General features: G+C 36.6%; 1 protein-coding gene across 1 annotated transcript; it reads left to right on the top strand.

Moving 5' to 3' along the window:
- Nucleotides 1-31,568: 31,568 nt before the first annotated feature.
- CAPN13 (calpain 13) lies at nt 31,569-131,697 on the top strand. The gene is given in 23 exon segments (XM_012539847.2): nt 31,569-31,647; nt 32,594-32,661; nt 33,159-33,350; nt 42,363-42,599; nt 62,009-62,084; nt 64,000-64,118; nt 69,236-69,378; nt 72,763-72,938; nt 75,740-75,792; nt 84,685-84,770; nt 92,127-92,201; nt 94,437-94,597; nt 95,944-96,074; nt 108,071-108,316; nt 112,045-112,101; nt 120,994-121,051; nt 121,135-121,205; nt 124,097-124,165; nt 125,948-126,026; nt 127,413-127,541; nt 130,071-130,126; nt 130,885-130,937; nt 131,322-131,697. Coding segments are annotated over 22 exon segments (2,388 nt in total). The 3' UTR covers nt 130,912-130,937; nt 131,322-131,697.
- The last annotated feature ends 12,482 nt before the right edge of the window (nt 131,698-144,179 follow it).

Raw genomic sequence — 144,179 nt, 5'->3', positions numbered from 1 at the left:
ATTACTTAGTTCCACTTTTTACTCCAGAGCTTCAGTCCATGTCCCTGAGACCTGGATTTGTGGCCTGCCCTACTGGCACTTGCAGTTCTGGGTGCCAGCTGAGCATCACTTGGAGTCCACTGAAGCAACCATTATTTATTGTAGCATTTATGAATTTGTAGCCATTTCATATGTATAAAATTGTGCTACCATTTTTATTAGATTACTATTTTATGTATCACTGATGAAGCTTTTGAGAATTATGCCCCTACCCTATTTCCCCTATAAACCCTCCTGTGTTTTTTGGGGGTGGGGGTTGCAAAATTTTATATATTGTAGTGCTTTGGGGGGACTACATGTCAAATTATAGTATACTTGATATTGTGTATATGTAAGTATATGTATGTATATCTGAGGATGCCAGCTAAAGGTAGATATTTCTTTAACCTAATCTAATATTTCTACATATCCATTTTTCTAAATAAACAATCTATTGTATCAATAGATGTTATTAAAATGTCAGTTACTATTGGAACTAAACTATAAAATACTTGTATTTTCTGGGTTCCATGTAAAAAGTTTTGAAACAAATCTTTTCAAAGTGTTTCATAAAGTTATATGAAGTACCCAACAGTTTTTCAACAAGCTACTTTCTTTTCTCTAACACTTATAGCACGTATGTGTGCCTCCATTTACATTACTCCCCCCAAACCTCAGTAAAATTCCTCCAGGTTCTTTGTTAGTGGGTCATGTACCTTTTGCTGGTCTCTCAGAAGATGCAATTGGTGAAAAGAAAAGACATTTGATTTAATAGTTGAGTAAAAAAGTAACAAAAAAGCCTGGCCATACTTCTCCCCCAACACACACCATTACTGGGATGAATAGATATGTTTAGGGATAGCATGTTCATTGCATATATTCAGAGAACACATGTGGCCATGAGGACTAACACAGGTAAGAACCCTTGGGATAATGTCAAACTGATGGAGGAACTTCTGATACTGATATTGAACTATTTATGCTGGATCCACTCTCCGTCCTTATTGAAGGCTCTAATTAACTAGGCTCTTTTCCTAATAAGTATTGCCACGTTTCTAGGATAGACCCAGCATCTCCACTGCCCTCCTCTGGGCAGTGGCTAGCATCTCCACTGCTCTTTTTCTGCTAATGTTTGAATCTTCAGCCTTGGGGTTACCTCTTCCTCTAGAGATTCTTCAGGGAAAAAAACAGCTTTGCCTCCCTCCCGCTCCCCAGAGTAGGAAAAAAACAAACAAACAAACATACATACATACTTCATCTGCTTTCTTTCCAGAATGAGAAGAAAATCTATCTTCTCCCAGAATCTTAGTCTTCAAGGGCCAAGATGTTTTGGAACACAAAATAGCTGTTCAGCTAATAAGGAGCCTTAGGGATTTAATCAACCTTTCGAACCCCTACCTCTGACTCCCTTAGGATCTATCTCCTTGTTCCAAGCCTCTATCGAGACCAAAATTGGAAAGTATTTGAGTATCTGATTTATCGGTGGCAATTCTGGATCCCCAAAAATCTATTTCATGGAGTCTATGATTCCCCACACTTATATTATTACCCACAACTTATGGAGATAATAACTATGAGGAACCGCGAAGGCCATTTTTTTCTCAAATCCTCTTTGGATTAGCATGTAAGTGAATCCAAGCAAAAACAGAGCAAAGCAAAAACTGTACAATCGTTTTCCTGTATTATCTTTAATAGGTGTGTGTGCGTGTGTGTGTGTGTGTGTACACATCAATAAAACTCCCAGCTCTTCAATAGCTCTACACAGAAACAGACTTATATTTGGTATTCAATAAGTCATAGAACATCTCTGAGTTTCCTTCCTTAACTGTAAAATAGGGTTATAAGGTATAAGATGAGATAAGGCGAGCAAAAGGCTTTGTAAACCCCAAAATATCAGAAAAATGCCAGTTATTATTGCTTCAAATTTCTAGTTTTTCCCTTTCTAGACTCTTGAATCACCTCAATATATCTCCTTGTCCTTAGAAAGAACCAACTGATTGATGTCTTAGATGGTTTCAGAGAAACCTGGGAACTGATATATGAAGTAATGCAAAGTAAAGAAAGTGTAACTTAGAAAACAATGCATATAATAACAACATCATAAAGAAAAGACATTAGAAGACTTAAGAGATCTGTGATTAACACAATAAACAAAAAACCCTCTTAACAAATGTATATAGCCAAGCAAAACAACTTCTTACATCAATCTATCTGAAAAGGAATATCGTATTGTACACCTTAAGCCCATCAGCTCTCTGTCAGGAGATGAGCAGCATATATTTTTTTTCTTTTAAATGGAGTGGGAGTGGTGAAAGAAAATAATGCTTTTTTGGAAAATTTTTGGAATTTTAAATTATTATTTGGAAAATTAAAAAACAAGAGTAAGTATAAGAATGAGCTATAAGGGTAAAGATGAGACATTTTTTCTGATTAATTGCTCCTACAGTAAAACACAAAATTTGCTTACTCTATTAATAGCAGTTGAGGGTCCCAATTCCAGATATTCAATGGGGAAGAAAGAAATATTTAGTCCTATTCTCTTTTGGATGCCCATGGCACACGTACTCCTCCAGCCTCCAAGGTTGCTTTTTGTTATTTCAGAGGGTCTCTCTGGTACCAGTTGCTTCTAGATCTTGGTATCAGTCTCCATCAGTCCCTTAGCACAATAGGTAGTGCCTCTCTCATAGGTTCTTGTGCAGGAACTCAATTTTTGAATAATGCCTCAAAGCCCCAGTTTCTTCAATAAATTTATATTAGGTACCCCCTATGTTCAGAACAATGGCCTAATCATTCTCTTTAGCTGGAAAAAACTTCAGATTTATCTAGTTCAATTTTACAGATGAGGAAGCTAGAGGCAGGCAAGCCAACTGACTTGGCCATTGTGACCATGTTAGTGAGTGGACAGATTTGTAATTCAAGCCAAATCATCCTCTTATCCCAGATCTCTGATCAGACTTTCCACAATACCATCCTGTATCCTAAGACATCATACCTTCTTTCACAAAGTGTGTGGTCTTGTGGGGGTGTAAGACAAAAAAAATTAATTTCAAGCACCCAGTTGAACTCTGATCTACTCTTGATCATCTATAGTCAGGGAGATGAAAAGGAGAAGGGATCTAGGTGGTAAAGTAAACAGAATGCTATATTTAGAGTCAATTTATTGACTAATTGACTAATCATGTTGACATATTAACTAATTAATTATTTTTCCCATGTTCCTTTGATTGTTTACAGATACTTGGGGGAAATGGGATGTCTTTTTTTTCATAATTCAGAAAATTATATGTGTTCATTCTCCCTCTCCCAACTTGAAAGGTCCCTAATCTTTCCTTCAATTACAAATCAGACTACCTAATGTCATATTTAAATTAATTGATCTTATTTGATTAATTGCTTCAATGTATAAAACTCTGTCTTCCCTTGTATTCAATATTCCGGTCTAAGCGGAAGAATCAAGTTCTAGTTTATTGGGCAATTGCAATGCATTGCTTCATAAATCAATATGCTCAAGAGATTGAATCTTTGTTTCCTTAGTCATTTCATCATTAATTCACCATAATATGAAGGGGAATGGTTTGTGCAATAAAGCTGAAAAGATAATTTGGAGCCAAATTATGGAATCTGTTAAACACCAGAATGAGTTTATATTTTATCCTACAGTTTATATTGGATCCAGCAAAGGTTAGTGAGCAGAGGAGTGGTGTGATCAGGATTGCTCCTCTTGGAAAGTTATTTTGGCAGCTGTGTGAAGGATTAATTGGAGAGGGAGAGGCTGAAATCAGGGAGAACAATTAAAAGCCCTTTACAATAGCACAGGTGAGAAGTAATTAATGTGTGAACTTGAGTGGTGGCCAGCCACAGGGAAAAAATAGAAACTGGGTTCAAAGGATGCTGTGGACAAAAAATCAATAGGACTTGGTAAATAGTTGGATGTGCAAGGTGAGAAGTAAGAGAAGAATGACGATGAGGTATCAAACCTGAGACACTAGAAGAATACCTAACTAGGTGATCATCCCTGCATTCAGTAGTGAGATGGGAATAGAAGGTGATGTCCAATTGATGATGCTTACCCACATGACTCTGAAGGCTGAGGGGAAAGGGGAATCGTGGCTTCATCAACAGAGAACCGGATCAGTCTGAATTTTACATGCAAAGTTACCATCAGTCACAACAGTAAAAGTATCTACCTCCTTCTAAACATATGGCACTTACAAGCATACACTTATCACTTGATGCAATGAACAATCTCAATGAACAATAAATCCTAGTTTATCTCTGCCCCTGCCTATTAAAATGTTCTAGATCTTTAGGCATCAAAAAATTGAGATTGAAATGAGAAAAGAATGGGTTTGGGGCTACCATAAAAGACAAGTTGCAGAGTTAAGTGGAGTTGAGTGCTCTGGTAGGACATTTAAATAGAGAGATACAGTACTTGGTACTTCTTTCTCCTGGGATCTGATCTTTCTCACTGGTTGCTATTCCCATTAGAAAGCTCCAACAGTGGGAGAAGCTGAAGCCATATATCTGAATGAGAATTCCAAAGGGTGTGATAGAGAGTGGAACCCATCATCAATCCATAGAACTAAGGAGCAAAAGACTTGAGTTTAGGTTTCTTACTGACCCAAACCCATATTTGGAGAAGCAATAAAGAAAATCCAGCCCAATAAAATCTTGTCAGTACCCCCAGCTGAAATATCATTCAATAAACTTCCCCTGGCTGTTGGCTAGATGATATCACCAATGATAGCTACTGACCATGCCAAGGAATAAGAGAATGGAGAGATGATCTTTCATTGTCTCTGATGTTAAGGATGAGAATGTCTGAAAGTGCATTTCTACAATGACATTGAGATGTTTCTCTGCGATGACCTTTGAGTACATCTGTCCTACCTTCTCCACCCCATATATTCCCTGTCCCTGTGAGAGCAAAGAGGTAGTTAATAATATTAATAATAACTAACATTTATATATAACTTTAAAGCTTGAAAAAGTCTTTGCATATATTGCAACAATCCTAAAATATAAATGCTTTTATTATCCCCATTTTAAAGAAGAGTAAACTAAGATATCTCGAGGTTAAATGTCTTGCCTAGGCTCTCAAAAGAGGGTAAGAGAAAGTGAAATTCACTGCCACTTCAGAGTTTATTATTACACTTGATTTTCAGTTTAATTGTAAATGGATTATAGCCAAAATTCTGATTGAGTTCTTTGGAGATATGTGAGGGAAAAGAGATTGAGAGCTAAATTATTGGTGAATGTGAATCAAAAGATTTATTAATTTTTATTATAATATTCTTAACCCTAGATAGGAGCACAGTTAGAAACCTAAGAAAACACTAAAAGGGAAGAAAAGACTCCGGAGAAGTTGGAACTACTGTGTAGGTCCTCATTGGAGTGAGCTGGCAGAGCAAGCTTAGATTGCCACCTAGTGGTTTTCACAGATACGAGCCATAATTCCAAATAATAATCACTTTTCAGGGATACTCAATGAACCTCTATGACCATATGACCCTGCTTGTTTTGATTGTGAGACATATGTTTCAATCGAACATTTTATTATTACCCAGTGATACTAAACAATTCTTGAGCTAATGGAGATATTTCCCTTCTTCTCTATCTTTCCAAAGCTTGGTACTATAGGCTTGTGATTTAGTAGAAAGAACACAGGGCTTGAAATCTGGAAGTTAAAATTGAATTCAGATGTTCATTGGCTTGCTCTGGAGGCAAGTTATTTCTCCCACTTAAAACTTCATCTGTAGAATAGGGACAATGGTATTTACCCTGCCTTCCTCACAGGGTTGTTTTGAGAAAAATCTAATAACCTGGAAAATGAGACAGAAATGAAGATATAGTAATATATCATTTTGGCAATGTCCAGGACTTCTGTCTTCCACTTGTATAGATGTACAATCCACCATAATGGTTTAAGACAGTGGTGTCAAATTCAATTAGTGCCTGGGCCACTAAATTATACATAAGGATCCCTCTGGGACACACATTGACTTAGAAAATCGCATGTTAACATTATCTAAGTTTTATCTTGTTTTTATTTATTTTCAAGTATTTCCCCAAAACATTTTTATTTTCTTTATTGCACTCAGGGGTTCTGTGGACTGCATGCAGACAAAAGTTAGAGTTTGACACCTCTGTTTTTGGCAATTAGTCCACATGTCTTCTCCTGTTTATTCGATGTGTTGGAGGGAACACATTATACATAATAACTGTTACTGAAATAAACAATTCAGTCATTCAACAAACATTTATTAAGTACTTAACATGTACCACTAACTGTGACTGATACAAGCAAAAAACAAAAAATAGACTGCCCTCAAGGAGATAGTAAAAGATAACACATAAAAGGAAACTAAAGGAGAAGGAAGGTACTAGCAATTAAAAAAATAATAATAATAAAAACCCAAGATTTAATAGCTATAGGAAGAAGACTTAATGAGAATAAAGAAAGCATTTTACCTAAGAAAATAAATTAACTCATTTGTACATTATGAATTCATCACTACAAATCAGTTAGTCTATTGGACTTGTTAATTAAAACTCTTTTAAGGAGTTTTTTTTATTTATTTTTAAAATATTTTGATAACTATTTCAATATAATTGGTTTCTTTTGTGAACCTATGTATTTTAGGTATTTAAAAACATTATTTCGAAAGAGGATCCACAGACAACACCAGACAATTCAAGAAGGCCATGAAATTTAAAAAAAAAAAAAAAAACTAAAAAGAAACTAAAAATCCATGCTTTGAGGAAATAGGATGCAAAACAAGCAAGATATGCTAATGCAGAATTAAGAAGAGTGTTATAATGGGGAAACCCATGGCACTAGGAGACAATGATTGGGCACCAGTACCTGGGGAGAACAGACAGAAGAAAGTGACAAAAGGGAGGGGGGAAAGGCACTGAAAGGGGAGAATGAAATATGAAGGAAAAGAGGCCCTGTCTTTACTTTCCACTTCTGACCTTTAAATGGCCTACTGTTAAATCATTTTGATTTGCTGTATGCCTATTTACAAATAAAAAGCATGTTGATAATTTAGCTTTGGTAAGTTTTTCACATTCCAAACTGCTCTCCCAGAACTTGGTACTTCATCAACATCAGGCCATGAAGGCAAGATGAAGACGTCTAGAGTATAGAGTAAGAAATGAGATGTCTGACTTGAGCACCCTCCTTAAATGGAGCTGTCCATTCAGAAGGAAAGGCTCCAGGACTGAAGTGATCTTCCAGAATGAAGAGATTTGGGGAACATAGAAAAATCTGGATTTTACCTAATGAGAAATGAATGTATGGACTTTAGTAGACATTCATTAGAGAAGACAAGTGTCTCTTAAGGAGCTTTCATGTGAAGACTCTATCCTATGAGTGCCAGAAGAAATTTTGAAGATCATTTCACTCCAATCCAGCTCTCCATCTTCCCTATTGGCCAGACTAGCACAGTGAAAAACTTGCTTGTTGCATAAAATGGAATTAAAATGAAATAATACATGCTAAGGGGGACTAAATAGCAATTGTTTTAATTATCATGATTATCTTGTTCTGTACTTCCCTCACCCATGCAGCACACCACCTAGCATAATACCTGGAATATAGTATTATTTTATTTTAATATTTTAATTCTATTCCATCCAACAATGCTTGTTAGATGAAATGGAATTAAAATTGGATTATATATGTAAAGAGGTTTATAAATATCCATTGATGCTATTATCTGGTCCTTCTCATTTCTTACCCTTTAAACTCCTATCAGCAACAATGTAGGAATATAGCAGGTGCTTTATAAATAACTGTTGATTGATTATAGAAATCCAGTGTACTTCCTCCTCTCCTCTCCCTTCTTCCTTTATGTTAGGGACAGCTAAATCTCCTAGAGATGAACATGTTGTTATTGATGATACATTTATCCAGATCTCTCTTTGGGATCTACCTGAGCCACTGACCGGATCAGGGTGCCAACAAGGCTAGAAAAGAACATAGGAAAAAAAGAATCTAAAATGTAACTAAGGGTTTGCAGGATGAGATCTCCAGTTCTGGATGAAACAGACAAATCCAGGCATCATTCTGACTTTTCTTGCACCATGGAAGCTTCCTTGGAAGCTTACAGGACCTGGCATTGTTGTAAGCTTAGAAGCTGCAAAGATTTTTAAATCTCCCTCTGAGCTTGCTAGTGGTGCCTTCTAATCAATTTTGCAATGAATATGGTTTAGACTGTAATCCCATCACTTAAGCTAAGAGATTGGTTCATTTAAACAGAAATTGGTTCCAGATACTGAGCCACAACACCTGGAGGGGAATAGACTGGTGGCTACCCCCAAAGGAAGAGTGATTAGCAGCACACGCAGGCTGCCTGATGAGTAGGCTCTGGGGTTTGTTCAGTTTTTAGCTCTCTGTAATAAGGGCAGGGGAAAATCCCTAAGCTTGTTGATGGGCCTCACTCCCCCATCCTCCTTCCTTCCAATCTATCCTCTTAAATGAGAACTGCTTTAATTTTGCTTGCTTTTCCACCTTCAACTCTCCTTCCTTCTCCTAACTCCCACTCCAGTCTTTCAATATAAGAAACCAAGCTGGATAAACCTACTCAGAATGAAATATTCCAACGTGCTTTGGATCAGTGGAGTGGAGTGAAAAGAACATTAGCGATTCAATCAGAAAAGATCTAGTTTCTGATCCTTTATCCCACAATAAATATGTGACCTAACCTCTCTGATGTGTGTAATAAAATGATGATGGTGGTGATACAGAGGTAGTGATGGTGATACCACCTCGGAGGAATAGGAGGAGCAAGAGGAGGTATTGGTAAAGTGGAAAGAGCCCAACTTGAACTTAGGAATCAACAAGTAGGTTCTGGATCTGCTTCTGACATATTCTGGATATGTGACCTTAAGCAAATAATTTAGTTCATCTCTTAGTGGCTCAAGGAACTCCCTAAAACTATAGGTTGTAGGATATTCTCTAATCTATATTGAGAGAGGGAGTTTTCTCATTGGGAGATGCCTATGTGCATGAGAGTAAGTCAATAAGTATTGGGGATACAAGTAAAAGGAAAAGACAATGTTAAAAATAACATTCTTTACAATGAAAATCAGATATCAAGGAAAATTTATTAAAGAAGAATCTTAAGGAATCATCTTAATGTTTCTGGCCAGAAGTGGGTCTCACTTTTCTTCAGGAAGAGGGAACACTGAGTATAGAAATAGGGGAATCTTTATATTTGGTCGTGTGACACAGCTCCTCCTTTGAGAGAAGGGATTGGTCCATTTTATCCGGGTTACCATCTTTCTGATCCATTCACTACATATTGCCCCTTAATATGAATAAAATATGCCTCCTCATCATACATCCCGTGTTCAAAAATGGTGGAAAACTCCTCCTCTGGAGTGTGTTATTTAATATTCAATTTGCCTATTAAGCAGGCACAGTAGTAATTTGGTCAAGTCAGGTCATTGACTCCAACTAGTTTGGGCTGGATGGGCTATTATCTTAAATTTGTGGTTTTCTCAAAACGACAAGACTCTTTCTGATTGGCTGAATCCACCTCTGCCTCTTTAGCCCCCTAATTTCTTGTTTGCACAAGGCTTCAATTGATCATTTGATTGTTCTGTGAATCCTAATCTTCCTTAACCTCTCACATTCTGAAAACCTCTTGGTTTTCCCAAACCCACCATATCCCAAACCTACACTACCTCAAAGCTCCCAACACTGTAGAAACCCAACTTTACAGCATTTCTCACAACAGTCCCTGCTTTCAAGGAAATCTTACAATCCCTTAAAAAAAACCCTTATAAATTTATAAGCAAATTCTACCAAACATTAAAACAACAATTAATTCCTTTTTTGAAATAATAGGTAAAGAAGGACTTCTACTAACTCCTTTTATAATAAAATATGAATTTGATATCTAAAGCAAGGAGAGTCAATGCAGAGAAAGAAATCTATAAACCAGTCCCTAATGAGTATTGATGCAAAATTTTAAAATAATAGCAAGGAGATTACAATGATATATTACAAAGATTAGACATTATGATCAGACTGGATTTATATGAATAATGCAGATCCAGTTCAATAGTAAGAAATTTATTAGCACAATTGACCATATCAATAATAAAAATAAAAATCATATAATTAATAAGTATAGAAAAAGCTTTTGATAACATACAACATCCATTCATATTAAAAACACTGGAATGCACAGGAATAAATGAGCTTTTTCTTAAAATAATAAGTCATAGCTACCTAAAACCAAAAGCAAGCATTATCTATAATGGGGATAAATTTAAGCCTTTCCAATAAAATCAATTATGAAATGAGGATGTCCATTGTCACTATTGTTGTTCAATATTGTGCTAGACATCCTACCTATAACAATGAAACAAGAAAAAAGAAAATGAAGAAATAAACATAAGCAAAATGTTTATTTTTTCAGATGGTCTGATTCAGATGGTAGATTTAGAAAATCTAGAAAATCAACTAAACAATTAAGAACTTCAACAAAGTTGAACGCAAAATAAACTCACACAATCATAAGTGTTTCTATATATTACCTTCAAACTCAATAGGAAGAGATAGAAAGAGGAATTACATTTAAAATAACTACAATATAAAATAGTTGGGAATCTACAGCCAAGATACACTCAGAAACTAGATGAACATTATTTAAAAAAAAAAATAATCTTCATGCAAATAAAGACAGAGCTTAATAAATGGAGAGAGATTTATTGCTCGAGGATAGGCCAAGCCAATATGATTAAAATGATAATACTATCTAAATTGACTTACTTATTCAGTACCATATCAATCAAACTGCCAAAGAATTACTTTATAGAGGAAGAAAAAAATTAACAAAATTCATCTGGAGGGGAAAAAAATGATTAGGAATATACATGGAACCAATAAAAAAAAATTGCTAAGGAAGGAAACCTAGCAGTACCAGATCTCAAACTATGTTTTTAATGACAAAGCTTTAATTACCAAAATAGAGTGGTTGATCAGTGGAATAGATTAGGTACACAATATACAGAAGCAAATAAATATAGTAACTTGGTATTTGATAAACCCAAAGAACCCAGCTATTGGGTTCTTCTTAAGACAAAAATTGAGTAAGGTATTAGATTAAGAATTTACCATTTGACAAAACTGGTGGAAAACTGGGAAGTAGTCTTGCAGAAAGTAGGCAGAAAGCCAGTGTATCGCACTGCATACTATGGTACAAAATGAATACATAATTTAGATACAAAGGGCACTATCATAAGCAAATTAGTGGATCTTGTAAGAAATTACCTGTGTAACGCCAGAGAAACTGAGGCAAGATAGAGATTAGAGAGTTTTTAATATTTTATTTGAATTTCTGAGAGAGAGAGATTGTGCTGAGGGCATGTTGTGCCTAGGGCTGATGTCCAAAGCATCCAGCAGCTAATGTGAGTTCTCAATAACATATTTATAGTTCTTAGCTCAGGTAGCTAAACAAAAGCAGGGGGAAGGGGGAGAGTGAAGTCCAAACTGGTGAGTGGGAGTCTCCAGGCAGGGACCATCAATCCAGTTCTGACAGGTTGGGGGTAGGACCATAAATTCTTACAAACTGGAAGTTAAACAGGTGTTCAATTAAAGCCAGGAAGTCTGAAACTTAAACTATAAACAATGCCAATTAGGTATCTGAGATAGGACATGTGGAGTCTTATCTTTTGGAATGCCAGATCCCCATAACCCTAATGATCAAGAAGGGGGTTTTAAACCAGGGGGATTAAGGCAGGACAATTTGGGAAAACTGAGGCAGAACAATTAGGGAAACTGAGTCAGGACAATAAAAGGGAACTGGCGCAACATTTTTATTGCGCTTTATTCTACGCTAGCAGGTTTTGATAACCTGTCTGCCAGTTTTAAAATAGCCAAGCTTTTCTCTTCTTTTACTTACAGATCAGTGCAATAGGTTAAAAAGTTTTAAATCACAAGCAAATTTTTATATACTAAGCACAGTTGCAACATTAAAATGACCAATTCCCAAATTTCTTAATCATTGTTCTGAAAACTTTAACAGAGATTTTAAATAAACAAAACAGACAAACAAGTCATACAGAACACAGAACACAAGTCACACAGACATAGACTGCACAATTACAACATTAAACAAAACATTTAACATATACAGACTAGGGCTTTTCCCAGGAATAGCCCCAAAAGAAGTTTGTTTCAGTGTGAGATTCTTCCTCCCAGAATCCAAATGGAGCTTTTCTAAGCCTCCAACCCCCAGTTTAGTGCATTTCTCTGCCTCCATACTATGGCAGAACAATTAGAGAAAGTGAGTCAGGACAATAAAAGGGAACTGTGGTACAACACCTGACAAATCTATAGATAAGGGAAAAGTCAAAGAAACAAGAAGTTGAAAGATTCACTGGATAATTTTGATTACATAAATTTGAGAGTTTTTCACAAAGAAAACCAGTGCAACTAAAATGAAAAGAAAAGCAGGAATGCCCAGATATAACCAGAACCAAGATTTTGCCTGGAGGCAAGCAGAATCAGAACCAGACCCAGATGGTGTCAGAACACCCAGCCAGATTTATATTCTAGAACACCTAGAGTTGTGCCACTGGCACACAGAACCAAATAGTGTTAAAAAAAAAAAAAAAACACTCAGATGTTATTGTCAAAAGACAGATGTGTCTTAGAAGACACCTAAACAGATGGTATCATCCAGTGTCCTGGAATGGTACCATTCTCAGAATTTAATGCCCATCGGCATTTTATTATTCTCAGAATCCAGATGCTAACACAGACAGACAGAACAGGTAAACAGATCAGATTGTGTCCTAAACCATGCAGACTTACTCTTCTGTGGCCGAAATGGAGTGTCCACCATTTGGCTTGGCTGAGGATGAAAACCGATCTCTTCCCTGGAGACTCTGGAAACAAATCCAGAGGGCCAAACTCTCCAGGCCAAGAACCCAGATCCTCAACCACCCCAAGACCTAAGGCAGATACCCAGAGGTCTCTAATCTCTAATTCTGCTCTCATTTCTGCTATTTCGATTGGGGCCTCCAAATGTAATGCTGGAGAAACTGAGGCAAGATAGAGTTTAGAGAGTCTTTAATATTTTATTTGGATTTCTAAGAGGGAGAGATTGTGCTGGGGGCATGATGCCCTCAGGACTGATGTCACTGCATCCAGCAGTGAATGTGAGTTCTCAATGACATATTTTAATAGTTCTTAGCTCAGGTAGCTAAATAAAGGCAGGGGGGTCCTGCCTTTGGAGTCCAAACTCTGGTGAGCGGGAATCTCCAGGCAGGGACCTTCAATCTGGTTCTAACAGGTAGGACCACAAATTCTTACAAACTGAGAGTTAAGTAGGTATTCAGCTAGAGCCAGGAAGTCTGAAAAAGAGTATAAACAATGCTAATTAGGTATCTGAGATAGGACATCTGGAGCCTTATCTTTTAGAATGCCAGATCTCTACAGCCCTAATGATCAGGAGTGGGGTTGTAAACCAGGGGGGATTAAGGCAGAACAATTCAGGGAAACTGAGGCAAAATAATTTAGGAAAACTACAGCAGAACAATTAGAGAAAGTGAGTCAGGACAATAAAAGGGAACTGTGGTACAACACCTGACAAATCTATAGATAAGGGAAAAGTCATAAAGAAACAAGAAGTTGAAAGATTCACTGGATAATTTTGATTACATAAATTTGAGAGTTTTTCACAAAGAAAACCAGTGCAACTAAAATGAAAAGAAAAGCAGGAAATTAGGAAAAAAATCTTTGCAACAGTTTTTTTTTTTTCCATAAAGGTCTTATTTCTCAAATATATAGAAAATTAAGCAGGTATATAATACCTGCTTAATTTATAATATATAATTTATAATAATAATAACCATTCCTTAATTGACAGTAAAGGGATATAAATAGTTAATTTTCAGAGGAAGAGATCAAAATTACAAAATAGTAATGGTAAAATGTTCTAGATCACTAATAACTAGAAAAATGCAAATAAAAATAGCTCTGAACTATTACCTAACACTTATCAGATTGGCTAAGATAATAGAAAAGGAAAATGACATTTCAGAGAAGCTGTAGGAAAATAGGTAGATTACTATATTATTGATACAGCTGTGACTAGTCTGACCAATCTGGAAAGCAATTTTAAAACTTTAAAACTACTCATATCCTTTGACTCAACAATAATGATATTTGTTGTTCTACACTCCAAAGAGATCAAATATCAAATATCCACATATATAAAAAGTATTGGCTCTTTTTGTGGTGACAAAAATAAGAAACAAAGGGGATGGTCACTAGTTAGGGAATGACTATACAAATTATGATATATGAATGTAATGGAATACTATGATGCTATAAGAAATAATGAAGGGGATAGTTTTAGAAAAACACAGGAAGGCTTATATAAACTAATGAAAAACGAGAAGTGAATAGAGCTAGAAGAACAATTTATTCAGCAATATTGTAAAGATAATCAACTGTAAAACAAATAAACAAACAACAATTTAGTAGCTATGACCAATATGATGACCAACCATAATTTCAAAACTCATGATAAAAAAATTTATAAGTTGTTCTGGTGGTATCAAATGATATCATGCATGTAAAGTGCTTTGAAAAACTAAATGCCATATGTCAATATTAGCTATTTTTATTTATGAAGAAACTTTAGAGAGACTTTTTCTGGTATTAGACTCAGCGTTACAGCATTTTTTTTTCTTTTGACACCAAGCAAAGTAGATCCCTTTTCTTTATTGATTTTCCTTTTTTTCCCCAGAATTCTTTGCTTCCAATGAATCTCTAGTAGGTTAGGATAATTCCATTGAATAATCAATCCCCCCATCCCAACTTGCTTACCTAAATATAATAACTCCTTTGTGACAAATCTCAAAGAAATGTGCATGAATTCTCCACCCAAAATTGAATATAGGATTGTTGCTATTGTTGTTGTTTTTTTTCATAAAGCTGAATGTTTAATATTTCCTTCCAGCAGCTTAATTGTAATTGTCTTTCCAAGTTATTTTTATATCCTATAGATCTTTTTTTTCGGAGGAGTCCAAGCATTTTACAGTAGGAAATTGAAATTGTTATCCATTTGTCTAGTAGAAGAAAGTGAACAAAATAGAACAAACTGGGACGAGAAAAGCAAAAAAAAAAAAAAAAAAAAAAAAATAGCATGGGTTGAATGTAACAGGAGGCAAACTCTGGCATGTGGAATCCATTACATTCTTTCTACCTTTGCAGCCTGCTTACACTTTACTACCCTCCCCATGGTTTATGATCTAATAACACCTGCTTCCTTGCTGTCACATAGGACACTCCATCTCCTAATTCTGTATTTTTCATTGCTTGTGTCCATGTCTGGAATGTTCTTCTTCCTCTCTTCCTCTTACTTACAAGCCTCTGTGGCTTTCTTCAAGTTGTTCAGTTGTTTTCATCTGTGATTGATTCATCATGATCCCATTTGGTGAGATCTTGACAAAGATACTGGAGTGGTTTGTCATTTCTTTCTTCAGCTCATTTTACAGATGCAGAAACTGAGGGAAACAGGGTTAGGTGACTTGACCAGGAGCACACAGCTAGCAAATGTCTGAGGACAGATTTGAACTCAGAAAGAGAAGTTTTCCTGACTCCAAGCCCAGTGCTCTATCCACTATACCATCTATTTGTACTTACAAGTGCATGACCCCGAAATTAATTTCTTCCTAACACTCCCTAACTGGATTTTTCCACAGAGAAGTTTAAAAATAGGATTATAATTAGCCCTAAAACATAATCTCCCCATTATATTTATGTTTGTTTACCACCGTCAAACAAAATACCTTGACCACAGTATGTGCTTAATACATTTGTGGAAATGAATTAAATTGAATGGAAATATGTTTTACATGATTTCACACGTACAAATGATGGTATATTTCACAAAGGGTTGAGGAGAGTGAGGGAGAAAAAGGGAAAATTTGGAACAAAGTTAGAAAAAAACAGAATACAGGGAGTTGCTGGCCTAAAGAACAGACTTTCAAAAAAATACAAAGCAAAATGAATGGCTTTTTTTCACATTTCAATTCCCTTTTCACCCATCCCTGCTACCACAAGGTCTAGATGGCTAAGAGCCTCAGTTCAGATTAGGGCCTAGCCAATTAGGAACTGTGTGGCCCTAGGGAAGTCCCTGCAGACCACGAGCCTCAGTTTTCATCTTCAGTATGAGAAGATTGAAGTAGATAGTCCCTAAAGTATCTTCTAGTACTAAATATATAACCTATAGTCCTCTGAACCTCCTCAGTTCCTGGTGTGGAACCCAAACCAGGCCATATGTCTGAGAGGCTCCAGGCTTTTCTTCCTATATTTTAAATTGTATCCTCATTTTCATGTTCCTCCCAATTTACAAACTTCTTTTCTATTTAAGTTTGGAAACTTATTTAAATATAATACCTAGTGGCTTTCTTGTTATCTATTACTACCTTCAGCTTTAGCTCTTTTAGCAAAATAAATTTCAATCTGGAAATTTTGCTTTTATTGGTTTAGTTATAAGGCCCCTGACTCATGTACCCCTTACCTCTTTCTTTATTGTATTCCCCCCAGCAACATGATTGAGAGCATATTTACTTAGGTATCACTAACAGTCCTCCTTCAGTGCTTCACTCTGGTATGGAGATGACTTTAGAATATTCAAGGCTGGCATTCTCCAATTGATAAATGGTCAGAGGATATAAATGAACAGACAATTTTCAGATGATGAAATTGAAACTATTTCTATTCATATGAAAGGGTGTTCCAAATCACTATTGATCAGAGAAATGCAAATTAAGGTAACTCTGAGATACCACTACACACCTGTCAGATTGGCTAAGATGACAGGAAAAAATAATGAGGAATGTTGGAAGGGATGTGGGAAAACAGGGACACTGACACATTGTTGGTGAAACTGTGAACATATCCAGCCATTCTGGAGAGCAATTTGGAATTATGCTGAAAAAATTGTCAAACTGTACATACCCTTTGAGCCAGCAGGGCAACTACTGGGCTTATACCCCAAAGAGATACTAAAGAAGGGAAAGGGACCTGTATGTGCCAAAATGTTTGTAGTGGCTAGAAACTGGAAATTGAATGGATGTCCTTTAATTGGAGAATGGTTGGGTAAATTGTGGTATATGAATGTTATGGAATAGTATTGTTCTGTAAGAAATGACCAGCAGGATGAATACAGAGAGACTTGGAGAGACATGAACTGATGCTGAGTGAAATAAGCAGAACCAGGAGATCATTACACACTTCAACAACAATACTACATGATGATCAATTCTGATGAACGGGGCTCTCTTCAACAAAGATCCATTTCAGTTCCAATTGATCAATGATGGACTGAATCAGCTACACTCAAGAGAAAGAACATTGGGAATGAATGTGAACTGTTTGCATTTTTGTTTTCCTTCCCAGGTTATTTTTATCTTCTGAATCCAACTTTTCCTGTGCAACAAGAGAACTATGTGGATCTATACACATATATTGTATATAAGATATACTTTAACATGTTTAACATGTATAAGACTGCTTGCCATCTAGAGGAGGGAGTGGAGGGAGGGAAGGGAAAAGTTGGAACAGAAGTGAGTGCAAGGGACAATGTTGAAAAATTACCTGTGCATTTGTTCTGTCAATAAAAAACTATAAAAAAAAGAATATTCAAAGGAGGAACAGAGCCAAGATGGTGGAGTAAAATAAGGATTCTCCAGAGTTCTCCCCCAGACCCTTCCAAATATCCTTAAATAATGACTCTAAACAAATTTTAGAAAGTCAGAACTCCCAAAAAAAGGAGTGGAACAATTTTTCAGCGGAAGATAGCTTGGAAGGTCATCAAATCATGCATCGGGATGGATCTGGAGCATAATCTCAGCATAGGCTGAGCCAGCATCATCCCAGATGAGGTGCCTCTGAATCTGTGGTAGTGGCAGTAATCTGCAGAGCTCTCAATCCACAGAGGCCATTCTCCAATTGATACGTGATCAGAAGATATGATCTATGCCCAAAGGGCTTTAAAATCATGCAGATCTTGAACTAACAATTCCACTTCTAAACTTGAGTTCCCAAAGAGAATTTTTTTAATAAAAAACAAACAAAAACAAACAAAAAATCCTGTATGTATAAAAATATTTATAAAAGTTCTTTTCTCAGGGCAAAGAACTGGAAATTGAGGGGATGCCCATCAATTGGGGAATACTGAATAAATTGTGATATGTAATTAAGAAAAAATATTATTATTCTATAAGAAATGATGAGCAGGATGCTATCAGAAAAAACCTGGAAAGTCCTCCATGGGCTCAAGCAAAATAAAATGTACAGTGTACATAGTAATAGCAAAGTTGTGAGATGATTATCTGTCAATGACTTTGCTATTCTCAACAAAACTCTGATTCAGGATTACTCTCAGAGACTTAAGATGAAAAACGCCATCCATACCCAGAGAAAGAACTGATTATGTCTGAAAGCAGACTGAAACATACTTTTTTTTTACTTTCTTTTTTCTTGAGGGTTTTTTTGGGGGGGAGGAATCTATGTTTTCTTTTGTAACATGATTTTATGAAGTGTTTTGCACAATTTCACATGGGCATGTGTGATGGGAGGGTTAGAGTAGAGAAGAGGAGAGAGAATCTGGAACTCAAAATTTTAAAAACAAATGTAAAAATATTGTTTTACATGTAACTGAGAAAAATTAAAATATTAAAACAAAAAATAATATGTAATATGTTTTGTCAGGAGTAGTAATGGCTCCTATAATAGGCCTTACCAAGCTGGAAGAGATCAGAGTATAGAGCTGCATATGTCTACTGTTAAGCCATAATATATAGTGCTGGATTTAGACGCTAGATGAGTTGACATTTACTAACTTTATAACCCTAGCTATATAATTTAACTTCTCAGCCACATGCCTTATCTGTAAAAAGGGGATAATAATATCATCTGAATAATATAGAGGTATTATTTTCTAATTTGGTGGAAGAAAGACTAATACTGATGAAACCTTGGATCCTTGGCATAGTAAAATTAGAAATCACCAGATCAGTTCCAAAACATATTATTACTTATATGACACTAAACGTGTCACCTGACTTCTCTGGTCCTCAGTTCCCTGCTTTGAAAAATGAGACAAATGGACTGGATGCCTGAGTTGTCCTCTAGAAAGAGTGACCTATAATTCTTTGTAGGATAAAAGCTCTCTGTATCTTATTTTCTGTATGGGCACTTTCCCCCAAGAGAGTTCAGTTTCAATTTAATTCAATTCTATAAATGTATTAAGCACCTACTGTGGCCAAGGCATTTTGCTTGACTCAGGGGACACAAATAGTTACAATATATTTTCTGCTCTTAAGTAGATAACAATTCAATGGGAATGTGGTAAACAAGTCTAGAGATTACTAAAATATAAAGGACAATGGGCTAAATTTAAAGGAAAAGTTTAGGGAAAGGTCTCTGAGAAACTTGAGGAGGGTTAAATCACTTTCACCTGAGCATGAGATTAGGCTTAGTAAAATTTTGTGGAGAAGGGAGTAGCTTCTGTGATGCAGGGATTTGTTTTTGTTTTCCTCTTTTTCTCCTCAGAACATAATACCTTGGACAAAGCAGTTCATGGCATCATAGTTTTGGAGACAAGGAAATTGAGACCTGGTTAAGTGAATTGCCCAGTGTCCTACAGTTAAGAGCCTGAGATTGAAAAAGCTCTTTCTGATTTAAGGTTCAACTCTCTATCCATGGTGCTGAACAAATATTTATTGAGTTCTACTTCCAAATGCTATCAGTCTAGCCCCTATGGTACTCATATTTTTCTTCCCCTTCCTATTTTACTGCCACTCTGACCCAAGCTTTCAATATGGATTGTGGAGGTGACAGGATACTCAAACACAGCAAACATCACCTCACCAAGCTAATCATATCTGATCTGGTTGGTAATCACCTTTCTCCTTTCCACTAGACCCATAATATATAGAAACAACTTTGGCTTTGGAGACAGATAAAAGGGATAGGAACAGGAACTGTGATTTCTTTGTTATATGGGGTAGATGAGGAAATGTCTTCAACCTGTCTTCTCTATATCTTATAATAGAGAGTCACCAAAATGTGGTGTAATAAGGTTAAGTGATTTGCCCATGGTAGTGAAAGAAATAATTATTGGAAATACAGAATTGGGGTACTAGGGGATGGTTGGAGTGGTGATAAGGTAATACCCCCACAAGTAAATGCCACAAGAGATGGCATTTACTTTGAAAGGATTTCTCTTGAAATAATTTTTTTCCCTACATCAAGAAGAAGGAATGAGAGAATATGATGATTCACTATACATGATTTCCCAATTTTGAGTATCATCTTGGGAAATCCTTGAAAATTTGCAGTGGAGTTCCAGAGAAGTGGATTATAGTAGGATAGTGACCTCTGACAACATTGAAAAGCTACAACAATTGAAAATCAGCAAAAAGGAAATCCTTGGACCCCAGGTAAATAGAAGAATATGTGGATGCTCTCTGGAAGATCTTAATGCTAAAATTGATTGCCCTTCCTCATGACTTTCTGGAGAAACAGTCAGGACCAATGTTTATCTAGTAACTGTTTGACCAAGGAGAGGCCCCACAAATATGGCTATAACAAGGGAGGAAATAGTAAACAAGTGCCAAGTTTCTCTTCTTCCAGAAAAGGTTATAAAAAGGTGCAGCATGTGCTGCACCCCTCGGTTAAGAAACCAGGCTAGCCATTGTATCTAATACTGATTCAAAGAGGAAACCCAGTCTTGCTTTAACTGTCTGCAGGTGAATACGTAGTAGTTTTCATCAGTCTCACCTATCACAGGAAAAAGGTAAGATGCTTTTTTGTTTCCTTAGGAGTTCTTATTCTGAAGCTCATGAACTTTATTTTCTAAATATATTGTTAGCTGTATTTCAATAAAAATAAATTTCATTTGTAATGCTTTGCATTTTATTTTATGCTCTTAATTGCATTACTCTGGGAAGGGATGTATAAGCTTCACCAGTCTGCCAAAGAGATTCATGAGACAAAATGGGCCATGATCTGTAATATGATGTGCAGAACTGAACTGAGGTGTTTTTGTTTCTGGCTTGATCCATATATTACCAGGCTCAGGACAAAGGGGGAGAGTTTTATCACAATTTCAACTCATACTATATTTTTGTTCACAAACCTAGGACCTGATATTTTGAAGGCAACATTGTCCTTAATCAACAGATAAGCTAACAGAAATCTTGAAAGAAAAGCAGATTGTTCCTCTTTAGACTAGGTATTCAATGAAGCAGAAAGCTTTTTATGCATTTGAAAAATATAATGCAGCCAATATATGAGTAGGCCTTGTTCTATTCCATTGCTATGACTTAAAAGGAGATACTGCAGAAGAATTAGATGGGCCATTAATGCAAAGCAATAGGCTTTTATCACCATTGTATTTTAATTCACAAAGGAAGGTTTGTAGCTTAACTGAGACACTCAAGGACATGAGGAGGAGGTGAGCAAAGAGGAAAAAAGGATACATTCAGATCATTTGCTGGTAAGATATGAGTACAGGTAGAATCCAGAAGGGGCAGATTACACAGGGTCAGAATCAAAATTACCACATTCTATCTTACTATGTTACCAGCCTATTTCTTTAGTTGATCAAATATCTCTTCGATGAAAAGTAGCACCTATTATCCATTGAATTTCTAAAAGATTTTAACTTGTTTCTGTCTCAAATGATTTGAGTTAATATATAGATGAAATCACAGTATTAGATAAAAAGTTTAAAGATAAACTGAGTCAATTAAAAAGAAATAGCAGGCATTGTTCTAATACCCAAGATGAGCAGATTTTAATGCTTGGTAATAAATTTGGATTTAAGTCTTTTGACAACTAAAACAAAAAGGGAAACACACTGGACCACATAGCCTTCAATTTCTTATTTCAGAAAGCACATAATTCATCTGTAAAGAGAATTTTTTCTGTTACTCAATTCAAGCAGAAAATTCATTGTGTGGAACTTTATAAAAACATTATATTAGTCTACTTTGGAATACAAGGAACAAAATCACATTTTTTTTCTTTCACCTTTAATCTAAATGCAGAATTAACTAATATATACAAACCACCAGTGAAATCTCATATAAACAAAAAAGATACAGGGAGACATTCAACTTTTAGACCTAGTACTAGTATGATTCTGGGAAATGAAGCTGCACATATGACTGTATCATACGTAGACAATTATTCTTATTACAGGCAGATTCAGGGTGACTTGAGGTCATTAGGGGTTGTGTGATTTTATACTGTGGTATACAAGAGAGAGACTTATTTACAAATGCACCAATCTAGAACAAATAAACGCTAAGGACCTTTGAATACACTAATACCAAGTATGCCAGAGAAGAAGAGAGGTTGTTGGAATTTGTATGGGGTCAAGGGTTGCAATTTTGGATTCATCAGTCATTGTAATTATTACTGTGTACATGACCTCCTCTTTTCTCTGAAGAATTTGGAACCAGTGCACAAGCCAGACAGCACCAAATGATATAAGGCAGTATCTTTAGCCAAAGTTTCACAAAAGACATAAAATTGCTGTTCAACCAGATGAATATCTTATTGACTCTCTATAAAGGCAGAAATCCCAACATTAAATTGTATTTCAATTAAAGTGTTTCAGAGAGAAAATAGACTGTGATATTGATGAGGTTCAGCTCCATCTATTCCTGGTCAGGGAACCAAATTATTAGGTTTGGTGCAGTTCAGGGAGTTGTGGGAACCCCCTTCTGACTGGCATAGGTCCTTCATAAATGAATTTACAAACCCAAAAAGTTAGACTGGCAAAAGAAGTTTTTTATTGGCATTGGGAAGTCAGCTTTAGACTGACTTCCTTAGTGGCAAGGTCCAGACAGAGAAGTAAAGCTCTGCAGAGAAAAAGAAACTTTCTAGCAGAGAAATCCCGATAGGTAAAAAAGAGTAAGGTCCTGTTAGAGAAATGTGTGAGAGAGACAAAGAGAAGTTAACACTGAAAAGAGAACGTGTTTTCAGTGGGCAGAGAGTCCATCTCAGGTAGCAATGCAAGGGAGGTCCCTTGACCTGGCATGATTCCTGATTTTGCCCTTTCTGCAAGGAATTGAGTTGAAGGAAGTTTGTTATATGGTGGGGGGCTGGGAGCAGTTTAAGTTGAAATCGAATAGAAAATCTTCCAATTGAATAAGTGTCCCTGGACTAATCTCCAACTCAATAGAGGTCGATATCTAGATCTCCAGCTCAGGCTAAATAGGCGTGGTCCTGGACTCCACTAGTTCCACCCAGATAACAGTGAAACCATTTATCTTGATTCCCTGGGGCAGGTCTCTCAGGGGAGAGTTTCTCTGAGGGAGTTTCTCAAGTGTCCCCCTCCAAAAGTCAGAGAGAGAAAGAGAGTTTTGGGGATCCCCTCATCAATATGAGTTTTCAGAAAATCTAATACCCCAATAGATTTGTGATCTCATGGAATCACAGACTCTCAGTCTTAGAAGGTCAACTGCTCCAACCCATACCTGGAAGAGTAGTTGACAATTTCTGGAGTAAATTATAAAGAACTGTTATCCAGTCCTTGCTTAAAGACTTTCAGGGAGAGAGAACTCACTATTTTCCAAATTAGCTCATCCCATTTCTATTTAGTTTTGATTGTTAAGGAGTTTTTCCCTGCATCAAGCCTAAATATCCATCTTTTCAACCTTCACCCTATTATTTATAGTTCTGTCCCTAGGAATTAGACAACAGTAATCTAATCCCTCTTTTTTACATGACAATCCTTGAAAGGCTTTCATAGGATAATGAACAATGAACTGAAAGGGATCTACCTCATGGGCTACCCAATCTATTCCTTCATTTTATAGATGAAGAAACAGAACTAGAGAGGTTAAATTAGTTCATCAGATATGGGATTTGAACTAGGTGCCCTGACTCCTTAGCAAATGCTTTTTTTCTCACTATATCATTTCATTTCCCATTTGAAAGTGGTTATCAAGTTCTCCATTAGTCTTCTCTTCTCCAGGCTCTGCTTCCCCATTTCCTTAAATGAATTCTCTTTATTGTTCTACTTGTTCTCCTTTATATTGTGAAAAACAGGACCCCAGACTCAGTTTCAAAGCCTGGAATGTTTTAATGAGAGAGATTAAAGGACATAGCCTTCTATTCTTTGGAGAAGCCAGCATACATCCTTCAGGGAGAGGTACCAAATACAGAAAAAATAAATTTTATGCTGTTAGTCTGATGTAGTCCCTCCTCTTAGAGCTCAGATTGATCTGAGCTGTTCAAGGTTATAGTCTTCCTTACCACCTTTTACATGTTACTCCTTGAGATGTTCCCCCTCCCCAATCATATATTGCATGTTCAAAGATGGCAACTAATTTCACCTTTGGGGTGTGTCAGTTAATATGTATGGGGTTTATTAAGTATTATTAAGTATTAAATATTTATGCTGGCAAAAAGCTTGTGTCTTGTCATTGACTCCAGCCAGTTTTAGTCAGTTTGGGGTCTGGATTCCCTTATCAGAAACTTTATGTTTAGCCAGCTCCTTGACTCCCAAAGCATTTGGTTGGAGATATCTTAATTGATATTTCGCCCTTCCTTCATCCTGATTTTGTGTTTGAATAAATTCTTTTGTGACTACAAACATTAGTGTTGACTAAGATAGCATAAACTACTGATTTGACTCTCCCTCCAATTCCTTATCTTTAGTTACATCTGTGGAAACAAAACATTGTTCTCCTATCATTTCTCACAGTACACACTCCAGCTTTTCAATGTCTTTCTTAGAACATGGTACTCAGAACTGAGCATAGTGCTCAGGATATTTGTGTCCACCATTAGACCCAAATAGGTATATTCATGTAAAAGAATACTATATATACTTGTATTTATCAAATATTTCTCTGAATGCAGTAACATCTTTTTTTTCATAAATCTTTTATAGTTAATTTATGTGTGAAATAGTATTGCCCACAAAAACAGAGACTCTCATAATAAGAAAAAACAAAAAGGGAGTTATTACAATCTCACACAAAAAAGGGCATTTTCCATATGACAAGGTGTTTTTCAGCAAAGAAGTGCCAAGCATAAACTTCAAAATACCAAATTAAATAGCTTGGATGCAAAAACCCCCACCCTCTAGATTGGCCTTTTCTTCCATTGTTTGGGGAGATCCAGACTTATATTCTAATCATGGAAATCTATCCCAGAAAAAAATACAAGTCAATAATAATAAACTTGTAATTTAAGTTTCCCTAGAAAACTGATATACAAGCAGATATAATTCAAAGCCATCATCACCTTTAAAAAAAGTACTAAAATGCCAATTAAGAAATAGTGGGAAATAGGAAGGGACAACTCTTGCAACTTTTTAGCTATTTGTTATTATAAAGTCTCAAGTCACAATTAAAGTATGGTGTAAGGCTATATTTCCATGAGATCATCTTCACTCAGTTAATTTCACACATTTAGTTATTTCTAATAGAAAAAATAACTTATTCAAAATCATTCTTAAAACAATATTGTTGTTAATGTATACAATGTTCTCTTGGTTCTGCTCATTTCACTCTTCATTATTTCTTGCAAGTCTTTCCATTTTTTAAAAATCATTGAGGTCATCATGTTTATAGCACAGTAGTATCCCATCACAATCCCCATTACAAATAATGCTTTCTGATGATTTTAGAAAAATGCTATTTATCAATTTAAGGGAAAATTCATTTGTACCAATATTTTCAAAAGTTTTTATTAAAAATAAATGTTGAACCTTATTAAAAGCATTTATTTATGAAGCATCTGCATCTATTGATATAATTACATGATTTTTTTACATTTATCATTAATACAATCGATTATGTTAACAGTTTTCCTTATGTTAAATTATCCCTGCATTCCTGGCCTAAATGCCACTTGATCCTAAGATATAATAATTGTCATATGTTGATATAATCTTTTAGAAAGAATTTTATTTAAAATTTTGCATCCATATTCACTTATGAAATGGATCTGTTTTTACTCTTCCTAGTTTGTTTCATAAAAGGAATTTGCTTATCATTTCTTTTAGCACCATAATATTACATTATAGTCATATACCACAATTTGTTCAGTAATCCTTGCCCAATTGATGGGCATTTCCTCAATTTCCAATTCCTAGCTACCACAAAAACAGTTGCTATAAGTATTTTTATACAAATAGATCCTTTCCCCCTCTAAAAAAATTCTTTTTGCAATATTGACCCAGCAGTGGTGTTGCTGGATCAAAGGGTATGGAATTTTATATCCCTAATAGGCACAATTCCAAATTGCTCTCCAGAAGGGCTGGATCAGTTCACAACTCTGTCCACAATGCATTAGTGTTCCAGTTTGCCCACAAATCTTCCAACATTTATCATCTTCCCTTTTTGTCATATTGCCAATGCAAGCTGTTTTAACTTGCATTTCTCTAATCAATAGAGATTTAGAACATTTTTATTTAACTATAGATAATTTTCTTTTGATTTCTTTTTCTGAAAATTGTCTGTTCAGATCCTTTAACCATTTATCAATTGGGGAATGACTTGTGTTCTTTTAAATTGTTCTGGCCACTTTTTAACTAACACAACTAGTCCAAATCTCTGCAAGATGAGGGCTGACATGTAAGAATCAACCATTCCCTAAGTATGTGCACTCCAGGTATAACCCTTGACCATTTTATAAGACATACAAAAAAGAATTTAAAGTGAAATGTAAAGAATTTCATATTTGATAGAAATTGCTCAGGGAATGGGCCAAGTGTAATTACTTTTTGGGAAGAGAGCCAGGGTTGTGGGGTTAGCATCTTGATTCTGCTGGAAAAGCACCAGGGGACTTTTTCTCAATAACTACATTGAATGAATGGTCCCTTCTGTAAGACTACTTTTTAATCATTTACTAGGTCGATTTTGAATTCTCCAATGATGTTGACTACAGATGCCTGCTCAGTGGATCCCTAATTATTAGTTTTCCAATTCATGGGAGCAGAGAGGATCACAAGGTCCAGGTCACTGTTACCTGGAAACTAGACCACTTTCAAAACTGACCTAGTGGGTACTAACAGTGTCTGGCACAGAGTAAGCGGATGCTTGTAAATTGTAAATTAATTGTAAAAGTAAATGTTTGTTAACTGGTTGATTACTATTGTTTCTTCCAATACAACCTGAGTTCCTTGAAGGCAGACATTCATTTTTGTCCTTTATATCCTCAGTAATCCTTAGTGTCTAATACAGTTCTTGGTATATAGTAAATATTTAGTAATGCTTGCTGTTTGGTTAATTTTGTAAGTTATGGTGCAAAGGCAGCTATGTGGACAAAGTGCTGAGCCTGGAGTCAGAAAGATTCATTTTCATCCATTCAAATCCAATTTTAGAAATACATTAACTGTGTGACCCTGGGCAAGTCACTTAATTCTGCTTCAATTCCTTATCTGTAAAATGAGCTGGAAAAGGAAATGGCAAACCTCTCCAGTATCTCTGCCAAGAAAACTCTAAATGGGGTCAGGAAGAATTGGGCATGATTGAAATGACCGAACGATAACAAGATCTAGAATAGATTCTTCTGTGCATTCAGGAGCACGTTTTAGATATAGAGAGGAGGGAAGGGGAACGAGAATGACACAGTATGATTTGCCCTTGATCCAGAATTTCTTTAGGCATATCCCTACTTATTCCTATATATTCCCAGAGATAATGGGAAGGTGTGTCTGACTTTAGAGAGGCATTGTACATATTAGTGACATCAGAGGATGAGCATATCAGAAATCCTTAAGGGATAAACATGGTTGTTTTATTTTTATATGAAACTTCATGCCAGGGGATTTTTTTAAAAGCTCACAAGCAAAAATCAATATTTTTTAAATATTCAATTCTCATTTATTCTAGTTATACTTTTAGGAGACAAAGAAGCTCACATTAAAAGGAAAGCCTCATCCCTTATTCCTTAAGGCTCAGCATTACAATTTTAATTCTTCTCACATTTGAAGTCAGGGTTAATTTAGTTCACTAGAGACCCAGAATTCCTAAATTTTCTGAGATAAGTAATTTCTTATTCAAGTACTGGAAGTTCCAGGATCTTAGAGTTAGAGATACAAAGAACCCTAAGTCTAGTAGTCTATTCTCCTTGTTTTATAAATGAGAAAACTGAGGGTCATGGAGGCTGAATGTACCTAATATTACATAAATAGTTGAAATCATAGGTGAAATTTTAACCTAGATTTTTCTGATTCTAGTGTTAGAATTTCCACTATTGTGCCTTCTAAATCAGAAAGCAGTGGTAACATATCTATCACAACACATTGCACATTGTGAAAGTGAAAAATGCCGGTTTAAAAGTTAAACAACTTCTAATGATATGTTTACCAATGATATGGTTGTCTTTCTCTGGAGACCCACACTTGATTCACAGACTCCTCAAAACCTGTCTAAACTTCATTGTACATCCTTTGGCTCACAAAGGACTATCATGGATATGGGTATAATGGCTATGGACATTTGTGTAGTTTTGTGGTTGTGTGAATATTTAAGCACAACAAGCCTAAAGTAAATTCATAGTAATAACTATTTCTCATTAAGCTAATTTTGCTAGAGTTAGGATTTTGATTTTATAGCTCTAAAAATTCTTGCCACAGATTACAATCCACTCTAACTTTATGGATAAGTTTTGGAGAGATGTCAGAGGAGCAAAACCAGGGTCATATGGCTAATGAGTGTGAGAGGTAGGATTTGACTTCAAGACTTCTAGATTTCAGAACTCTTCCTTTTATGTGAACCATAACATAGCATTCCCAATCCCTCTATTTTTGTCCACTTGCATTTTTGATTTCCTTCTCAGGTTAATTTTACCTTATTTCTCAGTCCAATTTTTCTTGTGCAGCAAAATAACTAAATGGATATGTATATTATCCAAGATCTCTAAGCTTCATTCATTTATAGAGTCAAGATAGAAGCAATTTCTCATATGAAAGAAGGGGAGGGAAAGGAAAGGAAGAGGATTTCTTCTTGTCTTTGTATCTATGAAACATTGGCACCCACACTGGACAAGTGCTGGCACAAGGAAAGCTACTCTCCTTGGCAAATTAACCTGGAGTCATTATCAGACAATTTATAGGTATTTACTTAGCACCCAATCTGGAAGCAAAGGCAGAGGCAAGAAAAGAGTTTCCCTTTGATTTTCTCTCTGTCTAGGGCTAGTAGAATTGGACCAGTCTCAAAGGATAAGAAACACAAGCTTAAAACTGTTCCCTTTGGAGCAGAAAATGATGGCTTCTTTAGCAAAGGGTAGGATTTATGGTTTGTAGGTTTGCCTACTGGAACTGACAGGGGCTTGGAATATTCTATCTGGGCTCTATTCCCAGTGCTATAACTGGCTCACTTTATTTGGTTTCAGGCAAGTGACTTCCTTTCTCTGAATTTTCATTTCCCCATAAAAGGGAGGCCATCATAGTCGTCATCTTCTTCTTCCTTCTTCTTCTTCTTCTTCTTTTTCTTCTTCTTCTTCTTCTTCTCTTCCTTCTTCTTCTCTCCCTCCCTTCCTTCTTCCCTCTCCTTTTCTCCCTCCTTCCTTCCTTCCTTCTCTCCCTCCCTCCTTCCCTTTTTCCTTCCTTCTCTCTCTCTCTCTCTCTTTCTCCCCTTTGTCTCTTCATAATTGTAGAATTGCAAAATGTATCTCTTCCCTTTCTCTCTTTTTTCTTTCATTTTCTCTTCCTCTCTCTTTTTCCCCTCTTCTTTTTTTCTCTCAAATGTATTTATCCCCTTTGTTATCACATGAGAATCATTGACAGAAAACACTCCTTCCAGAATTGACTCTTCCTTTATAACAAAGAAAAACCATTAACAAATAACAAATGGCAAACTGACAATATGACAGCACATGCAAAATGTTATGCTTGTGGGCCCCCATTTGTCTGCTTACAGGATAACAAATTTGGAACTGGAAAGGACTTCCGAAGTTATCTATTCCAGTCTCTTCATTTACAGATGAGGAGGCTGTGGCCCACAGAGACAAAGTGGCTTGCCCAAGGTCAATTGGATATTTTGTCAGAGCCTAGGAATATGAACCCTTTGCCTCCAATTACAGGACATTTTCCACTATACTTTAGAGGCTCTGGGTCATATATTTCACTAACTATTCTTCTGGGAGCATGTTCAATCATTACTGTTTCTCAGAGTTAACTTCATTTTAGTACCCATTAGTGTAATCGTTATATATATTGTTCTGCTTCTGTTTACTTAATTTTGCATTAATTCTAACAAATCTTCCCATGTTTCTCTGAATTTTTATTTTCATTGTTATTACACAATAATATTACATTGCAAAAATATCCTACAGTACATTCAGTCATTTCTTAGTCAATAGACATCCTCATATTATTTCTAGGAAATCTTATTAATAGCTATAAGCCAAGTCATTCTTTGCAATAAATATTTTGGAGAATCGGGAAAAAAATTAAATCCTATTGAAAAAGAGTAGTGACTGTTTCTAAGTGTAGGAAGTTGCTAGGAGGAACCTTTGAAATAAATTTGGATTAGAAGCCTTAAATTTGAATTTCATCAAAATCTCTTAAGTTCTCATATTCTCATCCTTCAATGTTCTAATACAATACCTTTCCAAGTACTTACCAAACAATATATATTTGACACTTTTGCCTTTTCTCTCACCTGATACAGCACTGAAAATTTAAGACAATAAAAATTTGAGCTAGAAAGTTATTTCTCTTAAAAATTTAATATGCTTTGATGTTTTTCATTTTTATGTTATTTTAATTTCCAAATACGTCTCCCCTTTCCTTGCAGAAAGCAGTTTTGCAAAACTAACACATAAAGTGAATATGACAATGTGTGTAATATTTCACATCCATACATTTCCATCTCTCATGTGAAGGAAAGAAAGTGAATTTTCTCATTATTTCTTCAGTTCCAATCTTAGTCATTATAATTACAGTGTCAGTTTTAGCTGTTTTCCAGTTATTTCCTTTTACATTGTATTTGTTGTACATATAGTCTTCCAAGTACTGTCTTCGCTGTATCAATTTACACAGGCTTTTCCACATTTCTCTAAATTCTTCATATTTATCATTTCCTTCAAGCACAAGAATATCCCATCATTTACATGCTCTGTGATGTGTTTAAACATTCTTCAACCAATGGATACTTGCTTTGTTTCTAATTCTTTGTGACTGCACAAAGTGCTGTTGTAATTATTTTAATAGAGAGGTAACAACAGATTTTTAGGGATGAGAAAGCTGGGTCCCATATATGGTGCAAAGATTTGTACAAGATCGTGCAAGAGTTGAATTGAGGCTCTTGTCTCACTCTTTCCACTCCAATTAGGCACACTCTCCCTCCCCTCATGCCTCCTCTCTTCCTGTGGGAGACCCTGTAGGTCTATAGGGCTTCATGCAGCCTGAGGCAGCTAGCTCCTGCAGAGCTTTTTCACCAGGGAGCAGTTAAGTGCCTTTATTTTCTCCACTCTGGTGGCTAAATTATTCTCGATGTGTTAAACAATGTAATTAAACACACACACACACGCGGGTATGCATACCCCCTCCCCACACCGTCCTTCCTTGTTCCCTGTCAGCCCTGAGCGTGTGTCAGCCCCAGCCTTCAAGCTCTGTTAGTTTTAATTTGAGTTGTGGAATTAGTAATCGGTTTTGCTGGAACACTGTTGTGGGAAACAGATCGCTCCTTGAACAGAGCTCGGGCACCATTTCAAATGAGTATTTGTTAAGAGGAAAACCATCCCCTTGTTGTGTTCCACTACATTACATTAGATTTATTTCCATTGTACTGAAAAACACCAGTCAAGAAAGAACAATGAATATTTCTCTGGGGCTGGTAATGGTCTAGCTTTTCTTCTTCTTTTTCATTGCATTTAAAGAAGAGGAGAAAGAAGAAAGGAGAAGAGGGGGGGGAAGGAGAGAAGAGAAGGCAAAGGAAGGGAAGGGAGGAAAAGAGAGGAGAAGAGAAGAGAAAAGAAGAAGAGAAGAGAACAGAAGAGAAGAGAACAGAAGAGAAGAGAAGAGAAGAGAAGAGAAGAGAAAGAGAAAGAGAAAGAGAAGGGAAGAGAGAGGAAGAGAGGAGAAAGAAGAGAGGAGAAAGAAAAAGAGAAAGAGAAGAGAAGAGAGAGGAAGAGAGGAGGAAGAGAGGAGGAAGAGGAGAAGAGAAGAGAAGAGAAGAGAAGAGAAGAGAAGAGAAAGAGAAAGAGAAAGAGAAAGAGAAAGAGAAAGAGAAAGAGAAAAAGAAAAAGAAAGAGAAAAGAAAGTCTCTTATTGCTATTATGACATGACAGATCCAGCCCATATGACAGGCAGAGAGAGGTTTGAGGCTGAAAGTTATATGCTGGCAACTCCAGCTTTTTAAGGAGGAAACAAGCCATAGGTGCAGGTTTAAATCTTGGCTTAAAGAAATCCCTGTACATTCTAGTTCTGAAAATAAAGTGTTAGGATCATTAAACATCTAGAATCCTATGTAGAAACATATAGCCATAGAAGTCAAGTTTAGCAGGGCCCTCACCAACCTTCAGAGTTCTAACTAGAAGTTTTTTCACCTGGGACAACAGCGCAAGCTGCAGTGGAGGTGGGTTGTGTAATGTTGTGGGTGCAGCCATGTCAGCAGAGGGTCAACATGGTAACAGACTCTGGGTAATATAAGATCACAGAGGATATTAAGGCAAGATGCAGAAACAACTGTCATTGGGAGGAAACATTCCCTTCTGGGGTGGAAATATGGCCCATTGAATATTGACACCAGGGGCGAAAGCCCCCTTAACTTCATGCATTTGTCCTTTCACAATAATCCTTATCAGACAGTCACCTCGCTCGCTTTTGAACACTTAGGGAGAGCTCACTGACCACTTTAAAAGGCAGCATGTTTCATGTCTGAACAGCTCTAGTTGTTAAAAAATTTAGAAGTTTTTTTTTTCCTTTTTATTGGGCCAAAATCTGCCTCTCATTCATCTCCAGAGTACTCCTGGTTCTTCCCTTTGGTATGAAATAAAACATGCTGATTCTTTTAATTCAAATGAGTTAATTCATGTAAAGGGCTTTCTAAATCTTAAAGTGCTATACAAATCCAAGCTAATTAAATGAGTAGGCACCATCCTACTGGTACTGCTTTCCTTCCAGCTCTCACAGCCATCATCTATGGAGAAAATGCCAGCCATCCCCATCAACTGCCAGCAGCGCCCTGGATGGCCCAGGCAGGCTGCCCAGTGCCACGGAAGGCCCAGACAGTCCAGTAGCACCATGGAAGGCCCAGGCAGGCCGCCCAGTGCCACGGAAGGCCCAGACAGGCCAGCAGCACTCTGGACAGCTGAGGCAGGCAGCCCATGGTGGTAGCAAGTCAAACCAACACCTTGACTGTCGTTTCCCCTTAGACCTTGAAGGATCTTGACTCGAAGTGCCCTCCAAACCGCCAAACCTGCTTCTATCCCAACCCTCACAGCCATCACTGAAAAAAGAAATAATTGTGGGGAACCTTCTTCATCACTACCAGCAGCAGTGCTAAGCAGATGTCAACGATAAATACATAGTCAGAGGAGCCCTGGGAGTGGCAGCCCTCCCGGATCACCAGTCCTGCTTCCAGCTCAGCCATCACAGTCATCCTTCAGGAAAGCAACTCTTCTGAAAAAAAGGGGGGGGGCAGTCATTCCTACTAATGGCCATACATATAGGCGGCAAGCCAACTTTGCTGAGGCAGCAAGGGAATATCCTAACTTGCCCCAGACAAGTCAAACCACTAATACTACCCTCTATGAATAAAGCCCAGGACTCTCGGTCCAAAAGTCTTAGAAAAAAGCCAATGCTTCTAGTCCAGTGCCTTCAGTTATCATTGTGGAAAGTAGCCCCTGTGGAGACACAGCCTGGCAACTGCTCCTACAGGTGCTTCAGTCACTGCAACTGAAGACCCCCCAAAATTTGTCACCAAAAAATTTTGAACATCAAAAATAAATGTCACTTAATTTAATGGAAATGGCATTACAGAAGAAGCATTATTACCTGCTTTGTAACCATACTCCTAAGGACTATGAGATTTTCCCCTATGATCTGCAACTGAAACATTCTACCTGTGTTGTCTTCCCCATTAGAATGCAAGCTCCTTGGGAACAGAGACTGTCTTTCTTACTTTTCAGATTGTTTATTTTTGTCTTTGGATCTCCATTACTTAACACAGTGCTTTGTACACAGTAAGCACTTAATAAATACATAACTCATTCATTGATTCATATAAATTCACTTGGAGTGCCAATATGAGATTATGCTGGGGAAACCGGGGAAGGGAAGGGAATATTAATTATTCAAGCATTTATTTAATCAATTATTTAAGCTTACCATCTGACAGGCACTGCATTAGGCACTGGAGACAAAAAATAAACAATCTGTGCGCTCATAGAGCTTACATTCTCTAAAGGGAAATACAGTGAATGTGAATAGGAATGTACACAATAACCACAAAGTGATTTGGAGGGAGAGAAGTTTAGCAGTTACAAAAGCAGAGGATCAGGAAGGAACTTAGGGAGGAGATAGCACTTGAACTGAGCTGAGCTTTGAAGAAACCTGGAGATTTGAAGAGAAGGAAGGAAGGAATTCAGTGCATGGAAGATAGCCTTTGTCAAATCATAGAAAGAGGAGGTCAGTGTGGCAGGATGACTCCTAGACATCCCAAAATCAAAACACATAATGAAAGTGTGAATGAGAGTAATATATAGTAAAGCTAGAAAGGAAGCTGGAAGTCAGGCTATACTTGGTTTTAAATGATAAACAGAGGAAACTGTATTTAATCCTGGAAGTAATAGGAAGACAAGGGAGTTAAATCAGGCTACTAGGTAACTCAGTAGTTAGAGAATTAAGCTGAGTCAGGAAGATGTCAGATCAAATCCTCAGATAGTTACCGTGGTCAAGAAACGGTTTCTTCTGCCTCAGTTTTCTCAAATGTAAAATGAGTCCAATACTAGCACCTCCCTCCAGAGTTGTGAAAAAAAAATGAAATGTGCAAATCACTTAGTACAGTGTCTGGCACATAATAGGTGCTAAACAAATTCCTGTTTCCTCCCCATTGAGCAGGGGAGTGATATAGTTCTGTGTTTTAGGAATATTACTTTGGCAATTGTGCAGAGAATAGATGGGAGAGGAAAAGAGGCTGAAGGCAGGGAGACAAATTAGTAGGCTTTTGCGAAAGTCCTAGGAAAAGATTCTACGAGGCTGAATTAGGGCAGCTAGAGGGTGCAGTGGATACTTGTTGGACTTGAATTATTGAGTACTGAGTTCAAGTCTGATCTCAGACACTTAATAGTCATGACTCTGTTCAAGTTACTTTTCCATCTTTGCCTCAGTTTTCTCATCTATAAAATGGGAATAATAACAACGTGTGCCTCTCAGGCTGATTGTGAAAATAAGGTGGGATAATTTTTGCAAAGATTTTTGAAAACTTTAAAGCACTACATAAATCCTATAGTAGTAGCTATGTGAATAGAGAGGAAAAAACAGACATAGGAAAAGTGAGGATTGAATCCACAAGATTTGTCTATTTGACTGGATATCTGAAAGGAGAGGAAATGAGAAGTTGAAGATGACTCGAAAGTTAAAGTTCTAGATGTCTGGAAGTTTGGTGCTTCACTTGACAGAAAATGAGTCTATGCTTTTGTTTTACTTTTGAGATGCCTATGAGTCAACCAGTTCAAAATATACAAAAAAAAAGCGATTCAAGACCAGAGCACAAGAGAAAAATGATGAGAGAACATACAGATCTGGGAGTCATTTTCATCAAGATAATAACTGGGCTCAAAGAAATTAATGATGTCACCAAGAAAAAATACATATATATATATATATATATGGGCTCAGGATGAATTGGGAGGTATATCCACAATTGGGGCTGAGGCTATATAGAAAATGATATAGCAAGGAGACTAAGAAGGTATAACCAGGAAGTTAGAAGGATTACCACAAGAGAGAGACAGAGACAGAGAGAGAGACAGAGACAAAGACAGAGAGACAGAGAGAGCATTGTCACAAAGACCCAGGAAGAAGGGAATAATTAGAAGGGATTGTTCAATTAAGAATGAGGATTAAGAAAAAGGTGTCATTTGACAACTAAAATATCATTGAGAAGAATAAAAAAGGAGATCATTGGAAACACTGTGGAAAGACAGGCACCCCAGCTTCATTGGTGGAGCTATAAGTTTGTAATAGTAATTTAGAATTATGCAAAGAAATTAAATATTCATACTCTTTGACCCAGAAATCCACTGCTAAGTTATCTCAAGGAGATCACAGACAGAAATGATGGTCCCATACATAACAAAATATTCCTAGTCACATCTTTTTTTTCTAGTAGCAAAGAAAAATGGAAATAAAGTACATGTCCAGCGATTTAAAAAGGACTAAAAAATTGGGGTGCAGGATTTAATAAAATATTGCTGCATACAAAAATCAAATGGAATATTATTATGCAGAATATAATGGAATATCACTAGGCAGAAAGTAATGAAATATTACAACAAAAGAACAATGAATATGAAGAATTCAGAGTAAGATGAAAAGACTTACATGAATTAATACAAAATGAAGTAGCTAAAACCTGGAAAACAATATATACAATACTGCAATAGAATAAATGGAAATAATAAAAAATAAGAATGTCATACAATTACAATAACCAAGTTTGGCCTAAATAAGATATGACAAAATATACCTCATTACCTTCTTTGCTGAGGTGGAGAAATACAGGTTGAAGTATTATTGCATGTGCTCTCAGACTCAGTGATTGAACTGATGAGTTTTCCTGAACTGTTTCTTTTTTTTTCTTTTTCTTATTCTTTGCTTTTAAAAGAGCATACCTTTGAGTAGGTGAAGAAGAGGGATACATTTGGAAAGGAAAATGATATAAAATCAAAGTAATTTTTTTAAATATTAAGATTATTGGTAAATTTGGAGAGAATATTTCAGTTGAGAGATAAAGTTGGAAGTCAGATTTCAAGAGATTAAGAAGTAAGTTGGCAGAAATGAAGTGGAGACATTGAAAAAAAAAGGTAGCTTTTCCTGGAAACTTGTCTAAGAAAAGGAAAAGAGATGCAGCAAGAAACCTTGCGGTAATTATAGGGTCAAGAGAAATGGTTTTGCTGTTGTTGTTGTTTTTGTTACTGGATTTGATTTTGTTTGAGAAACGAGAGACCTAGGCATGTTTTTAGACAGCAAGGAAGGTACCAACCAATAAAAAGAGATAAATGAAAGATTAGGATGGGAGGAGAATAATTGTGGAAGCAATTTCCCAGAAGAAATAGGAAGGTATGGTTGCAACTGTCCATATGAAAGGGTTGGACTTGGTAAAGAGAAGGACCACTTCCTTATCAGAAACTGGAGTAAAGAAAGTATGAGAGATGACATTAAGGGTTTTTTAAGATATAGAGGATACAAGAGGGAGTTCACAAAAAATGATCTCTATTTTTTCAGGAAAGGATAAAAAAAGAGGAGGAAATAAAATGGGAGGTTTGAAGAAAAATAGGAGATTTGGAACAATCCTTGTAGGAAGTAGGTTATAGAATCAATAATGAAGAGGTAGAAGAATGTTTGGCTTGCTGCATGTAGTAAAGGCTCAGCTGAAATTAGATAATTAAATAATTTCATAGTTAATTCATCATGATTCTGTGAAAAGAATTATCTCTTGCTTTCTGTCCAAGTAAAATCTTTTATTCTCCTGAACTGGGGTGGGGGAGGGGGAAATATCAGGGAATATCATTTCATTCATTCATTTGTTCATTATTCATTTATTAGTCATTTTCATTTATACCATTTTGTTCATTATTCAATTTATATATTCATTCAATCGCTATATATAGGCTTAAAGCAGTTGCCACCATTTGTGTCTTGCATTCTCTCCTTGCCCATATATGACCACACTCACAAACAATCCATAACATGGGGTTCTTTTGATCCCTAGACACTCTAGAATATAGTGGTTGCCACCACTCCAACATTTGGAAAGACTGTTTGCCAGAAAAGCCAAAGGTTTGTATTGTGATTTAAAGGCAAGAATCAAGTTCCATTTATAGATGTGGAAACAAAAATAAAGAGGGAAATAGATTTTAAATAACAAAGTTTGAAAAAAAACTCCCAGTTATATACTATAAATTCCAAGTTCTGCCCTGGAATTTGAGTCATTAGTTAAAAGAGTAGCTTTTCAAGGACAAGCATTAGCTACATTTTTAAGAAAAAAAATTGCCTATTTTTTCAGTGTTCTTATGAGGACTTAGTGTTTTCTTCTAATCCCTGTCCCCTATACTTTCTGTTTTCCTGTCATATTCAAGGAGGGAGCACCACATAATAATAGAAATTGCACAGGGATAGCTTTGATTTCATTGATATATAGAACTAACTCCAGAGTAAGGAAATTCTATTATGGCATATTTTCTTCAGTTTAGAGTATTATAGAACTGCCTAAAGCCAGGCATCCTGAATACTGAGCTCTAGAACCAGAGCCCCAGATGTACTATTAACCCTTAGAGTACTGGTACTATTGGGGGGGAGGGTTAGGTGGAAGGCTCAGAAGGAGGATCCTGTGGGTGAACAGAAAATTTACTAATGCCAGTGTAGTTTCAGAAATCACTTTCTCTATATTTTTTTTAAAATATGGAGTAGAGAACTCATAAAGTTGTAATATAAGATACTTGTGTTTCTGAACCTAGAGGGCTGGTGGTTGGTTATCAAGCTGAATTAGAGCAGCCATCAGGAATCAGGATTGGAGCAGATAGGAAAAGCCCTCTACCCTAAACTTGAGGACCTGTCTAGAGTCATAGCCAATAGGAGATCCAAGTCAAATGGCAGTGGACAGGGGATCATGGAAGCCTAGGATTTTGGTCAGGCTAAGAAAATAATCTGTCCAAGGCTTTAATAACCAACTGGGATTGCTAGTATATTCAGGGAGGATGGGGAAAAAAATAAATGGTATCAAAGGCAGCTGAGCCTGGAGAGCTGGAATGGAATCAGCACCTCCTAAATAGGGTTATTTTGCTGCTTGAGGAAGGTGAGTGGGGAAAAGAGCCAGGAGTTCCTGTGCTGAATGGCTTCGTGCTTTAGCTCTATAATAGCTGTGTACCCATTACCTAGAATAGGACTGAGAGCTCATTGACTCAGAGCTATGTTCTTGCTCACCAATGGACAGTTGAGCTTAGGCTCTACCTGGGCAGCTGGATCACCTATGAAATCAGGTTATTAGAAGCTGACTAGTTCCAAATATCTGTGGTTCCAAGAAGCCCAGTGGAAACCTTTGGCCTTGTGACTTCTACAACCTAATATTTGCCCCACATATGGTTGGACCTAAATAAGAGATCTTAGACCTGGTCTTAAATAAGGCTGCCCTTCTTCCCCCCCCCCCCAAGTAAAAATCAACCTGATTTTGGGGGATGTGCTAATAATTGTCACTAAACTCTCAGATGGAGATAGAATCTACCTTAAAGCAAACTGGCTCTGTGATTCCCACCATAGACTACAGCAAGGGCTACTGAGGGAAATTCTCTGTCCTGTAATTTTATTTCTTAGAGAGCAAATCACCCTCTCAATTGGGTTTAATTTGCACCTGCTTACTTGGCCTATGAGAGGGATTTTAGCCTCTCCAAAAGGCGTCATTAGAAATTGAATTAAGATTTAATTGTTCCTAGTTCAGTTTAAGAATGTTTCTTCTTATTAATCGATACCTGCTTGACATACAAAAGCATTTCAAAAGTGTTTCTACAATGAAAGAAAAGGTCACATAACTATAAATTGAATAACCAACCTTGAAATTAATAAATTATTCAGTAGAAAATTGATAAATGAAGACCAACTGAAGGCTGAGTATGGAAATGAATTTTGTTGTACTCAGAGAAGTACCAACTAGTTGCCAAGTTTACTTCCTACTTCCCTTCTTATCCTTATAAACTATGAGAAGCAAGTTCTCTATCCAGATTTTAGAATTCCTTGCTCTCTGATAGTATTCTGTTCCCTAAAAATTGCCCATACCAAAAAAAGGCAATATGTTTCAAACTGTAAAAACCCTCTTGATAAAGGTTTTTACCTTAAATATAACTTTAAAAAACAGTTAAAACCTGTTCAAATTGGTCAAAAACCAGTTCAAGGCTGTCAAAACCTATTGAAAGCAGTAAAAAGGGTCTAAAGCAATTCAAACTGGTCAAAACCAGTTGAAGCCAGTCAAAATTGGTTATGCCAGGTTAAGACCAGTTCAGAGCAGTCAAAACCAATTTAGAACAGTTCAAACTAGTCTAAATCAGTTTAATCAAAACTGGTTTGACCAGTTTAGATCAGTTAAAACAGGTTAAAACTGGTTTAGATTAGTTCAAATAGTCAAAACCAGTTCAGACAGGTTAAAACCAGTTCAAAACAGTGGTCTACTTTTAAGGACAACTCTATAGCCATTATTTAAGTCATATTCTCTCTTATGTAAAAGGTGTTGGTTTCTCTTGAATACTTAGAAGTTTGCATAGTGCTTTCCATACATTATTGCATTTGAGTCTTTTAATAGCCCTATAAAATAAATAGTGCTTATATCAATTATCCCCATTTTATATAGAGAAAGAGGGTTCAACAATGTTATGCAGGTCACACAGATGATACAGTTAATTTAGATAATTTTTACTCTAGCTCTAGCCCTCTTTTTGTAATACTATGTCATGCCCTGGGACATGAATAAAGCTATTGCAAATTCATGGTTGCTTTTAAAAATTCACTATGAAATAGCATGTATGCCTTCTTTTTAAGGCTTTTCCTTGAGGCAGTGATATCTGATATCTGTCTTCCACAGGCCTTGGTCACACACTCCACTTTTTTTTGTCTTGCATAAACAGGGAAAGCAAAAACAAAAAGACAAAGAGAAAAGCATACATTGGCTTCTTTTGTTGCATGATTAAAGTGTGCTGCTGAAATATTTCAGAAGTCATGCTGAGAGAAAGAGGAGCTAAGATGTTCTCTGACAGCTCTCTGTGTGGTATAAAAAGATAGCAAAACTGAAATTGATAGGTACAAATAGAATGCATTTTTGGACCACAGAGCAAAGCTCTCCTCTGTTCTGCCCTTCTCACTGGTGTTTTTGACAGGAATATCTGTCTCTGTCTTTCCCACTTTCTCCAGGACCAGAGAGCAGCTGCTGAATGCCGCTTCCTCCTTTTGTCTTATGCACTATAACCTGCAAGAAAATTTTATAGTCTACCTCTGCAATACCTATGTCACCTATTCCCTCCTTTCTATTCTCAGGAGCAAAGCCTTAGTTCAACCTGTGAATGCCTCTTCATTTATCTAATGAAATCATCCCTAACTGATCTTCCTGAATTTAATCTCACTTTCCTCTAATCTTGCTCAACACTATTAATTTTTCCTATACAGCAAGTTTTGATTATATTTAGAATTCTTTAATGTCTCTCCATTGTTTACCAAATACAATCCAAACTCCTTAGCCTGTTCTTCAGGATCCTCCATGATCTCAGGATAACCTACCTTTGCAAACTAATCTAATCTATGCTTCCCATAAATGAACTACTTTCCCCCATGCCTTTGCAATTATCATTTTCTATATTTATATTCCTTCTTGATCCTACTCCCGTATTTGACATCTCTATTGAAATTTTGCCTATTCCTTAAGACCTAAGCAGCACATATTGCCATCTCTTCTAGGAATTCTTCCTTGATTACTCACAAAACAAAGTGATTTGTACCCCCTCTGAATTCTTGAGGAACTTTATTTATAACATTTAATGTACCTATATTTTTATTAGAATGATTGATATAATTTATTATATATTTATTATAATGATCAAAATTTTTATTTCCCTAAAGGTACGAACCATATATTATTCATTTTTGTACATAGTGAAAATATACTATGTACATCATGTATATCATGGCTTGAAAGAACTAAGTGCCTAATAAATATTTGTAGCATTATTGATTGAATAAATGTTTCTCTGTTGAAACTGGTTAGTTTAGCTGAAAAGAGACCTTTGTCATCAGGGTCAGAGCTGTGGTCTTCTGATGTGGAAAATCCTGAATTTAGCCAGTATGTCCTTGACTGAGAGAACATGAGAAGAGAAAAGGAAGAAGCTCACGTTAAGAAAATGCAACATCTCTGGGCAAAAGAATATGGAATATGAGGATTCAGGCCTATCTTTGTAAAAAAAAGTATTTCAATGCTCCAATGTACCCACTTATTTGACTGGATTCACAATGCCTTCTTTGTATTTGAAGACAGTGCTATGTGAACATTGTCACATGTGTGGAGTAAGCCAGAAGAACCCATGAAAGAATAGTACATCACTCTCACCAAAATTCTTTCTTTCTTACCAGAGAAAGGAGCTACTCTTTGGAGAAACCATGTTCCATGACCATATGAGGCCACAATATTCCAACACCATGGACAACATTATACGATTCAAAAACCAGGACTTCATCTCTTTGAGAAATTGGTGTTTAAGGAATGGCAGGCTTTTTGAAGATGACATGTTCCCAGCCAATAACAGTGCCATAGGGCAGAGACTCCTGAAAGAAAAAGATATTGAAAGCCCTGAGTGGAAGAGACCAAAGGTAAGTTTGAATAATATTGATAAGAGGATTAAACAGGAAAGTGCAAAGAAGGATGAAAAAGACAGTGAAGAGTCTTAAGTTCATGTTACATAAGGATGAGTCAAAGGAACTGAGGGTGCTCAGCTTAGAGAGGAAAAGATTTGGGGAATTCTAATAACTGATTTCAGTGATCTTTCATGTGACTTTCTAAGATGAAAGAGGGATTACACTTCTTCTGTTAAACCCCAGTTTGCAAAACTAATAGCAGTGAGTAAAACTTTCAACAATACAGATTTAGGCTGATTATACAGAAAAGCTTTCCAATCACTAGAGCTGTCCAAAAGAATAATATAATACCCTTGGAGGTAGTAGGCTCTCTCTCAGTGTAGACCTTTTAAGTAAAGGCTAACAGACTAGTTGTCAGGAATATGATAGTCCTGATTCCTTTCAGACCAAAGAATTAGAATTGAAAGAGGACTAATCTAATTTTTCAAAAAACCCTTCTTTTTAACCTAAATCAGAAAACTGAGACAGGTGGTCTCAAAGCTAAATTTTACACTTGGTTTTCTAACTCTAAATCTAGGGTTCTTTCCACTATAACACAATGTTCAGAAGGTCTTCTCCAACTCTGAGATTATGTGACTAGAAACATGTTTTCTGAGACCTGAGATGGCCCCACGCAGAAGTTAGTATACAGTGGTCACTTTAAAAATTTATAGACTGACTGAATCCTTTGCAAACTTAGGAAAGGGGCTACTATTAGTAGCACTGTCTCTTCTGAAGAGAGATATATCACATTAGATGGGAAATCTGGGTTACATATAAAACCAAACCACATATCCTAAAATTAAAGCATGGTTTCCCTTTTCCCGAGAGGGAGGACGATGAGCTTTCAAGTCAACAATATGAAAAAAACCCTCACTTTTTTATCCTCAGAGCTTATGTCTTTTCTATTTGAAGGCAGATTATGAATGATGGGGATCATATCCAATTTTGCCATGCAACAACGTCTTTAGACTTGCTTAAAATAGATGCAAGCTTTTTGCTTTTGTGGCTCAGTTTAATATAGTAACAATAAATCAATGCAAAGATTCTCACGGATCTACCTCCTTGAGGAAAAGTTAACACTGAAAACATCTCCATTTGATATGGAGAAGAGTGTATATGTGTATGTGTGTGAATACATATTTATGTTTATATGTATGTGTACATACACACTCACACACACATATGCAGTGTTCCAATATTCTTAATAAAGTCTTAACTATTAAAACTTTAAATTGTACTAAGACTGTGACTTTCTAATATATATACATATACACATAAATGTGAATATATGTATATAAATATATAGATATAGCTACATAGCTATATTTTCCCTTGTTATTTTCAGACCACAAGACTATTTTAGAATTTATCTTTTTTCTTTTCTCTTTTCTCACTGAGGAGCTGAGCCAGAGAGGCAAGTTGTATTTATAGCATTGAAGAGCTTATAACATTTTTATTGGGCAGGGTTATAAAGTCACTCGGTACCCAAGCAAGATTTGACATAGGCCTGAAATGTACTCTCTGTATGGTGGGTCGAGAAATTGATGACAGTATCAAACTCTTGTGTCCAGTCGAGGACCCAAGCTGGAGTCAGGCTAAGCATCAAGGGAAAGCTATCCCCATTTCTCCTCTTCAGCCATGAATTCTTCTGTTTCTTACCCCATGGCCAGAATCCTTTTTGGAGTTTCTGACATGCTTGTGTCCTTTTCATAAGCTTCAGGTAGTGACAGCTAGGTGGTCAATGCATAGAGCACCAGCCCTGGAATCAGGAGGACCAAAATTCAAATCCAGCCTCAGACACTTAACACTTTTAGCTGTGTGGCCCTGAGCAAGTCACATAACTCTCACCTGAAAAAAAAATAGATATGTACAGAAGAATTGCACATGTTTAGCCTATATTGGATTAGTTGCTGTCTAGGTGAGGGGGGAATTGAGGGAGAAAAAGGTGGAACACAAGATTTTGCAAGGGTAAATGTTGAAAACTATCTTTGCATATATTTTGAAAATAAAAACCTACTATGTTCAAAAAATAAAGATGGAAGAAATATTAGTAATCTAACCACTTCACTCCACAGATGAGGAAGCCAAAGACAAAAGAGATTAAGACAGACACCTGTTCAAAGTTACCCAGGTACTAAGTGTTATAGGTAAGATTGAACCAGGGTCCTTTATCTCTAGTTACTAGTTTTTCAGATTCTGGCCATGATACCTATACCCTCTATTATATTAAATACTGGAATAAATTATAAATATAAAATTAAATACTGGAATGCTTCCTGATGGACTAGAGATGAATCTGAGATCCTGTGCAATAAAAGCCATGGAAGATCCTCCAAAGTTGGAAATCAGTATATTAGTAACAAAAATAATGGTGACTCATATAGTGTTTTGAGATTTGTGAAGTACATTATTTCATTTAAGTTCCACAAGAACTTTGTTACATAGGTATACAGATGTTATTGTCCCCATTACATGGATGTGGAAAAATTTTAGCTAAGAAAGTTTAAACAGTTTGCTTATGGCCATAGCATCCAAGATAGGATTCCAATCCAGGTCTCTGCTGACTCCAGGTCCAGTCATCCTTCCACTACACTCTACTGCCAAGGAATGGATTATGTGTCTATTATCAACAGAATAACATGAAAAGATTGATTGATCACCCATAAAATCCAATCCAAAATAATATTCATTAACCTCCTACTCTGCAAGTCAAATCAACAAGCATTCATTAAGTGTTTACTAGGTGTGAGACCCCTAAATGCTATGGAGAAGCCAATGTACTAGGAATACAAATGAAGCTTTAAAATAGCCCCTCCCTCAAAGTGCTTAGCTTTAGAGTGAGCAAGCCCTAGCCCACCATCCCAGAGTCAGCCATATATATCTCCCCCTCACAGTTCTGGGGTACTCTCATGCCGTGGCAAGTCTCTTCTTTAATGTAATGGGCTCAAACACCCCCTGGTTATGCTCTTTTCACTGTTAAGTGCCAGTGAGTGACTGATACCAGTTCCATTTAACCATTCATTGTCAATTAGTTTTTTTAAAGGGATATTTACTTTAAAAGTAGAAAAATAACAAAAGTATATTTCCCCCCAACATTTTGGGACTACTCTCCCCTATACCAACTTGGTCTCTGGGGAGAATGAACTCAGATTTAAGAGTTTTTAATAGACATAAACAAATATAATATTACTGTTTGTTGAGTCCTCCATAAGATCCTCACATCTCAAATCATCATTGCTGGGCTTAAAACACTACATGAACTCAACTCCCAGAATCCTCTATGCTGGGATTCTAGGATTTTAGGAAACTGGAAAGTCTCAATGCTCAGATTCCCAGGAGCTCACTCTCTTAATATTTTGAAACTCATATAGAACCTTCAGATTAATCCTTCACCTAAAATTAAAAATGAAAATTCAAAAGACAGAGGCCCATTTTCATGGGCTCTTACATTGGCCTAAGAAGGAGAGGTCTCTATTAGATGCCATCAACAAAGACATAAACCAGCAAAGTTCCCCCAATGATCTCACCAAGGAGGAGACAGAGGTTGATGAGTGTCCTTTTGAATGCCTTTATAGTTGATCAAAGAACCATGTGGTGACCACTTTAGAACCACATATACAATGGATAGCACTTTTTTTTTTACATTTCATTATAACTCTCACACAATCAGGTTATCCAGTCCCTTCCTCTCAAGAAGTGGTATCTGGGAGTATAAAATTGCAGATAAATATCTACATGGTAATTTAATGAAACAATACCACTAGGAACCAGAGGGCATGGGAAAGACTCTCTAGAGGAAGTAGTATTATAAGCTGCACTTTTAAGAGATCAGGGGATTCCAAGAGATAATTCCAGGAATGGGGGCCAGTCTGTACAGTGGAGAAGGTAGACAATGGAATATTAAGTCTGGGAAATAATAAGAACATGAAATATGTAAAGAATAGTAATGGAAAATATTAATAATTACAACAACAGCATTATATAGCATACTACAAACATTGTTTCGTATTATCTTCATAACAACTCTGGGAGGTAAGTGTTCTTATTATACCCATTTTACCAGTGAGAAAACAGAGAATGACAGAAGGTAGGTGACTTGTCCAGCATCACACAGCTAGGAAATATCTGATGCTCGATTCAAACTAAAGGGTTTTCTGATTCTAGGTTTGGCACTCTACCCACTGTACCACTTAGCTGTCCCAAAATGAAGCATGAGCTGCCACTTCTTAGTGAACTAAGATTAGGTTAAGCTCAGACGATGCTCCACACTAGTCTCAAACCGCGATGAAGGGAGATTGGACATACTCGGAAGATATACTTCACATAATAAAAGCACTCAGCTTCCAACCCCTCACTACCATCCCCGAGTCTCCCACAACAATCATTTCAATTCAGTTTGTTTTCTGTAATGAAGAAGAATGTTCTTCCTTATTTTCAGGAAGGCTTGCTTCAGGGCTCCATGGAGGAACATTTTCTAACAACTGGTGGCATCTAGGGAATGGTACGGGTTGCCTCTTTAGATTCCCATCATTGGAAATGTTTAATCAGAAACTGAATGACAGCTTCTTGGGAATATTGTAGTAGAGATTCTTATATAGGGTAGAAGCTAAATGAAATCATCTCTAAGCTACTTTACAACTCTGGGATTCTAGGATTCTAAGAAAAAAGACAAAGATAGAGCAGGGCAGATGAGTTAGATAAAGGCTTTAACAAATACACTATTGAGCTTAGTAGATGGAGCTCTGGACCATCCAAGCATTCTGAGTCTTAATCTTTATCAACACAGCTAAATCATAAAATTATACTTCTAAAACTGGAAGGGAGGGCAGAGGCCATCTGGTCTAACTGCTCTCATTTCAGATGAGAAACTGAGACATAGACAAAGTGACTAGTTTGAGTTCAGATGGACAAAGACAGGAATTGAACCCTTGACTCTATAGTCAGTACTCTTTCTACTGCATCATGCTCCTAGATGAAGAATACAGATACCTGCAGCAGTAAGTTCCTTTCATAATACATGGGGAGAAGACAAGAAAAATAGATACTATTTTTAAGGTCCTATGACCTGATGTAAACTCTATGAATCAGTTATCAAGCACTTATTAAGTACCTTATTACCTAGCATGTGTCTTGAATTGCTACTGAACTGAATTTGTTTAATTGAATAATAACTCATATGTGTGTAATGTTTTATAAAGTCATATCCTCACAACAACTCTGGGAGCTGTAGGTACAGTGGGTATTTAATAACTGTTTGTCCAATTGAACTGACGGGGTTGAGCAATCCTGCATATTCTGTTGCTTTCTTAATGTTGTTTTTTAAACAGAAAACTAAACATTCTTAGTTCTTTAGTGAGTCATTAAGTCAAGTGAAACATAATAAAAGGAAAAGGGTTTCATTCACTGATACTGGCCCCAGAGATTTCATGCTTCCACAGCTTCTAAAAATTGTGCATCAAGGGTTAGGATTTGGGACTCCGAGGATGGCAAGAGAAAGGCAATATTTTAACCCCACTTTACAAACAAGAAAACTGAGGCTCAGAGAATTGAAGTGACATGTCCAGGGTCACACATATAATAATTTGGTGAGTCACATTTTGAAATCAAGTTTCCTTGATTCCTAGTTCAGAATTCTCTTCCACCATGGCACAAAAGTATACATGAATGAATAAATTTAAAAAAAAAAAACCTGTAACAATAATCTTTCAGTGACAAGATTAAATAAATCAGGTTGTGTATTAGCTGGTCTTGCCCTTAGGTTTATAGATTTCTGACTTCATTTTCACACATACCCATCCTGTGGTTTATATGATGGATTGATTTTTGTTTGCTAAGTAGGTGTGAAATCCAGGATACCAGTTTACTGGAACTACACAGCAAGAAGGTCTAAGTCCTCTGTTCTGGCAACAGACCATGAAAAAGAAGACCTATAGGTCCAGAAATTCATGAGATTTCTTAGTTCCAGTTTTTAGGTTCCTAAGTTTTGCAGCCCCTCTAACAGACCAGTACAAATCCAGGGCATCAACTGTTCATCCTATCTCTCCATCCTTATTAACTTGTTCAGAGTAATAAAAACACAGATTACATAGCACTTCGTATCTGGAAACATATTCATAATTATCTATGTTAATTATAAACAATCCTAATCCATTGTGGTTCTATTTTATAGATGAAGAAGTAGAGCTCCAGGGAAGGAACTTGCCAGAACTAAGAGCTGAATTATGTGTTAATTGCTCAGCCCATGAAACCATAGAATTCTCTTTCATATTGTAATGACTAAAAGAGGGATTACAGTTAAAATGGGGGTATCTATTTCAGCCTGTGGACAAGTCATCCGTGACTTTTTCTGCTCTCTCATCTCTTATCCCCAGCTAGTCAATATGTCCTATTGATTTTCCCTTTGCCTAGTCTTCTCCCTCCATCCCTTTAATTTCATTCATTCCTGCTGTTACTATCTTAGTTACCTTTCCTTTAAATATACTTTCATACTAAAATGGTCCAATGATGTCATAGATGTAGACACTCCTCATGAAGCCAATCACATCCCAAAAACATCTTCTCATTACGTACAATTTCTTTCTACACATCTTAGCCACACTTCATGAAAAATTCACCCAAATTACTGGAGAATTTCTTAGAATTTTTTGAATGTCTCAGGATATCAATGAAATTCTCAGTCTACTGGCTGTTTCTCATTCTTGTTATATGATCTAGACCTTGTTTTCAGGAACAAATGTCTTCAATAATGTCTCTTAAATCATTTGTTTTTCTTTGAATGTTTAATGGTATAATTAATGATATTTCCATTAAGAATATAATTCTGATATTTCTATTCTGTGCTGGAAAAATTTAAAAGGCAATATGTATTAATGGCACTATCAGGCTTAGTATAAGGAAATGAGAATCTTAGTTCTTCCATCATTTGTGTAGAATAATCATAATCAATAATATGGAGCAGTCGACTTACATACCTTATGCTCTTCCCATTGCTCTATGGACTACTTGCTTATGGCAAAATTTGAGATCATTAAAAATACAAGGTAATTGAGGCAGCTAGGTGGCACAGTGGATAGACCACCAGTCCTGAAGTCAGGAGGACCTGAGTTCAAATTTGACTTTGGATACAAAGAATCTTGCTCAGGATCAAACAGCCCATGAGTATTTGAGGAAAGATTTGAACTCAGATCTTCCTCCCCAAAAATTCATTACCATGCTGTCCAACCAAACTGAATTATTCAATATTCTCTGAAGAGACTTCACTCTTTCCAAATCAAAATTTTGTTTACACTGTTTCTCTGCTTCTCCAACCTCTATCTGCTGATATCTTATCCTTGAAAGCTATCCAATTGCCATGTTCAATAATATACATGATTCTGTAGAACCAGTTTATCATGTTTTGCACAGGTGGCTACCACCTGTTACCCTGAGGAGATGGTGTGATTGGTGATTCTGTTAGTATACTGTGAGAAAATCCTTTCAGGAACGAATGTGCCCTTGTAAGTTGTGGATTGAATTACTATGATAGAAATTAATGATGGAATCCCCAAGCCAATGAAGAGTTTTTAAGATGGAGATCCTACATTCTGGTGTGATCCAGTAGAGGGAAATGAATATATGGGAAATGAATTCTCAGAAACAGATAAAACGGGCAGCGGAATCTAAAAGAACACGTTCTTTAAGACTTAGTTTAATTCCCAGCTGCTCTATGATGTCTTCCATGAATTGTTGTCCATTTGCAAAACCTAAGATAATTATGAGGGTTGACTAACTCAAAGGCTTCCCCATCCAGGTCCATATAATATTTTGTGAAATACTCATTTGTATCGACTTCCTATTATTTTGTGGATGATTAGACTTATTTCTTTATAGTTACTACAGATTTCACTAAGCAGACTTGTTAGCATTCTAGGACTCCATGCACTTAATCACAATATTATGTATATCTTCCAGTATCTAAAAGCCTTTCTTATAGAAAAGAAATTTTATTTGCTCTGGTTGGCCTCACAAAGCAGACCCACAAGCAATGAGTGGAAATGAAAAAAATTAGAATCATCAACTGTAATCATCATACCTGTAAGAAAAGATAATTTTGGGTGTTTTAGATATATTTCTGATGCTGGTTTTTAAAATGTGTGTGTAATATTTTTATCATCTACCCTTATTGACCAGCCCACTAATTCTGATATAAACTTGATAGATATATAAGATAAATATAAAATATGATTTGGTCAATTAAAGGAGGGAAATATAAGGAGCTAATAAATTGCAGGAAGTTAGAGTTGGTTAGCTTTTTTAATCTTTTGTGAAGGCCTTACATACTATGTAACAGAAGAGTTTAGAATATATTCATGTGTGTTCAATCAAAGTGTGAAACTCTGGATATGTTGCAGGTTGTTCTGTCAGTTGTTTAGCAGGCATCATTTGGTAAACCATTTTTTATTTCTAATCCTATTTTCTCAAGGGTTTTATACTTCTAGACCTTGATATGAAATACTTAATTTCAATCTACTTTGTAAATGTATCAATTATCTGAACAAAATTATGGATTTCATTAACTAACCTTTAAATACCAGAAATAAAACCTTACCCCACTAGTTAAAAGTATAAGATTTCTATTTTGTTTGCAAAATAGATGAATTGTATGAGATTTAGGCCTCTCACTTAAGCTGTACTCTGTCTAGGTGATATTAGATGCCAATTGGTTGAAGAAATGCATATCATAAAATGCTTTTGGTGGTTTTTCTGATTTGTAAAGAACCAAAAGATTGTTCAACACAAGACCTTTTTTTGTTTTGCTCAACAAATAATAATGATTTGCCTCCATATTTTAAAAAAATCTACCATCAACCACAAGACTGATGTACTATGATGAGCTACCTATACTAAAACTACTATAAACTTGGAGTTTGGATAAAGAAGCTTAGATTATAAATAAATTGGAAGAATATAGGATAGTTTATCTCTCAGACTTGTGGAGGAGGAAGAAATTTGTGACCAAAGACAAACTAGAGACCATTATTGATCACAAAATAGAAAATTTTGATTACATCAAATTAAAAAGCTTCTGTACAAACAAAACTAATGCAAACAAGATTAGAAGGGAAGCAACAAACTGGGAAAACATCTTCACAGTTAAAGGTTCTGATAAAGGCCTCATTTCCAAAATATATAGAGAACTGACTCTGATTTATGAGAAACCAAGCCATTCTCCAATTGACAAATGGTCAAAAGATATGAACAGACAATTTTCAGATGATGAAATTGAAACTATTACCACTCATATGAAAGAGTCTTCCAAATCACTATTAATCAGAGAAATGCAAATTAAGACAACTCTGAGATACCACTACACACCTGTCAGATTGGCTAAGATGACAGGAAAAAATAATGATGATTGTTGGAGGGGATGCAGGAAAACTGGGACACTGATGCATTGTTGGTGGAGTTGTGAATGAATCCAACCATTCTGGAGAGCAATCTGGAATTATGCCCCAAAAGTTATCACACTGTGCATACCCTTTGACCCAGCAGTGCTACTACTGGGCTTATACCCCAAGGAGATACTAAAGAAGGGAAAGGGACCTCTATGTATCAAAATGTTTGTGGCAGCCCTGTTTGTAGTAGCTAGAAGTTGGAAGATGAATGGATGCCCCTCAATTGGAGAATGGTTGGGTAAATTGTGGTATATGAATGTTATGGAATATTATTGTTCTGTAAGAAATGACCAGCAGGATGAATACAGAGAGGCTTGGAGAGACTTACATGAACTGATGCTGAGTAAAATGAGCAGAACCAAGAGATCATTATATACGTCAACAACGATACTGTATGAAAATGTAATCTGATAGAAGTGGATTTCTTGGACAAAGAGCCCTAATTCAGTTTCAGTTGATCAATGATGGACAGAAGCAGCTACACCCAAAGAAAAAACACTGGGAAATGAATGTAAAAAAAGAGAAAAAGAAGCTTAGATCATAATAATGAGATTTAGCATGACAAGATAGGAGACCCAAACAGGTAACTAAATTCTATCTGAAATCTCCTTTAGCTCCTCAAATCCTTATTTAATAATGTAAATAAACCAAAACTACCTTGCTCATGATCTTAACATGAAAAACAAGCTGAACTTTTAGATTCTAAATTGTAATAATTGTAAAGAGGAGGCTTAGATCACAATGATGAGACTTATAGCATGACAAGATAGGAGACCCAAATAGGTAACTCGATTCTATCTGAAGTGTCCTTTGCTCCTCAGATCCTCATTTAATAACTTAAATAAACCAAAACTACTTTGTTCATAATCTTAACATGAAAAAACAAGCTGAACTTTTAGATTCTAAATTATAATAAACTCCTAGAAAAAGACCTCAAAATATAGCCAAAACACAAATACCTGACACGTTACAGATTTCCAGGGTCATAAGAAGTTGTCAACATCATAAATGGGGAGGGTTTGACTTGGAGTTTATTCTCTCTCTTGGGCTAGGCTGTCAGGTGTCCGACATTTGCTAGGAGAGAGAGTTATAAGAGCCAACAGCAGGTCTTAATGAGATGATTGCTCTTGGGCACTGGGGACTGTCTGTTTACATAGGGTGTTCCTTTGTTTCTCTCTGTTGGCCCTGGAAAACAGAGTTGTTTACTAAGGGTTGACAGCTTTTATAAGATTGTGACTCTCAGCTTTGTTGGTGGTTCAGCAAATAAAGTCACTTTTGCTTTTCAGTCCACCTCTCTGGGGAATTTTCTATCAACATGAGAAAAAAATTACACAGGAATAATTACCAAGTTATGCAAAGTTATTCCAATAGAAAATAGCAGGTGCCATGGGAAGAAGACTGATGCACGCAGAAGCTATTAAGGGCAACTTCCTCTGGTAGAGAGAGAATTTGAGGAAACTTGGCTTTGGGAAGTCAAAACTTTTTTTGAATGGGGTGGGAAAGGGAACAAACATTTATAAAGAGCCTGCTATATACTAAGCACTTAAGAAATATTATCTCATTTGATTCTCATGACATTGCTTGGAAGAAGGCGCTATTAATATCCCCATTTTATAGTTGAGGAAACTGAGGCAGAGAGTGGTTAAGTGACTTGCATGGAGTCACACAGCTAATAAATATTTGGGGCTGAATTTGAATTCAGGTCTCCCTTATTCCAGGTCCAGCACTCTATCCACTGCATCTGGGGCTGAATTTGAATTCAGGTCTCCCTTATTCCAGGTCCAGCACTCTATCCACTGCACCACCTACCTGCTTATAGTATTAATATTAGCTAAAAAGGTAGGTAAAGTAAAGCAAGACTTAGAGAAAGACAGAAGCATAAAGGGATCCCTTATATCCTTGCTATCCCTAATCACCTGTAAAAAGGAACCCAGACATTATGATAGATTCCAGGGACACGGATAGATTCACCATAAAAGGCTTAATTTGGAAAAGCAATATGGATTAGGGGATTGTGTTTGTTGTTGTTCAGTCCTATCAGTCATGTCTGACTCCTCATGGCCTCATTTGGGGTTTTTTTGGCAAAGACACTGGAATGGTTTGCCTTTTCCTTCTCTAGCTCATTTTACCAAGAAAGAATTTAAGCAAGCAGTTAAACGATTTGCCCAGGGTCAGATAGCTAATGTCTAAGGCCAGATTTGAACTCAGGAAGATGAACCTTCCTGATTCCCAGCCAATTCACTGCACTACCTAGCTGCCCCCGTGGATAGTAGAGCACTATCCACAATTTTTTTGCAGGGGTAAAATTCTTCACTTCAAACAAAACTTTATGATAAAATATTTTAAATAATGTTAAATGTCTATTTCCAATGATGATACCCAAAAAAAATCCTCTGATGTCTCTCCTGACATGGTTGTGTCCATGAGCTGAGAAAGGCCGTACCAACTGAGCAGATTCTCCCAAACTAAAAAGATTTCTGAAATGGGTATAAGAACACATTCTGAAAATCAGCATAGTAAACAAAGAGAGGCTCATTATCTGAGAGAAATAGGTCCAGTAGGCTTGCCAGTTGGTGATCAATTCTTTTGCTATAGAAACTCATGGAATACATAAAATAATCCTGCATACTCAGCCATTCTTTGGTATCTGCAGTGGAAGAGAAACAGAAAAGGAGATAGAGGATACTAAAACTCATATAGTTTTTCAGCTCCATATAAGTTTACTTAGCTCTTGGTACTCTAAACATGAGATCTTTTTTCATTGACCCAGGAATGAACATACTGACCTGAATCATATTAATCTTGACAGTCCCAATATAAATGGAATCAGAAAAGAGGTCACTAAAGAAATGAATGACCAGAAAAAAACAAAAACATCTTTTGAAGTATTGATTTTAGAACTGTTAGAATTGCTGGGGGGAAAAAGAAGAAAAATTACTTGAAGACTGATATTCTTTTCTTCTTCTAATCCCTGGTTTCTCTTATCAAACTCACAGAGTAAAATATGAAAAGGGAATTGTGGTTGATTTCTAACCCAGTCAGGGTACTAGTGAAAGAATCAAATAAAGGTCACAGAATCATGGATTTTCAGAATTGGAAGAAACCTCATTTCCAAGTAGATGAAGGAAAATCCCCTCCATCTTGTATTCTAAAAAAACGTGTCTGAGAGGTATTGCAGCTTTTGAACATTTTTAAGGAAAGCAACTCATGTCACACATTGCACTGCTGGACAGTCTAGATGTTAAGAAGTTTTTTTTTCTTAGAAGAGAAGCAGAAACCTGGGGAAAATTTTTTACATCCAAGGATTCTGATAAAGGCCTCATTTCTAAAATATAGAGAAAACTGACTCAAATTTATAAGAATACAAGCCATTCTCCAATTGATCAATGATCAAAGGATATCAATAGTCAATTTTCAGATGAAGAAATTAAAACCATTTCTGGTCATATGATCAAATGTTTTAAATCACTATTGGTCAGAGAAGTGCAAATTAAGATAACTCTAAGGTATCACTACATACCTCTCAGATTGGCTAAGATGAAAGGGAAAAGATAATGATAAATGTTTGAGAGGATGTGGGAAAACTGAAACACTAACACATTGCTGGTGGAGTTGTGAACTGATCTAATCATTCTGGAGAGCAGTTTGGAACTACGTCCAAAGGGCTACCAAACTGTGTATACTCTTTGATCCAGCAGTATTTCAACTGAGATTGTATCCAAAAGAGATCATAAAAAATGGAAAAGGATCCACATGTGCAAAAATGTTTGTGGCAGCCCTTTTTGTAGTGGCCAGAAACTTGAAACTGAGTGAATGCCCATCAATTGGGAAATGGCTAAATAAATTATGGTATATGAATGTTATAAGAAATAAGCAGCAGGATGATTTCAGAAAGTTCTGGAGAGACTTATATGAACTGATACTGAGTGAAATGAGCAGAACCAGGAGATCAACAAGAAGATTATACGATAATCAGTTTTGATGGACATGGCTCTTTCCAACAATGAGGTGATTCAAGCCAATTCCAACAGACTTGTGATGAAGAAAGCCATTTGCACCTAGAGAGAAGATTGTGGAGACTGAATGTAGACTACAACATAGTATTTTTACTATTATTGGTCATTGCTTGCTTTTTTTCTTTCTTATTTTCTTTCCTTTTTGATCTGCTTTTTCTTGTGCAGCATGATGATTGTGGAAATATGTATAGAGGAATTACGCATGTGTAACATACATTGGATTACTTGCTATCTAGGGAGAGAAGGGGAGGGCAGGGAAGGAAGGAGAAAATTTTGGAACACAAGGTTTTGCAAGGGTGAATCATTGCATATATTTTGAAAAATAAAAATATTTTAAAAGAAGAAGAAATTGTTCTGTTTGGCCTAATCTTTCTTTCTGCTTCTGCTACCCATTGTCTCCTCTTCTGTTACTTGGGGTAAGACCATCCTGTGACTACTTAAACACATAGCTAGATGTGACACTCAACTGAACAATGTGGAATTGACCAGATTAATCTTGTTTCTTCCTCTGTGCTTTATAGAAAAAAATGTACTGGATTTTGAATGAAGAAATACTTGGGCTATAAAGAATAGCATCTCCCTAATTAGGAAGGCAATGTGGTACAGCAGGGAAGGCATAGAATTTAGAGCCCCAGAGAACATAGGTTTGAACCCCATTTACTGCCTTGTGATTTGGGGCAAGTCAGTCAATAAACATTTATTTAAATGCATTTTGTTGTTGTGGAGTCATTTCAATTAAATCTCTTTGGCATCCCATTTACGATTTTCTTGGCAAACATACTAGAACGGTTTGCCATTTCCTTCTCCATGTCATTTGATAGATTAGGAAACTGATCTGAGGCTGTATTTTTACTCAGATCTTCTTACTTTATGCCAGGCACTCCATCCATTGTGCAACTTATCTGCCTACTATGTACCAGTCACTATGCTAAATACTGAAGATACCAAAAGGGGCAAAAGAGAGTCTCTGGTCTCAAATTCACAATCAAATGAGAACAAGTCATTTAACTTTTTTTTGAGTTCAGTGTCATTATCTGTAAATGGGGAGGAGGGGAAGGAGAAAGAATTGGATTCAATGACCTTTAATGTCCTTTCCAGTTCTAAATCTTGGATTCTGATGATCCTATGTTTATCTTTGTGTATTTGCAGACATATCTTGGGGAAAGTATTGTATTTCCTAGGACAGAATTAGAAGCAAAAGCAGCAAAAGTAGAGTCATTCAAGGCCTATGGCTCAAATGAGATGACATACAGAAACTTAAACAAATCTAACCTAATTCACAAACCTAAACATGCTCTGTAAATGTCAGCGGTCATTAGGTTCCACTGTAAAATGAGTAAGGCTGGCAGTAGCTAAAAGTACATATACAAGAATTTAAGATTTTCTTTGCCACAATACTCCCTCCTCTGCTCTTTTGAGAAGGACCATGGGCATAGTGTGCACATTTCCAAAGTGAAAATGGGGACATCTGGTACAACTCAGGACTATTTTAATAACTGGTAGACAGAGCAAAATATTGAAAATGATGTCTGTCCCAGAAAATTTTTTACTAAATGGCCATGGTAACTACATGGTTCCTGATAATAGGGAGGTGGAAAGGAAGAAATAAGTCTAGATCAAATCAACAGAGAAAGAAGTAAGAAAAAGTAGGAGTCAGAGAAGAAAAAACGGTTGAGAACTTATAAGACTTAAAAATAGAAAGTAGTAATTATGTAGTTTTTGCATATGTCCCAGGCATTAAGTCTATCCATCCCCTATCTTATTTGCTTAATATATTGTTCAATGATCCCACCAGTTTCAATTATCAGCTCTATGCAGATAATTCTCAGATAGATAGATATGTAATATATATATACACACACATAGATATCCTGACATATATGTATATGTGTGTGTGCACGTATGTATGCCTATATAAATTGACAGATATAACTAGATGACCCTCTGACTCTGATATTCCATGAGTCTATGAAATATATCTGAAAGTCATGTCTATTCAAATTAAATCAATTCAATAAACATTTATTAGACACTTTCTATGTGTAAGGTGCTATGCTAAGAACCAAGCATACATACCAAGATAAAAAACAGTCATGTCTGCCCTTAAAGTACTCCTATTCCAACAAAAATACACACACTCAAAAAAGTTTGTAAAACACATACAAAATACAAATATGCATTTCCAATTGCCCCTTGAATATCCTGAATTTGATGTCACATAAGTCATCTAAAATTCAGCATGTCCAAACCGGAGCTCACCATCTTACTTTTCAAACCCTTCCCTTTTCAAATTTCTTTCATTGCAATCCCTCCCTAGTGAAAAATACACCAACCACTTAAATCCTTCCACTCTGGCTTCCACTTATCGCTTTCTTTCACATATTCTCTATTCTAGGTAAACTGGTGCCCTAGCTGTTTACAATATATGACATTCTAGAAAAGTTTCCATGTCTTTCACAAGTGGCCGCTCATGTGCAGAATTCATTCTCTCCTCACTCCCTCTTTGTTGGACCCCTGGCTTCCTTCCAAGCACCACTAAGATGTCACCTATTACTTTCCTTATGCCCATAGTTGCAGCATTTTCTCTTTTCTACCTTTAAATTTTTTTTTCACAAACCCTCTTGTGTACATGTATCCTTATTGGAATATAAGGGTATAGAAGACTTGAATTTTTACCTTGGCATCTCTCTGTATTTCATAGAATCATGGAATATCAGAGCTAGAGAAGACCTCATTGGCCACCTAATCTAGCACAAAGCTTCTTAAACTATGAGTCACCATCCCTTCTGCTGTCACATAATTGAATGAGGGAGTTATAAAAAATTCTGTGTGTAAAAATAAACAAGTATATCCTTAATATACAAATTTGCTTTCATCTTTAATAACATATAATATACTAAAGAATAGCTTTAAAATAAGTTTCTTTATGATTTATTATCAGTAAATGTTTGATTTGCATGACAATTTTATATATTTATATGCTTGGGGGTCTCATAAAAATTTCTTGGGCAAAAAGGGATCACAAGTAGAAAAAGTTTAAGAAGCTCTGGTCTAACTCATATCTACAAAAATCTATACAAACTCAATTTATGGCTGCTCAAGTATTGTTCAGAGAACTGCAATGAGAGGGAATCTGCTAACTCATGAGGTATCTCATTCACTTCTGCATAGGTCTAACTTTTAGGCAATTTTTTTTTCCTGATCTCAAGGCTGAATTTGTGCTTTTGTACCTTGTACCCAATGCTCCCAGTTCTGCCCCCTGGGGCCAAGCAAACCATGTCTAATCCCTTTTCCACATGATGAATTTTCCCAATATTAGAAGACATCTCATCTTCTCCAAACTAAACATCTCTAGTTCTTCAGCTAATTATACAAGATGTATCTCAAAGTCTTTCATGAAAGTGGTCACCTTTCTCTGGGCACTTCCATATGTACCATGTCTTTCCTAAATTGTAGTGCTCAGAACTAAACACAGAATAGTAGTGCAGCCTGACCAAGGTGAAGCACGACTATCACTTTCCTTGTTCATAAAAAGCTATATATCTTTTCCCTTCCTGGGTCACTGTCTTGTCATGATGAAGAGGCTCACACAGCTCAAAGAACTATGAGCTATGCCATGCAGAGTTACTCAAGATAGACAGATCACAGTAGAGAGTTCTGACCAAAGGTGATCCACTAGAGAAATGACAAACCAGTACAATATCCCTGATAAAAAAAAACTCCACAGAGAGTCCATAGGCTCATGAAGAATTGGACACAACCTGAATGACTAAACAACAAACACCTCTCTGAAGACAGTCCAAGATTATTACATTTTTGTCTGCTATGTCACATTGTTGATTCACATAAAGTTGAAGTTCATTGAAACCTCAGATCTTCTCAGGAAAAAAATTGTTTTATAGCCAAACCCCTGCTATCTTGTAATTGGGAAATTGATGTTTTAAAACTTAGATGTAGAATTGTGTGTTTATCACTACTAAGTTCATCTCATAATATTCAACTCAATGTTCTAGCCTGTCAAGATTTATTGGACGCTATCCCAAGAATACAGTGAGTTAGTTATCTGTTCTAAGATCACATTACCTGAAAATATGCTAAGGATGCTGTCTAAGCCTTTATCTGAGTTACTGATAAAAATACTAAACAGTCCAGGACCAGTCTACTAGAAATCTTCTAGCATGATAACATGCAACCATTAATGACTACATTTTGCATCTCAACATTTAATCTGTTCTGAATTCATCTAATATTATCATCTAAGCTGACATTTTTTCATCAAAGAATATAATGAAAAGCTACCAAATGCTTTACTAAAACCTTAGTAGACCATGTTTATAGCATGCTCCTTTCCTACCAATCCAATAATCCTATCAAAGAAGGAAGTAGAGTTAGCTTAATTTGACTGTGATCACCATTGCACTTTCTAAATAGTTAATAATCTTCTCTTTCATAATAGAGATTAAAATGTTGTGGGGAATAATAATCAAGCTCCCTGGTCTATAGAGTTTAAATTTCATTTGGTTCTCTTTTTGAGAAAATTGGGACATTTATTCCAGTCCTTTTAAAAAGCTATTCTCTCTTTTGAGAGAGAGAGAGAGAGAGGTGATTCGACTGAACCATTTGGAAGTTAGTGGAATGGAAGCTCCATAAGGATAGGAATGGTTTTGGTTTTGTCTTTGTATTCCTAGAACTTAGAACAGTGTCTTGCTTATAGTAGGAACTTAATTAATGTTTGTCTAATTTAATTGAATTCAATTAGGGAAAGTAGTATTCTGACTGGGTCACATAAGAGGAATTATAATTTCTGTGTCAGAAAATGTCCCTAGATAGGCCATTTAAATTTGCAGAGAGAATATTTCTGAATCAATCTCCACTACAGGGTCATTAGCTGAAGAATAATCTGTTCTTCATTTGCACATTTAACAGAATAATGATATTTGATTTGGGAATGAGAGACCTACTAGGCCAGTGTAAGGGATAAGTGTGCCTTGTTACTTATTTAGGTTGTGTTCACATGGTTTTTTCTATATATAGATTCAAGGGAGGCATGAAGAGATGTTTCCAGAGTCTCCTGCACCTATATAGGTGTATAGGTGAATGTTTAACAACGAGTCCTAATTTATAGCATTTGCTGATTTTCAATGTTTGAATGCTCACATTTTAAATTTAAAAATAATTCCTTGAGAATCCTACAACAGTAAGTACCCTGCAAACACTTCTTGATGGGATACTTTGCTTCCTGCTAAGAAGGAAAAAAAGATATTGTTGTCAAGCATCGGCCATTCTGCTCTTCCAAGAGAGGAAGTACTAGGCTAAAATTACATCTGCCCTCCAGATGTTATTGGTCTAGGGGGTATAATTTTAGGTTAAGCTGCAATCCTGATTGTTTTATCCAACAGGGAAGACACTCCCAATTTATATAGCTGGCACCGTGCCAGTTTCATATGTAGGGAATAGCAAATAAATCCATTCATCCAAGATGAAAGCAAACAGAAATCAGACAAAGTATAGAGATAAGAATATACCAGATAATACACAAGATAAAGGAACTCTCTTATTAGGAGTGAGATAACTCAGGTCAACCAAGAGCAACTCTTTTGTTCACAAATTATTACATAAGGCTTAGATTCTTGTTGTTTCTGAATATTACTTAACCTCACATTGCCAGTCTGCTCAGTAACTGCTGCTAACAAAGTGACATTTCTTGGAGCTCTTTTTATATCCCCAGTCCTTAGCACCATATCCCGGCCCATAGTAGACATTTAATAAATGTTGATTGATTGTTAAAGGTAAAATCTGACAACTGAGCTAAAAGCTCTCAAATGAGATTTTAAACACCTAGTTAAGAATAACTTCATTATCCTCCAAAATATCTTACCAGGTCTTATTGGTATGAAAATATCTTAGTCATGGAGTTTTCTTTTTTTTAAAGGAATTATTAGGGACTGAGTTCCCTCACTTTATTCTGGATGGCATCAGCAAATTTGATATTCGACAAGGAAAAGCAGGTAAGATCATGGCATTTTCCTTTCCAGGTATGGATTCTGAAGCCATAGCCGCACAACTTAGGCCCACCAGGGAGGATGGATTGGGGAGGTTTTTTCTCAAACCCCTACTTGACTAGAGCATCCCAACCTGCAATACGAGAAGTGCAGGTGATTTAAGAGAGCAAAGAATCATTATAAGTAAAGCTTCCAAATCAGAAGAGACTTGAGATAATTGAGGCCACAGTCTGTCCTCCCTCAAAGTCTGGTTCAGATTTAATTAATGACTTTTATAGCTCTAAAGCTCTTCCCAGCCTAGGCCATTCTTATCTTTCCAGCCATTTTATACTTTCTCCACACACCTTAATCTGGTTATAATGTACAATCCCAGAAGGCAGGGATTTGTATCCTAGAGCTTCCATTTTATTTGATGGTTTCTGTTATTTAAAAGTATTTCCTATCATCAAGATTCTTTGCTACTTTTACCCACTAATCATTGAATCTCTTTTTTATTTTTAAGATAATGAAGGTTAAGTGACTTGCCCAAAGTCACACAGCTAGGAAGTATTAAAGTGCCTGAGGTCAGATTTGAACTCAGGTCCTCCTACTCCAGGCTGGCCCTCAATCCACTATACCACCTACTTTAGATGTGCTCTGACCAAGACAGAGTTCAGTGTAACTATATTTTGAACATAACATTATGGGGCTTTGGTTTCCTTTTGTTAACAGGGATTCTCTTTTTCTTTTCCTTTTTTTTTCAAGAAAGGCGGGTATTGGGAGAAAGAGGGAATTAGTTTTTATTAATTAAAAAAATAGTTTAAAATGGTCTTTTGGAAGAGGAACTTCACACCCCAGTAGTTCTTTTATACCACTAAAATCCTAGAAGATTTATATGGCTAGATTTCAAAAAGAATTTGTAAAGGGGGACTTTAAGCAATATAGAAACAAAAGGTAACAACAAAAATGTATTTTTTTAAAAACATTAAGAACCTAAATTGATTCTTGAGAATTCCAGGAAAAGCACCAAAGGGGAGTCTTGTAGATAGTGGAATCTTGTGGATAGTGGAGTGTGAGGGAAGCTAGTATCCCTAGAAATATAACAATTTTGTAAAGAAGGTATTATAGTGTCACAAAAGACCAACATTAAATACTTTCCACTGGCAGGAGAGAATATAGCTTTGTATTTTACGTGGTTCTGATATTCCCTACAGAGTAGGCACTTAATAAATTTTCTTGATTGATTGTTTGACATCATCAAAGGTTCTTCTGCATTTTAAGCTAATATAACAAACTGAGGTCCTTTGGGCTATGACATATATGTTCACTCTTTGGGAATGATATGATCCTCTGACCTCTTCTTGGGGGTGAATCTACCTCTCATCTGTTTCTCCTAGACATGGACAATAAAAATTCATCCCAAAATTCAGACATACGGTCAGAGAGAAAATATAGGATCATGAATCACATGTGTTGAGAGAAACAGTGTAGCATAAAATGTGTAATCCACTGGGAAGAGTTCTGTTTTCAGTCAAAAGAGTTTCCATTCTGGTCCTGCTATGGACTGAATACATGGTCTTGGGAAACTCAACCAATCTTTCTGAACCACCTCCAAAGTCCTTCCTAGATTTAGGTCCTCTAATTTTGGGAGAAGGTAATGAAATATTCATGATATAGAATTCCTATGACAAGGTGATGCTTCAATTGGATCAGGAAGAAACTTAGTGGTAAATGAAATTGTTCAGGAAGGGAATGGGATACTTTGAGAAATGATGAGGGGTTCCCATCATTACTGGGAGCCTTGAGGGAGGCCAGATGACTACTTGCTGAGGATGCTGTGACAGGAATTCTTGGTCAAATACAGGTTGGAGTAAGTGTCCATTGAAATGCCTCTTATTCCTTGAAATTAGATTCTACAAATAATTTTTCTGTCTTTTGACAGGTGACTGCTGGTTTCTAGCAGCACTGGGCTCTTTAACCCACAAACCCAAACTTCTGGCAAAGATCATTCCCATAAACCAAAGCTTCACAGCAGGATATGCAGGGATTTTCCATTTCCAGGTATGTATGTTCATCTGCTTATTCTACACTGAAAAATATCAAGAAGTTAAAAGGCATCCATGATGTGACATAGTATGATAACTAAGAATGTTTAACTTGGAGTCAGGAAGAACTGAATTTTGAATCCTATTCTAGATACATATTACCTTCTTAAGAAAGCACTAGACATTACTTCCTTGAAGTTCTTCAGACAAAGACTGAATGGACAAATCCTATGTTGGCTATATGGAAACCAGCCAACTAGCATTTATTAAGCACTGTACCTTACAAGTATTGAGACAAGTAAAGAAAATAAGACAAAAAATGGGTGACCTAGGATGGAGTAGACTAGATACCTTCCAACCCTGAAAGGCAGTGGTCCTGTGAAGCCATTTCCCTCTCTGAGTCTCAGTTCCCTTACTTATGAAATAAGTTGATTGGACTGGAGGACTCTCAGGTCTCATGATCCAAATCCATAGGAGGAAGAACCCTACCCTGGTCCACTGTAAATACTTAATTTCTTTTTATTAACTTGATTTTTTATGCCCTAGTGCTTAGCACAGTACCTGACCCATAAGTGTTGATAAGTGTTGTTGATTGTTAAGGGGGAAGAAACTACAGAACATTGGTGGAAGAGATCTTGATGTCCTGCCTCTGTATGTTCTAGATGAAGCCTCTGAGGCCCTTCAGAGGGGGTAGGATCTACCCAAAGTCCCACAGTGAGTTAGTGAAAAGATCTAAGATTTGAACCTAAGTCTCCTCATTAAGATTCAGTGGTGTTTTTTCTCTGCCACAGTCTTCTGGGATACATGACAGCATTCTCAATATTTTCTATGGTGCTTTCATGGTACTAAAGATACTTCTCTTGCCTTCCAACCCAGCCCCCATGGGCTGCCCTTCTCCCCACATATATTTCTTACTGCTTGAACAATGCCTCAGCCACACTGTAGAGCCTGAATGATGCTGCTTTACTAATCACTGTGAAAACATCTTTGTGTCGTCTCTGGCGACGTCCTTACCTCACCCTCCGCTTTCTCAGAGCACATCCTCAGCTTGCTCTGCCAGGAGAACATCTGTGACCTCCAGCTGCCCAGACAGTCCTGAAGAGGGTTCCACTTCATTTATAAACAGATGATGGCTGGGGTCGCTCTTCCTCCACCATGTTACTTTGCTTGTGCGGCCTCCCCCTTAATGGAAAGATTCAGATCATCAAATCTTAGTTTTAGCTCAGAGTCCAACCAGAGAAACCCTTCACTTGCAAATGAGGAAACTAAGGCCAAGAAAGGAGGAAGTGACCTTTCCAGTGTCACAGAGAGTTAGCATTGCAGAGGGGATTCAAATTCAGGTTCTCTGAATTCTTTTTCCATGAGACCAAACCTAAAGTCTGAGATAAAATACGTTCCCTTATGCTTTTTAATTATACAATTCTGGACACTTAACTCTGTCTGCCTCAGTTTCCTAAACTGCAAAATGGGAAGAATAATAGCACCTTCTTGGGTTTTTTGTGAGAATTAAATAGGATAATATCTATAAAGTGCTTCGCACAGTTCCTAGAACATTGTTGTTCAGTGGTGTCTGACTCTTTGTGACTCTAGCCCACCAACATTGTCCCTGGGATTTCCTTGGCAAAGATACTGGAGCAGTTTGCTATTTCCTTCTCCAGTGGTTTAGGACAAAGATAGGTTAAGTGACTTTCCCAGAGTTAAAGGGCTAACGAGTGTCTGAGACTGGATTTTAACTCAGATGTTCTTGCGTTCAAGTCTCATGCTCTATCCACTGAGTTACCTGGCTGCCTCCTGGCACATAGGAGTCACTTAATAATTGTTCACTTCCTTCCCTTATAGTCTCAGAACTCACATAGTACCCTACAAAAGACAGGTATTTAATAATGTCTACAGCTACTCCTGTTATACTGGCAAAGGCACATAGGAAGATTTTGAGCAGCAAACCCAGTTTAGTTTGTTTGAGACATTGAGACAAAGATCCTGCACCAGTTTCCAGGGTCTTTGGCAGGTGAATTTGTCATTGAGTCTGTCCTGATTTGCAGTGTGGTAGAGTAGGGAGTAGCATGAGAAAGTAGAAAGTGACTACAAAGAATAGTCATTCCCATTGCCATCTATTGCCTCTAACTTGAGCAAGTTGTCAACTTTCTGGATTTTGTCATTTGTAATTATTATACTCCTACACCTAAAATTAGACTGGCATCACCATATTACATTAGGGAAAACACCTTATAAAGTTGTAGAAATGCAAGTTATTATTAGCTAAGACCAAGATTTATGTTCTGTTCTTGGCTTCACTTCTGACTTATTATGTGACCCTGGAAAGCTCATCTAGAATTATAAAATCCTTGAATTAGAAGAGACCTCAGAGAGAACTGAGCCTCCCTCCTGGCGGAAACATGAATCCTGTTTCTCACATCAGTCAAACAGTAATTCAGGATATGCTTAAGGACCTCCAGCTACTTCCTGAACCAACTATTTCCAGTTTGGACAGTTCTCTTTGTCAGGAAGTTTTTCTTTATATTGACACAAACTTTGCATTTCTGCTACATTTACCTTAAAAAGTACAAGATCTCTCATTTCATCCAGGACCATCTCCAGTCATCTTGATCTATATGTGGCCACTGGACCCTGGTAGCTCTGAAGGGGAAAGTGAGGCAGGTGACCTTGCATAACCCTCCCTCCCTTAAATACAATTCACTTGCATGTATTGACATCACCTCCCTGGTTTCAACAATGAAAGACAAACAACAATATTCAGCAACTTCTATTAGTAGTGACAATAATAGCTAACATTTAACATTTAAGGTTTGCATATTGCTTTATCTATATTATCTCACTTGATCCTATATAAGATGCCATTATTATTCCCATTTTGCAAATGAGGAAACTGAGGCTAAAAGAAGTTAAATGATCTCTTTTAAGTCATTTAACCTTGCTCAGGGTCATAGCTAGCAAGGGAGTGAGACAGAATTCAAACTCAGCTCTTCCTGGCTCTTAAAAATGCACTTCATGTATTAGCCCACCTAATTGCCTTAAAGCACTTACCTCAAACCAACCCTGTAAGGTCTGTGTAGGTTGTTTTTAATTCCTAAAATCTATTATTTTCCTCTGTAACCTTTTAGGGATGACTTTCTTTTAAAACTCAATTCAAGCCACCTAGCAGTCTTGTTGAGCACAATGCTAATACTTCTCTCTAAAAATCACCTTTTGTGTATTTTGTATCTATTTTGCATATACTTTTGTAACCAAAAAGTGCTATAAGACAAGATTTGAATGAAAAAATATAAAGGCAGCAATATTTGTTCTCTTTTTTTTCTTTTGCTTTCAGAATTTCACCCACCTCCTGGGTACAGTCATGCTTTACACCTTTCTCTTTTCAATGAGTAGCCCAAATCATAAGTTTCCTTGATCTACTCTGACTTTAGGAAGTTTCATTGAAATCCTAGTGCTATGTGATACCTGAATATTGCTTATTTGTGGCTCAGTAGCATAGAGAGAAAGTATTATGAGTAATATGATGTTTCATTTTCTATTATTTAGGAACTTATATGAGTTGGTCAATAAACATTTATTAAGTACCTACTGTATGCCAGGTATCACACTAAATAATGGAGAAACAAAATCAAAAAAAGAAAGACAAAATCCTGTCCTCCAGAAACTTAAAATCAAATGGAGAGAAAGAATACACCTAAGGAAGCTGACAGGGGTTGGGAATAAGGACTGGGAAGGGAATTTATTTGGAATAAAAAAATAGCCAGGGGGGAAATGAAGAGATGGCTGGTCTTAGAGTAGAAAAAAAACTGATATGAATTATTAATAAAATCAAACCCACAAGATTCTCTCTCAGCTCAACTCATATAAGAAAAGAAAAAAGCACCACAACATTTTAGACTACTGTTTTCTTTAATTCTGTATATTCCAAGCTATTTTCTGACTTCTTCTATTGCAGTCTCCCTGTAGGCAAATAATAAAGAGATGTGAATCACATTATTTGTGACCAGTCTGAAAGAAATCAGGAATTAGAAGCAGTTTAAAGAAACAGAAAATTCTTCTAGAATATGTCTACCAGTAGCAGGAAAAAAGAAAGAGGGGAATTAAAACTTTACTGTTCATTCATATTATCTCCAAAAGTGACAATAATCAATAGCTTCTGGACATTCCAGCTATATATCCATCAGAGGTGGATTTTCCTCCCTCTAATAAACAGACTTTGGCATTAGGAACCAAGTCCATAAAACCTAGACTCTAGTCTTTGAATGCTCATCACAAAATGCCATTATGGGATTTTCTTTTTCCCTTCTCACTGCCATTATGATGATCCTGTATTTATTTCTCTCCAAAATGTAATCCCTGAATTTTGTCCTCAGTCCCTTTATATGAGTATCCTCCCTCCAGAGCCTAGGTTCTTCCTCCTGTATATGTGTTTTGGATATAAGAGGGTGGGTTGGACAGGAAACTCACACTGTTTCTGAATTATGATTTCTTGCTTTTTAAAAATTGCAAAATGGTTAATATGGAAATATATTTTATATAATTTTGCATGTATAATTAATATCATATTGCTTGCCTTTTTGATGCATGGGGGAGGGACTAGAGGAAGAAAGAGAAATTCTAAGTTAATTTTTTTTTAAAGAATGTTAAAAACAAATAATTTGAGGGAAGAAGAAATGTGAGCCATACAAAAACAAGCAATAGGCTAGATTTGGCCGGCAGATCAAAGAGTTTTTGTTTTGTTTTGTTTTTAATGTAAAAAATTCTTAACTCACAGGCAGGTGGAAGTCTATTGACCTGAAACTTAGAGAAATAGCCAGATTTGGCCAAAATCATACAGTGCTGGCAATCACTATTGGAGTAGCAGCAGCAGCAGCAGCAGTAGTAATATCAGCAGCAGCAACAGAAGCAGTAGTAGTAGTAGTAGTAGTAGTAGTAGTAATAGTAGTAGTAGTAGTAGTAAGTAGTAGTAGTAGTAGTAGTAGTAGTAGTAGTAGTAGTAGTAGTATAACAACATTTATACAGTACTTAAAATGTCCCAGAATTTGTGCTAAGAACTTAACAATTATTCTCTCATTTGAACCAGGGCTTAATATAAATTGGAGTCATTCTGGTTGGGAATTTCTCTCTTTTCTCTTTCAGTTTTGGCAATGTGGACAATGGGTGGATGTGGTGGTTGATGACCGGCTCCCTGTGGAATCAATTAATAGAAAATACCTGTTTGTACATCCTCGAAGAGGGAACAATGAATTTTGGCCCTGCTTGCTTGAGAAGGCTTATGCCAAGTAAGCATATCCTGGAATTTCCAACCTTCCTTTTCTCTTCACTTTCCTGAATGGTTGTATTTACCCAGCTGCATTATTTGTGATATGGCAAATCTCATTAGTCCTTAGGCAAACCTGTTGTTTGTTAGACATGCCTTTTGGGGAGGGGGGAGAAGGAAAGGAAATTAGGGAGTTGAATCAGCTGCAGAATGCCCTTTGGCATCAAAGAGTATAAGCTTCCCTGCCCTGTAGTTAAGATAGTGACTTTTCCCTGTTTACAATTCACTTATTATTCTATTTTATTCATAGTCACAGAGCTAATAAGTGTTAAAGTCAGAACCTGGCCAGTACTTCTTGTGTCTAGATCTAGCACTCTAACCAATGTCACATTACATAACATCGCAATGAGAAACTAGTAAGACATTTCTTTATTAGAATTTCTACTCACTTTTGACCCTCTCAACTGACTACTTTTAATCATTTATTTGCTTCCTTATTCATTATTCATTCATTCATCTATTCATTCAGTTATTTGTTCATTTATTTGCTCATTTATTTAATGGTTGGGATCTCTCTTTCTCAGACCAAGCTAGAAATGTGGTGGCCACTCATGGCTCAACCCTGCTTTTAATATAGCCAAAACTTTGAACTATTCTGTTTACAACTTAAACTAGTTTTCCCTTCTTAGGCAAACAAATGATTCACTTGCATTCTTAATCATCTCCATTCCTTTCTGGGGATCCCTAATATTGGTGCCAGACTTAGAGTGGACACCTGACTTTAGTCCTCCTGTATTTCATAATTCAAGTATGCATCGATCTCAGCCTCTTTGGTATCAAGAACTACAGGTGAACATCACAATCCCAGCAAACTGTGTGTTTGTTTTTAACTGTCCTTTGAACCAGCCTATGAGAAATGTCTAAGAATATTTTCAAGGAGATATGTCAAAATGAAAATTTATTGGAATTCAAGACCTATGTCCAGCTAATAACAATTACTATTATTGAATCCAGTGATTAATGAAGATAATTCACTTCTGAGAGATTCATGGGAATCCCATATGTTCCACAAAAGAATGAGAATTTGCCCAATGATTTTAACCCCTTTTGACCACTGAGTTGATTGACTTAGAAAATGAATCCATAATTCTGAAATATGAAGTATGAGATAATGAGTCCCAGAATCTGACATCCCAACCCTAAAAAGTTGCCCAAATATAGCATGTCCCTACTTTCTTTTTCTAGAAGTAGAAATGTTTCAAAAGCTAGGGAATGGATATCAAGAAACCTGAGTTTGAGTCCTATCTCTTTTTTGTTTCTAGTATAAAAACCTTCAGCATAGAACTTAAGAATCATGACCAGGGGCAGCTAGGTGGTGCAATGAATAGAGCACCAGCCTTGAATTCAGGAGGACCTGAGTTCAAATTTGACTCCAGACACTTAACACTTCCTAGCTTGACCCTGGGCAAGTCATTTAACCCCAACTGCCTCAGCAAAAAAATAATAATAATAATAATTAAATAAATAAAGATTTTTAAAAGAATCGTGACTAGCTTCCTATGCAATCTCCATGTTGCAGAAATAGAAATAGGTCATTGAGACATTAAGAAGACTCAAAGACAGTTGTACTTAGAAGGAATTGATAGATCAATCAGCAAGTATTTATTAAACACTTGCATGTGCCAGCTACTGTGTTAAGTGCAGGTAATACAAAGAAAAGCAAAAATGTTGTCTCTACCCTCAAGGAGCTGATATTCTAAGGAAGGAAACTACAGATAAACAAGTGTAATACAAGCTACACTATGGAAATGGGAGAGAATCTCAGAGGAAAAGGGGATGGGAAATTGCTAATGGATTTTGGCAGAAAGATAATGATTTCTATTTTGAACGTGATGAGTTTATAAAGCTTGCTGAATATCCAGTTCAAGAAGTCCAAAAGGCAAGTGGTGATAGACAACTGTAGACCAGGAAATATAAATCAATGGAGACAAAGACATAGAGAGAGACACAGAGACAGAGATGGACACACACACAGAGAGAAAGAGAGAGAGAGAGAGAGAGAGAGAGAGAGAGAGAGACTGAGAGAGAGAAAGAAAGACAGAGAGAGAGAGAGAGAGAGAGAGAGAGAAAGACTGAGAGAGAGACAGACAGAGAGAGACAGAGACAGAGACAGACAGACAGACAGACAGACAGAGAGACAAAGAGAGAGAACATATCCTCTAGGAAATGCCAGTTACATATCAAACTCAACTTGTCCAAAACAGAACTCGTGATAGTTTCCTTAAATTCTTTCCTTCTCTGTACATCCCTTGGATTGGAATGTCACCTTTTCCTAGTCACTTATGCCCACAACTTTGGAACAATCTTTTTTGTTTCCATAAGCACATCCCATCATTTGCCAAATCTTATTAATTTAACCTGCACATCTCGCATCCATCTCCTTCCCTGTACTCATATACCTTCCTATCCTCATCCAGACTATCACTTATTGCCTGGATTATTGAAATATCTCTCCTTTCCAATCTGTCTTCCATACAGATTGCCAATATGATATCTCTAAAACACATATCTGATGGTATTAGTCCCCTATTCAAAAAACCTGCTATGGTTCCCTATTGTTTCTAGGTAAATACATATCCTAGTATGTATAATCTTTCATGATTTGGTTCTCATCTACTTTGCCACTTTTATTTCATATTATTCCCTTTTCATCCATTCTACTTTCTAGCTCAAATGACTTTCTGATTGTACAAGTCACACTCTCTGCCATTTCTGTGCCTTTGCGGATGTGTACCTTCCTTGAAAGCAAAGCTCCTAGAGAAGACTTTTCCCAATTCCCTATATTCTAGTTGGCAAAAATATTCCTTCCATTTTGAAATCATTTTGTATATTCTCAGCTGTGTTCATATCTCCTAATAGAATGTAAGTTTATTATTGCACATGACAAATATCTACTAAATATTTGTTAATTTGAATTACATTTAAATACTTTACCTCCATGGCTTGAGAATTTGTGAGCCTTGTTTAATAATATATGGGACAAGTATTTGCTTGGAGAATATCTTGTTTGGACTCAAATTTGTTATTTTATTGTTATAGGAAAAAAGGAAATATCTCCCCTGCCAATATAGATCAATATTTTCTCTTCAAATTATAGTCTTATTCAAGATGCCCAAAAGACAATTGATGATAAAGGTTGACTTGAAGTTAAGTGACTTGCTCAGGGTGATGTATATAGTAAGTGTCAAATTGAAATAGAGCCTGATCTTCCTGACTCTGAGACCAGCTTTCTCTTTACTATGCCATGCTTCTTCTTAAAGGGACAATGCTAATAAGACTCAATTAATTAAGTTTATTTCTGAACTCTGAGTATCTCATGAAGCCAATTTCTATTTCTCGTTGACAGGCTTCATGGCTCCTATTCCCAATTGCATTATGGCTACACGATTGATTCATTGGTGGAATTGACAGGATGGGTGGTCACAAAAGTCAATCTTAAAGAAGTCCATCCCAATCTGTTCAAGAATTTGCAAGTTGCTGAACAATCTGGCTCACTAATAACATGTGGGATTGCAGATGTAAGTACCAGTGGGGGCTTTGCCATGTTGAACCACTGCATTCTAAATCTGATTGTCCTGTCTTGCTGAAGTCAAAGTACTAGACTGTGTTAGAGGCCTTCATTTCCCCTAAATCTTCACAATATGACATAATAAAATGAATATTGACTCTTAAATGAGAGGATTGAATTCAAACTTGACCTCTGCCACTTACTACATAAACCACTCTGGACCTCTTTTCTCATCTATAAAATGAGAGGGTTGGCTTAGATGGCCTTGGAGCACCTTTCCATCTCTAGATCTATTACTCTATTAACCCAAGGCAATCTCAGATCCAGTCCAAGAAAATTATTATGACAGCCTCAAAACTTGAATTTTAGCTCCAGTTGCTTGCCCCTCCAGTCACTGCCACGCAGTACTAGCAGTTAATCTTTTAATGCATAGTTTTTTTATTACATCACTTTCCTAATGAAAATCCATGCAAGATGACCTATAGAATAAAGTAAAAGATTTTACCTTGATATTCAAAGTCTTTTCTCTGACCACACACTACATTTGGAGTCTTAACTCCCACTCCTTCTCTGCATGGCCCTTAAGTCCCAGTTAAACTGGACTACCCTTGGTGAGTTCCCCTGGAGTTCAGAGTTTGGATGTAGGATTTTCAGTACCAAGCACAGTTTTATCAGTTCCCCAGAAACCAGAATCTGGGAGTGAAGTTTTTGCTAATTCAACTCAACAAGACTCTTGTGGATAAAGTAGAATGTCAGCTTATTCATTTATAGTGATATAAGAACTAATACCTATTGTCTGCAAAAGATACCTAATCTTAATAAATAAGGCTACACTGGCAACTAAATTATGAAATGAAATAGTTGCTTTATGAAAATAGAATTAGAGCAAAGCAACATAGATGTTCTTCAGGGAGAATTGCAATCAAGCTAGAATAACTGAATTGTTCTTATCTATTCTAGAAATATCTTTGTATAAGGAATCAGTTTGAATTGTCCAAAATTAGAAAAACAGTTTCTTAAGACTGGTGGTTCTCAAACTTTTTGGTCTGAGGATCCCTTAAAAATTATTGAGGATCCTCCTAAAGAGTTCTTATTTATGTGGTTTAAGTATAACAATATTTACCATATGAAATTTTAAATGTTTTAGTATTATTATGAAAATAATTTTGTTTTCACAGACCCTCTGAAAAAGTCTTAGGAACCCTGAAGGGCCCCTAAAGCACACTTTGAGAATGGCTGCCCTTGGACAGTGCTTGATATACAGTGATTCAATGAGGGAATGGGGGATATCTAATTTGAAGAAGGGAAAGCTCAGCAAGAACAGCAGAGTTATCTTCAAGTACTTAAAGACCTCTCTAACAGAAGAAGGATTAATTATAATCTGTTTAATCCTAAAGCACATAACCAGAAGCAGTGAGTGGAACTTGCAAAGATATAAATTTTAGACTTAATGTCAGGGGAAACTTCCTAAAAACTAGAGTGCAATGGGCTACCTTAAAAGATGTTTCTCCTTGTTGGAAGTCTACAAGTGAAGAGTGGATGACCATTTATTGGGTGTGATGCAGTGGTGGCTTTTTTTTCCAGTATGGGTTAGAGTAGATTCCCCTGAAGTGTTTCTCGCCTGTGAAATTCTATCTTGTCATTATTTGAACATGTCCCATGTTTGTCCATCTCTTCACTTTTACCTGCATCATATCATATTTCTATAAAGTCTTCCCTCTTCTTTCCTCCTCTACACCCTCCAATAATAACTAGTAGGACTAGAGCCTGGGTGGTCTTGTTTACTTTCTCTACATGTTTCAAAACCCAACTCAAATGCTGTGTCCTCTAAAAAGCCTTTCCTGCTCTACCCTTCACTTGACCAGAGTTATTTCTTCCTATTATAGATTAACATAGCTTTTTTTTTTTTACCTCTCTTTTATACTTATTATACACTACATTGTGCAATGTTTATTTATGCTGGACCTGGTGGTATATGGTGATCTATCATAAAGGCTGATGATGCTAGGTCTCTTAAACTGAGGTGTTCTCATATATTGTATCCAAGATCTACTGTAACCTATTTAACATGTATAGGATTACTTGCCATCTGTGGGAGGGGAAAAATTGGAACAGAAGTGAGTGCAAGGGATAGTGTTGTAAAAAATTACCCTGGCATAGGTTCTGTCAATAAAAAGTTATTCAAAAATAAATAAATAAATTCCAAAAAAATAAAAAATAAACTGAGGTGTTCTGAGCTACAGTGACTAAGTCTATCAGGTTACCTAAGAAGGGGACAAACTGGTCCAAGTCAAAAATGGATCAGGTTGAACTCTTACATCAATTAGTAATAGGAATCAATCCATGATTTGTCACTGCACTTCCAGCCTGGGAAGATAGGGATACTCAATCATCGTTATCATCATTTTTGTATACTTGTTTTTAAATTTTCTGACTAAATTTTTTTTAAAAATCTCCTTGAGCATAAGGACCATGTCTCACTTCTGCTGATATTCCCATGATAGTTAGCAGGATGGTTGTCATATAAGAGGCACTTAATATCTATTTTTCTATCCCAATGTTGAATGAAAAGATATGGTATATTTGAAAGCAAGCATCTAGTTTATTATTCAGGTGAGATTGTATAATTAAAGAGGTCCCAGGAACATGCAATCTTCTTTTCAGTTCTGTTGCTAATCAATGGAAATCATCCTGCCTGCAAAGATACAAATGCTTATATGTTGCCTTGTTTGTGTTACTGTATAACAAATCAGTTCTGAGACTAAATCTTTTGTCTTACTATTTTTTTTTCTCTTGAAGCCTTCAAACATTGTAGAGAAATTCGGACTAGTGAATAATCATGCCTATACAGTGACAGGAAGTGCAAAGGTAAGAGAATCTTCTCTTCTCCTTTTGGTAGCTGGAGTAACTTGGATTTGGAGTGGGGTGAGGTCCTTACAACTGCCACTAGCATAAAATTTCAGTAAAAAGTTTATTATAAGGTTCTGGAATAAAAGGACTAGGGTTCAAACACTACCTCTGACTTGTTTTACATCCATGTCCTTCTGATGTGAACAAGGATTTAATTTCTTAATATTCCTGATAGCCAGCATCTGTTATACTTATCAAGCAATTAACAATTAATCAACAAGCACTTATTATTCTGAGCTCTGGAGACTCGAAGACAAAGTGAAAGAACACTTGCCTTCAAGAAGTTCCCATTCTAATGGGAAGATGTATATATACCATAGGCAACACATTAAAAAAAACTAAAATCAAATGATTTCTGGGGGCTGGTTGGTGTGGGGAGAATGGACAGACAACTGATTTGAGAAGTGGCATTTGAACTGAACTTTGAAGGAAGTTAAGGATTCTATCAGAGTTGCTTTAAGAAGTCAAATATCTTCCATCCCTGAGCCTACCCATCAAATCGAAAAAAAAAAAAAAAAAAAAACAGATGCATGCAGTCTATCTATTTTGTCATCTTGTCTATCAACATTATACCCAACTGGAAGATGCCACTGTCTCCTAGAGGACAGAACAAACCCAATGCTCAAATACTTTCTCACAGTATCTTGAGACAGACATTACAATTAAACCCATTAGCCAAAAATCACACATTATCCCAATGTCTCCTCTATAGGGAGCTAGTCTTTGTGGGTGAACAAAAACCTAGATAGTCTGGAAAGGAAAGAATGTAAAAACCATTTACTTTTCTTAGGGGCATATTGCCTTTAAAATGCAGGTGAAATAACCCTTCCCAGAATATAAAGCAGCCTAAAAAGTTAGGAAGTCCTACAGAGACTTGCAAACTACCAAATGCTTGGAAGAGAAAGATGAGAATACTGTCAACACAACAAAAATAGGTATCTGTGGGTGATTCACTTAGTATGCAGAAAACCAGAGATTAGTAAAACTTCAGCATTGGAAATCTTAAAGATCATCTGGGTCCATCTCTTCATGACGAGGAAACTAAGATTTAAGAGTTCCCAAGATTTTACAGCTAATTAGTAACAGGCAGATCTTTCTAGTCAGAAAGCAGATTTCTTAGCTTTCAATTAATACATTTTTATTAAGTACCTACTATGTGCCAAAACCACGAGGTGGTACTATGAATAGAGTGCTAGGCCTAGATTCAGGAAGGTTCATCTTCCTGAGTTCAAATCAAGCTTCAGACACTAGATATGTGATCCTGGGCAAGTCACAATTCCATTTGCCTCAGTTCCTCATCTGTAGAATGAGCTGGAGAAATGGCAAACCATTCTATTATCTTTGCCAAGAAAACCTCAAATGGGGTCATGAGGAGTTGCCTACAACTGAAATGACTGAAAAATAACAATAACTAATAAGTGCCAAGTACTGTGCTAAATGCTGGAGATACAAAAGGAGGCAATAGTTAGTTCCTTCCTTCAAGGAACTTGAAGTCTAATGAGTTTTTCCATTATATCACATCACCTCTTACTAAGTTTTCTACCTCATAGACTTACTTCTCCAATACATTGGAATGGTAACAATAAAGAAATAAATAGATGAATAAATGAATGAATGAATGAATGAATGAATGAGTGAGTGAATAAACAGATAGATAGATAAAAATTAAAATAAATAAATAAGCTATTTCTTAGACCTGAGAAAGTTTCCTGATGGCCAGGGACATTAAAATGAGGTACACCATAAAGGCTTTAGAATCATAGAGGTCCTAAATTCAAATTCCATTTCTGACACATTACTTCTGGGTCTTTTGACAAATCATTTCAATTTGGGGGCCTTCAGTTACTTCATGGTAAAAATGACAGAATTTAACCATTTGTCCTCTAAAGTCCATTTTATCTCTAACTCTAAGCTCTTAGGGTATCCATGAGATTCAGATATCTGCAGGTTAAATGAACCTGGTATCCAAAGTTCTATTCTAACAAGCTGAGAAAAAAAAGTAATTTCATTATTTTTATTTTGACAAACTGATCCATAAGATAGAAAGAATAAAGTACTAGAATCCCTGCCTTTCTTATTAGGGTATAAATTTGATCAAGAAGTGCTGGGCAAAGCAGAGCCATGACCATACAGAGCATTTACAGTCAATGTTCCATTTAGAGACCCCTAGAGTTAAATTGAAAACCTTTGCAATTTATAATCATTTATGAGGTACCTTAGTATAAAAGTCCTCTATATAACTCTAGGGCCAGACATCCTTAACCCTTTATTAACAAGTCCTGTCTAGCACAAATGCATTGTTAGTGAAGTTGAGAAATGATCCAAGCATTCTGGAGAGCAATTTGGAACTATACCTAAAGAGCTATTAAAATGTGCTTTCTCTTTGAAGCACCAGTGTCTCTACTAGGTCTATATTCAAAAGATATTATAAAACAGAAAAAGATGCACAAGTGCAAAAATGTTTATAGCAGCCTTATTTGTAATGGCAAGGAACTGGAAAGTGAATGGATGTCCAGAAGTTAGAAAATGGTTGAATATTATAGTATATGAATGTAATAGAATATTATTATTCTATAAGAAATAATAAGGAAGCTGATTTCAGAAAAGTCTTGCATAGACTGATGCTGATGAGCAGAATTAAGGGAACACTGTACACTATAATAACAAGATTATATGATGATCAACTGTGTTGGACTTGGCTCTTTTTTAACAATACAGTGATTCAAGGCAATTCCAATAGACATGATGGAAAATGCCATCTGTATTCAGAAAGAGAACTATGGAGACTGCATCAAAGCATAGTATTTTTATCTTTGTTATTGTTGTTTGTTCTCTTGTTTTTTTTTTCTTTCTCGTGGTTTTTTCCCTTTTGATCTGCTTTTTCTTGCACAATATGACAAATATAGAAATGTTTAAAAGGACTGAACATATTTAACTTATATCAGATTGCCTGCTGTCTTGGTAAGAAAGGAAAGCAGAAAAAATTGGAACACATTTTATAAAAATTGAATGTTGAAAACTATCAACAATCCAAGTCCAACAATTGGAAAAAATAAAATATTATTTTAAAAAAAGAAGTCCTGTTTAGGAGTGATAAGTTTGCCCTTGGTTTACAGAGATGATAATAGTGACAAAGTATTATTACTGACTAGAAATAACACAGAATTTTGAATCAGAGTTTCTGAATTCACCAGCTTTTGTGTACTTGATCAATTAATATCTCCACTGTGGATCGCAATTTCATCCTCTGTAAAATTAGTGTATTAGATGAAACAATTTCTGAGGTTTCTTCCAGTTCTAAATCTAAATTTCTAAATCTAAAGTTCTAAATGATTCTCTGACCCACCATGAGTAGTTTCTCTAGCTATGACAATGGATTGCTGTAAGTTATCTATACTACATCATTTGCCTTACTTTTGAGATCATCTGATCTTATTCTTTCATTTTATGGATGAAGAAAATTTGGATAAAATAAATTATTTTCTCTAGTTATCTATTAAAAGAAGCATCATGTAATCATAGAAAAGAGTTCACTTACATGTTTCAAGATGTACTTATGTTCTAGATTGCTTCAGTGAAATGACAAATGACAGGTTTTAACTATTTGAACTAATTATCCATAAACTTTGGGTAGTGATATAACTTTTCCTGCCAAAGAATACCACAACAGAAAGTTTAACAAAAGTTTAACAACTTTCATGAGCCCCAGAACAAATTATCCAAAGAAACTGATGCCCTAACTCTGGAATAGGTCTAATAATTTGAAGAAAAAATAAAATGCCTTAACTAATAAATTTAAGGATTATGCTTGCTCACAAATGTTTTGTCTGTTTATTCTCCAGTCTTTCTTACCCACCTCCAATCCCTAGATACATAGGTAGGATGATAAATGAAATTGGCTTTCTTTATTACTCACCAAACATAGAAAATCACTCACTTGGAGCAACCAGGTGAATAATTGGATAGTTCTTTTGGCCTTGTTTTCAAACTATTTCTGAATCATTGGTCTTTTTTCCTCCCAGTGCCCATGCAATTCTTTAGTAGTAAGTTTCTGAGGAAATCTAGTTAAGTCTTTCTCTAGAATATGATTTCTTTCTTTCTTCTTTCAAAAAATAATTTAAATTACAAACGATATCAACAAAAAAATTCAATAAATAGACAAAAATTTGAAAGATGATGCACAATATCATAAGCTCTAAATTATTTATAATTTATTTTTAAGAACTGTATTAACTTTACAGAAATCTTTATATTATATTATGTAATACAACAAATGTAAAGGTAGGTGACATCAACACCAATTATAATAATTTTATTCAGAAGTTAAGCCAATGTAAAAATAATTTCTACAAGGAGATCCAAAAAGTCCAGAAAGGGCCTTGGTCATAAAGCATTTGATAAAACAAATGAGATGATATCTATAAAGTGCAAGGCACATAGTAGGCACTTAATAAATGCTTGTTACAGCTTCCCTGCTCCTTCACTTATCCAATGGAGGGAGATTGCCAAAGACAATGCTGGGTTAGAATATTAATTTGTCTACAAAGTTTTATGAAAAACAATGACAGATAATTCTAAATAGTATTGTCTCATAATGCAGAGAGATTCAGTGGCAAGTAAAATTAATCTAAATATAGTAAAACTACTAGCACTACTATCCCAGCTCCCATTCTCACTGGCAAGTCAGTCTGGTCACTAGAAGTTATGACTCATTCATTTAATTTCTTTTACAAATTGATTCAATCGGGGTGTTTTCACCTGATAAAGGCATCAGGGTTAGTCATTTTAAGTAGGGCACAAGTGGAGATAGGTAGGTGATTGATTAATTCAATAACCCTTACTTTTACATAAAGAAAACTTATTATTTTTAAAAAATCCAAGTCATCCCAAAGGCATTCAGGAATGAAATTGAGAAGATTACTAGCCAAAAAAAAAGGGGGAATTTTGCAAAACTTATTACAACACATTTTTCTCTATCAAAGATAATGGAACATTGCACTTGGACCTGACATCAGAGTCCTGGAAGAACTCTGAGGAAATATGGGAAAATGATTCAAGGACATGAAGTTTGAGGTGGGGTCAACATAGGAAAGTGATCGTTCCAGTCTCAGAGAGCCTTTCTATCATTCTGCTGACCAGAGAGAAAACAAAAATAATTGGGGCATAGGTCTCTTGACAGAATACCACCAATGATCCCCAGATAGCAAAACAGGTACTTCTCAGGCAGTAGATGTCAGGACCTGTCATACTAATGGCCTATTACTTTTTCCTAGACTAGTTGGAGACAAAATTATGAAACAAGCAAAGTTTTTTTTCTCAAGTGACCTCCCAAATCTCCATATTCCATATTCATCTCAAATAAGGGGATGAAATTAGATGATCTTGAAAATTTGATATAGCTATCATTCCTGTAGTGTCAAGCTTCAAACACAGGGAAACCATTTAATTAAGTAATTCACATACAGGTTTAAAATACCTAATAATGTAATTACTTTTGTCAGAGTATTTGTATCCTAAATAATGATTTTAGGAATGAAAATGTATTTTAATACAACAGAACAACTCTCTAATAGAGGAATTTCGAGTAATATAGCAGGCAAAGATGTTTGGGAATAATGTGTGTGTGTGTGTGTGTGTGTGTGTGTGTGTGTGTGTATAAAATGCATATATACATATATATATAAAATCACTGACTTTGAAGGAATGCACCACTCCAGGGCAGCCTCCAAAAGGAAGGCCTATCAAGCTAAATTCCATTGCCAAGCTTAGGAAATTTCCTCTCTATATAATATGATGGTCCTGGGATTTAGACCCTTTTCTTTTTCCTTAGTCTAAAACATCCCTTGCCTACTTCAGTACAGGCGATCCCTCAAATAATAGTCATTTGGCCCTGTACTCAGTGCTCTTTTGGCTCCCCATTTAGGATTTCTTCATTTTAGGGTCTTCTCAGATTTTTCTCAACTGCTGTCTTCCTTTCAATTCCCTACAAAGTCTGAATGATCTCTTCTCCCTTCCTCCCTCCCCAGCAGTTTCATCCTGCATCTCAGTCTCCTTGGTGTGGGATCATCTTCCCTTCCCTCAGTGAGTCACCTCTCCAAGTCCTCCTCAGTGGACCATTGTCTTTTCTTATAAACAGCACAGTAAGGACAATAGCATATCAGGGCAATGTTCAGTAATAAAGTGATTACTCCTTAATTCATCTAACCTCTCAATCATAAAGAACAGAGGGAGAGAGAGAGATTGTTGATGTAGCTCATTTTTTCAACTGACAGATCAGGTTTTCAGAGAGGGATAACTTCTCCACTCTGGGTACTAGGGATAATCTGAAAATTCTGTTATTTTCAAGTCTCCCCCAATATACTTTCCAATAACTTTTTTAAAGCACTTAATATCTCCTGAATATCAATTGATATCAACTAGGTTTGACAAATGAATATTTCCTGAGAATGTATATATAATGAGCACAGAAATACAGAGACATCCCTTCAAACTGGAAAGCACAGTTGGTCCTTGAGGAGACTGGATTTAAAATTTCAAGTGTCTCAATAGTACATTTAGCCCATCTTAAAGCTGGAGCAACATCCTGGCTCAGCAGCTCTGTTCTTCCATCAAGTTTACTTCTCCCTTATGATGAAGAGGGGTCAAGAACTTACTTCCTTCACTCTTCTACTAGCTGCCATTTATGAGTTGTCTTCTCCCGTGAGAATGTAAGTTTGTTAAGGGTAGAAACTGCTTTCCTTTTGCTTGTATTTGTATTCCCAGTGTACACAGTGCCTGGAACATAATAAATGCTTAATAAATGCCTTGATTTATTGACATCTCATTATGGCATGGCCAGTGGTTCAGTTTCCACCTTGCTCAGCTGGGTTGACTCATAACTGGGCTGGGCTCAGTAGATTGTTCTCAAGAACTGTTACTCACTTTCTTCACTAAAAATCTACTACCATTCCCACTCATGGCAGCTTAGTAAAGAGCAGTGGATAGAATACCAGGTTTAGAGTCAGGAAGAGTCACTTCCCTAAATTCAAATTTGGCCTCAGACACTACTTACATGATCCTAGACAAGTCACTGAATCCTACTTGCCTCAGTTTCCTCACCAGCAAAGTGAGTTGGAAAAGGAATGGCAAGCCACTAGTATCTTTGCCAAGAAAACCCCAAAATAAACTTATGCCCTGAAACAATTCAAACAACATAGCTTCTTCCATTGATTCTGAGACCTGATTATTAGTTGGACCTTAAATGGCTTTCATGGACCTTTTAATCTCATTGTGTGTCTAAGCATTCTCATCTTGGGATATTCATATACCTAAAATTATGAAAAAAGAAGAACACCAAGAGTGCAGATACCTTATGTTCCCAAACCAATAGTGGCTGGCTGGATAAAAAAGACAATGAAAACTACCATTTTTCTCCTCACATGGAAACTTAAAGGAATTTTCCCTACTCAAAAGTTACCAGAGCAGAGGAGAACAAGATTTTTTTTATGAAAACCTCTCATATGCATACTCAGCTCCAGCTCAGCAGACAAATAAAAAGGTTTTATCGCCACAAAGCCTTCATGAAATAGAGAACAATTTTACATGATCTGAAGAAGGCAAGAGGATCCATTACTTATTTCCCAGAAACATATTTCCCAAGCTTCAATATGGGTTGGAACTAGGAAAAACAATAATGAACATGTTCTAATGAATGGATATTTACATATTATATTAGGCAACAACTACACTGGTCTACCATCCCAAGGATTAATTTAGAATTTGAAAGAACCAAAATGTCTCCTTACTGTTTAACTTATTAAAAACAGGTGATTAGGGAATATGATACTAAAAAGTAACTCAGGCTCCTTCATTAATTCCTGGATCAAAGAGTTAAAATAAGAGTGATAAATATGTTTTGAAAGTAAGGAATCAAATAAGATCATAGCATCATAGATGTCAAGCTAGAAGCAATTTTTCAGTCATCTAGTCCAACTGAAGAACCATGATTTCAAGTCAAACATCTACTAGAATGTGAAATCCTTAAGAGCAGAGATTGTTTAATTCTTTGTATTTGTATTCCCCCGTGCATGTCACAGTACCTGGACTATATAAATCTCTTAATAATTGCTTGTTAATTGATTGATTTCTATTGTACTGTAGTACAAATCCTCATCCCAACACCTCTGAGAGATCCCCTTCACTAGAGTTTTTCAAGAAAAGGCTAGATGCTAACATGTCAGAGGTACTGTAGAGAAAATGGCTGTCAGAGTATCACCTCTAACTCTGAGATTCTGTGATACTGGTCAGAGTAAACCTCCCCATTTTTGAAATCCGGAAATTGGAAAGAGATCCAGGAATAGTGGTCTTTGGTTCTGGGTAGCAGGTCTTTTGCTTCTTCTTTACCCCTTCCTGACCATAGTGATTTGAATACAGAAAATAGATCCCAAGAAGGAGGAGAATTTGTGAGGCTTAATTTGCTGATTCTGAAAGAATCACGGGGGGGGGGGGGTTGCTTCTTAAAGTTTTAGCTCATTGAATCTATAGCTGCAATCCAATGCTACTAAATCTCTACATTCTTCAAGTCCATATGACCAATTGTACTGAATCAGAAAGGTGACACCTGCCAAGGGAGAGCTCCCTGCAAGTTCAGTTAAGCAAAGAAAGGAGATGAGGGAGAGCATAATTTTTCTTCTGCCTCATTTCAGCACAACACAGCAGAGAAATATTGATTTTCCCCTTTGCTTCATTTTTTTAAAAAATAAAGGTTTGACTGTAGCCAAATGAAGTCAGAAGTTAAATTAATCCTTGGAGGTATATTCCCCATCTTTCTGCTAACTATTCTTCTTTTATTTCTTTGTTCTTTTCCCATAGATTAGTTTGGATACCTGCCAGGAAGAACTCATTCGATTGTGGAACCCTTGGGGTGAAAAAGAATGGACAGGACGTTGGAGTGATAAGTATGGGTTTATATATATATATATATATATATATATCCTTGCTTCTACCACTGGGAGTAAAACCATGGTGTTTCAGGAATCTTTTCCTTCTAAAAGGCATGATGTTTCTCTCTGCCCAAAGATTACCCATGCAAATTTTCTCATCAAGCATGTCCCAAGTCACATCTGTCATAGCTTCCATCTTGCTACAGCTTCTTGTGTGAGTATATAAATTACATATGCTCCCTCTCAGGTTTTCTCTCTTTTTCTTACTTTTTATCTACTCTCCTGTTTTTTTTTTGTCTTTTCCTCTGTCACTCATGCAACTTGCTATGGTAATTCTAGGAAGAGAGAGATCATAGCATAATAAAATCTTAAAATCCAGAGGAAAATTAAGCAGCCATCTATCCCAATAAATGAATATTCTCTACAATATCCTAGCAAATGTTCAACTAGGTTTTACTCAAGCACCATCAGTTTCAAGGAGCCTCTCTCCTATGAGGTTTTCCATTCTATTTTCCTGCAACTTTATTAGAAAGTTCTTCTTTATATAGGAAGATAAATAGAGAATCCCCAAATGTGTGCAAGGACTTTACATGTTGTAAGGGGGCTGTTGTTGTAGCTGGAGGTAGAGAGAGTAAACATCTCTAGCCCTTTTCTCCCTAACTCTTCTCCAAAACAATGCTCCAAACAAGACTTTTATTCCTACCATTAGGGGAAGTCAGAAATTGGGGGTTGAATGTCATTCTGCTCTCTTTAGAGAGAGGGGTGGCAGACTAGAAATATATGCATCTGCTCCCTTAAGAATTCTAAGACATATGATCAGCTTCCATTTAACTTCTAATTGCTTTGTTATTTTTAGGAAAGAGGAGTATTCAAGCTCCATATCCTAAGGCTTGACCCCTTTTCCACCAAATACCAGTTCCATAATGAACATACATAGAAAATAGCAAAAAAAAAAAAAAAAAAAAAAAAAACATTTATCCAAATGAATAACAAAACAGAAACTGAAGAATATAAACATAAGAAAATATACACCAGACAATACAGAGTGAAAGAGCTTTCCCCAGTGGAGTGAAATAATTTCTCAGTCAGCTCCCTGAGTGGGAATGGGGACATAATGAAGACTACCAGCTTCCCTCATGTTTTTTCCAAGCCTTTGCCTTCTGCAGACTGCAATAGGATTGTCTTCATCCATCTTCTTTCTCAAAGCTAGAAGCTGACTTAATACTCAAAGAAAATTAAAAGTTGGTGAAGTCCCAGAGGATGAATTCTGAAAACTGAAGTTCTATCTCTCATCAACTCCATGCCAGACCCATACCAAAGGTTTTGAGATAGGATTACACTTAGAATAAACAAAAATCTTTCATATAAATTCTACCATTAGTCCTAATTCTGTTTTAGGAACTATACAGTGTAGGTATAATCTCTCTCTGTTACAATTGTCCCACAAGTTCCTCTGGAGGAAAGATCCTAAAGGAGGTCTGAAGAAGGATTTAGACTGCAACCAGACCTGTAGTCTCACTCTCATCTGAGGTGCTGTGGTACAAACATGATAGTAATTCCATTAATTAAGGAACCAAATGAAGTTTAGAAGAAACTATAAAGGAAAATATTTTCCACTTATTTCCAGTGTAGCACCTAAAGAAATGAGCATGTATTTTGTATTTTTATTCTGATTTCTCTATTTGATCCAATTTGTATTCAAATATCCCCAATAGTAATATTATTGGGTCAATGGGCATATTATTATTTAATGACTTTCCTAGTGAAGACCAGTTGAATCAATTCACAGCTCCACCAAGTAGTACATCAGAATCCCCATAGGAATAGCCCATCCAACATATGCCAGTTTTGGCATCTGTCATTTTTTTCCAGTTTGCGAAGTAAAACCTCAGAGTTGTTTTATTTGCATTTCTTTTTTTTAGTTGTTCATAGCATGCCTTTATTTGTTTTTTTGATAGTAAATCCTCCTTTCAAAATTGCCTATTAGTGTACATTGGCTATCTATTTGGGAAGTAACTCTTGTTCCCATATATTTACCTAAATACCCCACTATATCTTGGATATCAGCTCTTTATCAGAGTCAATAATACAAAGATTTCCCCCCATCAACATTATCTCTTATTGTAGCTGTATGACGTCTTTCTCCATTAGAAGGCTTTTGAATTTATACAATCAAAATTTTCCTTTTAATTTTTTATAATTACCTTTACCCTTAATTTAAAAATTTCCCTTTATCCATATCCATCTGATCCTTATATTCCCATAAGCATACAGTATGCAATTCAGTGGAGCAGAGGATATAGAGTTGGGCCACGAATTAGAAACACCAAAATCCAACCTCAGACAGTGACCATGGACAAGTCATTTAACCTGTCTACCTCAGTTTCTACAACTGTAAAATCAGAATAATAATAGTACATATATCCCATGAGATAATATCTATAAAGCATTTAGCACAGTGCCTGACAAATAGTAGGTGCTATTTAAATGCTATGCTATTATTTATTATTGTTTCCCTCTAATTAAAAAAAAAAAAGATGTAACCTTTAACATTGTAGTCATTTATCCATTTAGACCTAATTTCAGTTTGTGATATGAGATAATTGCTGAAACTTATTTCCTGCCAAACTCCTCTCTAGTTTTTTCAGAAGTTTTTATTGATTCTGATCCTATGAAGAATGTCTTTGCTCTAGAAATTTGTATCTTTGAGAATGTTCTTTGATTGCTTTGGGATCTTGATTACCTAGATTGTTTCTATTATCAACTTTTCTATTTTTTTATCCAGTGCCAAATTGTTTTGATGATTACTGCTTTAAAATACAATTTGAGACCTGACAATACTAAAATCCATTTATTCTATTTTGTCTCCTTGAGATTCTTGTTCATTTATTCCTACAGATAAATGCAGATAAATGTTATTTTTTATTTTATTTACTTCTATAAAGCATATTTTGAGTGATACAACATTATGTTTGTATGTTAATTAAGTATTATTGTAATTTTTATTATACTGGCTGCTTTTTTAAAATTTAAGAATTGGAGACAGGAAAGAGATGGAGTAAATACATTTAATAGAATGTGAAGAAGTGTAATTCTCCTAAGGAACCTTGTGCTTGACAATCAGGGGAGGGACAAGCAGGGAATTATTCTACGTCCAGTGCTAATATACCAAGACAATTCTCTACATTCCTTGGTCCTATATATTATTGTCACCAGGTCATAGATCTAGAACTAGAAGGGACGTTAGAAGTCAGCCCATAGAACCCTCTTCTCCCCCCCATCTTACAGGTTAGGCACCTGAAACTCAGAAGAATAAAGTGATTGCCCAGTGTCCCAGAGCTGGGGTGTGAAAGCAGGTCTTCTGACTCCAAGTCCTGATCAGGATCCAAGAGGAGGAAGGCTTTAAGTGCCCAGTTAAGCTTTTTTAGACATTATCCCATATGCAGTAGGAGATGCAGTGATGATTTATATAATTTTTTTGGTGTGTGGACATAAGAGGAATGGAAGCATTTTGTTCAAATTGATATTTTAGGAACATTAATCTGGCAATGGTGTGTTGACCCCTCGGTTGCTAGTGCCCATTCCAGCACTGGACTTCAGAAGCTTTCAGATAAGAAAATGTTTGTCTTCGGACAGACAGGGTAGAAGTTGCAGGAAGCCTTAGGAGCCTTTAGATTTTTGTTTGTATTCAGGTACTATATTTCCTCAAATTGGAGAGAAATAAGAGGCCCTAGGTGCTCTAATCTCAGCCATAATTGGCATTGCAGTATGCCCACTTAGAGGTAAGCTTACTTAAATCAATGCCTTATTGATTTACACTGCATTTTTTCTTACTTGTTGAAGTAAATGCAATTATCACTTAATTATAAAATTTCTATTTTAAAATCAAGCATCTGACTGTCTCAGCATGTCACAGAAAAATCAAGAGATGATCATTCCCCCCAGTTAAGAAATGACAGAGCTTCTCAGACTCAATAGTCGATCAAGATCAAAGCTAGCCCTACCTTGAAAATGAATTTAATTAGACCCAGTGCAATACTATGTACATTACATTTAACATTTTTTTAGTGGAAGACTCAGTGGCCAGACTAAACCTAGGTAAAAGGAGCAGAACCCACAGCTTTGGAGGGCTCGTCCCCTTATCACTGAGGGAATAATAATCACAATTCTGAAGAAGGCATGCAAAGCACACCAGCAGGAAACGAGGTTTGACTCCCATCCCTCCAACTTTCTGACCATCATGCAAGTCATTTACATCTCTCTAGTATTTGTTTCACTGTAAAATGGGGCCAATACCCTAAATTTTAGTATTCTGTGACTCTAATCTCTGATTCCTCTGCTCCCATGTAAGTTTAAGGGAATCACAATATCAATGTCATCAAGCATGAGGAAGATAACAAAGAAAGAAATAATCAAGAGAATCATAGAACTTTAGAGTTCCAATGAACCTCAGCAGTCACATAATCAAATCTATATTTGAATGGGCTTTCCCTAATCCAATTACACACAGTTATTTTCTTTTAAAAGGTTTATTGATGCCCTTTTTTGATACATACTGTAATTATTTTCCAATTTCCATAACCTCCATTGTAATTATAATACCTCTGGAAGAAAGAAGAAGAAGGAATGATCTGAACCCACAGAGAGAACATAGAGGGATTTAGAGTATTCTTTCAAGTCTTGTGACAAAGCTGCATCACTTTAGGACAGGGTGCAAGTATGCAGGAAAAGAAAGGAAAAATTCTAGAAGGGGAGAAGAGAATCAGCATTAGTGTTATCTGATGGTTCCAGGAGGGGCAACAGCCAAGAATTATTTCCTAACAGCAGTATCCTTACCACCAAAGAGAAAAGATAAAACTTAAAGGATCATGTGTGATTCAGCCTGAGCAATTTGCATCCACAGAAAGAACTGATAAATAGAAGTATGTATAGAAAAAGTTTACATCAATATGTCTATTTGTGTCTAATGATAGCCATCTCTATGGAGGGTGAAAGGGGAGGGCAAAAAAATTTATATGATAAAGTTATTGTATATTTGGAGGCAATGTTGTACATGGTAGATTTTCAGTTTCATGTGCAATCATCTTTTTTATTGTACTGTATTATAGAAATGCTTTTTTGTTCTGTGAATTAAAAATAAATCATATAAAAAAATAAAAGGTCAAGCAGTAGGATTATAACACTATTTTTTATTAAGGCCAGACTAATGGAAGAAAAATCACACTGTTATGGGGAATGTGGAAGAGTTAATATCCTTCTTTCCAACCACCCCTCACCATTTCAGCTGGGTACTAGTGGCATCTAGATCTGAAATCATTCATTCATCCATTATTCTGTGGTATGCTAAGAAAATAAATTTCCTTGTGCCCATTGGTTCATTGCATGAACAGCTTCAGAAGCAGAACAGAATATAGTGAGAGATATTTGTAAAGTGTTTAGTATAGTGCCTGGCACATAGTGGGTACAATATTTTGTTGTTGTTCAATCAGTTTTCCGATCATGTCTGACTTTTCATGACCCCATTTGGGGTTTTCTTGGCAAAGATACTGAAGTGATTCACCATTTCTTTCCCCAGTTCATTTTACAGATGAGGAAACTGTGGCAAATAGGGTTAAGTGACTTGCCCAGGGTCATATGGGTAATAAGAGTCTATGGCCAGATTTGAATTTAGGATTTTTTGACTCCAGGTATGATGCTCTATCCACTGTACCACCTCATTACTCATAGGTATGATGTAAAAGCTAGTTATTGTTGTTGTTACTAAATTTTCCTGGAGCAGTATTAGAATTCTAATCCTTAGATTATTTTCTCTCCCTGTCTTTCTCTGTGTCTCTGTCTTTCTTTGGCTCTCTGTACTCTCTGTCTCTCTCTATCTCTGTCTCTTTCTCTCTCTCTCTTCTCTCTCCCTTTCTCCCTCTCTTCTCTCTCTCTCTCTCTCTCTCTCTCTCTCTCTCTCTCTCTCTCTCTTTCTCTCTCTCTTCTTCCTTCTCTCCACAATATCATGAGCCATTTATATTAGCTCCACTGGTCTTTGGGAAATAGACATTTGAATTAATTGACAAAACAAGATTATGCTCATATTATGACAAGATGTGTTGAACAAAAAAAATTGTTAATTCTGCTCTTGGCAGTTTAGTTATGAAATAGAAGCATGGCTCATAACTATGTCATGGGCTAGAAATTGTTTTTAACAATGGGCTCAAGCTTGGGATTCCAACACTGCACTAAGAATGTCATTAACACTAAAATAAAACTGATAACATGGGACTCTTTCTGTTCCCATAGACCCCACCTCACTTCTTGGAGGAAATGGTTTTCATCATCTTTTTTCCAAGACTAAAACTGATCATTGCATTCCATTTGAGAAAAACTATCTCTCAATGTGAGAATCACATTCATCATGAGCATTATTCTTCCAGTTTTGTTTATTCTACTCACCATGTGTTCATGAAAACCCTCAACAGGACTCTGTAATCCTCATATTCTTTATTCCTTATGATATAAAAATATTCCAGTATTGACTCCTATAGTTGAAGAATTTAGCTATTCACCAATCAATGAATGCTCACTTTGTTACTGGATTTTATTTTTTTCTAAAACATACACACACACACAATCCTCCTAGAACTCTCTTGGTCTAGAATATTTTTTTCTGTTTTGATTTCCATAGAAAACACATGCAATAGTGGGGTGCTATGTCACAGAGTATGAGCCATTTAGTGACTTTTCTCCTATAATTTCAAATGGCATTGTAAAATAGTTTGATCAATTCGCAATAATTTGTTGGTGCAATTAGTAAATCAGAGGATGATTATTTCAGCTTTTTCAACTTCATGGTTAATTGAATAAAAGGGGGGAATAGGAAAAATCAAGAGTAAAATTCCTTGCTACAGATCCTCTGGTTGCATGCCCTCTACCAAATGTAGATTATGCCAAGACAATTCACCTCAAGCAAGACTATTTACCTATCTGTGGCTGTTTTTCTCATCTGTTCCTTTCCCTATGAAATGATAAGGAAAAATGGACATCCAGTCAATGTAGTTTATGATGAAAAGAATATTGATCTTAGAGTCAGGAATGATTTGAATCCCATCTCTTACACTGTGAACTGTGTAATCCCAAAAAAGTCATTTAAGCTCTCTGAGCCTTAATTTCCTTATGTATAAAATGGGTATAATAATAGTCCTATATCTAAAAATTATTATAAGATTCAAATGAACTTATGTATATTATTTGTTTTGCAAACCTTAAAGTGCTACATAAATGTTAACTATAATTAATTATTCTTTTTCTTGTCCAGATGATTCTCAAAGCATTCACTTTATACTCTCTTTCTCTCTCCTTCTGTCTTTCTTTTTTTCTCTCCCACAGCTCCCGAGAATGGCAGAAGGTCCAAGAATCAGAGAGGACCAGGCTTTATAAGAACAAAGAAGATGGGGAGTTTTGGTATTTTTCTCTTTTATTCAACTATTTTTGAAATTTTAGCTTAAGCTGAAACCTTCCTCCAGCTTAGGTGAAGGGTCGATGATGAGCTTTGTTCATTGTGTCTTTTTTTGCCACTTACTGTGTGGGCTGGAAGTAACAATTACTGTCAAGTTTCAATATCTTTCAAGATAGTTAGAAAGAAAATGGTTCACAGTTCAACTGGACACACAGCCAGTGTCCAGAGTTAGCTTGGCAATTTGTTTATGACATTCAATAACAATTAATTAAAATTGGATTACATGAAAAATACTGTTCTGGACACTGAAGAATCAGTAATGAATAATGGCATATTCCCAAATCACAATCTTAATGTATACTTTGGAATGATAAAATTTAACATATGATAAAGTGTCATGTGCAATCATCATTTTATTGTAATATGCCATGAAAATGCTTATTTTATACATAAATAAAAATAAAATAAAATTGTAAAGCAATTATAAAATTTAAAAATATAATAATAAAAACTCATGCAATATTAACGGAACACAGGATCCCATTATCTTAAAGCAGCAATAGAAAAATTAACATTCCCTTGCCAAATAGGAGAAAGACAATACCATTACCAGAGTACATGATAAGTCAAAAGTTTACAGAATTACTCTCAGAATAAACAAACATCACTTCATCGAGCAAGTAAAGGTTGGTAATCTACAACATCAGATTTGTCAAATGCAACTAATAATAGTTTACTTCCACTTGGGGTTCATGAAACTATTAAGATACTAAAACAGAATCAAAAGGCCCTCCATGGGCAGCATCCACACGAATTCAGCCAATAAGGAACTGACAAAAATTAAACTGAAACAGGTATTACTATTCTACAGATAAAGAAATGGAAGCAGAGATCAAATGACTTACCTAGGATCACAGTCAGAAAGTGTCTCAAGTGAGCAGCTAGATACTTAACACTCACTAGCTGTGTGACTCTGGGCAAGTCACTTAACTCATTGCCTCATTCCCTACCCCACCTCCCAAAAAAGTGTCTCAGGAAGGATCTCAATCAAGTTCTTCCCAATTTCAAATCAGATGCCTTATCTACTACTGTACATTAATGACATTTTTTAAAAAATAACATTGCATCTTGCATAGTTCTATTAAAAAAAAAAGTTCTCTTTTTTGTTTCCTCCCTGTATCTTCTACTCATAGATGCAAGCCCTTCCTGGAATTACACAAAACAAATGCTTCTTTTACATGCCAGCCCTCTAATATTCAAAGATTTCTTCTTAGTCAAAGACTCATTCAGGGTTAAATATTCTTATTTCCTCCAACTTTTCCACCTTCATCACATAATTTTAAGAGCTTTTCAGGGAGCTAACTTCCTCCCTGTCACACTCCAAAATTTTAATGTCTCTAGGCAATTTTATTTTCAATATTCAACAAATTATGACAGTAGTTCTCTGTCTTGCTGAGTGTCCTGCTAACCCCAAGAGGTTCAGCTGTTCATACTGAATCATAACTGTAGAAGTACACCTCTTTTTGATGAACTAGAATCAGATTGTTTCCTTCTTATTACATCCCACCAAGGGATGGTAATAACAATAGCAAGAGCTGATGTTTACATAGCTCTTCAAGGTCTGCAAGACATCTTATTGTATCTTCACATCAACCTTATAAGACAGAGACTATTATTATACCCATTTCCAGATTAGGAAACTAAATATGACAGAAGTACTGAATTTATGCCATAACAAACCTGTGAGGTGAATGCTAATTATTAAGCCCATTTTACAGAACAGAAATTTGGGGTTAAGTGAGAAAGGTTAAGTATATCACTCAAGGTTCACAAGACCAATAAGTATCTACCCAGGATTTGAATATCTGCTTTTTCTGATTCCAAGTCTATTGTTCAATATCATCTATGTGCCAAATCTCCAAGGAAACTACTAGACTGACAAAGTCAGTCTAAAAGAATAGTAGATTACTTATAGTGGCAATGGAAAATATCTGCATTTCCCTTCCAGGACCCCAAAGTGATTTTATTGGTCACAATAGGATAGTTAAACCACAAACATCCTGGCTCTTGCCAAAAAATGTTCTTTCATGGAATTTTCTCAATCTTATGATCATTTCCAGTAAAAATATCCTATGCTCCACTGCTGTTTTCAAATGAGAAATGACTTCTCCAAGGTGATACCACTAGTATATCAGATATCAGTCAGATGCTTATTTTATCATATAATTTGTTTTTCACAGGATGTCATTTCTAGATTTCCAGAAGACATTTGCCAGCATGCTTATATGCTTTCAATACCCAATGGTAATGAATGATAGAAGCCTGAGAAATGGAGTATGGTCCCAAATTCTAAACAAAGTCCAAAAGATCCAAAGAAATATTATGCAAGATAGTAGCTCTGGTAAGTATTTGACTACACAGAATAAAGAGAATTAGAGACTATCTATAAATTGATTATTTATTGACTTCAAGAAGAATGACTAGAAATTAAAAAGATCTGGTATGAAAAGTTGGGCAACAACAATTGTGAACAAAAATAATAATGATAGTTATATAGGTTTTATTCAGAGATAGTATGGTGGTATGATCTCTCTCAAAGCAGTTCCTCCCTATACTTGAGTCTTGATCCTCAAATTTTTGGCTCATAATCATAATAACTAGTATTTAGATATTGCCTGCTATGTGCTAGACATTGTACTAAGCACTCTATAAATATCACAATAACCCTGGAAGATAGATATTAATATCTCCAATTTACTATCAAGGAAACTGAGGCAAACAAGTTGAATGGCTACACAGCTAATATCTGAGGCTAGATCTCAACTCAAACCCCTTCACTTCAAACCCAGTCCACTACCCACTCTTCCACCTAGCCCTTGGAATCTTGTTATTTGAAAAACCAAGGACTAACTAGCATAATGTGACAGAATATGACAATAATATTACTTATTGAAACCTAATTGGTGAGCTAGAATGGCAGCCAAGTACAAGAGAACAAAAGTTACTCCTGTCTAATTATGGAATAGCCAAAGAAGGTAACATGTAGGAGCTATCTCCTTAGCATATTTTGCCCTACTGTTACCTTAGCACCTCATTCCTCGGAACTGAGTAGTAACAAAGACTTCCAGATTCCTGTTACAGGGTGACAAATTTATAGGCAGAAAGTACCTCTAAGGCCATGGAACCAACTCCCATCTTTTTGCAGATTAGAAATCAAGACCCAGGGAGGTCTGTGACTTACCTAAGATCACATGGGGAGTAAGTGACAGCTAGTATTTGGATTAAGATCTTCTGATCCCAAATCCATCGACGTTTATGCCACATCATGTTCCCTCTCTAATTAGTACATCTCTTTCCTGTTGAAAATACATATTTATCTTTATTCCCACTGTTCTCAACGTTCACATTAGTATTCACTGAATTTATGTCCATTTCAATTTTCTGGTGATTGTATTTGAGTAAAATACTAATACTAGCCACAAGTACAACACTTATTTCCCGTTGTCTCTAGCAGGGGAATTTGCTGTTTCAAGTTCATTACTCAGCAGACTCTGAATGCTTTCTGCCTATACACACACACACACACACACACACACACACACACACAAACACACACCATGCACATGCACACATGCATAAACCCAAACACAAAGAAAGGCAGAGTGGTTAATGCAGCACACACCCCTTCCCCAGTGAGCAGGAATTAGGGGAAGGTCAAGGGCTGACTGTATTTCTGTTTTTTCATAGATGCCCTTGGAAATACGCTTCAGTATTTTTTCTCTGTGATGGAGCCCATGGAAGGTATCAATGTGGTAGTCTCCATCAACATCCAGCCTAACCAGGACAGAAAGAAGATGGCACTTTTTGAAGTTTACAAGGTATAGGTGGACTTACCTCAGATTCATGGCTCACATTTTTCAGGCATTTCACTATCTCACTGAGTAGTCATGAAAACAAATATAACTTAATAGAGCAAATTCTGATTTTCCTTTCTGAATATTATCTGAATGCCTGAACAAAAAATCACAGAACCATAAAAAGTTAGACTAGGGAGACACCTTAGAGATTATATAGAACAAAATGAAAAGCATTCATTGTTTATGATGTATCTAACATTGTGCTAAACACTAGGGATACAAATAGGAAATAGAGATAATTGTTGTTGTCACAAAGCTCAAATTCTAATGGGAAAGAGGAATCATAAAGGAAGACTCGTGTTCAGTTCATGACAGATGGAAAGACCAGATAGTAATTAGGTTTTGGTTTTAATGAGGTTCTCTGCATTTTGGATAGCAGACACCGAGAGGAGATACAGAAGACCTAGAGGATTGAATGAACCATAAACAGATGCCATGTGGTTTCACCCTTCTCGGGAACTCTGCTTCTCTCTCCAGGAGGTCATTTCCCTAACACCCTTGTTTTCAGTCATGCAAAAACTGAAATCGAGGGGAAAATAGCTTTTATATTGTCTTTTAAGTTTTCTTTCTTCCATAGTAAATATCAGTTAATCCATCCTCCCTTCCTCTCATTTTACAGATGTGAATATAGGATTATAGATGAGAAAGAGATTAAGGATGACTGACAAAATAAACTTATGTAGGAATCAATCAAGAGATCAAGTAGGAAGGCTGGTATTGAGAAGAAAGCTCATGTCTTCATCAGAGACTAGAAAAAAGACAGAATAGGAAAGGGGCTCAAGGCATTTTGAGGTAGGAAAAAAAAGAAAAGAAAGTTCATGCCAGATATAAAGCAAAATATAAGGCAAGGTCCTATCCTGAGATGATGGGTGGCATTAAAGACTTGAGGGAAAAAAGGGAAGGTTTGAACAAGTACTGAATGGACTAGTACAAACAAGGATAGAAAGAATAGATATGATAACTCCCAGCTCATAAAAGCCATGTGAGTAATTCAGCAGCCTAAATGCTTTCTGTTGGCTCTGGCCAAAGAAAAGGATGAAGGGGCAAGATGCTCGCAATACTAATGGGTCTTCCTAGTGGCTGGACTTCCAAGACCAGCTCTGGAGATGTAAAGAGGAATTATAAAGAGGGAGAGGGGAAGAAAGGGAGAAAAGATATTCCCAGTGATGGTGGATGACTGAGTCACAGGGATAAATGGTAAGATATGAGATTGTTGTTAAAGAAATGCATTTCAATTTTCTGTAACAGAGCTAGAATAGTTATAGAGTGATGGAGAATGGCAAAGCCAAAAGTTATAACCATCTCCGTGTGTGCCTAAGATAGAATGGAGATACAAATCATTGGAAATAAAGTAGATAATGGACTGGGAAGTCAGAGTATTTTAGAGGATGTACAAAATAAAGTCACTAAGCATAAGGATATAGGTTAGAGCATAGAATAAGACTGTAAATCAGATGAGATTTCTTGAGAACAAGAGGGAGAATAGCCCATTCATGTATATGTGTACACACTCAAGGGGGTTAGAAAAACATGCACACTGCACAGGTAATCAAATCCCACTTATTACACTGTGGCCATGGACTAGTCAAATGACTTAGTTTAGATTAGTCAAGTGCTTAAGAATATATTTAAATTTTAGACAAAACTGTTTCTTAGATTTGCAATAGGTTTTGGAGGGAAAAGAAAAACTAGTTTACAGTTTCCTCATCTATAAAATGAGTAAGTTAGATGAGATTATCTGTAAGGTCCCTTCCAACTCTGTGTTGCATAAATCTATAACCTTGTACCATATATATAAATGGCTAGTTGGAAGATCAGAAAAGAAATGCAAGAACTTTGGGACTTTCATCAACTTGTGAGCCATAAAAAAGAAAAAAAAAAGAACCTACATTAAAACTAAAACTTGCCTTTTTTCTTCTCTCCTTTAGGTTGAACACCAGGTATGACCCCCTCAGTTTTTCTATGTGAACATAGTTAGATCTACTGTGTGGTATCGTATTACTAGTCTAATGTTTGGTCTGGTAGCTTGTCTTATCTATCTCTATTCTTCAACCCTAATGAATTACACATTCCTTTTCTTCCCTCTTTGATGCTCATAAAGCAGAGGCTCTTAACTTGGGAATTCATGAACTTGTTTTTAAATATTTTAATAACTTTACTTTAATATTTTATTTTTAAGTCTATAAATTTTATTTATTTATGCACTTTTTAAAAAAAATTTCTGAGAAAAGATCCATAGGCTATCAAAGTAAACCATGGCTCTCAAAAGGCTGAGTTATGTGTTATGACACATCTTATCCAATATCAAAATTAACAAGTCCTTCCTCAGATTACCCTGGCTTGCATATGGCTAAATCAGCTGTCCTAGAGAACTCTCAATGGCTGTTTCCACCAGCATCTTTGATCTTTCCAGTTAATTCCAACATTCAGAATTAGAATCTTGAACTAGTATGGGTAGGCTATGAGCTATCTTAACCTTAAGTCGGCTTCTAAATGTTGCTATCCTGCTTTGGTAAGGAATGAAGGTGGATACAATAAGTTGATTTTGGTTTTAATTTTTTTTTATCTCAAAGCATAGGTGGAGCACAAATGGGGATTGACAAAGTATAGATCGGTGTATATTCAGACTAGTGTAAACAGCAAGCTAATTTTAGATCCTTTGTCGGATGACTTCATCAAGTCCAATTGGTGTAGAAAATGCATATTCCTTTGCCATTCCTTCGCCTGGCAATTAAGAATCACCATGATTTAGCTAGCAGTAGTAATTATTATTAAATATGTAATACTTTAATAACTATTTGGTATTTTTATTAGTAATAATGGCAATAATAATAATTAATGTCTTATATTTATAAAATACTTTCTTCTTGAGGAGATTCTGGGGTTGGAAGTGTAAACATTATTTGCCCTAAATTTTAGATGAAGAAACTAAGCCACAGACAGGTGAGGGGACATACCCATAGATAAATGACAAATACAAGAGAGGGGTGATCTCCATACTTACGGTTCCAAACTAGGTGATTGTCTTCCTTCTAGTGCTATAATATTTGCTTTTCTTTACACCACCTCTGTCACTCTGATTCATTATGTTGATAAAAGTCTGGGGAATGTTGTAAAATCCATAGCCTTTGGCTCAGCTCTTGATATTCTTAGAAGGAGCCAGTTGGCACTATGGATACACACTAAACCTGGAATTTGGAAATACAGTTCAAATCCAGTCTCAGACAACTGTCAGCAGACAAGTGACTCTGCAAGTCACTCTGTCTGCCTCAGTCTCATCTGTAAAATGGGATAATAAAAGCTAGTGTTGCCATGAGGATAAGATGACACATTTATAAAAAAGCATTTTGCCAAACTTAAAGTGCAACATAAATGCTAAGTGTTAAATGACTCACACAGAATCTTATGGGTAATAAGTGGTGGAAGGACATTTGGACCCAGGCAAGATTTTAGAGCATGAGAGCACCTGATCTCACATCAGCCTCTTTATTTTGAAAAAGAATGAACAGAACACAAGATTATGTTGAAAACTCATTCTGGTTCTGATGTTTATTAGCTATGGAATGGTGGAAAAGTCACTTAGCCTTTTGTAGATTCACCTGGACCATGGGGGATAATGGAACTTATTCTGTCTCACAAAGTTGTTGTCAGGAAAATGCTTAGCAAACATGAAATCCTTGGGAATAATGATTACAAGTTACGTCATGTTAGTAATATATAATATATATATATATATATATATATATATATATATATATAACCAGGAAGATCTAAAATATATAATTCATTTAGAGTCACAGAGATACCTCATTAGTAGAAGAACATGTAGCTAGGTGGCTCAGTAAGTAGCATGCTGGCCTGGAATTAGAAAGATTTATCTTCTATAGTTTAAATCTGGCTTCAGACACTTAATGGCTGTCTAACTCTGGACAAATCATTCAACCTGCTTTACCTCAATTACTCATCTGTAAAATGAACAGGAGAAGGAAATGGCAAACCCTTCTGATGTCTGCCAAGAAAAAAACAAAAAGAGAATGAGACACAATTGAATAACATATAATTAGCCAAGGGTTTTCCAATTCCCAGTCCATTTTTTGGAACTTTTATTTCTGAAAAGGAAAAAGATTTGTAGTGTGTGTGTGTGTGTGTGTGTGTGTGTGTGTGTTTTAAAGGATCTATGATTGCATTATAACAATCTTATTTCCCTAGTTTGCCTGCCTTCCTTCAAACTTCTTCAAACCCCATTTAAAAAAAAAAAAATCATATTTTTCCTTTTGCAAACACAATGTTGCCACCAAGTGGACAATATACACCTATGTGTTCCTAAGATTACAGGAAAGGAAGCTGGAGGGAACTTGAAAAGTCATCTCTCATTTTACAGATGAGAAAATTGAGGCTTTGAGAGGCCAAATAGCTTATCCAAAGTCATACCAGGAATACATGGCAGAGGTGGTCTTCCTACCTCCAGCATTTTTTTTCAGTGTACCAAATTAGAGTCTGTTACTATATTCACAGGTATATCTGAGGTAGAGATGGAGGCGGTAAGATGAAGTCTGCTGGTAGCCTACATACCAAAATTAAGTCCCAAGCTTTCCAAATCCTGCAAACACATGGAATGAGGCTGCTGTCTGAAATTTCTCTTAAAAAAGTTTCAGAGACTTCCCCTTAGATCTTGACAGTCAAGGGTCCCTGCACTCCTGTGCAAAAGGCTAAAACTAAGTTTAATTTAACTTATCAGCCAAAAGCTCTGTGTGACTTTTGTTTCTCTTTGTCTTGGGACTGCCCAACCCTTCATAAGGTTCTTTTGTTTCCCCAAGATTAGGCCACTGTAAGTGAAAATTCTGATAGGTATTACTAAAGTGTCAAAGTTTTACATAGAGGGACAGCTTGCTGGTGCAGTGGGTAGAGCACCAGCCCTGAAGTCAGGAGGACTTGAGTCCAAATCTGACCTCAGACACTTCCTAGCTGTGTGATCCTATGTGACCCAATTGCCTCAGAGGAAAAAAAGTTTCACATGTAGGCCCAGAGATGTCTCTTGTCTGAAAATTAGAGGGAATCACACCATTAGAATGACTGCATAATAATATTTTTTTATTTCCATAATAACTCTGGGGGACTATATGTTAGGAGACAGACTATCTGCTTTGAGAGATCTCATCTGTTCACAGTGATGAAATTATAATACTTGAAGAATTGAAGTAAGAGGCAGCAAAGCTTTGTGCAACAGTCCTTAACCTTTTGCCATATATCCGTTTGATAGTCTGATGAAACCTATGGATTCTTCAAAATAGTTGTCATTAAAAATTTATTAAGCACTCCCTATATGCCAAGCACTGTGCTAAATGCCCATGTTTATATAGGTACAAAATAATAAAATTGTAAAGGGAACCAATTATTTTAAATAAATATATAACTTCTTTCCATCTAATTTTACAGACCTTTGAAAATCCATGCAAAAACCCTTTTTAAGAACACTTGGCTTATGGGTGCCATGGTAAATACCTTTAATCCCTGCTACCAGTGAATCTGAAGCTAATAGATTTCTTGACCTTGGAAGGTCTGAACTGCAGTGAGCTCAGTCAATTGGTTTCCACATTGCCTAAAATCAATATGTTGAACTCCCAAGAAGAGGGAGCCACTAGGCTGGACAAACCAGCCCAAATCAGAAACAGAGAAAATGTCATAGTGATCAGTAAGTAGTGTGCTTGGTCCTGTGAGTGGCCACTGTAGTGCCATCCTGGGCAAGAGAAGGAGCTCTACAAACAAACAAAATACCCTAGTTTAGTTAGTAGAGATCATAGTTACAGACCTGGAAAGGACAACAGGATCCAACTAGTCCATTCCCTTCATTTTACGGATGAGGAAATAGAGGCTCAGAAAAGTTAGTTGACTTGTCTGTGGACAACATAAATAATATAAATCAGTGATTAGGTTTTAACCCAGGCCCTCTTCTTCTAGAGCCAGCATGCCATGTGTAAGACTGGGAGAAAGTACAATCTAAGTTCATGTCCATCTCTGATAAGTGCTGGCTTTGGAAATTTTCCCTTAATCTTTCACTAATCTGGCAAATTTTTTAAAGAATAGATTGTATTCAGCCTTTCTGAAATCATTCTGCTGATCATTTTTTATTATGGAACATTCACATATCATAACTTACTCAGCCATTCTCCAATTGATGGGCATCCACTCAATTTCCAGTTTCTTTTCACTACAAACAGGGCTGCCACAAATGTTTTTACCCATGTGGGTCCTTTTCTTTCTTTATAATCTCTTTGGGATACAGGCCCAGTAGTAATACTGCTGGGTCAAAGAGTATGCACAGTTTGATATCATCACTAATCTCTTAACAGAGAGTTCATTATATTGATGAAATCACAGGACTGAACCAAAAATAATTAGCATAATTGAAAAGAGAGCCCAACCTAACTTTGTGAAGAATGGCACTGACTGAATGCTTGAAACCCTTGGATAAAACTCCCTAAGTGTAACTTTCTTTCCCAAAGGTTGATGTTTTTTTCTGATGTTTCACTTATCTTAAAAACAGTTGGTTGGTATAGAAATAGGCCAGGTTTCATATTCTTCATCCCCACTTATTATTTTTTTGTGTTGTTGTTGTTTTTATGAGGCAATTAAGGGTTAAGTAACTTGCCCAGGGTCACACAGCTAGGAAGTGTTAAGTGTGTGAGTCCAGATTTGAATTCAGATCTGAAATTAGGAATCTGGAAATCTGGAAATAAGAAAATGGAAATAGGCCAAATATCCTCAATTCAGTAAACATTAATAAGCAGTTATTACTATGTTCAAGACATGTTAGGCTCTTGAGTTATAACCACAGAAAAAAAATTTTAAAAGAGTCTTCTTTCAAGGAGTTTTCATTCTATTTGGGTAGGCAAACCATTTATACAGAGGAATAAATACAATATAATTTTAGGAGAAAAGCAAACCCCAGCTGAGTCTTGAAGGAAGCTAAGGATTCTAAGAGATAGAAGTGAGGAATGAATATGTTTTAGGTATGGAGACACCCCATACAAAGACACAGATCTGGAACATGGAATGTTGAATTTGAGAAAGAGAATTCTGAATTAGGAGAAGAGTTGATACTGGTGTAAAAAAATGTCCATCCTAGCTATCCGCCTCCCCCCCCCAAAAAAAAAAAAAGAGCAAACAAACCATTCCTGGAAGGGAAAAACTTCTAAGGTAGGGTGTTTCCCATAGGAAAATTTTCCTAATAGAAATTTAGAATGCACCTTCCTCTAGGAAGAGAGACAGAAAGAGGAAGAGATGCAGACACAGAGACAAAGAAAGAAAACACACAGGAAGAGAGACAAACAGAGAGACAACGATAGAGAGAGGAGAGAGAGACAGAGAGAAAGAAAGAAACAGAGAGACACAGAGAGAGGAGAGACAGAACAGAGAGACAGAGAAAAAGAGACAGAGAGACACAAAGAGACGGAAAGAGGAGAGAGACAAAGAGACAGAGAGAAAGAGATAGAGAGACATAGAAAGAAACAGAGATAGAGACAGAGAGACACAGAGAGTCAGAGATAAACAAACAGACAAAGACAGACAGAGAAAGAGAGAGACAGATATAGACAGACAGAGATCAGAGAGAAAAGAGAGACAGAGAGAAAGAAAGAGACAGGGAGACCGAGAGAGACAGAGAGAGAGGCAGACAGAGACAGAGAACACAAACAGAGATAGAAGAGACAGAGAGAAACAGAATGAGACAGAGAAGAGAGAAAAGAGAGAAACAATGTTTACCTTCGGTTCATTTAGGCAGCCCTGGGAGAAGTCAAAGCTCTTTGAGGCAGAACAATTATCATTATTAACTTTGCCAGAAGTGGCCAAGGAAAGTAATATAATCTGGCTACAAAACAGACGAGATCCCGCTGATCTCACCAGAGCACCTTTGAATGAAAAGGTACACGGTGCCCTTCAATGGGCCCCAAACGCAGACTCGGGGAAGTTCAGCGTTGCAGAACTAAGAACTCAGCCCGGCAGCCGGGCCCTCTCGCCCCTGACCACTGAACAGCGCCTCTGCTCCTTCTCGCCGCTTTCTCCCCAAGGCAGAACTCATAAATAACTATGTCACGCTGTGTAACCATTTTAAATAGAATCTCGGCACCCGGCCTGTCTGGGGGGAAATTTGTTTAGTAAAGGGTTTTTACTTTGTAATATGTGTGTGTCATCCCAGTAATAGCTGATGCATTGTATTTATTGTTTTATCTCTTCGAGAATATTGAAATAAAAGCAGAATCATCAAGTCCCCTTCATTCTTCAAAGAGGAGGAACTCTGTCATGGCCTTAGGAGAGAGGCAAAGCAGCCCTGGTCAGAGTCTGTTTTCCAAGGGGTTCACCTGATCTGGAGGACGGAGTACTAACTCCCACAGGCCCCAGGGTGGGGATGGGGGCGGGGAATAGCGGATAAAACTCAGGTCTTTGTTTTCATGAAACTGAGAATAATGATATTAAACACTTATTTTTTTTAATAACTTTTTATTGAAGAACTTGCAGGTAATTTCAAATTATCCCCTCATCATTCTTTGATTTTTCCTCCCCCCTCCACCTTTCCCCCCAGAGACAAGCAGTCCATACATGTTAAATAGGTTGTGACTAGATATTTATGTGCAGAACGAAAGTTTTCGTTGCTCAGGGAGAATTGATTCAGGTTAAATAACCCGGGAAGAAAAACAAAATGCAAAAGTTTCATTCTTTAGGCTTTTTTGTAATGCTTCGTCCATCCTTTAATTGAAACTGAGTTAAATTTCCTTTGTCGAAGAAATATTCCATCAGAATATATCCCACAGATCGTTGTTGAAGATATAATGATCTCCTGGTTCTGCCATTTCACTGCATCAGTTAGTGTAAGTCCACCAATCCCTCATTCATCCGCTGGTCATTTCAAGAACAAAATATTCCATAACATTCATATACCACAATTTACTCAACCATTCTCCAATTGATGGGCATCATTCATTTTCCAGCTTCTATCCACTACAAACAGGGCTGCCACAAACATTTTGGCACATACGGGTCCCTTTCCCTTCTTTAGTATCTCTTTGGGGTATAAGCCCAGTAGAAACACTGCTGGATCAAAGGGTATGCACAGTTTGATGACTTTTTGAGCATAGTTCCAAATTGCTCTCCAGAATGGCTGGGTGTGTTCACAATTCCACCAACAATGTATTAGTGTCCCTGTTTTCCCACATCCCCTCCAACATTCCGCGTTATCTTTCCCTGTCATTCTAGCCAATCTGACAGGTATGTAGTGGTATCTCAGAGCTGTTTTAATTTGCATTTCTTTGATTAATAATGACTTGGAGCATATTTTCATATGACTAGAAATAGTTTTAATTCCTTTGTCTGAGAATTGTCTGTTCATATCCTTTGTCCATTTATTAATTGGAGAATGGCTTGATTTCTTATAAATTAGAGTCAATTCTCTATATATTTTGGAAATGAGGCCTTTATCAGAACCTTTGACTGTAAAAATGTTTTCCCAGTTTATTGTTTCCCTTCTGATCTTGCCTGCATTAGTTTTGTTTGTACAAAAACTTTTCAATTTGATATAATCAAAATTTTCTATTTTGTAGTCAATAGTGATCTCTACTTCTTCTTTGGTCATAAATTCCTTCCTCTTCCACAGGTCTGAAAGGTAAATTATCCTATCCTCTTGCAATTTATTTATAATCTCATTCTTTATGCCTAGGTCATGAACCCATTTTGACCTTCTCTTGGTGTACGGTGTTACGTGTAGGTCAATGACTAGTTAAACACTTATTTTTAAATGAAACAAAAAAATTATATCAAATCCACAAGCAGTGATGGGAGGAAATTACAAAGATGAAAATTAAGACCTGATACCAGGAAAAAACTTCTGGAAAAGTATATCTGCAAAATGGAGCACACTGCCTTTTTCTTCCCACTCATTAGCTGTTTTTAAGCAAAAATTTAATAACCATTTGCCCCATTAAAAAGATTTTTTTAGAGTTTAGATTTGACTGTATAGCTGATGAAAACTTTTTCAACTCTGAAATCTGTGCTTTTATAATAATTTCTGATATTTAACTAGCACTTTTAATTTTTCAAAGTGCTTTATGCATGCTATCTTATTTGAATTTCACAATCTTATGTGGTCACTGCTCTAGATTATCTATATCCATTTGACAGATGAGAAAATTGAAACTTAGAGTTGTAAAGTGATGATCACACAGCTAGGAAATATCAAAGATGGGATTTGAACTCATATCTTCCTTACTGTAAGTTTAGAGTACAACCACAGCATTAAATGTTTCATGGAATTTGTCTACTTATCCTTCTTAAAAGCTTCTTCCTTTCTGTTGATGACTCCACCATTCTTCCAAAATTCAATGTGAATAAACTTGGTATTATATTCAGCTCCTCTCTCTTCTCACCTATATAATTATTTGTCAAATAATACTTTAATCCAGCCAATATTTATCAAGTACTTATCCCACAGCAGGAAGTGTCCAAGGTTCTAAATATACAATGCCAAAAATAAAAACAGTTCCTGCTCATGAGGACATGGAGGAATCTTACCTGGAGCTGTGGAACAACACATACACTGATGTTTAAGTACAAAAACATTGGAGGAAAGGCTTGTGATTTCACTGATGCAGAGAATTTCTGATGATGAAACTCCTTCTACTACTTAAAACCTTATAAAGTTGTCTGAGTTACCTTCCCTAGAGGCACAGTCAGTGTATCTCAGAAACAAGACTTCCATCAGTCTTCCTACTTTGAGCCCAGTCTATCTATCCATTATATTACATTGTATCTTAAGCACAAAATTGATACAAAGTAAGATAGGAAGAAGGACTCAAAGGCATCATAAAAGAAGTGGATTTTGAATGGCACTGGGGATTCCAAGAGATGAGGGTTAAAAAAAAAAAAAAAAAAAAAAAGAACAATGGAATATGATGGTGATATAAGAAATGATGAGCCAGCTAATTTTAGAAAAACATGGAAAGACTTACATGAAATAATAAAAAGTAAAATGAGCAATACCAAGAAATTTGTTCATAGTAATGGGAACATTGTTCTAAGATTGCATAGCTAAGTCATTTTGAGTATTATAAAGGACGTATGAAGAAAGATGATATCCACACTCAAAGAACTGATAAGTAGAAGCATGTATATCATGGTTTTGCATATACATATAGGTGTTATGCCTTTATAGATATATATTTATGATTTTATATATACACATATATATGTGTCTATTAGTAACTTTCTCTAGGGCAAGGCAAAGAGGGAGAGAGAAAAAATAAATAGTGCACAGTAAAAAACAAAAGAAAATTTACAAGGAAGAACAGAAAAGCATGGTAACTTTGAAAACAATGTGTAGTGTTTATTATTTTTTTAAGTAAATAGAAGTAGAAATTCATGGTTTTATATTTAATCATCTTTTATGTTGTGTTGTGTACATGGAAATGTTCTTTTTTGTTGTATTTAAGTTCAAAATGAATTTTTAAAAATTTATAAAAAAAAAAAAAGAATACTATAGGTATGGGGTACAGACTGTGGAAAGGCATAAAGGCAAAACATGCAATAGAATGGGGATGTGTAAGAGAGAATTATGAATCTACATATAAAACATATATTGGAAACAGCAAGTAGAATACACAAGATTAATATGTAAAATGAAAGCAAGTTCAATAAGGAGCAGACATAGTGAGACAAGGAAAGTGGCTGTGGGAAATTCATTTATTGAAATTCCAAAGTGATTTCCTGACCACATTTCCTTTGAGTTCATTTGGGTTATCTTTAGGAAATAGCTGGCTAAGTTGGCTTACTAGATGGCTATTTCAATGATCATTCCTTGCTCAGATGTGGTTATGTTGCACAGATGAATAAAATGGGCTTCTGGGGACATCCTGAAGCTGTCTCCTAAGTAAAGAAGGTGGTCATTCTCACTTTTGTCCTTTTTTCTTCAGTCTAGTGCTCTCCACAAGTCATTGAATCCAATGTATTTTGAATTCACAAGCCCTATCCAAGGCAAGAATGTTACGTCCAAATGGAACTACACAGAGAGCTTCCACCTAGACTCTGGTACCTACGTGGTGGTCCCCACAATTGAAGAAGGATTGAATTTCTATCTTCAAATATTCCTGAAACATCAGGATGTCAATAGGTGAAGTTATTGTGATCTATCATGGGCCCATGAGGGAATGGATTTAAATGTTCATAGGAGTTTGAGTTAGAAGGGACTTTTAGCGTCATTAAATCACTCCCCTCTTATTTTACAGATGAGTCAAGTGACTCGTTTGGGAGTATCTGAAGCAGAATTTAAACCTAGACCTTTCTAACTACAAGTCAAGCTCTCTGTCAACCACACCACACTGCATCTCCTACAAATAGCAAAAAGACAAATATTATAATAAAAAGCCTGGGGTGGGACAAGAATTGAAACTCTAACAATCCATGGGACCATAAACCAAAAACTAGAAGACTATCCAATGCCCTCATTTTATAAAAGAAATACAGGCCCAGAAAGATCATTTCCAGCTCTAAATTGATAGCCCTTGGCCTCTATCGAGCTCCTAGTTATTTGAATTTCTTTTGTCTAAGTGAAGGAGGCCAGTCTTTGCCTTAATTGCTTCCTAGCCTTAATCACTTATTGTGGTGCCTCAGTCAGACTGAGACCTGTTGAAAACCTTAGCTTAAAAAGGCCAAAGTCTCCCAATGCATCCAGAGCCATCTCTAGTTGTTCTGCTCTATATCTGGACACTGGACCCAGATGGCTCTAAAGGAGAAAGTGGAGCAGGTGACCTTGCAATCTCTTAAATCCAATTCACTTGCATATCATGGCATCTCCTCCCTATTGTCAAGGTCTTCTTCAAAAAAGGGACAAATAACCATCCCAACTACACACAATCTGCTCAAGTTCATACCACTAATAAGTTACAGAGCTAGGATTTGAATTCAGGTCTTCCTAGCTCCAAACCATGCTACCCAACAGCCTGAGCAAGTTCCCATGATTCCAGACCCCTGCACTGGGGGATGGAGGCAGGAAGGCATTCTTCTAGGGACTGATGCCGTATCATAGGAAGCCACTAAAGGAAGAGTTTGCCAGGTCTTTTCTATAATAGTTTCCTATAATTTCCTTCTGTATAACATTTCAGCTAATTCATTTCAGTATGTGTTGTAGACAGGAAGACCTAGTTTCAAATCTCTGCAAATATAAACACTTAGAAGCTGTGTGATTGTAAGCAAGTCAGAGGCCAACTATGGAATATCATGGAGTCAGGAATGCTGAAGTTCAAATTTCAGCATCAGACATTAATTATGTGAATATGGTCAAGTCACTTAATTTCTATCTTTCTTGTCTGTAAAATGGGAAGAAATAAAGCACTTACTTCCCAGGTTTGTTGTAAGAATCAAATGAGATAATATTTGTAAAGCATTTTGCAAAGTGCCCTATAAATGCTAATAATTTCTCTATGCCTCTTCAGCTTCTTTATATGCAAAATGAGGGGATATGACTTGACCTCAGTGATCTTTTCCAACTCTGAATCTATAATTCATAGTCCTAGTAAACACTTACTATGTGCCAAACTCTTTATTGTACAAAAGTTAACTCTATAAAGAAAAAAACAAATCAAACATTTGTTGTTCACAAGAACCAAGTCCAAAATCTGAAATAGTTTTAGAAATGAATTTAAGTCATGTGGTAGAGATAGAAAGTCAGAAAGAAGTAGTCCCCTCCACAAGTCTTGCAATTGATAGAATTCCAAAAAGGATATTAGAACATTTCCCCTGTTGACCTCATGTAGAAAGTTGATAATCTCCAAGAGAAGAGCAGTTTGAGCTATCAGCAGCTATGTCTATGGTCCCCTAACTCTGGAAACCCAAAAACTTTAGCTAGACCCATAAAAATATTTCAGGGGACCCAAAACAAGCACTGAATAGGATTTAAGCATTCCTTACAATCATCCTTCTCTGAGAGATGAATCTTTCATTCTGTCTCCAAGATCAGCCTGATCTCTAAAATAAACTTTTGGGTTAGACCAAATAAATCTAAATTTAAACAATATTAATAAATAATAAATTATAAGATATAGATATAGATATTCCCTGACCTTAGAGAAGCATGCAGTTCATTTTCTGTTCTTGAAAATTATAGTCTAAGTAAACAATTGAATTAAGTGCCCAAATATTTCTGCTTTTGTAAATTAGATGACTAATATTTCTTTCCATCCCCCATATTAAACTGAATGCTGATCATTCTCTTGTTGATTTTCTTCACTGATTTTCCAGGGATCTACATGAAAGCTTCAAGTTCATGACTTTTAAGGTAAGTTGGCAGTGGGGGCTGGGTTGGGAGATCACTGGACATCACCCAAATTTACCAAAGTTCTCCTTACTACTACCCATGATAATTTGAGAGACTACAATGAGATAATGATGGCAGCTGACTCAGTTTAATCTAACCACCATTTATTAAGCATCTGCTGTCTGCAGGGCATGGTGCATGGTCCTGAAAGAAATAGAAAGTCAAAATAAAATATAATCCATGCCTTCATGGAGTTTACAGTTATGAATAAATATTTTAAATAATCTGTTCATAAAATAAGTTATATGTGTGAAAATAGGATATGTGTGTTAAGGAAGGGAACATAAAATGCTACATAAGATCTAAGTGGGATGTAAGGCAGAAAAGGAGGTTTTGTAGAGAAGGTGGCATTTGATCTGTGCCTTAAAGTAGGCGTAATAATTCATTAAGTAGGGAAGAGGGAGCAGTGGCAAGGAAGAGAGAAAGAAGGAATATCCTGAGGAATAAAATGGAAGTCGAAAAACATGTAACATGTATGGGGAATGATAGCAGCCCAGTTTGGCTGGAGGATAGAGTAACTAGAGGAAAGTAGCAGTAGATGAAGCTGGAAATTTAGGATGTCACCAAATAACTGCTGAAAGTTTTTGAACAGAGGATTGACATGACTAGATTGATATTTAAAAAATATTTATCTGGCATTCATGTTTAAGAGGGCAGAGAAAGAGCAAGAAGATCCTTGTACTAATCAAGAGAAGACCCTTGCACTAGTCCAGGAGGGATGAAAAAATGAGAACCTCCAATCATTCCCATGTGGACATAGAACTAAAGAAAATGAGAGAGATGTAAAAAGGCTTATGGTAGGAGAACTGATAGAACTTGGCTACTGATCAGATGTGAGAAGTGAGAAATGAAGAATAGTTTAAAATAATACCAAAGTTCTGAAAAAGTAACATGAGAAAGAGAAGTGGGTTTAAGGAAAGGTAATGGGCTCCATTTTGGTTGCATTTTGCAACCAAAGCAATCAAAGGAAAGAATATACAAAGAAAAAAGGGAAGATGAATGACGATCTTTGGAAAAGATGATTGACAAGGGTAGAGCAAGAATGATCTCTCTTGATCATGTTTTCAATCCTAAATCTATACAGATTTTATAGATTTTTTTATAGATATTATAGATTTAATAGATATTTTTCTTCCCTGAACCTTAGTATTTCTATCTGTAATGGTAGTTGAACATCAATAGCAATGGGTAAGAAAGCAAGCTGCCAAGCAAGACTTCTGGCTCAGAACCAGGCACAGGTTTTTATTTCTCCACAGTGAAGCTGATTGAGACAATGAGAAAAGTGTTTGAACTTAGGATCAAAGGACAAGAGTTTAAATACAGATTCTATCACTCACAATTTGACAAGTCATTTAAGACTTCTAGGTCTCAGTTTCCTCAACTGTATAATTAGAAGATCCCATTATATTATTTCCAAGATCCCTTCCAGTTCTAAATCTTTATTCTTCTTTCTGCAGAGACTTTTTTCTTAAAGTCTATAAACTGCTTGAGAACAGGGATTGTTTCTCTTTGGTCTTAGCCTAGCCTGTCACATAGTAAGCACATAATAAATATTTTTTTCATTTATTCATTTAGGAGAATCTTCCACAAGTCCAGAATCATGAAAGCATTTTCATCAGATATGCCCAACAGGTATAGTACCCTGAATTCAGAATTCCACTAAATGACAGTCAGAGGGGAAAGTCACACCAAAAAAAAAAAATCTCTTGGACTCCTATCAGTGCTTAGAGACCAAAAAAAAAGATAATGTATCTCTGGTAGCATAGTTTTATCATCCTCCTTCAAGAGAATCCTTTCCAACATTGATCTGGCTGCCAAATGCTGCAGAGAAATGGCATCTCATCAGTAGGTTTCTCCTAGAATTGAATGGATGACTTGGTATAGGATGGGATAATTATTTTTAAAAAAACAACAAGCAATTAACAGTAACCCCTGAAATCTTTTTCCCCTTAATTGGAAACATTTCCACTCAAGCTGACTAGCTTTAGAAAGTACCAACATCACTCAGTGTTTGAGTAATTGATTCCTACTCTGCTCGCCAAGTTGCATTCATTCACAGGAGATGCTCTTAATGGTTTAATAAACTATTATAAAACACTCCTTGACTTAGTTGAGAGAAAAATCACTGCCAAGGGCTCCATGTGACAGACCTTTCCAGTTAGTAGTAATATTATTATGAGAAGGAGCAAAAGATATAAATAGGCATATGTTACAGGTCAACCAGAGAGATTTGTGAGGGAAATCAGCACCTACCATGCTCAGCCCAAAGTCAGGTTAACTCTGAAGATATGAATTTAAGAACAAATAACTAAGATCTGATCTCACAAGGAAGGAAATAGAATAATGGAAGCCAAAATCCAGTGTACAGAATAAAGATAAAATGGTTTAGTTTGCTATTAATGTTTGCTACAGATTCAAGTCATAGGTATGAGTAGTTAAGAAAGCATTGTATTTAGGACCCAAAAAAGCTGTGCTCCCGCACAGTTTGGAATGGTTAATTGAGGGATAGGATGCAGGGATAGGAGCTCTGCAAAGTAAAATAACATTATTGAAGTGAAGGAAATAAAACTACAGCTAAGTAAAAGGATTAGCTTCCCCACGAAACAATCCTGCTCCCACCCTCAACAAGCTCCACTCCCATCAGATTTAAGTCTGCTAAATCCAGTAGTAAGGCTTTGAAAAACTGAAAATAGCAGAGCTAGTACTCGTGGTCCAATTTCCTTTACATTCAATATTGTTGTATACTTCAATCCAATCATTATTGACAGGCACATATTATGTAAAAGGTACAGTCTGAGACATAAGAGATAGGAGAAGTTAAATAAAGTCCAGCCTCTGTCTTCAAGTTTAACGGGAGGTTATGAAGATAAGACAAATATAGGAATGACCATGATGCAAGGCAAAAGTGCTCTTCTTTGAATAAATGGGAGGGGGGAGGAAGAGATCATGTTTGTATATATGAATCAGAAAGGCTTCCTGAAGGAAGTGACATTTGAGCTGAACCATGAAGTTCCTTGAAGTTCCCAGCTCTTCTTGGAATCGTGGGCAAATAATTTTGTATTTCTGCTCCTAAGTTTCTTCATTTATATATAATAAGGTATTTGAATGACTCGCCTCTAAATATTTCTTCCAGTTACAATCCCATTGTAGCACCTCTTTGAAGAACATTTCCTCAACTCTACTCTTCATTGGTGGATTGAGTGCCCAGAAGATAGCTAACTAATATTTCCCCTAGGGTTCCAAGAGAGGTCCTAGGGAGTTAAGTTTTCATGAGCCCCAATCAGTGTGCTTTCCATTAATTATTCCCCCAGAGCTTTTAGAAAAGTTAGAAACTCTGCTAAGGTGATATTGTAAAAGCAGCTATGACAAAATATTTCCCCCCAAAAGCCCTAGAATCCTCTCTCACAAGTACACAAGATCAGGAAGACTGCCTTAAACTTAGAATATAAGAGTGAGGTATATATTATAGAACATATGTAGCCAAACAGTAAACTCAAATTTCCTAGTTACCAGGAGTCCTTTTTTAAGTCCAAAACAGGCATTCTTTTTTGGATCAATGGATCATATAATTTAAAGCTACTTCCTCCCTCAGGTAACCACAAATATTTTTCTGCATCTCTGTGGCTTTATCTATATTTGGCATGTCTCTCTCTGCTACAAATTAAATGAATTATTTTCTATTAATGGGAAAGGGTAGGAAAAGAGGGGAGAGAGAGAGAGAGAGAGAGAGAGAGAGAGAGAGAGAGAGAGAGAGAGAGAGAGAGAGAGAGAGAGAGAGAGAGAGAAACTTTGCCCCACTCCTCACAAAAAAAAAAGACCTCTCAAAAGTTTGTCTACAACTAGAATTCTCAATTCCAGAGCTGAAATTTATCACCATTCTACTTGACCCTTCTAGACTGAATCTTCTAGTGGACTGACTGCAATTTTGCACAGAGACATCCTCTCCACCAGTCAAATTGCTTTTTATTTCTTGACCCAGCGAAAAAGATTCACAATGGGTAAAGAGATCACAGAGTATAATTTATCTTTACACATTTAAAATTTATCATATCTGTTTGACTAATTGATTGAATTAGTTGGGGTAGGAGAGGAACCCCATATTATATCATGGTTCTTTGTTTTAAAATATAGGTATATAAAGTTACTTGCACTATTTCATAATCTAAGTTATGACGCCTTACACAGAGCTAGTGCATTCCTTCTATGTACTAAAGGTGTGCTTCTTCCTACCCCATCATCTTGAACCCATCCCCACAGGACTAGTCTTATACCTCTTGATATGACTGTACAATATTCCATGACCCCTTCCCCAGTGTTGCCATTTACTACCTTCATACTTCCTACTAGACAATGGAAGAAGAGAGATCAAATGCCTTTAAAGCAGGGTTTATTCTCAAGAATCCCATGACTCCTCCCAAGTCAGGAACTTCATGACAATCTTCCCCTATCTCCCTGTCCTCAAATCCCCTCCAATGTTGAATAATGGAACTTTCAGGGGTGTACAGTGGCCCGCTGCAAGACAGGGCTTGTTCCAGCAAGAAACTGATGGAGGACATCTGTGTTCAATCAGACAGAAAATCTGCTTTCTCCTTTCTACTGTGTGAGGGGGATAGGGTATGAATCAGGAGAGATCCTTCACTCTAGCAGCTGTTAAGGGAGGCTTCACTAATTATTGCCCATAATTTACATAAGGGTTTATGTGCATGTGTTCATGTGATTGTGTGTATATGTTAATAGCTGTTCTAAAAAAATAAATGTGCTGGGTAAGCTGGAAAGCAAGAACTGGAAAATCAGAAAACCTGTGCTCACTCTCGGCCTCTGCCACTTATTAGCTGTGTGTCCTTGCACAAGTGTTTCTGTGACTCAGTTTCCTACTATGTAAACTGGAGATGGTAATTCTTATACAATCCACCTCACAAGGTTGTTATGAGAGAAAAGCTTTTAAACCTTAAAATGTTACAGAAAAGTAAATGTTTGTTTTAACTCACCTGATTATATAATGTACCAACTTGGGGCAGCAGTATGTCACAGGGAAGGGTGCCTTGCTTCTGGAGTCAGTTATACCTTGGTGATTTTAGGCCTGTCACTTAAAATCTCTGGGTCTGTAAAAAGAAGAGGATTGTATTAAATGACCTCTGAGACCCCTTTTAGCTGCAGAATGTTCTCCTTTCTTACATAGTAGACTCTAGCTTCCTTTGGAATATAGTTAAGTGCCACAACCTCCCAGCTTTTAGCATTTTTTCTCTTTTTAAATTACTTTACACACACACACACACACATATGTACTTCTTCTTGAATATATATAATGTACATATGTATGTAGGTGAGTAAATATATTTGTGTGTATATATGTATGTATATGTATATATAGGCAGCTGGGTTGCCCAAAAGTTAGAGCTTTGGACCTGGAATGAGGAAGCCTTGAGTTCAAATCCATCCTCAAACACTAGCTCTATGACCCTGGTCAAGTCACTTAGTTTAATCCACTTGAGAAGGAAATGGCAAACCACGCCAGTATCTTTGCCAAGAAAACTCCATAAACAGTTGGACACAACTGAACCACAAGCAACAACAAAAAACATATATATATATATATATGTATGTATACGTATATGTGTATGTATGTATGCACATATATTTATATGTGTATATGTGCTTCTTTGTTTTATGGTTTAATGATATATGATGCTTATACTAAGACTAATAGTAACAATGGCCACATCCTTCAGTTTTACTCTATTACATAATACCCATGCTTGTACCTAACCTATAAACTCTTTATAGATAACAACTAACATTTGTACAGTACTTTAAGGTTACCAAAGTATTTTAGATACACTATCTCATTTGAGCTATACAAGATTTTTGCAAGATAAATGCTATTATTTCTATTTTATAGGTAAATAAAATGAGATTCAGAGGGGTTAAATGACTTAGCTAGAATATTGAACTAATAAATCTCCCAATACAATTTGAACTTCAGTTTCTGTTTGTTTATTTTACTGTGAGCCCAGGGTTTTGTCCCCCTACACATGCTGTCTCCCATTCCTGAGTACTCAGGGATCACAGAGGTTAAAATCTCATTTATCTCTTAGATACTGCCATCCCATTTCCCAGTAGATCTTCCATTTGATGAGACAGGTGTCCTTTATTTAGCTAAGCATGTGAACAGGGCAGCTAATCTTCTATACCCTTCAGGGAATGTTCCTGTACCTTTGCTGAAACAATAAGAATGATATTTGACTGTTAAAATCAATAACTTTCTGCCCAGAAGAATTATCTGCCCTGTTTTCCCTGAAATAGCTTCTTTTGTGTTGCTTTGCACAGCGCAATACATTTTAATTCCACCTCTAAACAATGGCTACTCTAAATCCTTCTAATTTACTCCAAATAATTGTATTAATCTCATATAGCCCCATCATACAATCCAGAGTCTAATAGGATCTTACTAAGTCTAGGTAATGGGGGAGAATACTAATTCCAATGAAAAATCTGAATTACAAAACACTTAAAGCAAAGTCCCAGAATTCCTCAGTTCACAGTGCCCTTAATGTCTCAGTAATTTTTTTTGACAGTACTCCAGGCCAAAAGAAATACCTAACAATTCCATTTATTAAGAAGTTAAATCAAAATTTTTAAATATCCCATGTCAATCCATCATTCTTCATTGTGGCACTCTAGGGCTCTACTGCACAGAGAAATGTAATTTAAGTAATGCACCTTAATATTTTTGAGTGTACTCCATGGCCTCTCATAGCCTGTAGAATAAAATAGAACTACCCCAATCTGGCATTTAAAACACCCTTACCTTTATATTCTTATTCCATACTACTACACTTCCTGCCTTTTCATTCCAAATAGATTCATTTGGTAGAAGTTTCACATTTATAATATCCTATCCCCTCTCCATCTTTGCACAAGTGGTCCATCATACCTAGAATGCATTCTCTCTTTATCTTTGCCTTGGAGATTCCCCGGCTTCCATCAAAGCACAGTTTTCCTACTTCCTATACAAAGTTTTTTTTCTGAATCTTTCCATATGATAGCTATCTCTTCCTCTAAAAATTACTTTCTATTGAGTTGCCTAATATTTACATTTACATCTTATTTCTTTATGTATTATGTCCTCCTATAAGCTCCTTGAAGGCAGGGACCATTTTGTTATTGTCTTGGAATCTCCATCCTCTTCCGTAAGTCCTGGCTCATAGCAGGTGCTTTGAAAATATTTGTAAAATTTATTTGAATTTAATTCAGTATCTGGACCAAAGCTGAGTATTATGCAGTGACTATATTGGAAGAGGGGACAGAGAGGTCCTTTGCTCATCATCATAATTTATTAAATGAGACGTTATGTTAGTTACTAGGGACAGGCACAAAATTCCTGACTCAACAAGTCTATTATTTGATTGAGAAAACAAGATAGATATGTGAAGAAAACTGATAGCATCTGTTAAGTGTCCATTGAGTGGCAGAGATAATGAACATTGCCGTTAGAACAGTCAGACATTTCATAGAAAAGATGGGATTTGAAAGACAATTTGAAAGAGAAAACATTTGTCAGGTGCCTACTCTATGCAGAGATGGTAAGATAAGACTTAGAAAAGTAGAGAAAAGAGACAGTAGCACTCTAGGCAATGAAAAAATGTGAATGGCATATTCAGAAAACAAAGACTAAGTCCTATTTGGCTAGAGTTGATAGTGCATGAGTATAGTAATGAAATTTTTTAAATTAATTTCTTTATGATTTACTATCAGCAAATATTTGATTCATATAATTATTTTATATATTTACATACCTGGGGTCACATAAGAATTTCTTGGGCAAAAAAAGAGGTCACCAGTAGAAAAAATTTAAGAAATCCTGGATCAGATGAAAGCTTGCTCGAGATAATATTGGAAATGTAGGTAGAAAGTGGTCTGATTATGACACACTTTGAATGCCATATTAAAATGAATTTTATTCTGAAAACATTGAAAAACCATTGAAGGTTTTTGAACAGGCAAGTAATTATGTAAAGTAGTATTTGGGGAACACTAATTTGGCTGTGCTAAGTTGGATAGATTGGAGTAAGGGAAAAATGGGGGCTATGAAACTTTTCAATTGCCTGGCATTAAGAGACAAGAATTGAGCAATTGGAATAGGAAGGAAGGAAAATAAGGCAGACAAAAACAAGGAAGAACAAAGAGAATCTTCTGGCCAATTGGTTGTTGAAGGAAACAAAGAAGAGTTGAGAATGATCTTAATTTATCTAGCCTGGAAAACTGATAGAACAATGGTAATACTTCATTTCAGAGCAGCTAAGTAGTACAATGGATAGTGTCAGGGCCTGGAGTCAGGAAGACTCATCTTCCTGAGCTCAGATCTGGCCTTGGACACTTACTAGCTGGATGACCCTGGACAAGTTCTCTTAATCCTGGTTGCCTCGGTTTCCATATCTGTAAAATGGGTTAGAGAAGGAAATGGCAAACCACTCCAGTATCTTTGTTAAGAAAACATCAAATGGGTCGCAAGGAGTCAGACATGACTGAAAAATGACTGAAAAACAGCTCATTGGAGATCCTGTCTCATTGGTGGAGATATGTCCATTATCAATCAAATTTGAAAAATAATCCATACTTTCTCATTGTTTATGATTTTAACACAATCTCCACAAAAGATGTATTCAATGTACTGTCTAACACAGAGAAGTCAGGATGAGCAGCTTTTGGGGGGGGGGAGAAGATAAGGTTAATTTTACACATGTTGGATGTATGGTAAGTTTTGCATATGTTGAATATAAGGTAAGAGTGAGATGTTCAAATAAAAATGCTTAGCAATCAGTTAGAGATGTGAAATAGAAGCTCAGAAGGCAATAGGATTAGAGACAAGGATTAAAAACTCATATGGTAGAAGTGATAATGAAAGCCTAGAGAATATGTGACTGAAATTCCTTGAAAAAGAGGACAAAATTTTTCACTATATATTTAAAAGTAAGTGTTAGCATGTTTTAATATATAATGGATCACATCAACTGGGGGAAATGGGAAGGAAAGAAAAAAATTAGAACTCAGGATTTTGTAGGGTAAATGTCAAAAATTATCCATATATATTTTTTGAGAATAAAAATCTATAATTAAAAAAAATTAAAAATAATAAAACTATAAAAATAACTCCCAAAACAAATAAATACATAAATAAACAAAACTAAGTGTTAGAATACAGTGGCTCCTAGGAGAGGTAACAATGGAGAGCTACCTGGAACAAAATTACTCTCAATAAACAAATGAATCTGCCAAAAGGTTCCACGTTATCAGATGTCCTAATAACAGCCAGCAACTTGTCTAGCTATGCGTCGGAGTATTGGAACCCAGAAATAGCTATTTCTAAATTTTCTCTAGCAATGGTCCTGACTAAGCTTGCTTACCTATAGCTATAGTACTAACAAACATGCTTGGCAATTGAGGGAAAAGGATCACAGATGTGAAGGAGTTCTTCAAGAACAACTAGTCCAACACCTCTTCATCTTACAATTGAAGAAACTGTGTCCCAAGGAGCTTGAGTGGTAAAGTCAGAGCAGCAGTATCAGAGGAGGGATTTCATGAATCAGCATTCTTTGCCTTGTTCTCTAAGAATGTGTAAAGGATCAAAGTGCCAAAAGACAAGAAACAAAGAGCAATGTGACACAAACTTGCTAAGAGCCGTTTATAGTTCTCCATAATAATAATTTTAGTTTCCCTGAAAAGAGAGAGTGATGAGGAATGAGGGGACAAATGGAAGCTGATATTCTCTTTTGGGGTTTGTTCCCTTTTCCTATCTAGATGCTATGCAAACCAGGGTAAGATAAGACTGGCTTTCATGATTACCAAAGATCATTGCTCTTTGCTAAGGGATAAAACAGAACACGCTTTTGTCTTTTTTTTAATGCTTTGCATTTTGTATCTGTATAATGGGAATGCTAGAATAATGAACAAGGTATTTTTAAATAACTTCTTTATCTGTCATAAGCACTGCAGTAGATAGTATGGAAAATGGAAAACAGTATAAAATATAGTTCCTTTTATGTAAATATTCCCTGAGCTCTAGTTTTTAGTCGCCTTCCTCTTAAAATTAATGTATTTTTACTCACTTGTATACACTTCTGACCAGGAGAATGAATACTCTTAGAAGTCAGGGACTTTTTCATTTTTTGTCTTCAGAATCCAGCAAAGGTCTGACACAGATTAGATGCTTTAAAATACACATTACATTTAAATGAACTAAAAAGAGAAGAGGTATCACACTATAAGATAGTGTTAAGTACCAAAAGAACAATAATAACTAGTAAGTGCTTTGGGAATACAGAGCTCAAAGGAGATTGAGATCCCTATGGCTAGGAAAAACAGGCCTCAAGGACTCTATGTACAATGTGAATTAATCCTTGGAATACTTGACTATACTTGACTCTTCTATAGCAAATCAGGTGCTGTGTGTCAGACAGATGCTGAATATTATTTTTAATAATCATTGCTATTGCTATTCCAATCCTCTTCTCTTTTTTGCCTTAGGGCCCAGATATTGATGCCTCTCAGCTACAAAGCCTTCTCAACAAAGAATTCCTTAAAAGTAAGAGATGCTTGCCTAGTTAGAATGTCACCTAGTATATACCCTTCCTATTTCCCACCCTTTTGTCCTTTTTCTTTCCTCAGGTAACTCTTCTGAACCCCGAGAGAGAACATTCACCTTTGATGAGTGCCGGAGTATTTTGGCTCTGATGGATGTATCCTTCATGCCGTCTCTTCTCATCATTTCACCTTATTCTAAAGCCATTTCCACCATTTTGATATCCCCTAAGTAATTAGGTGTGAGAAATTCAGGGCAAATGCCATTTCTCAGGATTCAATAATCTAAGGATTTGTATGAGGGAATGGAATCTCCACTGATTCTGTCCACAATGGCTTTCTAAGATCTAATCTGATGAATATATCTCCCACTATTAAGAGTGAAAATCTGAATTTAGTTATGGAGGTAATGATAATGACTGATTTTAAATATACTGGATTGAAGTCACAATTGGGAAAGTAAAAAATATACTGAGTCTGCTTTTGGAAAATTTGGGTTCAAATGATATTTTCAATAGACCATCCACATGACTTAGAAGTCACTTGACCCTCCTGGGTCTCAATTTTATCATGTTCAAAATGAGGTCTTTGAACTGCGTGGCCTCTGAGGCCCCTTCCAGATCTAGAGCTAATAGCCATGAACTGAAAGGCAGAGGGTATTCTAGTGCAGATGCTTTTTCAGCAGTTGGAGAAAGGAGATTAAAAACAACCAAAAGGTGGGAGCAGAGATAGAGAAACTCCTATGGATATAGGAGCGAGCTGAAGGCAAAAGAATGTGTGTGAAAGTAAAGAGATGAAACACATTGACAAAATCACAACTGATCTTTAGATTAACTCATAAGATCATCTATTTCTAAGTGGAAGGGACCTCACAGGCCATCTAGTCCAACCCTATAGTTTACAGATGAGGAAAAGTAAGACCCCTACAGGTAAAGAGACTTTCCCAAGATCACATAATAAGTGTCCAAGGCAGGACTTGAACTCGGGTCCTACGAACTGAATTACTCTTTCCACTATGTATTACTGACAGTATATTTAGACAAGGGAGAAGCTGCTTTCCTGAACTCTCCTTGATCCAGCATCCTTTTATTCCTTTTTTCTGAGAAAAAAATTCAGTCATCATTCAACAAGTTTCCTATTCAGTATTCACTCTACATTTCAAGCCAAGACAGAGATAGAGAGACAGAAACAGAGACAGAGAAAGAGACAAAGACAGAGAGACAGAAACAGAGATAAACAGAGACAGAGAGACAGAGACACATAGAGAGAGACAGAGAAACAGAGAAAGACAGAAAAGAGAGACAGAGACATATAGACAGAGAGGGACAGAGAGACAGGCAGAGACAGAGAGACAGAAACAGAGACAGAGAAACAGAGAGAGACAGAGACAGAAAAGAGAGACAGAGACACAGAGACAGAGACAGAAACAAGACAGAGACACATAGAGAGGGACAGAGACAGAAACAAGACAGAGACACATAGAGAGGAACAGAGAGAAAAAGACAAGAGTCAGAGACAGAGAGAGAGAGACCGGGAGGAAGGGGAGAGAGGAAACCAGCTCCACTGTGAAATTTCCTTATTAGCTGCCCTAAAATCTGTTCATCTCTTGTGTGTGTGCATGCATGTATGCTCCTGTATATTTTCTATACCTTTTAGGTGAAATAGATACACCACTCTCCAATTGTTAACAAGACTCTATTGGAAATACATTGCTGGTCATTGTAGAACAAGAGGGTTTCCTGATGAAAACATAACTCAGTCCCCTGTCTCTCCCAATACTTCTTTTGGGGCCTGGAACAGCACTGCAGCATGACTAGGACATCACAGATCTCTGACAAATGAATAAAAATGGCCAGAGGCAAACCCACTGCCTGCAGAGGGGCTTTAGAAAAATCTATAAATGCTGGGTATATGCAAAAAGGCTGACAGAGTCTTTTTCCCAGTCCTCTTCTCATTTCTCCAATTTCTCTCTGAGATGGATTATTTCAGCCATAGCTTGCTGTCCTGACTATTGGATAGTATGACCAGACTGACCTTCAAATATAAGAGTTGTTTTATTTCATGAAGGCAGCAACAAGGAGCAAATAGATATATTAACATATTTCCTGCTTTGGGACCCTGAAATGACTTCCCAATGACACTCCCAACCAAATAGGAAGGACCCCCATCTTGCCTAGTCAGGGGGTACATCTGCCATGTCAATATGGCTTTCTTCAAGCCATGGATTTGCCATGAGAGAATCATGGCTCTCGCAGCAAGCAGCTATGGTGGGGAAGCAGGAAGGGGGGCAATAATGACCTCATTGCCCAGATCCGGGCCAATCCCTACTCAGCCCCATTCATACCCAGCTAGAGCATATGCTAGATTCTTTTTCTTTCAGTGCTTATGCTACCCAGTAGGTGAAAAGATACTTGAAGGAAAAGGTGTGACGTCTTCTAAAATCTTATGAGAGTCAGATGAACATTAAAGGGGAACTGAACCTTTAGAGGTGAAAAAAAGGTGTAAAAAAGAGAATGCATTTGTTGACATAACTCAGAAGGATTTGTGAAGGTTCTGAGGACACCTTCAAGGTATATTTATTCACTAGATAATAATTTATGTTTATATAAAGCTTTTGGGAGGTGCTTTCCCATCTCAACTCTTATCAGTGAAAATAAATCAGTTTGGTGTGGTGGTATGTTTCTCCATCCCAATTCTGGTATGTTTAATAAATGTTACTAATATTCATTTTTTTAAAAGCTTCTTCCAAAATTATGGAAGACAATCTATTCGTCTTTTCCACCTACTAAATATAGAATGGGGATTTCTCCTTCAGCCAAACCCCAGTTCTTCTCTTTCTCTTGGGGAAAAAAAAAAATCTAATCCAAGTTTACTTTAGGAGTTGGACATTCAGCCCAAATATAACTGATTCATGATGGTCTTGGTTGTTTAGCTGTTAGTTACCTGACCTGTAGCTGAAGCATGGCTCCAGTGATGGTAAGACTAAAACCAATCTCCCTGCTCATTAGCACACTGGAGAAGATTGACCTTAACTCTCCTTCTGGCAAAGGTCAAGGTCAATGGACGTCTGGAATTAAAAGAATTTGAGCAGCTGTGGAAGAAGCTTATTCGGTATCAGGTAATGACCTAAATTCTAATAATCTTCAATTCAGTTCAGGTATGGTGGGAAAAGCACTGGATGAGGAAGTATCTTAGTGATAGTCCTGGAACTAATTAGCAAATATAAAATAAATTCCTTAAATATATGATTCTCTAGCTTTTACATTTGCATTCCCAGAACCTAGCACATAGTAGGTACTTAAGAAATGCTTGTTAATCCTTAGATCCTTGATTTAATTGTGTGACTTTGGGTGAGTCAAATTTACTTTCCCAATCTGTACAATTAGAGAATTAGATTATATATGGTAACATATTCAAATCCCATCTCAGCCATTGTGTGATCTGGCTGTGTGATGCCCTGAAAGTCAGACCACCTCACTGGGACCATTTCCTCATTTGTAAAATGGGGGGTGGTAATAGCACCTACTTCACAAAGTTGTTATAAAAATCAATTAATCAAATATAACACTTTGAAAACTTTAACACTCTATAGAAATGTCATCATCATTATTATAAATGTTTGTTGAATTGGGAAGATTTGGAGATTTCTTTTCTATTTAGAATAAAGTTAACACCAGAAATTGAACAAATACCAATTTTTCTTTGTTTCCATGAAAAGTTTCCAATTTCCTATTTTGAACCCCATAAATCATTCCAACCAGCATCCCCCAAAGATATATTCAGTCCTACAACCTGCCTTCTTGGTATTTTGTCTGAGAATAGTAATTCTCCATGGATATTCCTGGGTGACCTCCAAGAGAAAAAGATACACAAGTCATGCTAAATAGTTTGGAAAGAAGCAGATCTAGTTAGAATATTAGGGGCCCATAAGAAGGCAAGCCACTGTGAGGGAATTAAGGGAAGGCAACAGATAGCAATTGGAAAGGGATGGAAATAAAACAGAAAATTTCAAAGTTGTTGCATATGCAATGGTAGCCCAGCCATGATGGATTTAAATGTATTACTGGCCTTCATCCATTTTATTATTCCATTTCCTATGTCTACTTTACTGGATCTCATTGCAGTTATTACAAAAATAACCTTCATGAATAATCAATCAACACACACTTAAGTGTTTAGTATGTGCCAGTCATTGTGCTGCATATTGAGGATGCAAAAATAACAAAACAATCCTTGTCCTCAAGGAGCTTATCTCTTACTGAGAGGCTTAAATTCTGTTTGATACCAGAAACAGGGATTACCCAGTTTCTTCTTTTATCCAGAGCTTTATTTTAAAGATAAAGACCTTAGATGCTCACTGATTTTCCAGTTCTTAGAGAAAGAGCATAACATTATTTATAATTGTTATTATTATATTTAGAGAATGGTTTAAGATTTACAAAGCATTTTAATAATAGTTCCTTTATCCTCACAAAAACACTGAGAAGTAGTTAATATTATGATGCCCATTTTATAGAGGAAGAAGCTGACAGATTAAGTGATGTGACATAGGTAGTAAGTATCTGAGGCTAGATGTGAACTCTGGTCTTCCTGAGTTCAGGCTCAGTGCTCTATCAATAGAGCAACCTAGCTGGAGCTAGAAATGGGTTCAAATTTTAGTTTTAGCATTTGCTGCACAATTCTGGAGAAGTCCTTTAATATCCCTCAATTTTGTCTTCTTTAAAATGAGGATAAATAATACTTGCTCCAACCTAAATACCTTATGAAGAAAGTTCTTGAGATCAGGGTCCATGTCTCATCTCAACTGTGTTTTTCTCCCAGTGATTAACAATGATCTTTACACATTAGTGTCTTGCTGTTGCTTAGTTTAATGAACAAATTCATTCTTTTCCTATATAAGGACATTTTCCGGAGAGTAGAGAAGAATGGCCCTGGATTCCTCATGAGTTGTGATCTGTGGAAAGTGATACGAGAATCAGGTACAAAAGGGTCTTGTTTAATCACCTCACCTCTATGAACATCAATTTCTTCATCTCTAAAGTGGGAATAATCATATTAGCAGTACCCATCTCACATAGGGTTGCTGTGAGGCTCATTGGAGATGAAGTGGGTAATTTCCTTTTTTTCCATTTTTAAGTGATATTTGCAGATTGTAAAGCACTTTAAACTGCCTAAATGTCAGCTATCAAAATTATTATTATTATTTCAGAAAATTAGGTTAAAAGAAGTTAAATGACTTGCTCAAGATCATACAACTAGTATATGTTAATGGCAAATCTAGCATCTAAATTTGCTTGACCCTAAGGCTAGTTCTCCATCCTTCCAGAGCTCTTCGGGGTTACTAAGACACAGACAGTACAAAAAGCTAGTTCAGAAATAGAGCATCCTTCCAATGGCTTTCTTCTACAGTGATCCAAGATGAGAATGGGTCTGTAATCTTCCTCCAACTGTACAGATTGCAATCCTTCCTTTCCCCTCTCAGCACGTATGACTCTTGTTCTTGACTTATTGTAAATACCCAACATAAAGAGAAGGAGATGAAGGCAGATCTGACATATTCCAGGCAAGATTATCCCAGCAAACTGGATGGCTTCAGCAGAGAGACCAGTATTGCACTAAGTTCTTTCCTTCTGCTGACCTCTACTGGCTTCCAGGGCTCAGATGCTCTCAGCACCCAGCAGGTTTCTCCTGTATTGGCATGTTTTTCCTAATTGGCTTTTCTCCCCCGAGCATCTCTAATTGTGAGAAAATAGCTCTGTCTGATTGATAAGTGCCTGGAAAGAGCTTCTCAGCATCTGGCCAGCCGGAGGATAATATCTCCTGGCAGATTGATGGATCCCTTTCAGGAGGGGTTTAGAGCTAAATGAAACTGAGTGAAATCTGTCTGATACATAGAAGGAGGAGGCAAATGGAAGGGGACATATAAGTAGCAGAAAAAGCTTTAAATTAGGGGCAAGTTATTAGTTAATACTGAGGTTTTACCAGAAGTACAGTTGGCACCTTCAACTGAGGCTGACCTAAGGGTAGACAAAGTAGGTAGCTGCTGTCCAGGGCACACTACTCAGGTTGTCACCATAATGAATTGTTTTTAATTTAATGTTTTATTATAAATAAATATACTTTTAATGTCATAAAATTTTTTTCATCAAAGCATCTAGATTTTTATCTTCCATTAAGTCAAAATGTATTGTTGCCAGAAAGGGATGCTAGCGACTACTAACAGGTTAAAAAAGAGAAAAAAGAAAGAAAAAGTTACTATGCCCCAGTTCCACCTTTAAACATGTTTCCTAAAGGGCCAAGGTCAATTATGCTAGTTCTCTTCATCTCATTCTCATCTTGAGTCAATAACACACTTTTGTTATCAGAATTATTTCTAGGTCCTTCCATTAATAGTGAGCTGCTAGATCTTATGGCCATCAGGTATGGAGATGGAGATGGAAAAATATATTTTGCTGACGTGATCTGTTTCCTCATCAGACTTGAAATCATGTCAAGTAAGTATGTTAAGAGGGAGAGCTAAAGTTCTGAGAAATCCTTATTCACATTTAATTTCACAAAGCAGGAAAAAATTGTAGGGATCCCCATTACTGACCTTCAGAGATCCAGAGTGCTCATCCCTTGGTATTGTGGAAAGGAAATGGAGTCAGCCAGGTCCTGCCTCACTAATCAGCAGTTATGAAGAGATAATGGCTGTTGTCCTTCATTCTCGAAGAGGACCAAAATGACATCACTATGTTAGAGTCAAGTTAAACTGTGTCCAACTCTGGTTTATCAGATCAATATCAGCTGGGAATGCTTTGCCACAGATTGGGCACAAATAGTCCTTATGAACATTTAGGGAAGATTCTCTAACTTTGCGCATCTCACATTTCTTCCGAGCTACTTCAATTCTATTTTGCTCATTGAGCATAGCACCTTTTCTGATGAGAACACTCCATGTTGGGAGGTTCTGTGCCAAAGTCTCCCATGTAATGCAATCAGTTCTAAAGTTCTTGAGAGAGATGAGGTATTCTCAATTGGGCTGAAGAGACAGAGCTAAGTAAAGTGGGCAAAAAAGAAAAAGGTAAAGTTCAGAGGAGTTTTTTGTCTGGGAAGAACCTTAGATTCCACCTAGTTTGACATCCTCATAATCAAATAAGAAATTAAGGGCCAAATCAGGAAAGACTTTCCAAAATTCACACAAGTGATTTGAATTTGGGTTCACTGGTCTTTGTTCATCTTGGGTGCATCCAGTATCCCTTCATCTTTTCTCTCCAACATAGCACCCCTTCCTACCTCTTCATTTACCTAGTGCCCCCCTTCTTCCTAATCTCCTTCAAATTCCTCAATATCAATCAATATCTAAATATTAGTCATTTACGTCATAATGTGAACTCTAGTCGATATTGTTATTTTCTTAAGAATAGAATGAAAACTTTGATCTTCGGTTAAAATAACCTTAGCAATCAGGAGGAGGATACATTGGCAAGGAGCCCTTCTTCCATTGTCCCTGAAATTCCCCCATCACGATAGCTACCTGCCTTGCCCCTCCATCCTTAAATGTCCATTCTTAAAGAAGGTTTAAGGGTGAGATTGTTACAGGCTGAAGGAGCTGCCAGGATAATGAGTTCTTCCTTTATTCATGAGTAACTGCCATTTTTCAGATGAGAAAATAGGTACAGAGAAGGAAAGTGACCTTCCCAAGGTGTCTGAGTGTTCCCTGGGTTTGAATCCCTGCTGTGCTAATCCAGTCTCAGAGTGGTCATTTAACTTCTTTGGCCTTCAGTTTCATCATCTGTTAAATGAGGAAGTTGGACTATATGGCCTCTGATGTCTCCTCCAGCTCTATATCTCTAATTATAAGATCAGCATCAGCGGGTCTGGCAAAGAGAAGCTTGAGAAAAAGACTTTGTTGTACAATTTTGGCATCAATTAATCAGTACTGATCAAATTTCTACAACATGTCTAGGTCTACACTAGACTTTTATAACAACATGAGAGAAATTTAAGATTTACAGAGCCCTTTTGCCAAAGAGTTCACAGTCTGTGAAGACAAGATTAATGTTGTGAAATAGTGAACAGAAGACAATCGAGTATTATTTTTTGTGGTTCCAACTCTAACTGCTAAAGGAGCCTGGAGAAGAAAGAGATGAGTGTGGATTAGAAACATCAGAGAAAGTGCTCTGGATGGGGAAAGGCACCTGGGCTGAGCTTAAAAGAGATAGATTTACATGGAAGGGTAGGTGAAAAGAGAACTTATAAGTAGGTACAATGTGAACAAAGAAATAGTAAGGAGAATGAATAAAAAGGTACTTGATCACGATTTTTAAAAATGCCAACAGCACAACACATAAAACCCTAAAATTTCTTCCACTTGCCCTTCTCTCCTCCTTTGTTTCTCTGAATGAAGCACCCCTTGTTTTCGCCTTCCCATAACCTTTCCTTCATTTTTAAAAGTTGTGAATTTAATGACATGAATATGCTGGCTATATGCAAAGAATGACAGAAAGGGAGGATTATGTCTCCTTTGTATTCATTTCATATATTCTTATTTATGCCCAAATAGTTTCTCTCATTAGAACGTAAGTTTCTTGAGGACATTAATGATTTTGCTTTTCTTTTTATCCTCAGACACAGTATCTGACATTTAGAGAGTGCTTAATTGATTCTCATATAAAACTGGGAACTTTTATTACACAGCTTTTTAAAATGTAGTTAAATTCAACATGGTGTTAATAAAACTGCCCTGCTTATCTAGAAGGGGGACACCTTCTAAATTTCCTTTGCCTATACATTTTTAAAATATTCATTGATACTCTTCTCTCTCCTCCTCTCCCTCTCTCTCTCTCTCTTTTCTCTCCCTCTCTCTCTGCTTTTCTCTCTCTTCCTCTCTCTTTCTCTCTCTCCCTCCCTCTCTCCTCTGCTTCTCTCTATCTCTCTCTGTGGATTTCTCTCTGTCTTTGTCTCTATCTCTCTGTCTGTGTGTGTGTGTCTTTCTCTCTTTCTCTCTCTTTCTCTCTCTCTCCCCCACAATCACTATCTAGGGGCTTTTCGTAACCTCTCAAAGGATGGGAAAGGACTCTACTTGACTGAAACTGAGGTAAGGCTTTTTCCTCCTTTTATCCCAAAGCCTGGAAGTTCCAAAGCCCAGGCCCCCATCTTCTTTTAGCAAGGTGGTACTTTTTTCTGAACTTAATTCAAGGATATTTATCTCTGGACATATTGAGCAAACTTGGTGCCATGCAGTACATCACAGCCCAGTAGCTCCCCTCTCCCCAATTATAGCCTTTATATATTGCTTTCCTTTAGCACTGCTTTAAGGTCTTGGCAGATGGATTTTATTTTTTTCCCAAAGGCTTAATAAACCAAAAGATTATGTTGGAGTAATAAATACAGGAGGAATAGGAAGAACAACTCTGAGCCTGGGGCACCATTTAACTTTGTCATGTTGGGTTGGTAAAGAAATAATCTTTAGGCCTGACCAATAAGCTCATCTCTTTGACATGCTCCTACTGAGATGACAACGGAAATATATAAGCATTCAGGGAAGCTTTGGAGAGAGCCATTTCAACCTTACTATGGTCTCCCCAGTCATTTTCCTTGACTTGAGATTAACCAGAGTAAAAGAAGGATATAGATAAACAGGAAGAATCCTGAATGATAAAGTACCTATTGCCTTGGGATACTGCACAGTGATGGAAGGAGACATTTAAAAAATGTTTGGAAGGAGTTGAGTTTCCATTACTGTGAAAAGCAACAGTGGACTTTCTGCTTGAACCTGAGCCAGCAAAAGTAAAGGAGAGATACAGGAGGGAAGAGAGTCCTGAAAATAACAATGTTGTTTTTCTTTTTTCCTAGTGGATCAAGTTCACTATGTATTGCTGAGGTGTTGATCAAGCCTTACAGAGAAGGTAAGAAGTTATTTCAAACTTCCTTACAAGAATAAGTAGCCCTTTGTGTACTTCCCCATAAGATTCTTCCCAAGGATCTGCAGCAAACTAGCTGCCAAGACCCAAGCTCACACAGTAGCATCTTGGTTGGCTAGACTACCATGATGAAGATACCAAAGTTACAGGCTCGGGACAATTACTATCCACAAAACCTGTTTCGAGGTGATTGGTCAATAATTTTGGACAGTTGGGATTGAAATCCTAAGAAGCTAGGGATTTCTGGGTAATATGTGAATTACAAGGAAGGATTTTTTTTTTCCCAATTCCTATTCACCATCACCTAGACAACTTCAGAAATTTTGCTGACCTGCCAACCACCTCGCATCTCTGGAATTTCTCTCCTAGGGCTCCTGATAATCTGAGTGGGGACTATCTCTCCTGGCCCAGTATTTCAAGAAGGCTTCAACCATGCTTCATTTTACTCCCTTCTCTTCAGTGAAATTCTCAACAGTATCACCAACCCTTTCTAACCCCTCACCTTCAGTCTGGAATCATCACCAATGCCTTTATTCCTAGAAAATTGTGTCAAACCATTCCACTATCCCCCATTTGACATCCCAGTAAATATTCTGACCAAAGTGACTCTCCTTAGTCAAAACAGCCCAACACGCATTGTCTTCCTATTAGAATAAAAGCTTAAAAGAAAAAGCTGTCTTTTCTTATCTATTTGTACTCCTAGTACCTGGAATACCATATTGCTTAATAAATGCTATTGCACTGCATTGTATACATTTATTCTTTTGTTTGTTCATTCATTCATTTTAACTGACCATTTTGAATGAAAAGTCACATAAATAGCTTGAATTGGTGCATGTTAATTAACCGAAGGTACTTAAAAAAAAAGTTATAGAGCCAACCAGCCAGTCTTCTAAAAATGTATTAAGTTGATAAAACCAATGGGAGTCAGAGGTAGTTGTAGTACTTTTGAGAAATTACATGAATGGGAAGGAAGGCCTGGACTCTAGGTCACAGAGGTTCCCATTCTTTGTCTGTCTTAGATTTTCCTGGCTTTCCCCAGGCTCTAAAGGCAATATGTCCAGGTATAATACTACTCTTCAGTCTCTAGGGACCAAGGTAAGACACCTTCTCTCTTTCTCTCTCTCTGTCTCTCTCTCTCTTTCTCTCTCTCTGTCTCTCTCTCTGTGTCTCTCTCTTTTTCTCTCTCTCTCTTTCTCCTTTCTTCTCTCTCTCTCTCTCTCTCTCTTTTTCACTTTTCAAAGAATGATTCCATGATAATAAAGATATATAGAGCTTATGTTTTAATAACTTAAAAATGCATTCAAATTTTTGGATGCCCTATAATTTTTTCTCACAGGGATATGAAAAAAGCACTTTTTAAACCTCAAAGAACTATGAAAATATGGACTGCTACTATTTATGGGGTTTAGTTGGTTATGAGATGTGAGAGTAAATCCATCCTCACTCCTGTAAAGACAAGCAATGGGAAATCAATTGGATTCTCTTCAGAGGCAATAGGATGCCCATCAGAAGAACTTATCTAGGAATGATGACAAAGAGTAAGGCAGAGTGGCTAGGCTCCTAGAAGTAGGAGGACAAGAAGCTGAAGTGAGGGATGAGCAGATGAATGGAGATTTCTCACTGCTGACTTTGAACAAAATAATTTCGCCTCAGTAGAACTGTTAAAATAAATGGGTGAGGACTGGGGAAAGGCTCCTGCTTATTAATGTCTGTATGAGATCATCAGTGATTTCCATCCTTCTACTATACCAGTTGCAGAGGGAAGCCTAATATTCATATAAAGAATAATAGTGTCTACTAAGTATGTGAACTTGAACAGGTCACCTACCTCTCAGGATATTAAGTATAAAATGAGAGAGGGTGGACTAGACAACCTTGAAAGTCTTTTTCATCTCTGATATTCTGTGATTCTGTGACTTATTAAATTTGGGAGAAGAGTGGACAAAGAAAAAGAAAGCCTTAGAAAGAACCTCCTGTAGGAAGCTTTTATTAGTGTCTATTTAGATATATTTTAATTAACAAGCATATGTTTTCTCCTCATCCCACTTCACTCCAATGAAAAAGAGGGAAGGGAGGAGAGAGACTGAGGGAAAGAATAGGCTTTATATAGCATCTATTATGTGGTAAACACTATGGAAAATATGTTGTTTTATTTTTTGGTTTTTAACAAATATTATCTCATTTAATCCTCATAATATTCCTGGAAGGAAGATGCTATTAATAGTTCCACTTTTTCAGTTGAGGAAACTAAAACAGACAGTACTTAAGTGATTTTTGCCAGGGTAACTAAGTTAGCCAGTTATTGGAGACCAGATTTGAACTTAGGTTTTGCTGATTCCAAGTCTGGTCCTCTAACTACCATACCACCAGAAAAAAAAAGAAAAGAAAAGAAATTCCTTGTTTAAAAATGTGCATAGTCAAATAAAACAAAATTCTTTACTGAGTTCAAAGACACATTTCTCATTCTTCACCCAGAATCCATCATCTTTCTCCTAGCGTGCTTCATCATCAGTCCTCTAAAATCATGGTCAATGGCTTAATGAAAGGTCTTAGGGACTTCAGTTATTTTTTCAGAGTTGAGTTTTGTATAAACTATTCTCATAATCTAAATCTAATTTATACAAGACTTCAAAAATGCTCAATTTTGTAATATTGATATCACACAGATTTAAGGTAGAGTTTGTATGAAAGGCATGTGACCCTGGAATGGGTAGGAATGGCTGGCTACCTGATACTTAGCCAAGAGCAGCAGAGAAGGAAACACAAATTCCACTAGGAATAGAGAAGCTAGGGTGGCCTATGTTGCCCTGCAGTCCCTCTGGGAAATATGCTGGCTTGGTGGTAGGTAGAAGTGTAGCAGAATCTATTCTCCAGGCAAAGAAAACCACTGGAGGCCTGGATTTGTACAGGATTTTCAGACCAAGAGTCTGCTATGATAGCTGTCCCATTACTCCTGAGAAAATGGGGTCAGGGACATGAGGCATTAGCAGTGGAAGTGGAGGAATTCTAAAATCTAGCCAGGAAAACCTACTCAAGATGAGAAAAGTGAAATCATAATTAAACTACAGCAGCAAGCTTGGTGGAGAGTTTTATCAGCTAGTTCTAACTAGAATTGGGTGTGATTTAAGCCTTGAGCATATTAGAGTTACATAACAAGGCAGGAGAAAAGTGGGGCAGTGGGGAGCAACTGTTGCTATTCATGGTAGAAATTGTTCTGGTCCTGCTCATTTAGTTCTGCATTAATTCATAAGTTTTTCTATATCTCTTTAAAATCATCTTTTTCCTTATCTTTTGTGACATAATAGCATTCCATCACATTCATATATCACTTTTTTAGCCATTCCCCAATGATGGGCATCCTCTTAGCATCCAGCTTTTTTTGCTACCCCAGAAAGAGCTGCTTAAATATTTTTGTACATATATGATCGTTTCTTCTATCTTTGATCATTTTTTGGCATAGGTACAGCAGTGCTACAGCTGCAGACCAGCTAATAGTATCAAGAATCCAGCCCATGGCCAGCAGATCATAATAGGTATGGTACAGATGAACTGGTCAATATTAAAGCCAACCCTGGTTTCAGTCCATTCAAATGTAGGAACACTTTATTTCACATCTATCCCTTGCAATCCATTTTTTGCAAGCACAATTTGCTAATCTTGATACCGTCTAAAGGGGAGACGTTGTCTGATGTAAGTGATCCTAAACAATATAGTGGGTCAGAAGGCCTCCAATAATTGAAGATTGGGATTCAAGTGTTAACTAGAGTGGGTCAGCTGAGGCTTTATCCCAGGACAGGAAAAGTCCTTAAGAATAGTGCCTTCTTGGGAACATTTCCTCCTCTACATGCCCTGGCCCTAGTCCCTGCCCTCCTCAGTTTTCCTCACCTCAGGTCTACTCTGGATCTACTATCTCTTTTCCCCTAAGAGGCAGCTATATTTTCAATAAGATAGAAACTAGGAAATCCTAGAATACTTGTCCTCCTCCCACTCAGGTAACTATATCCCTTTCCCCAAAACCATGACCTTGACTGCTTACAGTCAAATGGGAGGTGAAAATATTGCTAATTAAGGTTCTGACTAGATCTTTACTAATACTGTATGGCTGGCTCACCTGCCAGGGAACTGTGGGGAGCTCAGCATGCTATACATGGCAGCCTCCTGATGCAACATAGACAACAAATGGAAAATTTCATGATAGGCTGATGCGGGGCCATATTTCTGGCACTACTTCTTACTGGCTAAGTAAAGCAATGAGCTGTGGCCTTAGAAAATGAAAAGCTGGCTAATGTCTATGTTGTAAGATGAATAAAACTAAAATAAAATTTTAGGGACATTTGAAATGTGACCATGTTTTTCTCTCTAGAACAAGCTCCCTGAGTCCTTCTAAGAATTCTGGTTTCCATTCAACTGCTATTGGCTTCATTGCCATCCCAACACATTCCAGATGAAATCTAGTCCAGACAGTATATAAAGCACAAAGGGGCAGCAGCCTTAGTGAGCCAGACCCCATTATGCTTATGACCACCTGGCAAGAAACCTATTCTCTTTTTTTGTTGGAATTATCATATTCCATTAGTGATATGTTGAAATCTCCCAAAATTACTGATTTTTCTATCAAGTTCTTTTGGCAAATCAATGTTTGCTATTTATCAATTTATTTGCTGTCATTCAAGACTTTCAGAAATGTCCAATATTCAATTCTTTCTGGTCATCTGTACACCATACCAGTTCCATCATCCCAATCTCTTCCCCACCAGAAACATGGACACCACCTCTGGGATGATTTGGGATTTTTAGAAGTGAGCAAATCTTGCCTCAATACAAGCATCTATCTATCTCATAGTCGGGTCATTTCCACACCAAGCGGCCCATATGGAGCAGACCCTTCCTCCTCATGCTATCCCAATAGGGCATAGCCTTCACAAGGAAATGAATTTATTCATGTTTGTATCAAAAGTTTAGCACAGTTACTGCCACATAATCAACACCTAATAAATGTTTTAGTTATTTAGTTATCCAGCTATCTATTTTGATATGCTTTAATTGTCAATAATTTCCTTTTATCTCTCTCTCTCTCTCTCTCTCTTAAAACTTTCTCAGTGATAAAATTAGAGAACCTAGGTTCAAACCTGCTACCTGTGTGATCTTGAGCAAATAATTTTACCTTTCTGGTCCTTGGTTTTTTTATTTGTTAAATGAGATTATCCTTCCCACTCTTAAAAGCATGAATGATTCTCCCTTTAAGATTAAATGTTTTATTCCCAGGGAGGGAGAATTCTCTTTCAGGTAACATGAACAGTCTTAGAAAAAGAAAGAAATGCATTTTAGTGCAGGAAGAGGGGCAGCAAGGCAGTGCCATAGTGCATAGAACTGGTCCTGGAGTCAGAAAGATTCATTTTCCTCAGACACATACTGGTTGCCCTGGACAAGTACTTAACCTTATTTGCCTCAGTTCCTCATCTATAAAATGATTTGGAGAAAGAAACTGCAAATCACTCCATTATCTTTGCCAAGAAAATCCCAAATGGAGCCATAAAGAGTTGGATATACCTGAAAAAGTAGCAGGAACAGACTGTTGCCTCCCCAACCTATGTAGGATTTTGAAGGAAAGAAAATGTGAGGTTTATTGCCTTCACTACCATGATTTGTACACTCAATAGTGTTTCCCTAATTAATTCACTATTCCATTCTCCACAATGGCTGTTTCAAACATTATCATCTGTCTTCATACTTCCCAAAATACTGGATCTCCTTACCTCCCAACTTCTTACCTAAGGATCTGACTTTGTACTTCATAAAATATTGAGATCATTTGCTAAAATCTCCCTCTTTCCCCTTCATTCTCCTTTCTTATCACTTAAACATTTCTCTCTACTGCCTCCTCCTTTATTCCAGTCTAAAATGAAGACAGCCCTTTTTGCCAAGGCAAACTGCAATACCCATTCTCTCTCATTTGCAAATACTTGCTCTCATTCTCACCCCACTCTTATATTGTATCCTTATCTACTAGTCCTTACCATGACAATATCTTCCTATCTTTAAATAAAAATCAGCTGATCCAACCATCCCCACAAGATATCCCATAGCTCTTCTTTCTTTCTTGGCTAAATTTCTTGAGAAAATAGGTTATGATCAGCACATCTTCTTCTCCTCTCACTCTCTTCTAAATTTTCTGAAAACCAATTTCCAATCTCATCATTCAATGAAAATTGCCCTCTCCAAGTTACCAATAATTTCTTAAATCCAATGGCCCTTTCTCAGACCTTATTCTCCTTGACTTCTTAGCAGCCTTTCACACTGTTGATCACCTTCTTCTGAATAGTTTCTCTTCTCCAGGTTTTCCTAATATTCTTCTGTCCTTGTTCTCTTTTTTTATCCAACTACTCCTTCTCATTCTCATCTTCATGGTTCTTCATCTGTGTCACTACCACTAAGAGAAGGAACTCCTGAAAGTTCTGTCCTTACTGCCTTTCTCTTCTTAACTTATACAACCTCATCAGCTCCCATGGGAACAATTTTTATTTCTATGCAGAGACTTTTCATATCTATTTGCCTCACTCTAGTTTCTTCCCTGAACTCCAATCCTATAGATTCAACTGCGTCTTAGACATTTCATATTGGCTATAGAGATCCCATGTCCATCAAACAGAATTTATTCTATTTCCCCAAAACTTTCTCTCCTTCCAAATTTCTCTACTAGTATGCAGATCACTAAGAAGATTCTTGAACATCTGGGACTAAAACCTCAGTATCATTCTTGTCACCTCTTTCTTACTCATTCTGCATATCTAATACGTTGCCAAATATTTTTATTCCTTCCATCACAACATCTCTTATAAATACTCCATTTTTTTCCATTTGGAAAACCACGGTACCAATAATGATCCTCATCATTTCTTGCCTGAATCATTGCAATAGCCTTCTAAATGATGTCTCTGCCTTGGATCTCTACCCATCCCAAGATATCTTGCACTTTGTTACCCATGAGATTTTCCTAGTGTCCTTCCAATCACGTCATACCTCTACAATGAGTTTCAGTGCCCCTTATTACCTCAATTATCAAATAGAAACTCTTCTCTTTGGTAGTTAAGATTCATTATATCCCCTATTCTCTATAATCTTCCCAGTCTTTTCATACCTTACTGCCCTCCACACACTTTACTATCCATTTATATTTTCATGTTTATAGTTCCTTGACTACCTGTTGTCTCTACACCTTAACAGTGATGTCCTCCACATCTGGAAGCTTCTACTCCCCTCCCCATATCTCTGACTCTGAATTTCCCAGCTCCCTTCAAGTCTCAGTTCAAATTCTAATGTCTTCAAGAATATTTTTCCTATGTCCTTAGTTACTAGTGCCTTTTTTCTCCTTCAGAATCTCTATTTATTGTATATACCTTGTATGTAACTAGTAATTTACATGTTGCCTCCTTCATTAAAATGTGAATTTCTTGGTTTTGTCTTCCTTTGTATCTCCATCACTTAACCCAGTACCTGACACATAATAAGTGACTGATCCACACATTGTCCCCAACCCCTGTGCTTCCCTCCTTAAGTCTCAAACTTTTCTTACACCAATTAAAATGTGCCTTAATGAAGGACTACTCCTTAAAGTATTCACTGGTTTTTGTTCAGTTATTTCAGTCATGTCTGATTCTTTGTGACCCCATCTTAGGAAAGAGAGTAAAGTGGTTTGTCATTTCCTTCTCCAGCAAACTTTATAGATGAGGAAAGTGAGAGAAATAGTATTAAGTGACTTGCCCTGGGTCACACAACTAGGAAGTGTCTGAGACCATATTTGAATTCAGGAAGATATCAGCTTCTTTTGTGAACCTTTATATCACTGAAGTACTAAAAAAGGAGTAAGTGTGCTAACATTACTTCTGGTGAGTCCCGACATAGCAAGGAAGGAGACCGATGAACATTCTTGGGTGGAATATGGAAACTGACCAGTCTTTGGGTGTGAGAGAATATATTGGTAAATCAGCAACAATGTCAACATAATTCAGTATAAATCAATGGGTATTGCAGTGGAAGTCAGAGAAGGGAATAGAGAAGAGTTCAAAGCCAGGAGATGTGACAGCAAGGAAGGCGTTCCCAAGGTGTTTAGTTCAGTGACTGCTTGTCACTTGTTGTCATGGTGTTTTGAGAAAATATTAATGGTTCTTGTCAGTCTAAGTTGTCTTCATGAGGCTCCTAAGCCCATGCACCTTGTGCATGGAAGTGGCTCACAATCACTGACAAGAGTGTGAGATCAGGTCAAGCTTTTCCCTCTTACCCTGATGGTTTCAGCTGAGTTTTTCCTGGTTCCCATGCCTAGGAGTTATGCTATAGAGTAGTAGCACTGGGTTTAGGTAGAAGTTATGTGACCCTATGAGCATCACTTCTTTCCTCTGAACCTGGTTCACCCTCTGTCAAATGTATATAAAAACCTGTCCTCTGTCTGGCTTACTAGGTAGAGTCATTTCAAAGAACAAATGAGAGATCTTCTTTAAAGCACTTTATAAATTGGAAATCATCATAAAAATGGGAGCTACTACTATTATTAAACAAGACCCCCCACTTTCCCCTAGAAGCAGAAGAGGGTGAGATAGGAAGGAATATTTAGTGATGTAATATTTAGTTGATTCAATAGAAGGAAAAAGGGACATCGTAGTACAGGAGGGGGATGAGAAGACCTAGATTCAATTCCATCTCTGATAATTACTACCTGTCTATCTTGGGTTGACTTCATCTTTCTGTGCTTCAGCTTCCTCATCTGTAAAATGAAAGGTTGAGCTCAATAATTTCCAAAGTCTCTTTTAGCTCTAGACCAATGATTCTATGGCAATGCTACAATGGACCAGAGTAGTGCAGTGATTTGTTCAATATTATACAGTAGAAAAAGAAATGGGAATAGAATTTCTCTTCCCTGTCAGTCAGGCAAATGATTCCTTCCATAAATTAAACAGAATAATAGCTACCATTTATGGAGCACTTTAAAGCCTGCAAATGACTTCACAAATATTATCTCATTTTATCTTCACAAAAATCCTAGATATGTATTATTATTATTATCCTCATTTTATACTTGAGAAAACTGAGGAAGATTAAATTTACATGACTTGCCTGAATTTGAACTCAGATTCCTGACTCCAGACCTGGAATCACTTATACCACTTTCCTCAGACTATTGAATCCAATTATGCCATCATTTTTCTCTTTCTAATTATTGATCTTTTCACCCCTTTTCCCCCACCAGCCAAGAAGCCCAGTACTATGTGGAGAGAATGGTTGTCAACTTTTAACTAATGTTGCTAAACAGCTTGAGAGTTGAGAATTGTCCTTGAAAATAGCTCCAGAATGAGGAATCTTTGAAAATGTATGCATACTAAATGGGGCACTGAGAGCTGGGAAGGTCTTTATGAATGTGGCTAACTACTCACAGAGGATTGGGGAGGTCAGTGTGTGAAGGTGATGGCATGTTGTCATGGAGACAGATTTTACCAGTTACTTCGTTGGCAGAACAGTTAAAGGGTTCCCATCAAACTTTCCCCAGGAGAAATGTCAGAGTCCAGAAATGAAACCCATCCTATTAGGCAGCAAGTAAAAGAACTGAGATTATTTGTAAAGTTCAAATGATTTTAATGCACCTACTCCCCATTCTTTGGCAGTAAGCTTCTGTCTCTCTGAATTCAAGCTCAGATCAGGCATCATTTTCCACACAAACCTTTCTTTTATATCCATTGTCCCTCATCTTAATCTTGTCTCCCTAATCAAACATTCTATTTGCCAAATGCTGTTTTCCCTGCACCTTCCCCATAGAATGTAATCTCCTTGAAAGCAGAAATTGTTTTTACCCAAGTATTCACAGTACCAGATCTGATACTTTTTTCATTAAATTTTTTGTTACATTTTAAGTTCCAAATTATCTCCCTCCCTCCCTGCCCACCAGCACTAGAGATGGATAGACATAATGGTTTTAAATAAATGTTGGATTGAATTTCTGCTTTCTTCATGGGAAATCCAGAGAATTTGCAAGAGAAAAAATGAGTTCTTTAATATCACAAAGCAAATATAACAGAACATAGCTGGAAATCTTAACTTCAAAGCCCTCTGTTTGGTTAATTAGCTACAGCATCCCTCTGGGCAGCATGGTGCAGTGTAAGGACCACATAGCTGGGAGTTAAGAGTCTTAAGAGTATTCTTCCCCTAACCCTTAAACAAGGTAGCTGTGTCCATGAATCATGTAGTTAACCTGTCAGAGTCGAGATATTCCTATTGGTCAAATAATTCTCCCACTACCTGACATACAGTACTGTGAAAATTAAACAAGTCAATGTATATGAAAGTGCTTTGTAATTCTAAAGCACAATTTAAATGTCTTTCATGGTTATTTCAGCTCCATGTTTGAGAGGTAATATAGCACGACATATAGAGTGTTGGAGGGGAAGTTAAATCCTGCCTCTAGCATTTACCACCCCTGTGACTAGAGATAAGACACTTTTCCCCTTTGGATTCAAGGAAACTTTCTAAAACAAACAGATTGGTCATTGATCTGGTTGGTGGAGACTCAAAAAATCTATGTGAAAGAAATAGTCTTTTCTGTCAACAAAGGAAACACTAAAAGCTAGCTGATTCATTTTGGACAGAGCTTGTAGGGAGCTGTCCTGTGCCCAGATGTCCAGCTTCCAACTTTCAAATGGAGAGAACCCAATAAAAATAGCCAAATGACAAATACTATGCCCTCCTTCCACCCTTCATCCTCTATCCCAGTTGAAAGGCTGCTGGAGCCAGCATTCACCTACTGGTATAATTCAGAACCAGCTTCCAAAAGAGTTCCTAGTGGCTCTTGGTGAAATGGAAAAAAAATGTTAATATATAGACCCTAGAGTCAAGAGCCTGACCTTCAGGACCTGTGGGGCATATCCCATCACAATGGTTTGCCAAGATGGTTTTCATTGTGCTTCTGAGTGACTTCATCCCTAAAGGAAATCTGTATAAGAATGAGTTTTTAAGCTCTTCTAATCTAACCAATTATGATATTCTGAAAGTTTTGAAGAAAGTGACTTAAATCCTCTTTTAAGATGCTCCTCCAAAAGTTCTGGTTTTTTTGTAAATATTACCACCACCACTCCTTCTTATCCCAATCCACTTATCAGGTTTCTTGGATGACAAGTATGAATAAACAACAAATTATTCATAAATACAAATAATTTGAATGAAAGCTACCTAATGTACTCCCTTCCTCTGGAAGGGAAAACAAGGTAGTAGAGTTAGATAAAACTCCAAGCTCCTCATTTCCTACAACTGAGGATTCCTTTTGTGCTATTTAGTCCAGGGAAGTTTTTTTGGTATTTGCCATGGATCCAAATACTCCTAGTTATGGTTCTTTTGGGCTAGCTCCACAGACTATTTGTGTAATAACTGCATTTGACATTTCTGTTTTGGTACAAATGAATGGATGAAAAACCATTTCTTTAATACTTACCAGGTTCAAATCCATACTACATTCCAGTTACATTACTGTTTACTGGGAATTAGTTTCTTTGGGTTCCTGAATTCCTTTTCCAGAAATAAGATAAAACTTATTCTGGCTGTTATAAATTTCTCCTGAGACCTGTATGTGCACGAATGTTTGTGGCAGCCCTTTTTGTAGTGGCTAGAAACTGGAAACTGAATGGATGTCCATCAGTTGGAGAATGGCTGAATAAATTGTGGTATATGAAAATTATGGAATATTACTGTTCTGTAAGAAATGACCAACAGGATGATTTCAGAAAGGCCTGGAGAGACTTACACGAACTGATGCTGAGTGAAATGAGCAGGACCAGGAGATCATTATATACTTCAACAACAATACTAGATGATGACCAGTTCTGATGGATCAGGCCATCCTCAGCAACGAGATCAACCAAATCATTTCTAATGGAGCAGTAATGAACTGAACTAGCTATACCCAGAAAAAGAACTCTGGGAGATGACTAAAAACCATTACATTGAATTCCCAATCCCTATATTTATGCACACCTGCATTTTTGATTTCCTTCACAAGCTAATTGTACAATAATTCAGAGTCTGATTCTTTTTGTACAGCAAAATAATGTTTTGGTCATGTATACTTATTGTGTATCTAAGTTATATTTTAATATATTTAACATCTACTGGTCATCCTGCCATTTAGGGGAGGGGGTGTGGGGGTAAGAGGTGAAAAATTGGAACAAGAGGTTTGGCAATTGTTAATGCTGTAAAGTTACCCATGTATATATCCTGTAAATAAAAGGCTATTAAATAAAAATAAATAAATAAATAAATAAATTTCTCCTGAACCTCTACCTCTCCTTGAATGACCTTGTATAAAGCAGACACAGCCAGGGTTTTTCATCCAGCTTTCCTTTGGAGCATAAAACTCTACCTGGAATATCAGTGCTGATGGCCATATGTTCATTCCCTGGTTATTTTATTGATGAGGCTTACCATGTCTTCAGTAATTGGGATTCTGGGATCCAAGCTGACATAGGTCTGATTGGATTGTGATTTTAGGGCCTGCAGGGACAGCATCTACTAACATAAGAAGCTGCCAAATGACACCTGGTCCTGTACATCCCTGAGACTTGACCCTTTCCCTTTCTACCTTACATATATTTTGTATTTATTCTGAAAATTCTTTTTATGGGTAAAAATTGACTAGACGGGAGGAGCACTGGACCTACAGTAAAGAACACCTAAATTCAAAGTTGACCTGAAACACTAGCTGTATGACCCTAGACAAGTAATATAACTTCTTCCTGCCTCAGTTTCCTAAACTGTAAAATAGAGATAATAATAGCATCTACCTCCCCTGAAGATAAAATGAGATAATATATGCTGTCAGCTTTAAAGTATTATATAAATGCTAGGTATTATTATTATTAAATTGTTTTCCCCAACAGAATGTAAACTAATGAATAGAAACTCTGTATTTGATATCTCTAACACCCAATATAGTGTCTGACACATAATGAATAAGAACTGTTTTACTCTCTATATTTATATCCTTAACACCCAGTACAGTGTCTGACACATAATAATCACTTAAAAAATGCTTGTTGAAAGGCTAGCTAGGTGGTATAGTGGATGGAGCACCTGTCCTTGGCTCAGGAGGATCTGATTTTAATTAAATCCACCCTCAGACACTTACTAATTGTGCAAATCACCCCTGATTGCCTCCCCCTCAAAAAAAAAAGCTCATTTTTTAAATAATCG

This window comes from Sarcophilus harrisii, chromosome 2 (genome assembly GCF_902635505.1).
Source record: "Sarcophilus harrisii chromosome 2, mSarHar1.11, whole genome shotgun sequence".
Classification (NCBI taxonomy): domain Eukaryota; kingdom Metazoa; phylum Chordata; class Mammalia; order Dasyuromorphia; family Dasyuridae; genus Sarcophilus; species Sarcophilus harrisii.
This window is presented reverse-complemented; position numbering and strand designations above follow the sequence as displayed.